This window comes from Platichthys flesus, chromosome 5, assembly GCF_949316205.1.
Source record: "Platichthys flesus chromosome 5, fPlaFle2.1, whole genome shotgun sequence".
In the NCBI taxonomy this organism is placed as follows: domain Eukaryota; kingdom Metazoa; phylum Chordata; class Actinopteri; order Pleuronectiformes; family Pleuronectidae; genus Platichthys; species Platichthys flesus.
The window spans coordinates 22,809,877-22,954,055 of NC_084949.1; the positions used below are offsets into that span (position 1 = coordinate 22,809,877).

General features: G+C 43.4%; 1 protein-coding gene across 4 annotated transcripts; it reads right to left on the reverse strand.

Annotated features, from left to right (window-relative positions):
* Positions 1-7,036: 7,036 nt before the first annotated feature.
* Positions 7,037-80,130, reverse strand: fat1a (FAT atypical cadherin 1a). Of its 4 annotated transcripts, none has more exons than XM_062388752.1 (30): positions 79,991-80,130; positions 75,122-78,411; positions 62,822-63,136; positions 51,442-51,503; positions 45,813-46,142; positions 44,575-44,791; positions 43,768-43,836; positions 43,096-43,235; positions 35,772-36,047; positions 35,367-35,577; positions 30,791-34,861; positions 29,957-30,153; positions 29,670-29,823; positions 28,162-28,395; positions 23,867-24,253; positions 22,898-23,112; positions 21,590-21,727; positions 21,239-21,382; positions 20,131-20,328; positions 18,859-19,461; positions 17,795-18,017; positions 17,577-17,708; positions 17,317-17,474; positions 15,597-16,065; positions 14,757-14,910; positions 13,844-13,954; positions 13,105-13,748; positions 12,288-12,425; positions 10,126-10,161; positions 7,037-8,823 (listed from the first exon to the last, which is right to left on the reverse strand). In XM_062388752.1, the coding sequence occupies exons 2-30, from the start codon at positions 78,405-78,407 to the stop codon at positions 8,150-8,152; spliced, it is 13,986 nt and encodes a 4,661-aa protein (XP_062244736.1). In that variant the 5' UTR covers positions 78,408-78,411; positions 79,991-80,130; the 3' UTR covers positions 7,037-8,149. The 4 variants fall into 4 exon arrangements, 3 of the variants coding, with proteins under 3 accessions (XP_062244736.1, XP_062244734.1, XP_062244735.1); XR_009920776.1 differs by lacking the exon at positions 43,768-43,836 and adding an exon at positions 11,950-12,012 and having other exon boundaries at positions 8,732-8,823; XM_062388750.1 differs by lacking the exon at positions 43,768-43,836.
* Between the last annotated feature and the right edge of the window lie 64,049 nt (positions 80,131-144,179).

Genomic DNA, 144,179 nt, shown 5'->3' on the forward strand with positions numbered 1-144,179 from the left:
CTATCTATCTATCTATCTCTCCACATTCATCTGTGCTAGATTTTAGGTTTGTCTGTTCTCTGCAATCGCACACTGATCTAAACTGGAGGGAGGACGACGAAGTAGTAGATGAAGAAGAAGAAGAAGAAGAAGAAGAAGAAGAAGAAGAAGAAGAAGAAGAAGAAGAAGAAGAAGAAGAAGAAGCAGAGAAGCGGTTTAAAATAAGTATACCAGTTGGTGAGACAGTGCAGCAGGGAAGATACTCCATATGAACGTCTTCATCGCAGCTAAAGGGCTTCTTGTTATAAACTGTCTGAAATTCAACTGAGACTTTTTTGGGGGAAATCATTTGAAACATTGGGAGTTGAAAGGACATGATGTTTTGTTTTTTTTAAGAGAAACTCATTCTGGGTGATCCCTTAATGGTGATTAGTCCCTCACAGCGTCTAACTCTACGACCCACACACAAGAACACACGCACAGCAGCGATAATAATAATTATGATGATAATTATTAGTATTATTATAATTATAATGATTAAACAAAGGCCTGTCTTCAAAACCCACTCAGCACAGCAGGGTGCAGGTGCAGAGCAGGAACACCAGAGCAAACAAACAGACAAATCACAGACAAGTCACAGACAAGTCACAGACCAAAACAAAAGCATTTCAAGACTTTTATTTTCTTTATGTTTGAGTCGGATCAGATCTACGATTTTTTTTGCTAGGGCTGAACTTTGAGCATCTATTTTAGCACTTAAAATGTCTTTGAATAACTATTTATAGACATTGATACATGTTAGGTATGGCCAGTCAACAAATATCATCATCTGAGTCGATTCTTTTAACTTTATAAGGTACTTTATTCATTTTGTTACAAATATTGATATCTTTAAAGATATTTTTTTAAATCAAACAAGACAGTTAATTACTCAAATGATCAGTATGTTGTATTGGTAACAGTTTCATAATAATCGTAAAATATTATCCACCAACAAACACGTACATTGGGCCCTATACGTGTGTAGGTGTGTGTGTGGTCCAGGTATTACTTGTGTTGTGGGGACCCTGAAGTTCTGTCCTCCTTATGGGGACTAAAAGCAGGACCCCATAACATGAATCATTCGATTTTAAGGTGAATACATGTTTTAAGGTTTAGGTTAGTGTTAGGGTTAGGAAAGTAGAAGCTGTGGTGAAGATCAGAGTAAGTTAATCAATGTAATGTCCTCTGAAGTCATTGAGACTCTACTGCATGTGGGTGTGTTTCTGTGTGTGCGTGTGTGTTTGTGTATGTGTGTGTGTGTGTGTGTGTGTGTGTGTGTGTGTCACCTTGTAAAATACTGATTCATCAGCAACAATAATTCAGCTTGAGTCAGTCCCATCTAAATATTTCCTCCTGTACATCAGCACCCGGCACTTCCTGTGCTCCTCGTCCTGCAGCTCAGGCTTCACTGTTTCACCTCCTGCTCCTTTTTAATCATCCCAAGTAGAGAGACTTTCATCTGAAGGGTAACTGAGGCGCTTTGTGAGTCAGCCATTTCCATGGCAAAGAGGCAAAAAGCAAAGAGCAGGTAAACCAAGTAAAATAACAGGCATGTGAAAGAGAGAGAGAGACATATCTGCAGGGGATAGTGCGTTGTGGAAAAGCTCACTGTCGCTACAGGGGCTCACTTTTATTAAAATGGTCCTAAAGAGGAGGCCGGATAATGCTCCAGCACAGGGTGCACCCACCAGCCCTCGCTTCCCTGTGCCACTTCAAGTCTTCAGGGGAACTTCAGTGGCAGGAGAAGATGACAGACGTACATTTTAAGGCAGTGTTAAATTTAAAGTGAAACGAAAATGACGGAGGGGCGAGAGGAGGGAGAGACAAAACGGAGAGGCATCTGTCCTCTGCTTAGAAACGTATTCAAAAGAAGCGTTGTTCACTTTCATTCTGCCAAGCGGGAAGAAAAGGGGATGAAATGAAAAGGAGACGGAGAGATTGAGAGATGGAGAGATGGAGAGATGGAAGGGGAGATGTACAGTGCAGGTGTCATCACGTCGAGCAGAGGGACAGGTTAGGAGTTTTGTGGGGGATGATAAAAGGGGGGAAGGGTGAAAGGGGTGGAAACGTGGGGGAGGAGTGGTGTGTGTGTGGGGGAGGGAAAGGGTCGGTGCACCCCTGTTTTGGGCAGGGGGGGTGCCAAGAGGACGCCCCCCCCCCCCCCCCCATCACACAGACACACACACACACACACACTCATTTGAGGGAGCTGTCAACAGAAGTAATGTAATGAGAGCAGCCTGGACACAGCCCCGGCTTGTCTCTGCCGCTTCACTGCTCCTCACTACGTCCCACAGAGAAACAAGAGTGTTTGCTTTTATCTGCTGTTGTAACCCCCCCCCCCCTCCATCACAAACCCCATCACTCCTCCTCCTCCTCTTCCTCTTCCTCCCTCCTCCACCGGGGCCGGTTGCCGTGACAACAGCGGAGCTCCACCCAGGACGGAGATGGGAGAAAGAGGATTATTGGGGTCAGTGGTCTCTGCATGCGTGTGGGTGTGTGTTGATGTGTGTGTGTGTGTCTGTCTCCCTCTCACACACATTTTCTCACAGCTTGCGATCAGGCACAAACACATTCCAATACAGTCACTGATAATATGATGTGAACAGGGCGCAGACAAATTGTTTTTTTTTTATGTTGTTGTTGTTGTTTATTTAATTAATCAACCCCCCCTGCAAGGCGTTAATTTATCGCTGGCCCCTACAGAAGGGCAGTGTTTGTGTGTGTGTGTGTGTGTGTGGGTGTGTGTGTGTGTGTGTGTTTGTTGATTTTACACATTTCAATGTCTCAGCTCTCAAATGTATTAATTTGGTCCTGTCTTCATTATTTATATGCCCTCCTCAGCTGGAATGTGTCACCTGACTGAACTCGCCACCTCAGACGCTGGTATGTGCAAACAGCTGAGATCACAGCTGGAGGCCCGACTGAAGGAAAAACTAATCTTCTAATCAAGCTCTGGATTTACACAGACTGCTCTCAACTTTCTCTTCCTCATGCATGATAAGCACACAGTTGTTGAACAGTTCTTTTTCTTGCTCTTTGTCATGAAGCGTTAAAGGGAGCCTGTTGTAACTGGAGGGCAGAGCCGTGTTGGGGGAAATCACGCAGAGTTTGTGTAATCTCTGTGTCTGATGTGTCTGATTTGTGTTACTTCATCCAGCCAGAAAGATCCACTGAGTTTAATCATTTGATGAAAGTGCTCGTCTCTCTCCCTGGGTCGTTCCTCTCGCCCTCCTGCTCGACCTCGGATTCCATCAGCTGCCGTCTGCAGCCACCTTGTGGTCGTCACGTTGTATTAGTCACATATGGATGAGAAGGGTTTGACACTGGCTTTAATCTGTGCCTCTGAGCGTTGATAAGATGGTGTGTGTTTATAGAATTATTCATTTAAAAGATTGAAAACATGTAAAATGTCAAAATAATTGAACAGATTGTTACTAGCTGATACTGTTCGTACTCTTGTACATTTATCTCTTATCAAATAAGACAGAAAACTGAATTTAATGCCCAAGTTATTTGATTTAATGAACATAGTTCCTCTACAGGAGGAACGTTATGTTCTCCTAAAAGAGCTGTGAGATTGGTCACATGGTTTCAGGCGTTTCAAAAGTTGCCAAACTTTCCAAAGAACTCCTCTAAAGTAACTGAATGCATTCACAAACTTTCTGATGTGGGCTATAAACAGATCGTGTATAAAATAGGATCGAGTTCCTCTTCAAACTAAATCATCTCCTCTTTTCTTGTTATGTAGCTTTGTATCGATGAGAGAAATCTTTATTGTCCTAAGCTTCAAATCAGAGCTCATGGTTTGATTAAACAGCTAAAATAAGAACAGAAGCACACGACAAAGATAGTTCATACACACAGGCACATTAATACATACATGAGATTCCTTTTGTATGAGAATACATGAGATAGAAACAGTACAGCCAGTAGAAGTCGACACTGAAGGCCTTGAATAGTAACAGCATATGAATTTTTTATCTCTACCCAGGAGGTTGTGTTGGTGCTCCTGTTTGTTTGTTTGTTTGTCCGCAGGATGACACAAAAACAACAGAGCGTATTTCCATGAAACTTAGCGAAAAGATGGGACAAGGGACAAGTAAGACATGCTGAGACATATTTGGACAAAATGGCAGATTTTTAAAATGATTTCCTTTAAAATTAACATTTCACCTCAACGTTGTGTGTTTTCATTTGTGAAATTGGTGAAAATGGTAAAAAATGTATTAAAAAAAAAAGCCAAATCTCACTTTGTAAAGTTGTTAAGGTTTTTTTTATTCCTGGATCCGTATACAATTTTACACGGCTCTTTCTTGGCCCATGTCCCATCCTTCCTCCAAGTTTAAGAGAAATCTGTCGGGTACTTTTTGCGTTGCCCTGCTGACGAACAGACAGCAGTGAAATCGTAAGCTCCTTGGTGGAGGTGACAAATACTCCAGGAACGCTCGTTGGTTTCCTGACATTTCTCCAAACTGAAACACGGGGTCATGTCTTCTGATGCATGTCAGATTAGCGTCTTGGTGGATTTCTACACCCTCTGGTTCCGTAGTGACCTCGAGTGTCGTTGTGTTGCTGCAGCAGCTCAGTGTCTCTGTCTGTTCTGTCTGTGGGGGAAGAGATGAGGGCAGACGGCTGAAGGTGAGTCGATGTTAATCACGACTCTGAGACTGTGGACGAGACGTTTCTGGGTCTGAGCGGCTGACGGCTCCTGACACACTTTCTCATGAGTGACTGGGCCGAGTTTCAGACCCGCAAGGTCGTTTTCCAGCTGGAGACATTCAGTCGAGTGGAGTAGACGTAGTTAAACAACATGTTAGTCTTCTTCTCTTTGCATCTCTCTCAGACACTCGTGTTTGACTTGACTCCATGTTTTTTAACTTTTTCATATTTGCACTTTGTCACAGGAAACCGAGATTTGGATTCCTCAACGTTTTTTGTGCAAACAGCAAATCACAGCTTGAGTCGTGTTTGACGAGAAAAACTAATCTCACTGACGAGCTCTGGATTAAACCGACTGTTTCAGACTCTTTGTGTCAACTGTTGTTCCACGATTTGCATACATGCCGATATATGGAACTTTGCAGGGTTTACGATCAGCACGCCAGCCAGCCAGCAGGGGGCGATTGGGTTGCTTTGGTTTCACTTCTGGCAAACTGTCATATAGTCCGTCTTTGTCGAGAGTCCAAGATTACAATTGGCAGGCAGAAGTGTGTGTGTGTGTGTGTGTGTGTGTGTGTGTGTGTGTGTGTGTGTGTGAGAAGGCCCTTTTCCAGAATAAACAATGATCGTGTCAGGGCCAGTAGACCTCATGGGGACCTAAGTCTTAATAGTCCTAATGAGGGACAACATCATTTCTAAGCTCTAGTTAAGGTTATGATGTGATCGGTGGTAAGGTTAAGGTTATGGTTAAGAAGGTTCATTCAAATTCCTAACAAGTAAAGCTGCACAAATCAGTGTGTGTTAGTGTGACCTCACTTCTCTCTCTCTTCTGTCCTCTGTTTTCATCCTCCTCTCGCTCCGCTCTCATCAGCTGCCACATGCTGCCATCTTGTGGCCGTCAGCTTGTCCTACACCCTGGAAGCTAATCACCACGGGGCCCTTGAAAAAGAACAAGCTCCTCTCCCACACAACTGCGTCCCCGATTCCATCCAATGAATAATTCATGAATAGGTAAGAGGGTCTTCATTTATTTAATGGAAAAAACACCTGGTGCCATTTCCACAGTTGATAGGATCCGTGGAGCATGAAGCAGCAGGCGAGTGGCTGCAGTCAGAGCTGCTTCCATCAGCCTCCACTGCTGCAGCCTGGAACACCTCCCTCCAGGTTGTGACTGGAACACAGAGCAGCTGTTTGAACCTGGGGCTCTGTGTCTGGAAAGGCTTCTTTCTGCTCTGAGGGAGAATCATCCATCCCACTCGGAGACTACGTTTTTTTTTTACATGAGGGTGAAAACCGTGCAGAGGTGGAGGAGGAAGGTGGAGTCTGGGGTTTGAAAACCAAGGAATCTATTCATCTGCACTTTGGGATTAGGACGTTAGGAAGAGGAAGTCTGGTATCAGCAGCAGGTCAGGTGAGAGGATGACCTTTCTATTAGCCCAGTGACGTGAACTGGGATTTTTGAATATGGGCTTTACAAATAAAATTAAGATTTAAATGTAAAATATGGAACAGAAATATTATTATAAACTGTGAAATCTACTTATCAAGGGAGTTAAGTTTCTCACTCCTTGGAGGAACAGGAAGTGATTCACTTGGTGACCCTGGTGCGTGTACAGGTTCGAATCCAGCATCCCTTCTGGCTGTGCGGAGTCCAAACCACTGCACCACCGTGCCACCCTTTAAACATCACTATAAACTAAGGAATCCTTGATCTATTAATGCTTATAAATGCAGAGTGATGTTTTATATTAAAACTAATAAAGAGCCAAAAGGATGATAAGTTATCAGCCCTGCAGTCAAAATGTTATGTTTTTCTTATGTTAAGTCTGAAGCTATTATCTTATTTATGAAACTACTGTATGTGAAGTTATAAACTTATATCCTCCTGAGGTAAAAAGCTCACTGAGTGTGTGGAATCTGGTGCAGTTTGATTGAATTTAAGGGAACTGCTGTTGAGTATGTGCTCTATTTAGTTCCCTGCCGGTTTGAACTTGTGTATTAAATGATACACACTTTACTGTTGTCATCTGTTCCTCTCACATATTGAAGCTGTAGATCTTTCTCTATGCTGCCACCTAGTGGCTACATCCACACTAACATGTTTCCAGGTTTTTAGCTCCGCAGAAATAATCAGTAATAATCTGTCAGATGATCTGTGTCAGCTTCTCTTGACTCCTCGTTGAAGAAATGTTTTAAATGCAAAATATGAAACTAAAGATGTGTATTTTACTGAAGCAGCTTTCAATCAGTCTATAATTCATTTTCTCACATGGTTTTGTCTATTAAACATAAAAACATTGTAGTAAATGCTGTATATATATTCAATGTTAATAAATACTCATCACAATTAGCATATTGTCAAAATGTTTACTTACAATTACACAAGTCGGACTCAGATCAAAGTTGATTGATTGAAACAAAAAAAAAGTAAACTTTCAAAAAGTTTGTAATAAAATCTCTCTGACTTTCATTGTTAAGATTTAATGTTTTTCTGCACAAGTAACACCAGGATATTACATTTAATACATTACTGTGTTTCTATTCATGAGCACGCTCCGGAAATAAGAAGACGGCAGAAATATTTTTTAGGAATAATTTATTGCCAGTAGGAAAGCGTGAGCTTGTGGCAGTATTCAATAAAAACCTTAACAAGACCATATAGCATTGCTCACACACGCGTGGACACCTGAAAAAGTCACGTGTCCACGGATAACTCTGCACTATAAATATATTGGGTCCCATTTTCTTGGTGGAAAAATAAAGAGGTTCCAAAGTCAAAATTTACAAACAGACATTTAAAAAAAGAAAAAACCAACAACACGAGAATATGCAGTCGTTCACTGAGGACCCTTTTTGAAATGAGCAGGAGACGATAAACGTTACGAGTACACGGTGTGCGGGAAAGCCACGCTCTTCTCTCTCTCTCTTCTTTTAACGTTTTCTTATTTTATTTTTTTCATCTCTAGTGAATGTAAGCACAGTAAGGCTGAAAATGACACACCATTTAACTCATCTTCTTTTTTTTTCTGAAAATAAAAGCATAGAATATCTACAAAACCTAGTAAACTTTGAAATCAAAACTGTACATTGAAATTTACATTGAAATTGAGGACTTGTATAAAAACAGTTTGCTTGGTTTTATTTATAGAAACACAGATGTTGTGGTAAATTATTATTATTATTTTTTTATTTCCAACATGTTTTCATCCTGTCGTGCGTTGAATCGTTGATTTTTCCGACAATCTACTTCCTGTGTGAGATGACAGTCACTTAAAGTAACAGCACCGCCAGAACTCAAAGGGGATGGTGGGGTGGGGGGGGGGGGACTCAATTCAATGTGTGCGTACATGTATGTGTGTGGTGTTATGTTGTGTTCACATACTGTGCGTGGGTTTGTGTGGGTGTTGTGTGACGGGCTGACGTAAGGTGTAGCTGTGGGTTCAGGCACTTTTGTTTGGATCCAGTGTCAGACTTCAGTGTGCTGCTGGGAGTCCAGCGCCGGGATGGCCAGCCGCTCGAAGTGGCCCTCGTCGCCACTCTCGTAGTCGCTTATCATCGCCTCGGACTCCTCGCAGCACGCCGACATGTCCGAGCAGGAGGCTGTGGACGTGTACAGAGACAAGGACATGTTGTCCATAGCGGAGGAGTCAAAGTCCAGACTACAACCTAAAGGGTAGCCCCCTCTGTAGCCACTGTTGCCCAAGGTAGAAGCAGGGGTGGTGTTGGCGGAGCTGGCCCCTTGGCCCTCAGTGTCACCCCCGTCGCTTGGGTAGGAGTGCTGCGGCAGGTACTGGTTAAGGCTGTAGAGATGAGGCATGGCCGGGCGCTGGCGGACCCCGCCCGAGCCGCCGGTGCCCCCCCCAGCCGGGTCCAGGTCTCTGCCCGGGGGCCGCAGTGTGTCGCAGCGGTCGGCGAACTCTGGCAGAGGCGGCGGCGGCAGGTCGTCATTGGCGGGGAAGTCCTCCGGCGGCGGAGGGAAATCGCTCTCAATGTCGAAGCCGCCGGGGTAGTAGTCGGTGTCGATGGCACTCGGGTCACTGTACAGAGGGGCGGGCGACTCCACAACCTCATACTGTGGAAACTCCTGGATTCCAGGAAGTTGAACACTTGGCATCCAATCAGATGTGTCCCAGTGATATCCTGTCGTTGGAAGGAAAAGAGCAAACGTTAATGTTCCGAACCTCGGCGTCACAACTGGTTACTGAGATCATGTTAATGTTAAAAAACCCACACCATGCAACATTAACACAACACAACGTCACGCCAACACAACGGGTTGTTCATTAATACACATCTAACGTCACAACACTTTGTGGAACAGCTGCACAAACTTAGAGACAGTGAAATAAAAAAAATACATTTTCGAGATATAATTCAATCTGTTGTTTTATGATTTAAAATATTACAATATTTTAACTATCTTGAACTCTGGGTTGAGTCCGATCAAATATAATATGGGGTGATATTAATATGCCTATCCTCTACGAGTGATATCTCACCTCTGTTGTGTGAGTGGATATCAGTTGAAATTTAAAAAAAATCAAAGAAATCATTATATTACGAGAATTAAGTAAAAATTTTAGGCTCCATGTCATTTTACAGGGGAAAATATCAGATGATCAACCTGTCGAGTTAAAATGTGGAATGTGGAGCTTCTTAAGTTTTAAGTTTCTTTAGTATAAGTTTAAGTGAATAATTCATATTTTGGCTCATTATAAGTAAGTATGAGGACTTTGAAAAGATTATGCAAGAGACTGAGTATCTAACGAATGATGAACCACACAGTTCATCATTCGTTAGATACGTCAGGGTGAGATTTTCAAAGCGGTTTCAAAAAAGAAATAATGAGATTGGTTTAAGATTTTGGATCCAGAAACCTTACTAGTTATTTTTTCCTCTTTAATCTCATAATATTACCACATTATTCTAGAAATCTCATAATTTAGTTTTCAACATGACCCTAATAATGTGCTAGGGTATTTCTCATAAACATATAACATCTAAATAACTGTTTAAAATGATCTAACTTTTGATTGCCTTCACCACTTCACCAAATTCATATTTATTAAAATATTAGAGAAGTGATACATTTTCAGGGTTTTAAAAATAGTTACACAAACACATGAACAAACACAAAGGATAAATATTTCCTGTTAGTTGCTGAGTGAAACACCTTTTTAATCACACAACAGTCAGATTAACACTTTCCCTCACAGCATCACCACATCCCAGTCATGCACGGGAGGTAGGTGGGGAAATAATCTCACAGAGGAAGTCGTTACACCACCGATGAGAAAGCCCGGTTGAGGAGGTTTAACCCGCTCCTCATTACTCTCCGGGGTTAATGGTTAAGAGTTAGAGAGGGTGGGATCGGGGGGGTTATACTGGTGAACAGCAGGCAAACACAGACGGAAAACAAAACCAAAAAAAACACAAAGTCACCTCTTGGGTTCTTGAGATCATGAGCCAAGAAAGACTCTTTACACGAGGCAAGAAGGAGAAGAAAGAGAACAAGTCACGTTAGGAGCTGAGAGCAACCGGCTGAGAGCACAAATGAAAGGACGACAATGAAAGACACAATGATGATGAAGAGGGCGACGGATTCATTCATAGAACAACAGGTTTGTTTTTTGTTGCCATTTTCTTAAACAGACGTCCCGAGTTGTGTAATCAAAGTGTGATACTGAGAGCGGGAGGCAACACTTCTGTGCCTGTTTAATTTGGTGTTTAATTGGATTCAGCATTGCTGCGTTTTTGTAATTAGCAGCTCAGAATGAGACTGTACTGGGGGGGGGGGGGGGGGTGTCAGTGTAAGATAATGGCAGCGCTACGACCCGACACCACGAACACAACGACTGATGGCAGCAATAAAAGAATACCTGCTCCTCCCACCGTGTCAACAACAGAGCGGACAAGGTGGATTACTGTCACTATGGAGGCTTGTGAGAGGTGAGGGAGGGGGGGGGGGGAGATTCTAGCATTAATACAAACGCTTTAAAATATATATATATATACACAAACACATATGGAGTGAATGATGACGGGACACAAGAGACACCTCCCACTAATTCTTCTGTTCTCGTTGCCAGAAACACTTATGTTTCACTGAATATCTAAAGGGGGGGGTCATAACTGGGCACAAGACAATGGTGCAAGGCAACACAGTGGTGGTGGTTGGGGGGTGGTTGTCTTTATGCAATATAACAAACAACATAATGAATGCTACGGGACGCCATTGACAGTACAGATGGAAGAATCTGTGAAATTCCCTGGAGATACAAACGCATTTACAAAAAAACTTTGTGTGTGTGTTTGTGTGTTTGTGTGTGTGTATGTGTGTGTATAAGTGTAAGAACTTAGAAAACAATAAGGCAGAATATTGGGGCCAGGCATAAAAAGAATTAGAAGAGGATTTGGTTTGGGAAATCAGGAAAAATATACTAAATCAGAGAATTACATTTTTTACTTTATTCGTGAAATCAAATCACCATCTTCCACTGATGTTTTTAATCTTCATTCTTGTCTTTGTGACGCTCAACATTTAGATTACATTTTGATATTTAAATACATTATACTGAAAAGTATCTTATTGAATTCATGCTTAAGTTTTTTACTTTATTTTCAATTATGTTTAATACAATTTTATTCTCGTTATTACGACATTATTCCGAGTTAGTTTCAACATTAAAAAAAAACTTAACAATTCAATTTTATTCTCGACAGTTTTACTTTACTATTTGCATCCCAAATTCATTTTTGACATTTAAGCTTGGCCCTAATACTCTTCCATATGTTTTCAATTTGTTTCATTTATATTTGAAAAGGTGCTGGTGCATGTTTGATGACTTATGAGCAGCACGGTCCCCATCGTGGACCTTGATGATGAAGATGACATGAAGAGGAGCTGGGGGAACAGAACGGGAGCGTGTGAACCCCGGTGACATGTACCTTGATGTTTGCTGTAAACATCCGTTTGTGGCTACGGTTTTTTTGAAGAAAAAGAACAAAGACAAAAAGGAAGAGAAAAAACATGCTTGTAAATAAAAAAAATTAAAGAATGAAAATGCAGGCGTGCGTCGAATCAATGACCTTGCGAGTGATGTTTTCCAACAGAACATAACACGACAGTCGGAGTCGAGCGCAGGTGAAATGAAACCAGGCGAATGCAGTTTTTTTTTTTTTTTTACATATGTGCTCCCAGTGGAATTACACAGAACAAGTTGTTGTGATTGCTTCCGTCTGTACCGGCAGTGCATGAGGACTTACAGGCTGGACCCCGTATTTAAAACCTTGTTCTGGATCTGTGGACTGATTTGATCCATATGGGAGCTGAAGCCCCGCAGCAGAAAGAGAGAGAAGAAGAGATGTGACCCCCAGAGAAACCACTGGGGTCCTCCATTCTGAGCATGCAAACACACACTGCTAGCATTTCACTCAGCGATGCAAAGAAATGTCAGGTTAAAGGGAAAACAACAATAATTCATCACAAGTGCAAATAAATAACATTTCTTACATGTATCACTGTTTTTATTTAAAACAATTTTATCTTGTTAGTTTTTATTCATTCACTAGAAGAAGGTTGAACATGTTGTGTGGCATCTTACCGTTGTCGTCGCAGGACTCTGACTGGAAGGAGCTGAGGGACTGGACCTCAGACATGCTCCCCCTGGTGTTGTAAGGGTGACATGCGCTGTCCTCCACAGGCTTCTTGGTCAGGCACGGATCCAGGTCCACCACTTTGGCTGGTGAAGAAAACACATTTTAATATAAAAACTACATGTAGGAGATATAAAAAGGTCCTGGAGCTTAGCTACACAGAATTTTTACAAAAACATGAAATCAGGTGTTTGCGTGTTGCTGCTTTTCTATTTGTACATTTAAAGTCATTTAAAATCCACAGAGGAACAGGTGGGAAACCACATTCACTCTCTTTACTTTGGAATTCACTTGTGCAGCACTTTATTTTTAGGGTTCATTATGTCCTAACGATTTTGTAGCAAGTTTCCTGGAAGCAAAGGTGGAACAATCTGGAGCAAATCAGAGAAAATGGAGACAAAGTTCTGTTTTTTAAAATGTATTTAAGTGAGTGGTATTGCATTTGCAAGCAGTTGTTGACTTCCTACGAAATTTACCCTCGAAGAACTTCCCCATTTAAATCTCAGTATATATATTCACTCATTATTTATTGATAGAAACCTGAAGGTCTTTACAGTGTTTGTATGATGAAGTGTTGGTTTGCCTGTAGAAACATTTAAACGTTAAACTCTTGACATTTAGCAATTTAATAGTCAAAAAAAATGTCTATGAATGCACCATTTTCTGTTTGTGGGAATTCTCTAATTAATCATCTATTCTTCCATGTAAAATAAGTATTTGCACCTACATTAAAAGCCCAACCCGACTCAAACTAAACAGACTTACAATCATAGTCATAGTCCCAGTTCGGCTTCTGGATGGAGTCGCTGTCCGACACGGAGTTGGAGGGCGGGGGTGGGGGGAGGTTGGGCGCCACGCTGCACACGGCCACGGTCTTGCGGTGGCCGTGCACCGAGTCCGGGTTGAAGGTGCTGAACTCGGGGTGCTCCGGGATGGCCGAGCCCTCGAACGAGTTCCTGTCCAGGTTGTTGCGCGAGTCGCTCGGGATGCTGGGGGTGTAGGAGATGGGCCGCACGGGGACCTGAGGCGGGATGTCGGAGTAGAAGTTCTTGTGCTTGGTGTCAAAGTACGGCCGCTGCAGGAAGGAGTGCGGCACGTTGGAGCCGCCGCCGCCGTGCTTGTCGTCGCTGCCGGACTTGGACCTCCTGCGGCAGGCCCTCTTGCGGATGATGATGAAGAGGAGGACCATGATGAAGATGCTGGCGACGAACACCACGATGCCGATCACCTCCTCCAGGCCGATGTTCCAGGAGGTGGAGACGAAGTCGTTGCGGACCTCGGCGCGCAGCTCGCACACGGGCCCGCTGAAGCCCAGAGAGCAGTTGCACTTGTAGGAGCCGTAGCTGTTCTGGCACTGGCCCCCGTTCACACACGGGCTCTTGATGCACTCGTCGACATCACTCAGGCACCTGGACCAGACACACGGGAAATGAAGTGATGAGTGTGTGTGTGTGGGGGGGGGAATTCTGTTTATCACAGAGATCGGACTTTAGAATGAACGCACCTGTCTCCCTGGAAGCCGGCCTCACACTCGCACACCGGGCCGTCCAGGCTGTCGATGCACTTCCCACTGTTCTTACAGGGGTTGTCTCTGCAGTACGGCCCCAGCTGGCACCTGGGGTCAGACAGGAAGTTTCACGTCAGCAACTTCAAGAAACTGCTGAGATACAGTGTGAAGCTTTTTATGTTTGCAGGATAAACTGCCATGAAAATTAATGAAAAGGACATAATGATAAAAATAAAAACTACTTGGCTGCAAGTGGCTCAGATTTGGCCACTGCTGCTCAGGTTTACACCACAAGTATAAGCGTTACTCTTCAACGTTACTCTAAAACTACTAGACCAGAGGTCTTCAACAGGGGGTCCGCAACCCCTTTGGAGTCCGCAGAGGTACTGCAGGGGGGTCGCAACATTTTTGGTTTGATTAGACAAATTTTAAATTTTTTTTTTCAACCAATTTTTTCACCACAAATCTAAATGTCTTTAAATACACATTAACATGTATCCAACATAATGTAGTGAATGGATAAAAGGAGGCAGAGGACATTATCGTTCAGTCAGCAATGCACACACTGCAGCTCCTATACCATGCTTCATGTTTAAAATAAAAACATGAATATATAAACCTGTGTATTATTTGAATAGCTTAGTATTGAATGCACAATAACAGGGTAGCTATGTTTACACATGGCACTAGGCCCAGTTTAATATAAAACACAATTTTATGCAATATATATAGTTGGGGGTCCAGGCTCCATCTCTCCGTCAGTTTGGGGGTCCTTGGCCTGAAAAACGTTGAGGACCTCTGATCTAGACTGATTCTTATAGAACTCCATTCATCATGTGGACCAACATCTCTCTACCAGGGTTTGTAGTTAACCTCCATTTATTCTATCAACAGGAGAACGTTGTGGTACCTCTGTCCTGAGTACTGTCCTCTGCACTGGCAGTAGAAGTCGTCCGCCCGGGGGACGCAGGTGCCTCCGTACAGGCAGGGGTTGGAGGCGCACGGGCTGATGCCGATCTGACAGTGGGTGCCCGCGAAGGAGGCCGGACACTTACAGAAGTAGCCTGTGGTGTGGGGGGGGGGGGGGGAAACAGAGAAGAGGAGACGGTAAAAATGTGTCCATGTCCGAAGTCAGTTTGGAAACAAGACAACTGATAAACAAGGTAAAGGTCACACTGTTTCATGGCCCGCTTGGTAAATTCAAATTAATTAAATTTTCTTATTTTTAAGTTCATATCTGCTCGTCCTACTTTAGTTTTGACTTTTTGTAATTAAGCTAACCTCTGTCTCCGAATTCCTATCTGTCTCTATGTGGCTCACATCTCAAGAACCAGTCATCTTCTCAGCTTCACACTCGACTTGTGTATTTTTAGGGTCACGAAAAAGTGCAGTGTCAACACGTGATAATAAAACTTTTGAATAAACATGCAGCCGGTGGCAGAAACAGCAAACACACTTTGGAATATAACACGGAACAGGAACACGTTAGAAAAAGAGCTGGTTCACAACTCCAAATGGATAAATGTGAGAATTTATGCTGCTCTTGGTTTTAAGTAATGGAAAAAGAAGCTACGACTGATTTGCAGTTTAAGGGAGCGAGACACGCATAAAGATTTCAGGACTGAAAACTCCTGATCTCCTCCAGACCGGTGGAAAGGTACGTAAGTGCTCCAGTGGTACAGAACACAAAAGGCGAACTGGAAAATGTAAATGGGAGTGAGTGCAATGAGCCGAGCAGGACATCATGTACCTCCATTAGGCAGCGAGGTGCAGCTCCCTCCGTTGGTGCAGGGGTTGCTGGAGCAAGTCCCGGCAGGTGCGTGCGCGCAGCCCGGGGCCACGTCCACGATGTCCTCCAGCACGGCGTGGGCCCGCACGGCTTTGGTGTTGAGGGGCAGCTCCAGGCCGTTCAGGGTGAGCGCCTCCATGCAGCCGCGGAAGCCGTTGGTGACGGGCAGGCTGCGTCCGTGGCGAGTGGAGATGAGCGGGCGCACGTGGCCGCCGAAGTAAATGCTGTTGTCGAGGTTGAGGGTGCGCAGGGTGCCCGGCGCGGTGCCCGAGGCGGCGTGCACGCGGTCCAGCACCAGCTTGGCGTAGTTGCCGTCCACCTCCAGCGAGACGGTGTGCCACTCGCCGTCGTTGACCTGAGCGCTGTGGACCGACACCAGGCCGGGCCCGCTGCCGCAGTCGAACTTGTACTGCAGGCGTCCGTTCACGATCTGTTTCAGAGGAATAGAATGAAGAGAGGGAACAGAGTTGATCAAAACTCTACAAGATTAAAACCTGAGTGGAGAAATTATAATCAAATCTTCAGGTAACAGTTAGAAATCAATGTGTGACACTATCGTAAATCACTCGCTAACACAGGACAGCTGATTTTATTTATTTGTATAGCAAAAGCAAACAATACCCAAGTTTACAAGAAAACAAGAACTTGCTACATCAATATGACTTCTGTTCACTCGTCTCAAACAAACAGCCAAACTGTAGATATTAAAAAACCAAACATGGCAGTGGGATGAACAATAGCCCCCCTGCCCACCAGCCAGGTTTCAGCCGTACGTCTGGTGTGCAGACGGCTGTGCCAGACAGACTCTGAATGGAATGTGTGGAAAACTGCTCTCTGCTTCCCTCCCAGTACTGAAATAGCTCTCGTGTGTGATTTTGTCAACCCACCACCACATTCCCATAGTCCCTCATGTGAGAGGAGTTTTTAAAATGGCTTTGTGAACCCTTCAGCGCAGTCGGCTGGGTGCTCTCTGGGGAAGGGCAGCTCGGCCGTGTGTTTACTGAACCGTCCTGATATGGAAATGCTGGGTGGTCACTCAGAGATGGGGCGAGTCTAGACGTAGTTCTGATTCGCAGGGTCAGTTTTAACCCCATTAAGCCTGGATGTAACATATGGTTTTATATATACCGTTAACACCGGGGGACGACATTTAAAGACTTCTACCTTCAGAGGCGGATGGGACGTGTCCATGATGTGACTGACTACAAACATCGTGATTCACTGCAATACTTGCGGGAAAGGCAAATGCATTTTGGGAAATGTTTTTTTTTTTAGCGATCTTAACCTGGAAATACTTTTTTAAGTAGCATTTCAGACAATAACTGATGATCTAAGCAACAGAAGCGATATTAAGGCAGATGTTTCATTGATGAAAACATTGGTTAAAATAACATAGAAAGAGATTCAGACCCAGACTCTTGCTCTTGATGACCGAGGGCTAAATCGATAAAAGATGTATTCTCCGAGGTGGAGGAGGAAAGAAGGTCTGGATCTAAAGTCTGACAGGTTTGTTGATTTAGAAATATTGTTCATGAAGTTTCCGGAAAATCGTTAATTAATTAAAATGAAAGAAAAAGGTTAACGGCTTCTTTAACGGAGGATGAGAAGCAATTCTATCTTAATGGGTTAAAGAGGCTGAAGGGATTAATGTATGAATCCCTACTGGTTTCCACACACTCACCTCCAGGATGCTGTAGTCCGTCCCTTTAGCGTACATGACGGTGGCGTGGCTGGAGAAGGTGCGCAGCCTCACAGACAGCTTCATCAGCTCCTTGTTCTCGTTCTCCATCAGGTGATACTTCACGTAGCTCTCGCCTCCGAACGTCAGCGAGTGGCCATCTGACATGAAGAGACAGACGGGTGTTAATACGGAGAAGCAAAGATAAAGACGTCTGGAGACACAGATAAAGAGGTGGTGGGGGTGTGTGTGGGGGGGCTTACCGGAGCATTTGCCCTTGTTGCCCTCTGGACACACACAACTGTACATGGTCGCTCTGGGATCGGCCACACACTCCATCCCCTCGGGACAGGGGTTGTTATCGCACAGGTTGTTCACCACCGGACATTTGCCACCTAGGTCACAAAGAACATTCACTCAAGACTGGAAGGTCCCAGTAGAATCGAACGTGTGTACCTGTGTTTTTCTGAGGGGTAGTCACCGTCACACTGGCAGGTGGCCGTCCTCTGGTGCCGCGGTGTGACGAAGCTGAGGCGGGCCGTGCTGTGCGTGGACATGGCGGTTCTGTCCAGGGAGACGACCTCGTCACAGAAGCGCAGCGGGCAGTCCAGCCCGGCGCACAGCTTCTGCACCACCCGCACGATGCGCACCCCCGTCATCTCCTCGATGATGGCAGCGGAGGAGTTCAGCTTACGGAAAACCACCTGAAGGGAAAACAGGGAACAAACACCAATGAACTCACAGAGGAGACGTGCTGAGATAAGTTCTAAATGAATCCATGAGCCAATCAACAAAAACATGGAACAATTGTTGGATTTATCACAAGACAGAGAGAAGATTCATCTCTTACTGGTTTTGCTTTTACAGACGTGTGTACACTGCTTCTTACTCACACATGAATATTCAGCAGCTTTAATGACACAACATATGTGTGTACTTCCCTTTAAGACCCGAAGCAACATCTGGGTACTTCTACCTCTGCAACCGGAGCAGATGTTGTCGCTCTTTGTGTTATTCTTTGACAGATTGTGCGTCTGAACTCTTGCTGCTTCGCTACTCATCAACCCACAATCACCAGCTACCTCCAGCCCCTCCACGGCCATTCCTCTCGACCGCTCACCCCTACTCGGTCGCTCCTGCAATTCATCACCGCCCTCCAGTCGCCCTCCGCAGCCGAGCCGCCTTCTTCTTCATTCCAGCTCCAGCTCCCTGCTACGCTTTCAATAGATCTTCCTCATTCATCTTACCTCAGAGCGTGGGTCTGATTTGAGACCCCACTGCAAAGCTTACCAGGCCTGAAGGTAATAACCTGCTTGAAGCTGAAACAACTTTCTATCCTATTATTAAATCTAGTCTATTAATCAATTACTTAAAATTATTCTGAAACATACGTTATACTCAGTTTTTCACCTTTTTTCAAACTTAATATCTTTAAGTTTCGACTTTGTTTTAACACGTCACCAAAGATTCGCGGAAATTTTGACATTTCACCATTTGAATAAACTAAAACATTTATATGAGGAGTTTAATTCAGGCTGTTCTTACCTCCTGGGACTGATAGGGGCTTCCTGACCTCTCCAGAGTCAGCAGCACATCCAGGTCTTGCAGCTCTGACGGCTGCAGGCTCACTAGCTGCACCTCGCTCCTCCTCACCCCGGCGATGTTCCTCAGGGCTCGCTGGAAGTTGCGCCAGTAGTCCCCGATAAACTCCTCCGGAGCAATGTTTGCGAAGCGCACGGCGATGGAGTTGTTGAGGGCCTGACCGGCCACTTGCCGAACGTGCACGTTGACATCGGCGGCCGCGGTGAAGCGTCCGTCGGTCACCGTCACGTTGAGAGAGTAGTGACCCACGTCCAGCGACTTCAGGGCGATCACTTTACCGTCTGAGGCGGACACTGAAAACGAGGCGCCGCTCTCCTCGGCGGAGGAAGAGGAGGAAGATGAAGGGGCGAGGCTGTAGGTGAGGGTGTCGTAGACGTCCTGGTCCGTGGCGTGGATCTTTCCCAGGACGCCTCCAGCGTATTCGTCCCCGGCGGTGGAGATGAAGATGTCCAGAGGGAGGATGGCCGGCGGGTAAACGCTCTCCTCGATGATGCGCACGCTGATGAAGGCGGTGGAGAAGAGCGGGGGTTTGCCGCTGTCTGACACCTGACGTGAGAAAGAGGAAGGAGATGCGTCCATGAGCAAATAATGTGAAATTTATCTGCAAGATTTATGTTTCCAACAGCAGAGGGCAATCAAGCTCCTCCACTGCAGCTGACGGCCTCACTGAACTGTGAATATATTCAAAAATAAAAAAACATCTACAGTTCATGCACTTGCACATTCACACTGTCACGCGGTCGGTCACCGGTTCTGCAAGGAGAAAAGAAACAACTCGAGTCTGAGTGTGCAGCTTGTGTGTAAGAAGACATCACACTTCCATCTCATCTCCCATCTGCCCACGGGTTTTTATCCTCTGTTTCTTTCCTCCAAGATGACACATCAACACCCAGCAACACTCAGAATCGTGCCAACTCAGAGCAAATGGGTTTCATCCAGGCTTCTCGTGTGAGATGTACACTGATGCTGCAGCTCTACTGTCCCAAGTAATTGGATTTCAAAATATATTTAGAGGGAAATTCAAGGATGGATGCTCGCAGAGAGGAACACTGAGCGGTTTGAGAGGAAGAAGAGGAAGAGACGGCGAGTTAGCGAGGAGAAAAGGTACCGAGAGGGAAAGAAAGAAGGGAAGACAAATAGATCAGGTTTCTGTGGCTCGGCAGCTAAATCAATACAACCTCTCAACTCCGGTTTCTCCCGAGCGCTGTGACTCACCTGTGCTTGAAGTAGGTAGTGCTCATTGCTTTTCCTATCCAGCGCCCCCACAGCTACTAGAGCTCCCTGCTGATTGATGTGGAACGCGGAGCCCTCGTCCCCGTCCACGATGGCAAAGGTGAAAGGTGGGCCGTTGTGGGACGCGTCCCGGTCGGTCACAGTGAGCTGAAGAACACTTGTGCCTTTTGGTCGATTCTCCTGCGGGCGACCAGAGGGGAGAGTTTAACGTTTGCAGTGAGAGGAGCTGGCTGATGACTTTATTCACATATGATGCTGAACATAGAGCTGAATACCTTACATCATTTTTTTTGCCATGGATTTTATAAAGCACTATTTGTTATTATTAAATTGTTTTGATTGTTTTCTCTTTGCACGAATGGGCTTCAGATCGTTCCCGTATGTGGACTCGTTCAAATCGCGACTCTCCAGATATTCCTGGGGGTGTGTACAGTATGTGAAGACCCTGAGAGTGTGTGTGTGTGTGTGTGTGTGTGTGTGTTGTTCTTCACCTTGATCAAGGTTCCAAAGTGAGTAAAATAAAGCCAGTCAGGACTTTCTCAGGGGCAAAGCAATGTTTCATTCTGAAGTGTTTGAGCTCTGTGCAACATGGACAGTGCCCCCTCACAGTATCTGTTAAATTACTTTTTCAGTTTTCTAAACAGACTGAAAAAAAATTGGAAATGAATCACCTTCACTCGAAAGCTTTGCAGCTTTTCTTTTCTTCTTGGATGCCCCAAACAAGGAAGCAGGGGCACCTCCGCTCACTTCTCTCATCCTCACACATTTCCCCTTCACTGCAGTCATGCATCCATTATCAGCATCACATTTTCAGATAAATCCTTTATCTGCATCCTTATACTTAAGATGCAGCCTCTGCCTTTCAATTCCCCCGCCCTCCTCCTCCCTCCCGTCTCCTCACTTCCACCCTCCCCCTTGCTTTTTGACATTCTAGTCGCGGAGTCTCCCATTATTCCTCCGTCTTAATCCCTCTCTCCGTGTCTACTGCAATCCCCTCCCCTGCACCTCCCCCCCTCTCTTGCTTTCTTTTGCATCCAGCTCATTCTCCATCCTCTCCACACATACAACCCCCCCCCCTCGACCCTCTCACCTGGATAATGAGGCTGTAGTTGGCCTGGGAGAAAAGGGGCGGGTTGTCGTTGACGTCGGAGATGTCGATGTTGATCATGGCCGTGCTGGAAAGAGGGGGCACCCCGTTGTCCGAGGCCACCACCGTGAGAGTGTACCCTGAAGTCTGGAGGGGGGGAGGAGGGAGAGAATTACTATACATGGGCAAAGCTGCTTTTCTGAGCAATAATGCAGCACCGATCGGTAAACAAGCTTTCCTATTAGGCCTGACATGACTCTGATTGGATTCTGCATAGAGTGCAATTAGTTCCTCTGTGGACTTAAGCCTACGTGTACAGTCAGCATTGTTGTCTGCTGCTGCTGCTGCTCTTACCCGCTCTCTGTCCAGCTGGCGAGAGACTTTAAGCTCTCCTCGGACCGGGTCGATGGTGAAGGGGCTGCCTTGGTTCCCCTCCACGATGGAGAAGCGCACATGATCGAACGAGGGGCCGTCCAGATCCTCCGCCACCACCTTGGAAACAATCAATAAAGAAAATAATCAATTGGACGCCACTGATGAGGGATTAAAATGACAACCCAATGCTTTGGCTCCCCCGTCTAATGTTAAATGATATATTAAAAGGCCTAAATCCTATTTTCTAAATCAGCCTCTTGCTTAGAGCGACAGGTTCCTTAATGAAAACATAATTATCTGCCACATTAAAAACAAATCTGGGTATTTCACAGTGAAGATTTACATAATCAGGACTGTTTTTAGATGAACATTAGAAAAATGTGATGAACGTGAAAGAGAAACGTTAGAAACATGTACCCTCGTCTTTAATACGCCATCAAACCACTGATAGCATGATGCTAAATTTATATAAACTCTGATATGGAAAGTTCCACCCTGCACGTTGACAGGACTGGTTTCTTAGTTTTATCACGTATGAAATACTGAATTTGTCTTTTTTGTTTTTTAAGACAATCACTTCCAGGGTGTAAATATCTGAGTGTTGACTGTTTATTACTTTTGCCAGAGAGCTATTGTATTTATTGAGGGGTTAGTGGAGGGGTGTGGCCTGACCCAACAAAGAACCCATTTAAAATTGGAGTGGATCCGAATAAAAAGGCGAATATACACTTCATAATATATCTAGTATGGTGTCAAAAACAATATATGCACATTTTAACAAGGTTAAAAACCCACCACCCGCCTCATATAGAGGAATCCTTTGGGAAATCAGTGAATATTCGTGTGTATGAGACAATACAGGCATCACATCTATATTCAGGTACATCTCACAACAGATACAAGACAAAGGAGAAGAGGTGGAAAGGGATGGATGGAGTAAAAATGTAACATGGAAAAAGGGTCTTATTTTGCATCAGGGGCTTAATGAGTGGAATGCCTCTTAATTAAACAGTCTGAGCATGTGTGGTGGATAATGCAGGAGAGCAGGGGGATGCACGGAGCATGAAGAGCATCGGTCTTCATTTAGCTGTGCCACCAGATGGTGATTTGCCACAGGTGCAGATATGCGATAGTGCATTTGGTAAACGAACGACGTGAGTGAGAAGGTGAACAAACAGACGAGTCGAGCTCGGGGGAGAAAGTTTAAAAACTGAGAGCTGCACATTTAGAGTAGTTATGTGTTATTTCCCCACAACAGGCTTGTAGGTGGAGCGTGTGGGTCCTCACCGCCATCACGGTCTTTCCCAGCTCCGTGTCCTCGCTGACGACGGCCGTGTAGGTCTCCTGGCTGAAGACGGGTCTGTTGTCGTTGACGTCCGTCAGGTTGATGTTCACGGTGGCCATGTCGCTGAGCGGGGGGGAGCCTCCGTCTGTGGCCTCGATGGTGATGTAGTATTCGTGGGAGACCTCGAAGTCCAGCGGCTCGATCACAAAGATGTCACCTGGGGACAGAGAGACAGGAAGTACAGGTGTCACCTGACAGGAATTCTTTGAGTGTGTTACAATGGTACCACAATGCCTACACAAAGACCTAAATATGTTTAGAGCATTGTCAAATAGTGGTGACCCGTTTTTTTTGCTCCTGCCATAACTTTTAGGTTTTTCCTATGAAATGAAACACAAAAGTTATGCTTGGTTCAGCTGATTTAACTTCCATTACTGTTTGCAGCTACACAACTGCTCTTTTTCTTTGTGCAGCAAGATCCCGATGCGGTCTGAAACACAACAGGGTTTTAGCTTTGTGACACTCAGGTAAAACGCAGTGAGGGCTGAACGTGTGACTTTTATGTGCCTGTTGTTGTGTTGTTTGCAGATGTCGGCACACCGGGGAGAGCACTTATCCCTGTTGGCTTTTTACCTTGATGTCACGATCTGTGCTGAGACAGGAATGCAGACGGCGTAGCCTCAACAACAAGGTAATGGTTCGATGATGTGACTCTAGATATTCCTCTACATATTTAAACCCTGTCCACAGTGAAGCACTGTAACACTAAAACTAAGATTTGTACAAAGGCCTTTCATGCCCACAGCTGCTCTACTAGGTCTAAGTAGGTGGCAATATTCGGCCTTACTGCATCACATCAGCGGCACATTGGTTCATTTTAAAATCAGGCACATTCAGGGAAGTGAAATTTGGTGCAACTTGATTGGATTTCAGGGGACAATTGGGTAAAAGTAGTTAATTCCACCACGTACCAGTATGTGGCTCCACGCTGAACATGCCGTGCTCATTGCCGCTGATGATGCTGTACGTGATCTCTCCGGTGGCCTCCGTGTCCCGGCTGGCGGCCTGCACTCTGAGCAGCTGCGTGCCCGCGGCCACGTCCTCCGACACCGTGGCTGTGTACTCCCGGTGCTCGAACACCGGCGGGTTGTCATTGATGTCCAGGACGGAGATCACCACTTGGCACACAGAGGAGAGACGTGGAGAACCCTGGTCGGTGGCGCGGGCCTTCAGCTCGTACACCGACTGCACCTCGCGGTCCAGGGGGCGCTCCAGGCTCATCACGCCGGTGTTCTCGTCGATCGAGAAATACCCATCGAGGGAATCGACCAACGAGTAAAGGATGTCGCTGTTAAGACCTGGAAAGAAAAAAGGAAATTTAAGTTTCACGGATGTTTAAATTGTATTTTGGCAAATTTTCCTTTTAGTGATAATGTGACAACTCATTTCACAACCTCTCTGAGAATCTGACCTTTCTTTTTATTAAATCTACCATTCATGTGTGAGCAACTAAACTGTTCTCATCACCAATAAGAGCGATGGGCACATTAACAGAAATACTCCTTTAAGTACAGGGCGTAAACAAGCATATAGATTATTATATTGATGTATTGATTCTAGACTCCCATCCTTCTATTCTCATTCCAAAGCATCCATCTTTCACACAGCGTCTTCTAAACAGGAGCTGTAAAAAAAAGAAAAGTCTAATCCGCTCTGTCCTCATAACTCACGTCCTCCCACTGGCAAGACACTCGAAGCAACAAGACAGAGACGGATCACAATAATAATCATAATGCCTTCCTGCAGGTGGCCCCCATTTGAAATACGCTATAATATTCCCATTTGTCAGGTAAGCCCCACCCCCTCCCCACGGTTCTCATTATGGTGGTGGAGAGTCGACGGAGGGGAGCCCTGCTTATATGGTTTCAACTTAATCTGCTTTGATCGTCCTTTAAGAGACTTGAGTTTAATCATGATTGGCTATATCCCCTTGTTCACATACATTTATAATTGTTTGCTCGTCTAGATCCCATGGAACATTCAATATTAAAGTGGAGCTGGGCTGATTATTTGATTGACAGAAGATTGAGCTTTTATGTCAAATTAAAAAAACTGAATATTTTTAGTTGCAGCTGATTGAAATCTCCAATATTGTTAAATACAAACCTGCTAAGTGCAATCTTTTTTGTATTTTTGGGAAAGTTGTAACATATCAGGGTTTCTGGAGGTTTCAACGAGCTGATTTCACACATATTGAGATGATAATGTGTGAAATTTCATATTGATGTCAAGTACAACAAGTATGAAGAAATATCTGACTCACAAGATTCTCCAAAATAAGGTTAAGTAGTCTTTTAGAGAAACATCATGAAGAGACAGTATTTATAGTCTCTTTGATAATTGTATCGTGGAGAAAGACCAGCCTAAACGTATTCAAGACGAACTATACAGTATGTGTAATATTTCAGTATATTTATGACTCTTTAAGGCTGCAAATTGAGATTATTGAATTTTAAATCATCTTCAGATGCTGCGGAAACCCTGCTTTTAAAGCTTTTTCAATAATTTATTGGAAAGATTCTCAAGATCTAGTTCGAATCTGGCAAAGCACTAACGTAGACGCGGCAGAAATTTATTGAATTCCTCTACAGTGGAGCAAGGGGAAAGATTGAACAAGGACAACAACAACAGCAAGGCGGCGCACAGGGCAAAGTGGAGACACTCGGATGCAGGAGGAGTGATAAGGGTCAAAGCACAATCAAAGGAGGAATGTGCACTCGCATAACTTTAGTTTATCACAGATCAGGGGCACCGGCCCGAGTCTGTTTTTCTGTCTGGTTCATAACTATTCCACACTGATAAGCCGCTCCGCCACTGTAGCAGCAGCCGGCTGAGCGGAGGAGCAGCGATGTGGCTAAGTATCAAACATCTTCCAGCCAAAGTGGCACACAGCCATTAGTGCCAAGAGTGAGTGCAGGCAGAGATGTGCAGAGTCAAATATCAATGGAAGATAAAGCAAACCATTTTCTCTTAGGAGGAGGGATACATTAGGCTTTGCATTTTGATGGCTGGCGGAGAGACAGTTGAGCGGAGCCTGAGTAAACTGGGTCAAAGCTACAGCGCATAGTTTCTTCTCATACACGTCTGTCGGGGACTTGCCAAACAGATTCCAGCTTGAGCCTGAATCACAAAATGTGAGACCGATGCACACAAAAGAGAAGCTTCAATGTGTGCGAGTGAACTACTAATCAAATCCCCCTCTGCTTTCACTAAGTGCAGCTCGAAATAATTATTGCTCCTGGCGAAACTGCAGGGAGCACCTTTCCCTCCCCCCCTTCCTTATCCTTGATATTCAAAATGCAAAACATTTTGTGCCAGCAGAGCCTCCGAGAAGAAATGTCTTAATACCGGCTCTTTCCTTTTTTATTTACCATTTAAACGTTTCTCTCTGAGGGGACCTAATTCTGGCATCCCTTTCACTCTGTCAAGCTGTCAGTCCGGCCAAAATGAAGGACCAGGGAAAAAAGAAGAAGTGGGAAATAGAAAGCCAGAGCGTTTAATTTTCTGACAGTGAACATGCGGAAATGGCTCCTCAAGCTAGGAAACGTCCTGCTCCACTACACTGAAGGTGTAATCTGTAGCGGCAGGTTCAATAGTTCCCAGGATAAAGTCCCGGGAAGTTAAAGCGACTGTTAAAACTGCGTGGTTTTGAGTTCTCGGGCTTATCCACGTGTAAACCGCTCGGTGGCTGGCGATGCTTGCTGAGAGGTGAAGACGCCGGGGACACATACGAGGCCCCGCGGCTCTGCACCAGGCCAACGGAAAATTGCAATCATCCCTTTTGAGGATTCAGCTCGAAGAGAGAAGAATTTCATTAGAGTGTAATGGAGCTTTTAATTTGAGGGGTTTATCATTCATGAAATTCCACATTTGTTATCCCTCCCTCGTGCCATTTAGTATAATGCATAATGGAAAGATAATAACCTGTGTATTGTTAGTCAGCACTGAACCCAGATGCATATGCAGGGAGAGCAGCGTGATGCTAAAAGCCTGTTTAAAGTATTCTTGAATTATAACGCCATATTATACACTGACTTTGAGCAATGCAGCGCCGCTAATTGCATTTTAAGCATAATGTAATGGCATTGGTGGGTTTATTGACTCATGATTAACTTTCTCTGGCCTCAGCAGGATCTACAGCTGAATGGGAGCTGCTTTACCTGAGAGCCTCCAGCGACTGTGAAGTTTGTCTAAAGCAAAGTTCAGACACTTTATTATTCAAACGGTGCACTGGGGCAGTAAAGTAACACCTACAAATCTAAAATCTAAAATAAAACAACACTCCAAACAGGAAAAATTACATAAATATTTTAGGAATCATAACATACCGGTTAGTGATTGACTTGATGTAGTTAGGAGGAAATGATTTCCATTTTTTTAAACTTGACTTTTTAGCTTATACTGCAACCTTCATCTCTGTCGGACATTTTCTTATGTACAGAAACATTAATACTCCATTTATATTAGATACAGTCTTTTCTAATGAATGACATTCGATTACATTGGATATATATCTCCTTATATACAGAATAAGGACTGTGCTGTTTTTTTTGGGGGGCCAAAGTCATGAGAGCTGATGCCGACTTTCTGCCTGAGAGACACTAACGCACATTTACTACTGTTTAAACTGGGTAACAGCTTTACAACAAGTTATAAGCAAACTGTAAAAATGAGCTGAAAACAGTGAGAGACACAGATCTAACTTCGGCTGAACGACGTGGTTACAGCTGATAACATCTGGTGGTGGCAGTTGATATTTAAATCGACAAATTAAGCTAGAAATACAGAGGCTTTCAATTACTCTCTCAAACTGCCATGAAAGAACACAGCACAGCCCCAGAGACGGGGGGGGGGGGGGGGGCTGGCAAACCACCAATAACTGTCTTCACATGTTTGCTTGAGATTTGAGCCGCTCCGCCGTCCAATCAGCTGGAATCAGCTAAGCTCTGTTCAGATCTATGGATAATACAAACTCATACACACATTCAGCTGAAAGAACAGCTTTCTTGAGTCTTTAAAGCTTTGATAATCCTGATTAATTTATTTTTTAACATCCATATTTTAAAATGTGTAAACTAAATCTATTAGGTGCTGGATTCACGGCCCCTGCTGCGCAATAAATGTCTTTAAATAATAGGATTTTTTTTTCCTGTGGAAGCACAAGGTTGTGGAAATACTGTGCATCGTGAATTAAAGATTTCCTCACCAGTGTCACCATCATTCGCCTGCAGCTTCGCCATATACGTGCCCGTCTCCGTGTTCTCGAAGACCGTGATGCTGTAGGGGTCGGAGGAGAACTGCGGCGGGTTGTCGTTCACGTCCCCCACAGTGATGTGGATGTCGGCCTCGCAGTAGCGCCCGCCTCCGTCCACTGCCCGCACTTTGAACCTGTGCACGTCCTGCTCCTCTCGGTCCAGGGGCTGTGAGGTCTTCAGTTCCCCTGGAGGTAGAGACAGTACACGTTGGAACAACACAAACACAGAGACATTTGCTCTTCTGGGAGCAGAGGGAATGTCGCTTGACATAATAAAATAAAAGCATCAAAGCTGTTTCACTCGCAGATAAAAATAAAATCTGTGTATGCAATTAATCTAAACACAGAGATCAAAAGAGCACATCATGTGTACTCTTCAGCACTGTAGCCCTCTTGTCTACTTTCTACTAAACAAGTGAAAAGCGTCTACCAGCTAACGGCTTTCGAGAGAGAGGAGAGAGGGGAATAAATAAGTAATTGACTCACGAGAGGAGAGAGAGAGAGAAAGCCAAAGACAGAAGGGCTCTGGCAGCTGAAATCACCTTGGAAGTGAAGCAGCAAACATTCTGGAAAACTCCAGAGTGTCTTGGCTATCCTGATCTGCAATAATCCCACTACACTGCACTGGGAAAATATATAAAACCCTCAACTTAACAGTAGCCCTGCTGCTAGAAACCCAGTATTGATGTTTGCCAAAATACAGCTGGACGGCCTTATTGGCCTTGTTATTTGCCTCTGTGTCAATTTTTGCCATTACTAAGGGATTTTAAACAGCCGCAGATGTGGTGTATAGCCATTTAAATCTACTGGCCTAGTTTTTTTTGCCCTTTAATGATTTTTCTTTGCATTTATTTTGGAAAACAAGTCTGTGTGATTAACTGGTATTATTCTTTCTCCTTCTTCCTCCTTTTTTTTTGGTCGTACCAGAGGCCAGCTGGAGTGTCTGATTTAGAAGGTCCCCCTCAGAAGAAATCATTTGAAGGCCAGAAGCATAGCAGCCATAAATTCAATTCAAGTGTAACTCTTTCAGTTGCCCTGCAGGGGGGAATGTTCTGGGCCTTTTTAGAAATGAATAAGTAAATAACAACTGGGCTAAAGAAAAACCCATTGCCTCCTTCATGGCTGATAATGATTTGCACACACAGAGAGACACAACTATAACAGCCTAACAGCTTGCAGCGACATCCCAAGCCATGGATCTTAAAAGTGTTAGAACGTGAGACTGCTGCTGAGCTGCAGAAAACAGCCATGTGTGTTCGATGAATGCCTTTAACGCATACAGCTTCCTAGAAATCAAAATAACCTGCAGCACAGCTGGAATGAAATCTGACACGACAAGGGGAAACAGATGGCTTCGGCAGGAGAGAAAAGCCAAGTGAATCAAATGGAATATATAACGAAAGTATTCCAAATCACGATTTTACAGTGGCCATGAAACATCACACGTTACTCCTACAAACCTGTATCGGAGTCAACGACGAACAAATCTGATCCAACTCCCTGGAGCTCGAAGAAGATTTGGGAGTTTGAGCGAATGTCCGCGTCTGTGGCCGAAACCTGCAGGATGAGCCTGCCGGCGGGGGAGTCCTCTGGGACGCTCTCACTGTATAGAGACTGGGGGACGGATGGAGCAAGAGGAGAATGCAAAAGGGGTAAGAAATTAAAGGGAATGCTAAGAAGAGGCCACGAGAACTGAAATGATCTACTTCAAATTGCACACACTCAACCCGGGGAAGGAAATTACTACCTTTTCGCATAAGGGGCTGTTGTCGTTGGCATCCAGCACCTTGACCTCCACGGTGGCTCTGGCAGTGAAGATGCCATCACTGGCGGTAATGTTGAGGAGATAATTGTCCTTCTCTTCACGGTCCAGGGGCTTCCTGACAGAGACCTTCCACTCGTTCTGAATGTGCTCGATGGCAAATTGGCCGAGTAGGTCTCCTCCTGTTTGACGTTGAAAAGAGAGCACCACTTTAGAATGATCATCAACTTAGAGGCAAGACCCAGCCTGACTCATTAAATACACACAAGGATAAGGACAAGGTAGTGTGCTCAATTTAAAACTCAATCCCACTAAATATCAATTTAATAATCATATAGGTATAGGTATTCAGCTTTACTTTAAAAAAAAAGCCCCGCAAATCCTTGCTTCTAAATGTTTGGCACACAAAGACAATAGGATGTTGAACAATGTAAACAAACAAATAACAGTGTTGGTTCCCGAGTCCTCTTTATATTTCCACACTTGGCATATTTATTCCCACTTGCTAATTAGCACCAGAGGAAGTACTTCCTCTCCCTGCCTATTTCAAAGCATTATTCAGATAATTATACATTTCTGTATTATGATGACCTAAATATTTGCCTTGGGCTCGGGCAAATCAGGCAATAACTCACACTGCTAACAGATAATAGGACTGTGTAATGTTTCAAAGATGAGATATTATCATCGTATTAAGCAGCATAAATGGATAATCCCCCCGCCAGCTCTGTTTATGTAAAAACAGCTACACAAATGAGTCGGGAGCAAACTCTGTGGGCTCGCTTATCATCTATTTTTTGCAGAATAATAAGCACCCACCTGTGATGAAGTAGTTCACTTGTTTATTGACGTCCTCAGAATCGTCATCCGTGGTGCTGAGGATGGCGATCACGCCGCCGGGGGGGTCGTCCTCACTCACGGTGCCTTTGTAGATCCCTGCGGTGAATCGAGGCGCGTTGTCGTTCACATCGGCGACTGTTACCTCCACCGTGGTGCCGGTGGTGTGTTGGACCTTATCCCCCTGGTCTGTGGCCAGGACGGCAACTGCGTATTTGTTCGTCTTTTCGCGGTCGAGCTCTTTCAGCGTGGTCAGCCATCCGGTTTCACTGTTCACAGCAAACAGCTCAGAGATGTCCTGCGAGTTCTGCTTGGGGTCGAGGCTGTAGACGACATGGCCGTTGGTTCCGGAGTCGAGGTCGGTGGCTTTGACCTGGATCACTTGAGTCCCGCTTGGAAGGTTCTCCACCACGACAGCCTCGTAAGGGTCCGACTCGAAGGCGGGCTTGTTATCATTCAGGTCTTTCACTTGGATGTTGATGATTACCGATGCAACTATCTCGTAGTTCTCGTGTTTGGTCTGAGCGAGCAAAGCCAGCTGGTACCATTTGGTCGTCTCGTGGTCCAGGCTCTTCTGAAGTTTTAGGGCTCCACTGTCTCTGTCAACAACAAACACCTCGTCTTCGTTGCTCTCGGGAGTGTTTCCCTTCACGAGGCTGTAGACGACCTGTTGCTCGCTCGCTGCCTGGATCACATCGATCTCCGAGCCGATGGGAAGGTCTTCAGCGATCGTGTAGCGGTAATGGGGTTCAGCAAATTTGGGAATTGGGGTCTCTGGTGTGACGATCTTGATGTAAACCTGCACAAGTGAATGTTTGGATGGACTCCCTGTGTCCTTTGCCCTCACAAAGAATGCGTAAAGTTCATTCTCAAGCCCGATGAGACTCTCTTTGGTTACGATGACTCCAGAGGTCAGGTGGATTTCAAAATTCTCCTCCACATTCTCGACATCTGCCTCGATTGAATACTGAATGTCAGCATTGTTTCCCTCATCCATGTCTGAGGCAGCAATTTTTATCACCGAGGTTCCCCTTGGAACATCTGATGCAATGGTGGCTTTGTACTCGGCTGCTCTGAACTGTGGGGCATTGTCATTGACATCTGTGAGAATGACATTGACGACACAAAACCCAACTTTTCCACCGCCGTCTTTAGCCACGAGAGAAATGGGAATTACTTTCTCAACTGCAGTCTCACGGTCGAGGCTCTCTAGACTGAAAATCTCTCCGTTGTCATTGATGGCAAACTTGTCTTTGGCAAAGTCGTTGACGATCTGGTACGTTATTTGCCCGTAAATGCCGTCATCGTCATCTGTTGCCTTCGCCTCTGCTACCAAGGTGCCAGCGGGGGAGTTTTCAACAAGCTCTACTACATAGTCAGCCTGCAGGAAGGTGGGGTTGTGGAAGTTGGCACCGATAACCGTGACCACGACGAGGCACGAGCTTCTGAACACGCCGTCAGACACTGATATGTTCAGGTCGTAAAGAGGCTGCATGTGAGGCCTCCGGTGGTTGGAGATGACGATGGCGCCCGTGCGCTTGTCTATTGCAAAGTTCTGCTCTTCATTCCCAGATAAGATTGAGAATTCCAAATTATTGGAGTCCGAGCTGTCGGCATCAGACGCTTGGACTTGGGTGATGAAGTGTCCACGTGGGGCCAATTCGCTGATGGTGGTTTTGTAAGTGGGTTCTGTGAAGGTGGGAGCATTGTCATTTAGGTCCATGACGTCTATGGTCACGACCACATCACTGGAGAGCGCTGGAACACCTCCGTCCACCACCCGCACTCGCAACTTGTGCTGCGGGATTTCCTCACAATCAAGCATTTGAGCTATTGTGATTGTTCCTGTGTCACGATCGATGGTGAAATAATCTGAGCTTTTCCCCCTCTCCTCCACCAACTGAAAGAACACTTCTTGGTTATGGCCAGTGTCTGAATCTTTGGCGTCAACTTGCAAAACTGAGGTCCCGATGACGGAGGCCTCCGAAACATTGCCGTAATAGGACTTTGACAGGAACACAGGGGCATTATCATTCACGTCTTCCAGTATGATATCAACAAACACCTCTGACTGTGCTCCAGTCAGAGAGTCTGTAGCTCTGACATTTAACTTATAAGCAGGATGTGTCTCAAAGTCCAGTGGCTGAATCACGTGAATAACACCTGTGTTGAAATCGATGGAGAACTGTTTGAAAGGATCTCCTTCAGCGATGGTGTACACGATACGAGGACTCTCTGAATCGTTGGCCTGTACATGGAGCACCGGTGTGTGTAGCTGAATGTTTTCAGGGATTTCGATGCTGTAGAAAGGCTTCTCAAATATAGGCATTGCTTTGTTCACCACGGTTATTGGCACATCTACTTCAGCTGAAAGCACTGTCTCTCCATTGTCTTTTGCCGTGACAACAATAACAAAGTCTTTGTTGAGTGACTCTTGGTCAAATTTGCTTTTGAGGGAAATTTCACCGGAGGAGCTAATTTGAAAGTGCTCCTGATGCTCCTTCAGGAAGTAACTGACTTCTGCATTTGAACCCATGTCCTTGTCCACAGCTGTGACCTGTCTGATGACCTGACCGACCTCTGCGTCCATCTGAACAAGGGCATGATAAGGAAGGTTCACAAACATGGGTTTGTTGTCATTGACGTCCTCCACTGTCACCGTTACGACAACATGAGCCCCATCTTCAGATTGGTCCTCTCTGGTGACCTCAACGATGATGATAAACGTGTCCTGGGCCTCGCGGTCGAATGGAATTCCAGTGGTTGAGATTACTCCAGACGTGCGGCTGATTACAAACCTGCTGTCTGGGTTCAGAATTTTAAAGAACAGGGGCTGATTCACCTGGTTCCCCACAACGGCAATGACCGCGAGAGTTTTCTTCTCACGTGAGTTTTCTGGAACAAAGGCGTTGTAGGACTCCCTGGTGAACGTCAGCTTGCTCTCCTTGTTTTCTTTCACATTTATTTTTACCGTTGCAACAGTGGCAAATCTACCATCCGACACTCTGACCTTTAATTCATACCGGCTCCTCAAATGCGTGACATTCTGAATAGAGATTATGCTTGTGACTGGGTCGATCCTAAATTTATCCCCGATATTACCCTCAGAGATGGAGAAGAGAAGTTTTGAGTAGGGCCCGGAGTCTGAGTCTGTCGCGTTGATTTTAATGACTTCCACCCCTTTGTATGTTGGCACTATGACCGTGGTCTCATACACCTCTTGGCTGAAAACTGGTGAGCAGTCGTTAACATCGATGACCTCAATGGTCACATTGGCCGCCGTCTCTGCAAACAGGCGTGGCATACCCAGATCATGGACCTGGACTGTGAAGTGGAAAATCCTCCTCTGTTCATAATCCAGAGCTGTTGTGCTCCTGATGGCTCCGGTGCTCGAGTCGATGGCAAAATAGTTGTGAGCATATGGTTCGACGATTTGATAGATGAGCATGGCGTTCTGGTCGCAGTCGGCATCAGAGGCGCGGATGACGAAAGGAGTGTTTTGGTGGGTGAGGACGACGCTGTTGACGGGAGCCGACTCGCTGATCACGCCTTTGAATTCCCTCTGGCGGAAGATTGGAGCATTGTCATTCTCGTCCTTTAGATGAATCTGAAGTGTTGTGTTGCTGCCGATTCCTGCCATGTTGGTGCCCTGAATGATGAGACTGTACTGAGAGGTGGTTTCGTAATCTAGAGCCCCCTGGGTCACAACCACTCCAGAGTTGGGGTTTATGTTGAAGACGTTGTTGATGTTGCCGGCTTTTATTTGATAGAAGATGGACGACTGGCTGATGGCTGAGACCAAGCTCACAAACCGTCCCGGATGAGCGGATTCACTGATCTCTGCAGAGAACTCCTTCTCCGTGAATCTGGGAGCTGCATTATCAGAAACTGTGACCAGAATATGTACGGTGGCTGTAGCTGACAGGGGAGGTAATCCATTATCAGACGCCTTAACAGTCAGTTCAAACTGGGTCTGGCTGCGGCGATCGAGCTCTTTGGCGACTGTGATTGTTCCAAGAACAGGGTCGATGGCCAAGGAATTTGCAACATTTCCTGTGAGATGGAGAAGACAAAAGAATAAATTGTTTAGGAAAAGAGAAAATAATGCATTAAAAACAAACAACTTTATTTTCTGATTTGTACCAGGAAGTTGTTTTTGATGAGCAAGCTACTGTTCAATTAGATTAAGTCATCTAACCCATTTTGAGTATGTATGCATTCAAAACAAAACTTTCTTGTTCTCATATAACTGCTTACTGTAGCAGAATAGCATTGTGGGAAATTCTGAGGGGGGGGGGGGGGGGGGGGGGGGGCTGATCTGCTCATCTCCCACGCATTTGAAGAACCTCTACACAAAGTCTTCAATATTCTCCACGTCTTTGTAAAATATTCCATTCATGATGGAGAAGGAGTGGGCAGCGGGACTCAACATGACTCATGCATTTTTTATGAGCTGATTTCATTTGCATCATTTTTACAATGAAAGCTTTCTGCTGTGGGAGAAAAGTTTGGAACCAGTGGCTCAGCGGAGCGGAACAGCGACTTCGTGTTTATGTACCTGATTCGATGCTGTAGACGATCTCTGCGTTGTGGCCCTTGTCTTTGTCGAGAGCCGAGACCTGAAGTACCGCCGAGCCGACGGCCGCGGACTCGAACACGCGACCGGTGTAAGGCGCGCCTATAAACCAGGGTGCATTGTCATTGGAGTCCTCCACATTGACGATCACACGCACGAGGTTCCTCTTTACTGGGATGTCCTGGTCTCGAACCTAGAGGAAGAAAAACAGAAGGAGTGTGAGAGCCCTAAACCTCAAAGCAACAAATTATTCATATTTGAGAACACGTAGAAAGAAAACAAACTTAATTTCATTGATGTTCCATTATCACATGAAGCAAACATTTGCATTAAACCACATGGAGGAACTAACCAGACTATTGTGAAACAGTTCTCATTGATTCCTACCATGACAGTAAGGATGTGATGATGCATCGTCTCGTGGTCCAGGGGCTCAGCGGTGTACAGAGTCCCCGTTCCAGGGTCGAGTCTGAACTTCCTCAGGCTGAATGGATCGGTGCTGCTCAGGAGCGTAAAGGTTAGTTTATTCTTCTCGTCTCTGTCGGTGGCGCTGATCTGCATGACCTCGCTCCCCGTGGGTGTGTCTTCAGGGACGTTCACGAAGTACGTCTCCTGTGAGAACTGAGGCCGGTGGTTGTTGGTGTCAATGACACGGATGAGCACCTACAGGAGAATAAAACCATACATTTTTTAGAATATTTTTAGGACTATTATCCGAGCCATTAAATCCTTAAAATCCTTTATCATTAAAAGCATAGAGAGGGTAATTGCACAGCAGTGATACCCAACCTGGGTTAAGTTCCTGTAAGGTTTAGGGTTAATTTGACATGAATTACATACTCTAACCCAATAATTACCAGAATCATAGTGTGGGAGTTTAGATCTACTGAGATATTTTTCCAGTAAATGAAAAGTAGAAACCAAAACACTAAAAAACATGTTACTGCACGTTTCATCTTGTTTCCGTCTCTCATTCCCTTTTGTCTTCATGCAGAAATTATAATTTTTCAAGACTCTTCTTCTACACAACTGTATTCAAGTTCAATGTATACGATGTCAGATACAATATTTTAACTGAGTGACAATGCATCTAGGTACAGGCGATTCAAAATAGAGTTTATGTGTGATCCATAAAATAAGTGTAAACTGTGGAACCAGAAATATGATAACACGTCTACAAGTAACTTTTTAGGATGGATACATGTTTCAGTGAAATAGTCCAACAACTCTTCAGACTCAACTCTACAATAGGAAGTTCTTCTTCTTGCTTGGAGCAGCACAAAGTGCCCTGCTCCTCTCCCCATGCACACAACAAAGAATTGAACATCCCCAAACTGTAAAATTCCACTGGGAGCATGTTTTATCAACACCAGCCATTCGTCTACTGGACTTCCGACAGAGGATTATGGAGAGCTGCTGGAATGCCATCTCTGCTTCCCAGACCAGCGAGGGGCTTCTACCGTTGCCAAACATGGGGAACAAAGGGATCAGCCCAGATTAGACACCTGCATACCAGACACCAGGGGGTGATGTCCCACAAGGAAACGGCCAAAGCCGAGCTATTTGGTGCAGGACGAGTGAGGGGGACTGTGGTCACAAAAGCTCTGACCAGTTAACAGCTCGATAGGACCAGGATTTGTCAGATCTCCGGTCAACACAGCAACCCGCTGTTGGTTTTTGTCATAATACTGTTCATTGAGCACCGTGAGCCTATATCAGAGACAAATATAGACTCAACCTGACAGGACTGATAACATTTACAATCTGCCGTGTGCTGTGATGCTGGCAATGCTGCTGAGGCTCACAGATGTCTTCTTGCAGGGGGAGCGCGGGGCTGCATGCTGTCTGTCAAACTGGCTGTTTGCCACACAAGTCATGTGTCACGAGCGACCCGTGTCACGCTGCTAATCAGGACGTGTAATGTAAAATAAATACGCTTTTCTAATGAGACATTAACCCTGAGTCGGGCCTCGGGTTCCCGTTGCACCCTCAGAAGTCCTGACAATCCATCTTACCCCATGCATGTCCTCTCATGTCACTCTAGACATCATATATCACCAGATCCCCGCCGTATCACAATCCCCATTTTACACACGCAGATGCACATGCATGCACCCAAACACACAGGCTCATAAAATATGCTCTACCCCACATGCATTCACACAAAGAAAGCTGTCCAGTGTGTCTCAATCTGCCCAGTGTCAGATAACGGGTCTCGTGAATAGCAGCTAAGGTGGCAGGGGCTGATAGTGCTGTCCAGAAGCAGAGAGCAATGGAACCTGGTCAGATTATCCACATTTACTCCAAACAGTAGTATTTCAGAGAGTTTTGAAAGCTCACACACAAGGCTATTCAGCCCCCATCCCCCACGTGCACAGAAACTTGCCTTTCCTTTTGCAAGGAAGCTCTAAAACACTTCAAAAGAACTTTGCCCCTGAACATCACAAAGCAGCATGATACAGCCCGACTAGCAGAAAAGCTGGTGGAGAAGAAGACTCTGTCGTCTTTGTATAAGGCTTCCTCTGGGAACGCTGAGGAGGGAATGAGATTGGGACCGAGACACAGACGTGACAGATGGAGGTACTGAAGAAAAAAAAAACTGACTAAGAAATTGAAGTGACAGTGAGACCAAAAGGAAGCAAAGGGAGACGGTCAAATTTAGCAGACAAAGGTTTTAACACACAAACTCAAATACATGTGTGGTTGAGAATAAAATGCACATAAAAATAATCCAGGAGGTCCAGGAGAAATAAAATACAACAGTGAGCTTTGATACCGACGGCAAGAAAACGTGTGAGTGAGTGAGGTGAACGTTCGACTCAGACATAAAGAGAGTCTTTGTAATGTGGGCTGAGATAACATGAGAAACAGGAGAGTGGGAACAGATTGTGAGCTGAACAGCTTGAAGTACTTCTGAACGGCCAAGGGAGGATGTCATATAGGTGGAGATTGAGGAGGAGGAGGAGGAGGAGGGGGGGGGGGGGTGGAGGGAGTCTGGGCTGCATGATGAGGCTGCCTTGTTGGCAGAGCTCCTAGCTATGAGGTGCCCGGGCTGGAATGCGGCACCCCTCGTCTGCATCAGCTGATCCTTCAGAGACGCCTTCGTAGGAGTTTCAGCGGCCAAATGGAAAGCACACAACAGAATGGCCGACTGTTTTCCACGGACCTCCCACAGAACGGGGTCTCTCAGACTGATGTCGCCACTGGAGTCACAGGAAAGCAGGACTTAAAGGACCAGCCTGCAGGATGTAGGGGGCTCTATTCTTTCAAGTTTATGTTTTCATTAGTGCAAAACTGTTGCGTTTTCTTTAGGAGTGGGTTCCTCTTTCATGGGGCCCGCCATAGTGCAGTAGCCCGGAACAGACGTTTGCTCTGTAGAGTGCTTACACATTTCTACGTTATCTGGCCACCATATGTTTAAACTCCATGCTTGGGTCAGGGCAGGCTTGTTTAGTTGGTTGCAATCTGTAAACCCACCTCTAGATGGCACTACATCATACACACAGACACCTTTAAAAATAATAAAAAAAATGTCACCTTTGAGTTTTTCATTGGAAAATAAAAGATGTTTAAGTTCAAAAGAGAACAGTAGCAGCTGGAAAGAGGCCGACCTATATATACCTTTTCTTAATTCAAGCTCTATATATTTGCCTATATTTGTGTTTTCTGTTCGTGGTTGAGTTGTACAATCTGAAACTCCACTTACATTTCTGTTTTATAAGGGTTTGATAATGATATCGTAGCAATCACTGCCACATAATCTTAAATATATACATCGGCTAATATACAAGTATCTAAAAACGTTCACTCCCTAATATCAGAATCAGTATCTGCCTCCATATCAGTGAGGCTCTACTTCTGAATAAGGAAAAAGTGTTTGTGTGGTATCGCGGACACGCCACACGGGAGCTCTCATTGTCCTCCTTGTCCTCCTGTGTCGTGCGTAGGAGAGGAAGCCTCCCTGCCAGGTGGCAGATTCTGGGCAAAGGCAGGGCACTGGCACCGGACTTTCCACCGTGTTCCCAAAACAGGATTAACACAGCCCAGTACCCACAGAGGTCCAGTGCTCTTGTTTGCGCTTTATTCTACCCAAACATAATAATGATCATCTCTGCATGCCTGGCCAATAAATGTGGAGACTTTTGAAAAGCAGAGAGGGAGAAATCAGAAAGAAAGACAAAGAAAGATAAACAAATAAAAAAGAAAGAAATCCACACTCTAAGGAGGGAGAAAATAGGCCAGCCGGCATCAAAAGAATAGACGAGTCCAACGCTGAGCTTTCACGAGGTGCGCTGTGTGCGTGTGATCAGGGAGATCTCATTTGCAGTGTAGCTCCGGAGGACTTGTCTTAAAAGGTAAACAACACACTGTCCACAAAGAACAAGAAATCCAAACTGAATAATAATCAATAACGGTCTCTGGTTTCCAATTAAATTCTCTTTTCGCTTTTTTTACAGGCACAGAAATGAGGAGAGGTGATTACTCAACACAATCTATACTTTGACATATTACTCTACAGATAATATTTCAAATTCAAAATGACTTACTCTCGTTTTATAGCTTTACCTTAAAAAAATAAATCAATACACAAGATTTTCAAAAACCTTATCGGCTACATGCCACCAGAACACATGTGCACTTCCAATTAAGTGGCGTGTTTACAGTTTGTTAACCCCCCCGCTAACAGAGCAAATGCTGACAATGCCCAACAATGTTATTGAATAAACAAATTGGTAGCCAAAACAATCAGACGGGCTTTCCTGAGACAAGTCGCAGCAAACTGAATTCTGAGCAGTCAGGACAGTTAAGGTTTTCATAAACACACGTGTAGGCCAACAAACCTGGCTCAGTGTCAGATAAACCAAAAAGGGAGGTTATACGACAAATGAAAAACCTCTGAGGCCAACACAAGTTATGGTTTTTCACCAATCTCTTTTCATGGAAGATAATTTGCGATAACAATAACTGTTCAGGGACGTATTAATGACGAGCCAACCAAATTTGGGGTAATTGCTCTAAACTCTGCTAGTGCTCTGTGCTTCTTTTCAGTCACCTATTGGACTCTCGGCATGTCCCGGCCAGCTGGCCTACATCACTAAATGTGGTTTATGGAGCATACAAATTCAGTAAATCCCTTCCCTCGACAGAAAGCAGCTGACCCACGGTGGTCAGCTGGGTATATAATATCTCACACTCGAGCACTCATCTGCGAGAGAGCCTATCAGTCACAGCACTAATAATAACTACCAAAAAACATGCACATTCAATGTCTGCGGGCGGCGAGAAAGACTTGAGTGTTGCCGGCGATAAGCTGTGGATTCTTTGACCCACTTCTCGTGTGAACTCAAGGTCCAACGGAACAGTGAGGGCCTGTAGACCGGGAGTTCATAAAGCCGATCATACAGGAGTTCTACCAGTTGTCGTTACACTTTCATTTGAGAATCCGACAGATAGAAATATGGGTCTGAAAATCCACTCCAGAGAATCAACATTAATTTAAGGTTCGGGAGGTTGCCTTATCGAAAACGAATCCCAGGTGGATGAACACCTACTTCTCCGACGCAGTCTTTAAGATTTCCGTCAAATTAAAATGTCATGTCATCAGTGTTTGGGATAACGAATTCAAAGTTTTTTGTCCATGAAGCAGAATGAAAATAACACAAGTCATGCAGAAAGAATGAAAGTAAACAAACCTAAATTAAGGTGATTCAGTATTTATTTATGTAAAAGACTGAATAAAATCATTGCCTGTAATGTGAAAGGCTTGCTGGTACAGCCGGTCCCACTGAGAACCAAGCCCCACTGAGAATTAACCTTTGAATGTGATTAATTTGACTTAGAATGTCACTGCATGCAGCATCGCTGAGGGGCTTTCAAACTGTCTGTAGCCGGGGGGCTGCAGAGGAGAGAGAGAGAGGTAGAAACACGTGTAGGTTTGCTGTTTTTAAGATTCTGCACTAAACTAAAGGTCTCGCTGCTGCTGCTGCCGCCGCGGATGAGCTGTGAAATGCCAGCGAAGGCGCCGCTTCCATGCAAGGCTCAGTGGAGCACAGCAGCCAGATGATGAAAGGCTTTATTCATACGGAGTGACAACAAATAGATTCCTTTCCAGCTACAGTTCTCTGAAGCTCCCCTTTGAGGACAAAGGACAAAACATTTTGAATGCTGTCATCTGATATGACCCAAACTACCATGTACAAGTGTTCCAAAATCGTATGGACAGGGCATGAACGTGTGAACAAAGCCCAGAAGACGATCTGTGCCCGTGAAAGCTTCTTTCTTTTTTTTTAATGGCACTACAGCTGGGGAGCGAGAAGCACATGCAAGTAGGATTCAATTTGAATATAAATATATTTAAATGAAGTTGTCAGTGTACCATACATTTCTTTAGTAGGTTTCCATTTTGTTTATAAACGATGTGGAAGACGAACATCCTGAATAACAGCCTTGTTCAGGGCATTTGGATCCATAATCTCTCTGCATTAGTTATTTTTTTTAGGTTTTTGGAAGTAATTTTTAATCTTCATCAAAATGGCTCACAGAGGATCACAGGGTTCACGGCACTCAAAGCTTCTCATTCTCTTCTGCACTAAGGTTACAGTCGTTCTGCCGTTCAGCTGATCTTGGCTCCTGCAGTGTGCCATTTGCCACCGGTGTAATGTCTTTAGTTATTCAGGGTCCATTCAGAAACGACAGAGACAATCTGTTCCTCTCAGAGAAAAGTAGGTTCACAGGTTCAGCGAGAGACACAGCGGAGGGTTGCAGAGGGGAGGGGGGGGCTCAAGAATGCACACTTTGAATAAAAGAAAAAAAAAGGGAAAGGGCCAGACGGCACCATCATCAAAGCAGGCTTCTGCATCAGGAATGAGACAATGGAAGATTCCTGGAGCTCAACATGCTGGACTGAGATGGTAGTGAAAAACGACCGGGTGGAACCAACTAATGCTAACATGGAAATTTGACATTTGTTTCTGCTTTATTTCTTCAAGGGTGTGTGCTCACTTTCTTTCTTATGATCCCACTTTCATGTCTGTATGAATCTACAGTCGGGATATGACGGGGTAAGTTCAGCATGAAGACTTTATCCTGGATGAAAAATCAGCCTAACGACCCAGAAGTCTTTGCACCAGGCTGAAAATAATCCTGCACTTAACCCGAGTAAAATCACTACATGACATTTTAGCACTTTGGTTTTTGTACAGTTTTAACAAGAAGATATAGTTTGTTTATAAGTGATCTGATGTGGATTAAACTACATCGGGACAGAGCCTTTTTATTAAATAGAATCTCACAGCGAAAGCAAATGAGCATATAGATTCATCAAATCAAATCAACTTTCTCTTTTTCTGATAATCTTATAAGCCAAAATAAAACATACAAAGTTGTGTTAAAACACAACTGTGTCCCACCCAACAGACAGCACCGGACAAACAAGTAAAGTATAACCATGTCATGTCCGTGCCCTTTCTGTCAGGGCAGCATTATGAAATTAGCAGTCAGGTCATGAAGATCTCGACCATCTTTCCAGACCAGCCGAGAGCAACGACAGCTTCGATTCACAAAACCCATAGACAAACAAACGGGACGGTTTGGAACGCCGCTTCACTCGTTACCCGTCCATTTCCCCCTGTTATTTGTCCCACAGAGGAAAAAACAGAACAATGACAACTGCCTCATCAGCTTCCAACCATTTCATTAGTGTTTCAATTACCTGGGTGCTGACAGTTCGTGTCCCATCTGTGGCTTCCACCGTCAGGTTGTAATTTGATTTCTGCTCGGCGTCCAGGGTCCGTGCTACGATCAAGGTTCCACTGGCCTTGCCCACGTCAAAGCGGCTGTCATAATTACCACCTGTGGAATCGTTTTTTTTTTTTTTTAATAACAAACAAGGAAGGATAAAAGATTATTGACAAATCATGGCTGAGCTGTGCTCACGTACAAACACGACTGGATACGAATGACTGGGATGGACACAGACATCAATTTGCTTCTGTGCTCTGCTAACGAAACAGATATTACAAAGAGCTATTTATACAACCCTGACAGTAGATGAATGAACATGCATGAATGCAAAGTGGAGAATGTGTTACGGCACAATATGAACTGAATGAAGCTTTTCTAAAATCTCAAGGATAAACCGTACGGGAGTGGATATTAACTGGAGCTCTAATTCACATGAGGTGAAGGAGCGGAGGTTTTCTCCTGGCACTCGTGAATCAGGTTGATCTGCATCGGGTCACAGGTTTTAAAGGGGAACAATGTGGCACAACAATGTGGTACAACATCAATGCGGTGACACAACACAATCCAACCACAGCCAACAGACAATGTAGGTTGATCTCATAACACAGCACAGCCTATTAGGAGATTCCCCAGCAGCTACCTTCTGCTGTACAGTTGTGGTCGCAAGCCATCTGAAGGATGTAAAACATCTCAGAGTCCTCTATGCCGTCTTGAAAAAAATCCAACCAAACAGAACATTCCAGAGAAAAGAGGAAAAAGCGGAAGCAACGCAAGGAGAGAGAGAGAGAAGAAGAAGAGAAGAGAAAAAAAAGAGACGTGTCAGTCAGACATTGATTAGAGGGACGACAGGAGGGAAGAAGAGAGGAGTCAGTTTAAGTTTTCTCATGCACATAGAAACTAAAAGAGCTAAAAGAAATACATTCAAGAGAGGAAGAATTAAGTTTTTACACTTTGTGAGAAAATATACTGTCTCGAAATGACCTCGCACCTGAGAGTTGTGATTTGTGTTACAGTTGTGTTAACAGTAAAACTGGCAAAAAATGTTTAATGTCTTCCATTTTGTTTGGGTTTAGGCGAATTAAGAACTTGCAATTAAAATTAAACCTGAGAGCATTCTATATATTTAACCATGTGATTTGAAGGTATCCAAACCAAATGGAAATCTGGTTCCAAAAGGGAGAAGCTCATTACTGCTCCTCTGCTAATGAAGTTGGGTTTCCCCCTATTCTCCATTACAATTGGATTTTACAATGCATAGAAATATATTTGTGTTCTAAATCCTTTTTTTTACTTGACATGTTGAGCAGCCATTTCACACACAAAGCTCTATGTTAGTTTTTAAGTGCACTTAAGAGTTTCTCTGTCTAATGAGAAATTTTCCTACGACAGAGCGTTTACACAGTGCACATGCGTACACACACAGTGATGCGTGGGGGGGGGGCAGTACCTGTGATCTCGAACCACACGGGAACATCAGAGGATTCCGTGGCCACGACGCCAACCATGTGCGCCACGGGGTCGCTCTCCATCACGGAGAAGGTGAAGGGGGACTCCTCAAAGACCAGGGGAGCCGCGTCGGCCGACACCACCGGTTTCGGGATCCACTCGATGTGCAGGCGACAAGTGGAGGATTTCTGAGGGCGGCCATTGTCGACAGCTTTAATCTGAGAGAGAGAGAGAGAGAGGGGCAGAGAATGAAAGTGTTACACAGCGTTACGCAACTTTCCGGTTGACAATGAGTTCCTGCACAGCTCGCTAGCCGATCCTCTGCCTGGATCTTCTCAGAAGTAAACACACTGGAAAGTTTAGTTGTGCGGGTTGATGGTTAATGCTTGCAAGTACAATGCAACAATGGACCATATTAAAGCTAAAGCCCACTGGAGGCACAAATAGAGGCACTGATTAGTGGCACAAATCCACAGAACGGGCTGTGTTTAAATCGTAAAAGCATTTCCGTTCCCTGAGCCGGCCACATGGCAAGAAAACCTTGTATTCAGGAGAACAAAACACCTTTTGTAATGCAGTTCTTTTGTGAGCCCACCTTTTGTCAGGACTTCAATTACAGTAAACTGTGGGGAAAGAGAGAGAAAGACAGAGCTGTGTCTTGGAGCAGCACTAGACACAACTTGTAGAAGTCTGGATCTGGATGGATTCACTTCAGGTATCACTGCGGTTTTCACAGCCAACTGAAATAACTAAACTCTGAGTAACATCCCAGTGGAAGTTTGACAGGACATTGATTTTCACACATATAACACGACAAGTGTTATCCAAAGATTCTCTTCAAACTAGAATCACTGCATCACGGATGTTTGCCTCCATCAACTGGTGGTGTTGCAGTTTCCATTCATGTCTATTTAGAATAGTGTAGTTAAGCTGCTTTCAGACATGCACTGGAAAGTTTCTGAAAAGTTTCCAGAGAGGCTGTTTGTTGTTGGCTTCTGCCCCAACATTTTAATTTGAAGCTAGATGCAAACAACTTCCTTCACCAATTAGCTTTTTGTCTCTCATACACAGATTTTTTTTACAACTGTATTTCAAGAATAAAAGCAAAAAAACAAAGAGAGATAGAAAGGATGGGAGGGTGGGGGAGTGTAATAAACAAGCATCTGTTGTTTAGTTTTACTGCTCAGTGAGAAACGACCAGGCCGGCGACAGGATTCAGGATGGGGCTTGGATACTCACGGTGAGGATGTCGTATTCTCCGGCAGAGGAGAACTTCTTGGAAGACACCAGGCCGGTCTTTGGCTCAATAAAGAACTTCCCGTGCTCGTCCCCTTCCTCGATGCTGTAGGAGATTTCCGCGTTCGGCCCCTCATCGCGGTCTGAGGCGATGACCCGATACACCGGGTCCCTCTTCGTGTTCCTCTCCCTCTCCGGCCTCTCCCGCTCAGGAAGCTGGATCTTGTAGATCTTCTCCAGGAACTGCGGCCGGTTGTCGTTCTCGTCAAGGACTCGGACGATGACGCGGACCGTGGTGGACCTAGCGGGAACTCCCTGGTCGGTGATGGTGACCTGGGAGGAGAGATTAGAAGTTTCAAAACAGAGATAGATATAACCCTCAGGCGCTTGGGAGTGAAACAACTTGAACAGTATATTCAAAATACATAATAATATCACCTATTGATGGATATTACTTCTATTTCTCGCCTACAGATACAATACAGTAAAAACTCCCCTGAATAGTTCTGATGTTTGAGTTATGGAATAGGAGGCCGTGAATATAGCCAGAAAGATCACTACACATTCAACATTATATAAAAACTACCCTGGGAACTTGTACAGATCAAGACGCCTCATTAGAAATTCATCGTTCCAAAGCCTAAAATGAATCAAAGAAAAGAGGCAAAAGGGGGGAAGCGTGTTTTTTTCCCCTTCATCATCATCCTTTCATTCCTCTTCTTGCTCAGCAAGTTAACTTTCAGACAAAATTAAAGGCACTTCCCTTTGAGAGTTGCTGTCTGGGGGTCTTCTCAAATACACACACTACTTAACAAAACAAACACACACCACTAACAGTCGGATATTCAGCACTGCTACCGGAGACTTGCTGTTGTCTTTATATTTTTAGGCTAATAACCTGAAGTCTGAAGTTCTCATTTAGTCAAACATTTAATCAAAAAGTGCTCAAACAGGAGAGTTCACACACTAAAACGCATTGAAGTCGTAAAGAAGGGACTTCTTTTTATCAGAACTACAAGTCTCTGAGTCTTATCAGGCAAATTCTCCAGCATTAAAAAAAAAAAAAAAGATTAATCGGATTTTAAGAACAGAATTTTCAGCCAATGAGAAAGAGGGAGCATGCAGGACTTTAATAACAGAGATTTGAGTCCCCTGGTTGTTGGATTGTTCAGTTCAAACCGCTTCCATCTGGTTGGATGTGAGCTTTCAATCTCCCATGTCACGGTTTTATTAGGCCACATGATAATAATAATTTCATAAAGCAATTTTATGCATAAAAGTGCCTTTTTCTGGAGAACAAGAATCTGGTGATTTGGAAGCGACTTGAGGCACAATAACAAAATCAGGAAGTATTTGTTTCAGTGTCAACTTAATTCACTATTATTCAACAATGAGCTTTTTATAGAGTGAGTATTGTTTGTTTCTTTTTCCAATAACGACACTAAATCGATACTTTAAAAAAATGGTACGGCCAGAAGCGACACTTTATCTTAGAAAAGAAGGAAGAACTAAAACTGCTTTGAAATTGCTAGAGCAAAAAATTGGAAGGTGAAACTTAACATTTTAACCGCAAACAGTTTAAACTATATTTAACGCAACTATACAAATATAAAAAAGTGGAAAACTCAAAGACCAGAACAAAAACCTAAACCATTTAAAACAGTTTCACTTCTTTCACGTGAAATACCAGTTAGCTTTAGCATTTTGTCGATGTGTACTGAAGTTTAAGGAAGCTACTAGATTGAGGTGTAATGTTAACAAGGCAAATGCAGCGATGTGTATGTTCCATGTTAGAACAGAAACTATTTCAGTTCAAAGTCACTGTATTAAGGAGTCGGACTCTGCGCTGCGATTTGGCTCAGACGGTCCCGTAGGTACTGGCCGTGTCTGATTCGGTACCAAACCCTACTTATCCAAGAGATGAGAGTAAATGTTAAATATTATATCTGTAACTGCAGCAAATGAAAACCCTCCGTTGCCCCAGAGGAGATACAGCCTCTAGTCGGAGCGCTCAGATTAACAAGATTTGTTTCACTTGAAAACATTCCTCATCTGAAAATTTGTTTTCCTGTGATCACGATAACAGTACGTTATATAAATATATAAATGGCTGATACATGAACCACCCACCAGAGATAATTCTTTTTAATTAGCTGCACCACTTCATCCAGTTCTCTCCTGCTGCACTGCCTCTGCCGCAGTCTGACAAACCAGCAGAAGAAGTGACTTTGCCCTGCTAATAAACATCAGGTCTTTCTGCCCTCGACCAAACACCAGTGGCTTCTTTCTTTTTCAAATCCCAGAAGGGACCCGGTATAAAAAGGGACAGTGTCGCACAACTGCATCATTCATGAAGCCTTAATTTAAGTTCTTGACATCAAAAAGTTACTGGCGGCGGGGGCTGACGCTTTGAGATCCGCGCCTCGACTCAACCCTCCGCTGTGTTTTCGGACATTTCACTGCACAGTCTGAGGAGTTTAATCAAAAGCAAAGAGCCACACGCCGACCTACACAAACACAATGCTCGCACAGTCCCCTAGAAAAGGTTGTGTGCCTTGCGCAGCGCCGCAGTCATTTAAAACCATCTGCTAAGTGCTTCACCAGGAACAGTCAGGAGTCCGGGGCCAGGCACACACCATTTGGTGCCATCGTCTCAATTACTCAAATAATGTGTTTTTGTGTGTTTCTCACAGTGTGTGCAGCTGTCTGTGCGACTCACATGAGCAGAATTAATTAAACGGGGATGACAAGGAGCCCGACTGTGAATGTGTCTCTCAGGGAGGATTTGTTGGTTCCCACCCTGAGCTTTGTAATGAGGATTTTCTGCTTCGTAATGAACATTTTCACAGTTTAGGTTTTTTAAAGCCAAATATATAGTATTTAGGTTTAAAGCCTGATATTATGCATTGAATATAAATATACACTGAAAAGGAAAAAACTATAACGTAAAAAGAAACAACCTTGTGCTAGCAGGTTACAGTCACAACTGCTGTGTGGGCGAGCGAGTGTGCACTATATCTCCCGAGCTATCCATCACTATATGCCTCTCTTGGGAACACATTTCATCAGGAGCCTTTGTTTGATAATTAGGGAAACTGCACAAAAGGCAGACATTTGCACGGGGGGGGGGGGGGGGTGTCTCTTTGCACAAGGACAGAACGGCTGTGGAGCTGCAAACTGAGACAGAACACAGCTCCTCAATCTTTTAGCTTTTAGCTTCATCTGATTCAACCAGGTGTAGGTAACATGGTTTTAATGCATTCAGGTATAATACAAATGAACTGGGAAGCAGGATAAATTGTTTATGGTTTTGTAAGTTAGAGGTGAAGCGTTTATTGTTTTGCAGTTATAAGCTGTGGTGCAACTTTTAGACTCTTTATTGAAACATGGATTCCACGTAAGTTTTCGTATTGCAGCCGTGAGGTGACTCGTGCCAATAAGTCAATCGCCCCCGGGCTCTGAAACTTGTGATGCAGATTTGTACTTGTTTTTTCCCGTTCGCTGATCAATCTGTAAAAGAGGACAGGATGGGTTCTCATAACTTCGTCAAACACAGGCCCGGGCGAGCGACCTGTCTGGGCTGTGTCCTTGCTTCTTGCCAACTGTATTTAACAACAGGCTCCAGACAACAGATGTGAACGGCACCATTCACCTCTGCGTCTCCGTGATAATGTGTTCTCCACAGTCCCTGGCTTGAATGCATGTCCTGGCATGTCCCACTTTTTGCTATTTACCCCACCCCCTCCTCCTCCTTCCTGGGACGGAGGCCTCTCATCCTGCCGCGAGAGCCCACACAGACCACCAGGAGCAGCTTTGCCTTTTTCTCAAATTCCCCCGCTGCCTTTTCTGCCTTTAGCTCTCTCTCTCTCCATTCCACACACAGGCACACGACGGACGACCAACCCCCACCCGTCCCGTCATAAAAGCCTGAAATCCCCCCCCCCCCCACGCTCCCTCCACCTCCTCCTGGCATTTGGTGCAAACAATGCTGACACAGCCCCCACCCTAATTGCTCCACATGTTCCACATGGCCCCACATGTTTCATTTCTTCTCCTACAACAAGCCAGCACAAAAACCTTCCGACGCCAGCTCGGACCTCGATTTGATTTGCTCAGCCAGCCCCTGGTCGACTCACAATAGGCATGGGCACGCACACGTTTTCTTCTGAGTCATGATTATCCTGTAATTTGCTGCAGTGAGGATACGCTGAGGTGTGGGGAGCTCTAAACTCTCAGGTTAGGGGTCTGTCCTGCTTTATGAACGTGCAGCCCAATAAAGCACTTCCTGCTGGATCCCGTTGAACAAGTGACCAACTTCTCAAGTTGCCACAGCTCCACGTGCCTCTTCAGGCTGAGCTCCCCCGGCTACTCTCCCTCTATTCCACACAAAAATGCTATTAACTCTAAATTATCCTCCAATTCATATTTTAAATTAAGCGCAAATGTGCAAGTGAAACTTTTAATTTGTTATTTTTCCTGGAAAATTGCATTTCTTTGTGAATTACAGTATCTGATTAATGGTTGTGGGCTCTAGTAGGAAACACTACAAAGGAAAGAGAGTGTATTAGGGTGAAGAGAATAGGGGGTGTTGAATGTGGCGTGACATTAAAGTGTAACAGAGTTTGAGCCGAGCGTCTAATGTGGTTATTTTAATGTCTGTCTGGAGGCTTTTTTGTCAAATGAGACAAATGAACAAACATTCATGAAGCGAGCGGAGGTGGGAGTGTTTTCCTCTCTTTCTCAGGACACCACGACTTTGCATCAGACACTAATTCCAACCCAGTAATTCAACAGCTTTCAGCCACATGTTGGAAGTAGCAATTCTGCGTCTGCAGCAAACCGCTGGATGGGGGGAGCTCTGTCGTTTGCATGGGAACCTTCTCCTGACCCTGTCATCCAACAGTCTTCACAAAGTCAACAGGCAGTAGACTCTTTCCTCGGAGATTTGTTTCTCAATTTGAATTCATCAGCTAAATATTTCCCTCCAAGAATCCACTCTTATTCGTCCCTATCATTTACTCAGTCCTGTAATTAAATCAGATCAGTCCCGGGCATGAAATCCAACACTGCTCCAGCACCATATGCACCAGCGTTTAACCCAGTGTTCACTGAATTGTGTAACTTCTAACAGTAATTAAAAGGCGTCCAATCTGCTGCCTGTCAGCACCGGAAACACGATTAAAACACCTTGTTATGAGTCTCGAGTTATGCGGTGAGAGGGAGGGAAGCATCAGAGAGAACAGAGCAATTAAACCCCACAAGTTTAGACATTGACCTGTGGGTTTCCTGTCCCGGCTTGCTCCATCCAAGAGACGGAACAGTGGGACAGAACAAAGGAACAGTCACCGGGCTCTGCCGCGCGCCTCCCACCTCTCCCACCTTCCCCCCTCCTACCCAGGCCGGAAATCAGTACAAGGAGAAATTATCCACGAAAAGGACACTTACACAAGAAGACTCGTCTTTGTCGGCAACGTGTGGAACTCAGCCAAAGCCAAGTAAAATCGAAACACTGAGAAGTTGACCTTATAGGTTTCTGATCAATAAGATACTAATTCATTTTCACAGATGTTAAGATTCACAATTATGTTTATTCTCCTGTGGACGTGAGAATCAGTGAAATAACGAAACTCACCTCAAGAATGTGCTCGTCTTGTTGTTCCCTGTCCAGTTTCCTCGACGTGGTTGAGACCAGACCTGTTGGCGACAAACCATGAGAATAATTAACGAGACAGTCGTAAAATTGAAGTGATATAAAGCAGCAGTCGAGTGATATCAGATTCATATCGCTTTGTTTTATAGGAGCGATCATAAAAGCTCAATCATAACAATAAATGATGCATCAATTCATTCAAGCCACACCAAATTACACAGACACCCAAAGATAGCGTTCACCTAAATATGACAGATTTTTATCTTTATTATTTACGATATTCACAATAAGCACAAAATATTTCCCTTGATCTGCCGCCTGATTCGGATCCACACCAACATTTTACTGGTTTGTCCCAGACCCAGACCACATCCTTCCACCAAGTTTTCCTGGTGATCCGTCCAGTAGTTTTTACATGGTTTAAAGTAATAAGCAATACAAAAACTAATACAGTTTAAACTATAACCACTTTGATGCTATAACTCAGGCCATTGTAGCTCAAATAAAACAGGCAGCAAAAACAAAGCTACTCTTCTTTTCAAGAACAAAAACCAAAGAGACATTTTCAGCAAACACTGACTTCACTTTAAAAAAGGGAGGAGAAACAACATGTCATTAATAAAAAAACCCTTTCGAGAGAAATCCCCCCACTCACTGTTGGGTGACATAAACTGAGCCCTGCTGGTTATCTCATCAGTCACCCATGAGTTAAGACTCTGCAGCTGGGGGGGGAGGTGCCGTCCCCATGGGGGCCTTCCCTGCTTTCAGTCAATCCCGTTGCCAGACAGACCCACCACACTGCCTGACATATGTGAAATATCACAAAGGTCTGCAAATAGTGCCCAAACAGCAGCACGGCCCTGACACCCTGCTTTTAGTTCTTCCACAAGCTGACTAAACAGACCAGCCGGTCAGAAACCGCCCCGCAGTCCGCAAAGCTCCTTTTACACCAGGAGGAAAGGAAAACCAAAGGAAAGATCCCGCCGCTAGCTGGAGAGTTTCAAGGGCCTTTTTTAAGCTCTATCATTCATTTAAAGAAAAAAAAAGGACTCACTGATGTTGGGTTAAATCAGTCTAACAGAGTTTACTTTGATAAGCCGGGCTGCAAACGGAAAAAAAAACGAAAAAGAAAGAAAGAACTCTAAAAACACAACAAGCTGGAGTTCCTGACTAATTTGAATCAAAGTCACAAACAAGGGGAAGAGAAGAAGATATTGCGACGGAGCTACACTATACGCAGCGTTCTGTTCTCACTCCCAGAGTAATTGCAACTTTGCAGAGACGCCGAGTGAGGACGTGCCAGCTTCCACCGCATCGGAGCCGGCGGCCTGCCACACTGCGCCTGATTAGCATAAAGCAAAGGATTTCCGAAAACCCAAACCAATCAATGGCACATATGCTTGCATCGAGAATAGCAGGCCACAACTTACATGTACTGAAATAGGCGTCCCTCAGCACTGCAATTGTGGCGCATAAGTAGAGCACTTTTGCTCTGCTGTTTTTTTTTATCGCATCCTACCGAGGCTTTATTTAATCTTTGCAGTGAGCTGCAAAGACCTACTAATATTTGAAAATCGAAAAATAAAAGAGCACAAAACATTTCCTGTGACATGTGTTTGTTGCTCTGCTTGCCTAACATGCCAGGTCTATTGATGGGCAACAAATGAAATGTTAATTCAGATTTGTCCCTCAGTGGGAGCTGTGTTATGTAGAGTTAGAGTAACACAAAGAAAAAACCTGCCTCCAGCCCATTTCCCAGCACTGTTGCACGCACCTCATCACTTAGACCTCCAACAACAAATTAAATTCATTCTAGCTGCAGGAATTCCTCTTTGCATGTTACATGACGTCCGCTGGAAAGTTAGCGGGGGAATCAGCATGGGTGACATGAGTGAGCGGGCTGTTCATTATCCCCATCAAAGGTAATAGTTCTGCTGTGTCACATCATAATAGACCACGCTGACTAATTATTCATGTGCTTAAGCAGGAGCTGATGGACGATAATGTTTTCCAGCTCCCCTGCGCGTTAGGTAACTCTCCTCACCGCGCATGTATTATACAGCAGAATGCAGACGACGACATTAACCATAGCGGGTGTCTGATTTATAATTCCTCTGCAAATCAGCTGCCTAATCAAAGCTCGGCTGGGTTTAATAACATATACACAGCTCGCAATGTAAACAGCACCGTCTCCGTGCAGCAGAGGAATCGCATTACAGATAAAAATCACAAAACAGCTGGCCTTAATCCCAATGCCACTCCGGAGAATAGAGATGTGGTCTGAGCTCTGCCTTGTATGGAAGGGCGTCTTTTGCAAACATCATTTGCACATTGATATTTGAGAGTGAGTGTGCACGAGCATGTTCAACGCATCTCGGCTCAGGTGTCGTCTTTCTCTGTTTCTAGGTTCAAGAGCTTAGTCGTCACAACGGAATTCGTCGAATGTCGTCCTCAGATCACATTGTAAAGATTAAAAAAAGGAAATATACAAGTTTAACTATAAGCAACTTTATAGCCATATGTGAATATAAACAAAAGCAGTCTTCAATAACGTGGATGCACATCTTTGTTTTATTGATTTCTCAACTTCCAGTCGTAAAAAGGGGAAGTCTAGTTTCTATTTCTTTAAAAAAAAAAAAAAAAGCCAGGTAAAGTTAAACTGAAAACTTTTGTGGTTAACTTGTTGAACTGTGAAAAAAGGCCAAACAGTTCCTAGCAACCCTCCGGTGGAGAACAGGCTCCGATTTCATGAACTGTTCCCCGCTGCAATTTCAGTGACCAGGGTGATACAATCGGGAAAGATGTGCGGTATAGACTCCTTCCAGAAACTGTTGTGCCTTTGGCGGGGTGCTGACCTTCTCACACCAGGGTGGCGCTGAGTCCTGCCGACATGTGTTCTGAATACACACATCTCTAATGCAGCAGGCAATCCTGTCATATAACGAGTAACCTGATTTTAATCCTTCAGTCTCTCTCAGGTTCCTGTTTCCAGTCCGGTGTTTCACAATAGGCGAACTGAATAGTGCCAGGATGTTAACTAATCAGTTATTTCATGGTCCATTAGTTGTCTCTACCGAGGATGTTGTGTTTTTCCCCCGACCGTTGGTTTATCAAAAACTACTGCACTGATTTCCATGAAACTTGGAGGGAGAATGGGACGTGGGCCAATGAAGAACCAATTTTTCCGCTTTCTTTAATATTGTGAGTTTGTGCACTCTGCGACAATTTCCCAGAGAATAATTCATGAATTCTTGAGGAAGAAGAATCACACAGTTAAGGGGACTGATATCCAGGAGTGTGTGCAATTTTGTGCAGAACCAAAAATAAATCCGGATCTGGCAGTTTTAGCTGTGGTTTCATAAGGGGACTGGCTCTGGCAGTGGTGTGCGCTCTACTTTAACTTCCCTCCTTATTTCCCTCGCATTTACCTCTAATAAAACTACGGTAGACACTCAAAGTGGTTGCTGATTAAACTGATCATTTCAACCACGAGGTTATTTAAATTCTGCAACAGTCAGCTAAATAGTTTGGGTCATGGCCACGCTTGTGTTTTTGTCTAAACCACAAGCTCAGTTTCAGTTCTCTCTCTGGATCTCTCTCTCTTCTCCATCTTTAACTTTTAAATATTTGAGAATTTGTTATATGGCGCATGAAACAAGCATCTGCCTCAAGATGTAAACACGTCTGAGAAGGAAACATCTGAAACACAAAAATAAGTTGCACTGACTGTCGATGAGCTTTGGGTTATTTTTGATCCACGAGACATGTTGTGGATTAAACTGCTTTTGTTTGCTTGTGTTCCATTTCTGTCCGAGGCGCTGCCGGCTCACTGCCAGATCTCTGACCACAGGACTTGCCTCCCTCTCTAATATCCTGGCACTGGAGCTACTCTTAGAGAAGTGACTTGTTTACCAAAAAAAAAAGAAAAATCCAAACTTGCAAAGAACTAAAAATCTATTTAAACTCATCCTGCTCGGCTTCTTGCTCACCAGGAACGGTCTTCACTGGCATTAGCGTTCAGGACGATAAATGGTGCATACCTCTCTATCTCTACCCTAAACGCTAACTATGTGTAAAATGATTGGTTGGTGAGCCAGAGCTTCGCCAGTGAAGTCTGCACTTCCAACCCACAGCTCTTGTCACAACACACACATACACACACACACAGAGAAGCCATGCTTAGGCGTGGGCCGTGCTGGGCCGACAGTAATTATAGCCATGCTGTTTTGAGAGGGGGAGAAAAACAACAGCAAAGCAGCAGTGGCACTCTCGAGCATGTCCTTGAGCTCTACAACCGCTGCTCCAAAATGGAGGCCTGGGGGGGAGTTAAGAAGTCTAGGACATTGTTGGGGCTTATTCATACCCAGGCTTTTTGCCGCTGTGATTAGCCGTCTAGAGAGCGGTACACAAATTTATGTGACACACATTTAGCTGTGACTCCAGACTATCGGGAATGCTCCGGGTGTCCACAGCGGTTGGACTTTGCCGTGCAGTTTCTGAAGACCTTGAGGGACGACAGCAGGCCATGAAAATTCATTATTTAGAACTTGGCATTTCTCTGGAGCGACGAGAATGTGGAACATGGGCTGCAACATTTCTTATTCCAAAAAAATCTCATGTTCAAGCCCTGACAACTACAGCAATATTCTCAGCTTCATTACGATTTCAGCGTTTGTTGCTTTGGCCTGAGACAAAACTGTGAACAGAGGCTGTTTTCACTGCTCGCGGTGCCATCGACACTGTCATATGCAAACTGTGGTCCTCCAAAATCCAAAGGACTGTGGGATTTCTTAGGGATTAGCACTTCAAAGTTGCTTTCTTTGTAACGGCCTTCAAAATACAGCTCTGCACCAGATCCTGGTCGTTCCCATTTACTAATATTCCAATGAACATCAGGTTCAGTCACCTCAAAAACCTTGAATTTGACAGATGCAACAAAGAGAGGCCGTGTAAGCCAATGCAAACACTCTCGCACAATCTGAAGTCCTTTGTAAAAAAAATGAGTAAAAAGGCACCGGGGGGGGGGGGGGGGGGGGGGGGGGGGGATTGTGTTTACACTGGGATTGAGATGTCTCACCACTGCAAGGATTATTTGTAATCTGAAAAGACAACGACGTCATGGAAGGATCGGGGCTACAGGGGAGTCGGGTTCCCGAGTGCTCGTGAAAGTAAATGTTATGTGGTGTTGTGTGAATGGAAGGGCTGTTTGGAAGCTGGTGGTAGTTCTGATTAATATGTTTATGAAGTGTATGTTATATACACATACAATCCTGGAGTTCCACAAGATTGACATGACAGATTTATCAATACAATTTTAGCGTGTGGCTGGACTGTTTGCTTATAGTACATTTTACTTGAATTTTCTCTTCTCACTCATAGAAATTCAAAATATTAAATTTGGCATCTGTCAAATTCACAGATATGTACAACTAGCTAAGTCCCATTGCTGTCTTCTCTTTTGACTTCATTTGCAGGTTAGACTCCTCCCCCTCTGATAATCAAACGTTTTTAAGAGATTAATTAAGCGCGCCTGGAAAAGGAATATAATTAATACAAAAAGTTGAAGTAGAACTCATATGCATAAGCTGAATTTTTGTGTTGTTATAAAGTCCTTTGGTTAATGTTTTTATGGCGCAGCTTCGTCTGTTCATAAAGTACCGAATGGAAACTGTTTACAGCTCTTCTTTAGTTCAATAAAACAATGTACAACCCTAAGAATACAACGCTAGCGGGGGGGGGGGGGATAAATGGTGCAGTAGAGAAAACAGAGAAGATCGGACTTGTGTTATGTCATCACTAAGTCACTAAGCTTCTAGAATCCAATATTTCAGAACGACGACCTCCTGATAAGACCAGACTTGTACATGGTATTTGTCCAGACGAATGGGGCTAGTGCCAACAACCTACTCAGGACTACATTGAAGGATTGTGCCCTTTAATTTTGCACAAGCAGCAGCTTACAGTCCGTACATACAATACAATAGACCACATCTAAAGTGGTTGCTTGTATGCTTCACTTGAGTGGAGGAGATCATCCTAAATGGCATTTTGTCATGCACCAACAGGATTGCCTTGGTCCATTTAACAGAGGGGGGGTCTTAAGAGCAGTTCCTCGCTCTTCGACTCTTGGATGAACGTTTTAAGTGATAAGACGTACAAATTAAAACACCGAACATTGTAACTGCGCTGTGTGGTGATAGCTTAACGTTTGTAAAACATTTTAAATCTGTACAGCTGTCTGGGCTGCATGTCAGCTACAGTTTTAGCCCCCCCCTCCTCCCTTGACAGTGAGACTATGCGTCTCTGTTCTGAGGGATCTGTCAATACGCGGCCTTGTCCAGAGTTTCTGTAAACACTGCCTTTCAAATACGGCCTGGAAAATGATCCAGTCAAAATGCTAATTAAAAGGTGTTCTCTGATCTGTGTTGTCATTATCATCTTTCATTTTCCACAGAATGAACAGACCTTGCTAGGTCAACACTTCTTCTTATTCTTGGTTTTTGGGGCCATGAGGTTGGTCACATAATGGTTTGGCTTTCACACATTAACCTGTCAAGTTTCACTTTGCACCAAATGAATCCGTTCTACTGTGAAGTGTTGCGTAAATATTTACTTAAGTGACCTTCAACTTATCGGGAATATCAGGAAAATCTCTGCACAAGATCCGTGATTCAATAGAAACTTGAAATAAAAGAGAATGAATGCCCTGTGTTGAAAAAGATATAATGCCCCAAAGGTCCCAGGTTGAATTTCTTCTACAGAAAACACGGGTTGAACTGAATCTCTGCCAACTAAGCCACCATGACCGCTCTTTGTAGTTCTAAAAGGGGAAAGGGGCCATTTTTCATTTCCACATTTTCTTCTCAGAATCTCTTTTGAAAGCTGCGACGATTGCTCAGACCCCAAATCACCAGAAACATCAAGTAGTTGTTGGAAGTATCCATTTCCTATCTCACTTCCCCCGATAGTCGTTGGGGTATCCGTAAACCGCTGATAACACCAGTGTGTGTTTGTGTGTGTGTGTGTGTGTGTGTGTGTGCGTGTGTAAGTGCTTTCTCTCTTTAAAAAGGAAAGGATGGTTGATATGAGCACCTTGAAAAGTGGACAATTCGCAGCTGCAAATCCCAGCGGCTGTTCTTTCCCTTACCTTTTCTATTCAAGCTCGGGATGACAAATGCACGAAGGTATCAAACCCCGCCAAAGCATTACCCATGGCATTCCTTTTCAAGTGGTGACAGTGAGGCGCTAGCTTCAGGTGGAGAAAAAGGATGGGGCTCTGTTCGCCGTCAAAGTTCAGCCGGGTGTATCTTTCTCAATTTGAGTTCAACCACTGGAATGAAAGCTGCCATTAAACACAAATCAGGCAAAGACAGCCATATCCTATTAAAGGCAGACTCTTGTCAGGTATAACTAGACGACTGTCTGGTGACGTGCACAGATAGGCGCCGTTATTACAGGGTGGAGGTTTCAACAGGCTTTAAGTGCTCCGAGCAGAAATCTCCGGTGTCAGGTCAACATACGCTGATGACAATGTTTTGTAACATGTCAACAGATAACACTGGGGCGATTATGTGAAATACTACATGTGGAAGGCAGCATAGGTTTAGCAGGAGGTAGGTTAATGCAGTGAGATAAGACAGGAACGGCTCGTGATCGTAGCTTGATCTTTGTCCCAGTTCTCTCTCTCTCTCTCTCTCTCTCTCTCGCTCTCACTCTCACTTGGCAAAGGTAGAAAAAACTTCCTCAGTTTGTGTGTGTCTGTGTGTGTGTGTGTGTGTCTGTGTGTATGTGTGTGTGTGTGTGTGTGTGTGTGTGTGTGTGTGTGTGTGTGTGAGTGTGTGTTGGTCTTTTGACGACATGTTCTGCTTGGTTTCCCAGTCCGCACAGGAGTGGTGTAAGAGCGCCGTTTCAAAGTCCACTAAGTCATAGCACAGCATTTCCGAGAGGAGCGAGAGAGCGAGTGATTCACTGGGTAATGAACACAGCTCTCTCTTTCTCTCTCTTTCTCTCTCTCTCCCATAGAAAAGGTGGGTAACTCATGTCAACAATCCCAGACGAACCAGCTCGGAGGGCTGTCAAGTCCTTTATAAAAAAAGAAAATAAAATTAGACAGCCAGTGGGCCGGCTGGCTGTCTCCGGAGAAAATCCAGCTTTTCTGAATTTACACCTCAGCCATAGACAACGTTTGATTACTCTACAATACAACCAAAGGACATTTAACAAAGCACGGCAAAGTATCCGTCTCGTATCCTGCCGTGACCTGTTAACACCAAGCGTGTGGGTCTCTATCCAGAAAATGTAATTCACTGTAGCTGCCAAATGAAGGCGCCTGAAGGAGGCTGGAACAACGGTGGCCGTGTCTGTGGGTGGGATGAGATATGCGCCGCCAGACAACGGAGCATTGGATTTTATCTTTTAGAATTTCAGACCTGAACAGCATTTCTCATCTCCACCGATCCTCTACTGATTTAGAAAACATCCCTCATGTCCAGCTGACTGGCACAGTTTCCATCGCATATCCCTCTTCCCAGTCCCTTCACAGAGCAGGGACTGGAAGCCTGCTGGACGTCTCCTATAGAGAAGAGCTGGTCTTGCACTTTTAATGACAAACCTAAGCCAGGACAGCCAAAACAGCAGGACGTGTTTACTTGGCAGAAGTACACTAGGTCTGAGCCTTTCATGCTGTGCTCTGCTAAGCCACCGCGCGTCTGTGTGGGTAAAAGGCTAACCAACGCCACCCAAGGCGTCAAAGCTAAACCTTCGAATGTGTTTCAGCCTTGACGGGACACTTGGAACTGGCAGCACAAGGCCGTAGCCCACGATGGAGGGCTAGTTAGTTAGCTTGGAACACATGCCTACAAAAGTCCCAGAACCCGCACACAAAACACAGGCCTTAACGTCTTTCCTTCTTCCCACCCCTGTGCGGAGCTTTGTAGAAATGCCAACACGGGGCCCAGGCTTCCAAATGCAGTTTTAGAACATGTAATTACGGGGCTTGCATGTTGTAAATTTAAACATTTTCAAAAACCTGTAATATGCGGGTGCATGTCATATTGAGTTGATAATGTGCAGCGATATTGGGCCCGTTCTGCTCTAGTTTGATGCCACAGATTTTGCAGAAATTAAGAATATTTCATAAAAAAATCCTAATTCTTTGGAATTAAATGGCCAGTTATGAATGCTGCTGCCTTTTTTAACTGTCTCTCGGTATAAATCACTGTTTCCTCTTGTTCTCTTTCTCCCCCCCACTACTTCTCTACCTCCAACCGTGGCCACAATCTTCAAAAACAAAGAAGAAGAAAAACAACAAAGCTTCAGAGCAGTGATTTAGTGAATCTTTCCTTGCTCAAACCCCTCTGTTGGACACCAGAGCCCCTTACACAAGGGGCTCTGGTGTCCCACTGATAAAAGTTTTAACATGCTTTGATATGCATGAATGAGTCTTATCCTCGTGCTTCAGTGTCCTCTGCACTGCCAGCCTCTTCGGACATGTTTTAAAAGGGAACCATGTAAAGATACTGTACAGAGCTCAGTGCCCACAGTGGACTTGACCATAAGCTTCATAAATACTCAGTAATCCCGGTAGAAGGAAATATTTACTCCAGATATGTTGGCTTAGAAGACTTCCTTCAACTACTGAATAAGTGATGCGGTGTAAAGTTATCATGGGTATTTATGGCGGTATAATTTATGAAGAATTCATCATCATAGGATTCCGTCCTTTTGAGGGAGAAGGGATAAACATGCAATCTTGCAGTGAAATGAAAAACCAGCACTCAACAACCATTTAGTTTGAGAGCAGCTCCTTAAGTATTAAACGTTTCTTTTCCAGCTCTGGTTCTGTATTATCACAGGTAACTCCTCCACACAAGGACAATACATATATTTATATAAACCTAGGAGACACAAATAATTGCAGAGATATTTTCTCCGCAGCTCAGGGTCTGCCTGTGAAACAGCGTTATACATGACTGCCTTGCAAGAAGATAAATATTAAATCTCCTAGCACTTTCTTTTTTTTTAATTCCAGCATCCCACACTTGTTATCAGCATATGTAAGTTGAGCCTGCCGTGCCTGCAGACAAAACAACAACCTAAGGTTCCCCTCTTTCCTCCGTCATTCGTTTTTCTTTCTCTTTCCTTCTTACTTTCTTTCTTTTCCTGCACATTGGGAAGAGCCCAAATCTACTCCGGGGCTTGTTTGGGAGGCATGCTCCATGATGAATCCTTATTTGGTCAGAAAATTTCACATTGCAACTTCCAACAAAAATAACTCCGGTTTGTTGATGTGACTACCTCGGGAAACAGGACCACACACGTCAGGGAAGACAAATTGGAGCAACTGCTTCACTACCCATTCCTCATTTCAGTTTAATGAGCACTTGCATTTAAAGCAATAAGAGACCGGTGTGTGAGTTAGGTAGGAAAGAAAAACAAATTCACGAGGTGGATGCAGAGTTTAAAGAGCTCATATAACTACTGTATTCGATTTTAGTAAAATAATTATAAGCAGCTTAAACTAACTAACCTACTAAAAAAAATGTATTTAGTATTTTCATATTAGTTCTTCAGTGAAGTAAATTTAACTGCCCAACAAGAATAAATCTGTACATTTACAGAGAAGCTCTATCTCTACACGGGGCTTCACTTTGCACCTATTAAGTTTTTTCTTCCTGCTATCCACCTAAACATAGCCTGCTCCAGCAACTTTAAAGAGCCCAATGAAATATTAATCATCACACCATCTCCAGAGTACGCATATGAGAACACACTTTAGAGTGTTAGAGTGGAAAAAAACCCTGTAGGCTCAACCCACTCCTGTCCTGGGTTAAAATATGATGTTCACACGGCTCTTCCTCTTCACAGGAAAGGAAACAGGAACCTCGGAAGAAGCCCACCACTTTGTCAGCCGCACACTATGGTATATATCTCCCAACCTCGCCCTGAGTCACAGAGGATAATTTAATTTGTAGGACAATCTTTTTCCCACATGTATGACCTTCAAAGAAGTCGGTGTCTTTAGATAAGGGTGGAACGTGTTTATCATTTAGATTCATCAATCAGTAAGACTGATCCCTACTTTAATGGATGAGATATGTGACAAGAGCGATAAAAGACTATTTTCACTTAAGGAGATAAACCGTGCGCTGGAAAAGAGGCCACCTTTCCAATCTAAGCCATGTGAGGTGATTTCTTTGTGGTACTTTCAAGTTTGTTCTCAGGCTAGCAGCCACCTTCAAGGTTAACATTTAACAAATGAAAGAGAATACAAGTCTGTGACTCGGACCAAGGCCTCTCTGCTCTATAAAAAGCAATTTACAGGGGGAAGAGAACTGAGCAGAACAAGTTACAGCAATCTCACCTGTCTTGAGGTTGATGGCAAAGAATCCCTGGGGGTTGCCACTCGTGATCCTGTAGGTGAGTTTATCACTGGCCTTGTCGTCCGGATCCACCGCGTTTATCTTGATGATTGACACGTCCTTCGGCGAGCTCTCCATGACCGACGGGTAGTAGACGGGCTCTGATGTCTGCGGTGCATTGTCGTTGACGTCCTGCACTTGGATGTACACCTCCACGAAGGCGGAGTGCGGGACCACGCCCCGGTCCATGGCGTAGACCGTGAGCCAGTAGTGAGACTTGGTTTCGTGATCGAGCAGCTCTTGTGTGCGGATAACACCTGAAAGACATAAACAAACTCTTAAGTCTGCAATCCTTTCGAGGGGGAAACATTTTTATGTGCAACACATCCCCCGAGTCTCACATTACTACTTGTACAACCACTGATCTCTGAAATCAGGAGAAAAAAAACACAAGCTCGGAAACCAGCTGCCTCCAAACAGGCAGATGTGGAGTTTGATTGAAGGCACCTCGACTGAAGCGTGTCAAAGAAGTATATTGACAACAGCCATTTCTGTTTACACTCGCTTTTTTTTAACTGCCATTTGGGGGCTGTAGCCTTCAGCTGAGAAAACAAAGCACTTGCAGACACATGGGAACCCTAAAAGTTGACAATGGCTAAATGGAAGAGTGGAGGACGGGTAGATTCTGCAACTTGGAAGGAAACTAAAAAGGGCACATATGGAATTAAAGTTTATCTTTGATGCTCATCATAAATACGTGTGTGGAAACGGACGGAGCCTTCTCTCCGTACTCCGCCTATATTTCATGTGGATTTGAAAGCGACAGCAAAAACAGACGGAACAGAGCAGTACCAGTGGAAATTATGAGGGGGGGGATAGCCAATAAGAGAGATTAGATAAGATTCAACTTTATTGTCATTGCACAGTACAAGTACATATACAACGAAATGCTGTTTAATATTTAACCAGAAGTGCAAAAAAAAGGCAGTAAAAGTGCAGAGTATTGTGCATAGTGGAATATGTAAATAAATAGGAAGTACAGTTAGAAATATAAATGGAATATGAACAGTAATAAGAGGTAAGGTATGATATAGCAATGATGAATACACTGAGCAAGATAAATATATATAAATATGAATACACTAGAGGTGGGATAGGTGGGATAATACAGTAGTAGACACTTTTTACATTTTGGAGGAACTACCGGCGTCCGTATGATTTTAACTTTGCCCAGGCATTGGGGCCTTTTTCTGAAGATGCACATCATCACATCCTGCTCCACAGTCACCATGTTTGTTGTCAGAAACTCGATTCAGCTCAAATGGATGTATTGCTCAGACACCACACCAATGTAAAGGAAACAGACTAATCTCTTGTCTGAGACGATGAGAGGAGTTGATGAAAAGACCCCCCCCCCCCCCCCCCCCCCCCCAGCACCGTGCTAGTGACACTGATAGCTCAGGTGTGAAGTTTTGTATCAATATGGCGCAGAGATGCAATGTGATTGGTTCTAACAGCGATGCAGTTGGAGTTGACATTTTAATCCCCTGATCAATGACATGCTCGACTGAAGTTCTACAGCAATTGTAACGTCTGTCAGCCACATGACTTAAGATATTTACGGGGCTGAAGCTGACGAGCGGTTTGAATGCCCTCACTGATCCTCCCGAGGAAAAGCCAACAGCCAAGTTCACAGGAGGGAATTTTGCTTTAGTGCTATTCATCTCCGTCCGACCCCACTTACGAGCACTCACCAGGTGCTCAGTAGAGGAACAGGATGTATGCGCATGCCTACGTCTTACTTAGGGTCTTAACAGCCACACAAATGACTATGGGAGAATCCGACTGAGGCTTTATCCTTACTTTTGACCAGATTACTTTATTCTGTTATGACTAAAACCCGGCTGATAGATCTAAAGGGGCCAACCTGTCTTCAATTATTGTTTCAACTCTGAAACCTTTGACTCCCTTCTCTCTGTCTTTTCCTTCTATGCAGGAAACATATGACGACATGAAAGTGATAGAGAGCCAAGCGGCTATAAACAAACCCTTGTTTTTCTCTGACAGTTGTGAGCCGACAGCGAAAAGCCTCTTCTAACACAACTAATGAATGAGAACATTCACATTAGTCTCCATCGTTTCTCATCATCAGCTTTCTCCATTTTTCCTGTCTTGCGTTGTTAAACTTCTGACGCCTCACACAAACACACATCTTTCCATACGACCAGTTTCTGCTGTTCAAACAAACACATTAAGTGTGGAAATCAATTGACTCAGAGGGATGTGAAAGATATAATATAACTGTTACCCCCCCGATTGGTTATTCTCTCCAAAAAAGTGTAATATAAACACACACATCAATATTCATTACGTTTGTTTGAAAAGGTTTTTTGAGCCCCCCCCCCCAGATAATGCAGCAACAGTTTAGTATTTGGATAACTTGCATGTGTGAGGTCCCGTTGTTTCAACAAGCACAAAGTTGAAGGCTGCATGAGGGGAAACATAAACACGCCGATATCTTCCAGACAATGGAAACACGGACAACCTTCAGGTCAGCCGTTCTCACAAGAACACATTTTGCAATAAGAAGAGCAATAGGGTAAGTAATAAAAATGAAGATTGGGACAAATATAATAGAGCCATTGTTAGATTTGATCAGAAACCTGGACTTTGACATGTCTGATGGCCTTCAAAAAAACATTAATGAGTGTCTTCCTGTGAAACCTGAATAACTTTGATAGCAGCAATAGGATTTACAGCTACATTTGATTGCAAAACTAAAGTTAATAATGGTACGAGCACACCCATGTCATTACCAGGTATGGGTGTTGTCCATTTTCTGCAATGACTCTTTGCCACATTTAGCCCAGATAAATAGGTTTGAAGACTTTACACAGACACGTCTCTTTGCTGCTGCCTTTGTTCACACACCGTAACGTGAGGAACTGTGATTGAGAGTAAGTGAGAGCAGCCGAACCTCTCGCCTGCGGTAATGAAAGATTTCTTAGGAAAAGAGATAACACGCCAAATGACTTGTCACAAAAAATCTCAAATTTAACACACTTTGGGGCTACGGCTGATTTATTCTCTCGCCCTGCTTTGCTTTAGCATCCCTGCATTTTTTTCGGCCTGGGATTCTCTCTTGTCATTAGTCATCATTACGGCGCTCTCAACGTGGCTTGAAGCACGTAATAAGAAGGGGAGTCGGGGAATAGGGAGGAGAGGTAGTTCCCCCTGTGTTTCCTAAAGCCGGGAGTCCAACGGCGAAAACAATACGAGTTTATATATCAAGAATGCAAATTAGACGAATCTGCAAACTAATGTCATAAAAACTGACAATGCATTCGAGAGAAAACACAACCAAACGTTTAGAGATGTCTCAAATGAGACTAACAGACCTAACAGGATAATTTGATCGAAATAATTTAGAAATTAAATAACACGTTGATGACTAATTTATGAACACGCTGCATCCGACAACTTGCGGCGGATAATAAAGATCGCTGCCGGAGGAAAACGTGCCGGAAATTGCAAAAACGTTAAGACCGAGATAAGGAATGCAAATGATCGTGTGAGGCATCCTGAGTAGAAACACTAAAAGATAAGGGAATTAATGTTGCGGCCACCAACAGAGAGGAAATTAGTGGGGAAGGGGGACATTAAAACGAGATCGGTTTAGATGAATGAGGAGGTGAACGTGGTGAGAGAGGTTACTTTAAGCAGTTGGAGTAAAACTGTGATACTCGTATTTTTGCATGAGCCACAAGAAGGGCCTCGCCGTCTATTGTGTGATTTCCAAGTGAACTCGTGAGAGCTCAAGTGTTTGACTGGCAAACCTCAGTGTAGCAGAGCGAGGCCACTCTCACCAGGGTCAGGCTTTTTTCAGTTTCACTGATCACATTTATCCAAGAAGGCACCCAAAAAAAAAACCACACAGATTTGACCTTAAAAGGACTTTAAATGAAGACATGTCTGCCCTGGCCTGTGGGTGAGCAGCTCCTAACAAAGCACATGAAAGATGAATCTGAAGAATTTACTTGCCACACCCATCCCATATACCTAGCCTAGCCAGTAAGGCAGAAGCAAAACCTGCCCTCGGGCCACAAGAAAGAAAGAAGAAAAAAAAACAGACGGTGCAACGGCCTCTGCCAGATTTGCTTTCTCCCTCCTGCTCTTTTCGAAAGCCATCGAGTGCACCAGGTATTTTACATATGAGTGTACTTGAGTGAACGTCCTGCACAGACACACAACGAGAGGATTCTGTGGGGGTGAAAAAACGCACAGCCACAGTCTGAAGAGGGTGAAATTTTGCATCAGAGAAGCTGCTTGAAAATTCTCCACGCATGTCACAACATGCCCAGGGAAAACGGTAGAGGGCTAAATATAGAAATTGCTGTCGATACAAAAAATTAACCCCGTCATTTTTCGGAGGTTGCATTTGACGTTCAACCGTTGACCTACAAAAGTTGCGATTCTCCCAACTCCCTCATTCTTAAGCTGCAACGTGGAAGGGGCTTTCTTTGAACTACCTTTGTTAATTCCGCTCACCCCTTCCCCACATTCCTCAGCCCTCTCAGGCCTCCAACTCACATGCTTACATAAACTTTCTCAGTGCCCCCCCCCCCCCCCCCCTTCTCTTTCCACAGCCCTGGCAAAATGCTTTGAATTCCACCACCATGCTGTAGGGCCTGGTGTAATACAAAAAGTCCTAAACTAAGCTTTTCTGTTACCCAGCAACTTAATGCCACATCTCTCTCCGTAGTTCCCAGACATCTGCATCCCAGATCCACGTTTTCAAAGACGTAAGGCCAGCTGGTATAAATATCTGAATCCTTTGAAAAACGTAAAGAGTTAAAGGTGTAGTCCGAGGCAAATAGAAACGTTATGTTGTTGTATGTCAAGAGCGTTGCCTGGAGCCATGGATTTCATCATGTCAGTGCACAACGGTGGAGTGATTCATAGGCTATAGCTGTTCTCAGGCAGGCACTGAAGTTTGGGCATTTCCCTGAAATCCTCTGGAATAAAATGTCTGTTCAATTGCAAAGCAAACTCAAATACTGTCCAGAACCATGTCTGAAAACAGCTTCTGTGTTTATCCTCTTCGCATTAGTGTAATATTACAGTTATCTTCCATTATCTAATATGCTTTTCTAATAGCGGGGGGGGGGGGCTTCATGTTTGCGTTCATTGATATGCTGCAAACACCACCGCCTTTGTGCGGACGCACTAGGGAAAACCTTGCTGGGTTGATAACCATTGTTGCGTGACAGCTCAGCCTGATTATGTTTGTTAGACTTAGTGAGGCCAGATAACAAAAAAAGATACCGTGGGTATGTTGAACGTGCTAAGGCGTACAGGCTTCTGTGGTTCCAGATATTTATTAACGCATAAAATCCTGTGCGTCTTCTGCTATGACAACGGTTATATGTTGTCCCTCTCCTCACTGAGACTCATGAGACACTGTGTCTTGTTTGGAGGACGCACAGGGGTCATAATACCTTAGTACAGGTCTTAGAGATAATCATAAAGATGATACAGCATCGCACACAGTAAAAAGCGTGTCCATGCTCGTCTTCTTCAATATCCTGGACAAACAATTACAGTCTATGGGGCCGGTGAGCCATTTCCACTTCATGCATCAGCGTGCACGCCACACACAGTCATTACTGGCAGAAGAAATGGCGGTCAACTGCCGGGTTAAGGGAGAACGGTGCTTAAGGCGAGCGCCATCATTTCACCAGCCTAACAATGGAAAACCCCAATGCTCTGTATATCAGTGGGATCCTATTGTTTTTTGTTTTGTTTGTTTGTTTGTTTAACGGTGGGATATCAAACAGTTTCCCAGCCAGCTCTGATAATATATTCAACAGTGTTTTTTTTAGTTATAATGGAAAAACTAGCATCCAAAGAAAAACGAGAAAATCATTTATTTGTGAGCGCTGAACAGAAACTCTTTTGATGCCGTTGTTACACGTCTGTGATGCATGACTGAATGGGGGGGGGGGGGGGGGGTGTTCTTTCCACTTTTTATAACAAAAAAAAAATTGCCTATTAATTCCAGTTGAGATAGCTTTCGGGACTTGACGCTGAGGATACAAAGCTTCCATTGTTACTGGGAGCAGTGTTATTTCAGAGGCCTTTGAACAGGCCTCCCAACAATTCTCCTTCATTCAATATCACAATATTATTTAGACGCAGTTAATAAACCCCCTAGTCCTGAAGTGCTCGCCGCCTGCGTCTCTGATAACAATGAGGACAACACAGGAGCCATTTTTATTACTTTCTGTATACCAACAGAATAGCTTTACATTAACAATCCATGTCCGTGTTAGTATCTATATGATAGTATTGTATCCTGTTGTGTACAATAAACTCTGGTGGCCCTAAAGATGCAGACTTTCCACTGACACCACACAATTTCATTAGGGCAACATAATGTGAGAGGGAAACAAAACACACACACACACACAATCTGTCCCAGATATCCATCCAGTAAGCATGGTGTCCTGCTGGCTTCCCACCAGTGAAGCCTATCATGGTGCATTAATTCAATCTTTGATGGGCATAACAGAACAACAACAAAACATTCACTTGAGAATGGAGGTATTGACAAAAATGTAATCTGGTTTTAATGCCAAGAGCTTGAGAAGATTGATATGTGCCTAAATATGGAAGCCTCAACCAGCAACCAGTTAACATAAGACTGGAAAGAGGGGAACCCAGTTTGTCTATCACCTTTTCCAGTAGACAGTATATGCTAAGCTAGGCTAACACAAATCTCAATAGGGACGAATATACAGCACAATACCCGAAAATGTTCACGCATTAAGACTATTCATACCAGCATCTGGATAAATTTGCAAAGTGGTTCGCCTCAGTAGCTTTAAGTAAGTATTTAACACTGGCTGCTAATTATGAGATAGTTTGGAGCATTGTATTTTAACTAAATAAATCTAATTTAAATCAATTCAAATCTAAGTAAGTAGGGCCATCCACAGACAATCAGCAAGAGTGGAACAAAGTATTAATCTAATTCATGAGAGCATGACATGAATTAACACACAATGAAGCACGTCTTCTGCACAAGGCCGCCTCAAGGTTCTCTAAAAAGATTTAATGGACTGAGAGACCAACATACTTTTAACGAGGGAAAGTGTGTTTTTCATTTAGCAACCTACAATCAACTTTGTCCCGCTGCACATTCCTGGACCCGTCTCCCCAGTAACAGCGCTCAAGCAAAGACTATTTGGAATCATGTGCCACTTTGCAGTCCCACTTTCATCTGTGACATATAGACTGAATGGAAATCAGGGACAGAAGGCGACCGGGGGGTTCCTCGGCTTTTCGCAAATCACAGATAAAAAAAAAGACCGACTAAACAAGAATTCATCTTTTTACGTTTCTTTAAAGAGTTGGTTTACTTTAATAAGAGATGAGAGGAGAAGTGAAGGAGTGACGGGCACAGTTTCTGTGGAAATCTTAAAAAAAACAAGCTAATAGGACTTTGTCATTTTGCATCAAACTGTTTAATTTGCTTTGCTAAAGAAAGCTTTTGCAGTGCTGGCAGCAAACGGCTCCAACTGAAAGGCCAATGCAAAACATTACCCAGCAGGAAAGGGCAGCGCATACATTAAACAATCAGCATCTGTGTCTCATCTCGACTGAATACACTCGGCTCTGGTCACCTTGTGTACTGGAGGACTTTATTTCAAACTGAGGAACAACTTGTCTTCAACAGTTGTGTATACAGGTGTGTGTGTGTGTGTGTGTGTGTGTGTGTGTGTGTGTGTGTGTGTGTGTCTAGCTCCATACCATCTGCATGAATCAATGCAGTGCGCGCTGTTAATACGATTTTACCCGTTTGAAATGGTCAGAAATAGAAAAATCAATACGTGGCGGTCAATTGTGAGATTGTGTTGGGCCGCCGCAAGTAAATGAATGTGTGGGAAACACAGGTTATTGTTTCCTTCCAGGTGCACAAGAACCAATTAATTCTCCTGTGACCTATATTGGTTGATATTCACTCATTGATTGATGTCTTAACCTTTCTATCACTGAAGAATGTACATGGATGTGTACCAGGAAATAGGCCAGTATAATAAAATTGCCTTTACTTTAAGTGCGTCTTCAATCAAGCAGAACCCATCATCCTTTCCCTGATCTTTGAACTACATAACAAACTTAGATTTACGTTTGGACCAATGTACAAAACTACTGAGTCCGAATTCCTTCAGTTTAAACTTGGGACCTTTTCACTAAACATCCCTGGATCCTGGAATATGGAACGAGCTGGTCCAGCTTCCTGGTTTACACAATCTGTCTTAGTCACCCCAGACAGAAGACGGTTACTCACTGGTAATGAAAACAAAGAGCTGTTGATGTTCCTTCCTGAGGTAGTTGCTGTCAGGCTTGATGTCATCCAGGCGTCGTTGTATCATGATAAGCGTTGTTTTGTCGCAGGTCTGTTGTGACTCGCAGTGGAATCTGATCTCCATTTGTTTTTCACATGAATACCACTATAAGTGGTCTTTATAATCCTCACAGCTTTCTCCTCTACTGACCTACATATTATCAGCATTGCTCTTTTGGATTTACACCACAGTCATTCTGTTGGTTCACCAACTTCTAGTTAGCCGACGGGTACCAGCATCTTTTCGCAGAGTTCTCAATGGTTTTATATCACAAGCAACAAAGCTCTTCCTTAAAGGAAATGGTTGATATAAAAAAACAAGTCACTCTGCTTGCTATTTGACACTTCTTCCCAATTAGCATAATCCCTGAAAACCTATATCAGTTGACCTCCACAACCCCAACGTGTAAAACACCAGCAGCGAGCCACTTATAGCATAGAAGTCCTCACAAGTGAAGCTGTGCTCCCTCCCAAGAACAAAATGGTGGTGCCTGCTGCAGGAAGTCTTTTAGGCAACTGTGTGATGTGAATACATTCCTAAAAAGCTAGTTAAAAAGGGCTCAACGCTAATGCCTGGATGCTTTAGAAAGTAACCTGCTTGGTTTCTGATGAAATGCAAAGTTGGCGAACATTTTGAAACTTTCTTCTCTATCCAGGCTCGGTTAAATTGCTCAGAGTTATCTTCCAGAAATCGTAGGACTGTTTACAAATTATCAGATTGCAGTGAGGAATGGTGAATTTGGTCTACAGCACGGGGGCAGGGGCCTGGCAGAGAGTCTCGATAAGAGCGAGTTTAAATTGAGATGGCAATGAGCCAGTGAGCAAAGAGCTTTTAATAAAAAAGAGAATGTCTGAGCAAACAGTTGCCATGGACCCACTGAGCCGTCTGACGAGAGAACGCAGACATATCTTAGAGAAAAAAAAGAGGACGTGGCTTGAATTTAAACATTCCATGACTTAAATTCAGGTTAATTAAAAAACGACACCAACAGCGACCGTGCAGACCATTTTAAAAATATAATCGCATAATGCCTCACAAACCCCAAAAACAAATACTTGCCTGTTGTGAGTAGGGTTTGGCAGTGAAGTGGGTAACGAGTATGGCAAGCTCTGAAATACATTTGCTAGATACACCTTCTCTATGAAAATCATTCTCTGTCTTCTTGCATCAGCAACCACAGAGTGAGACGCTCTCCACATCAACGCTCTGCTCCCCACAAAGTAGCATTGTTGTTTCGGTGTTATTGTGAACGCCACTATAAGAGGAACGGCTGAAAGGATGGGGATTTATATTGCCTTGATCGAAGAAACAAGACACTACAGCACAGATTAGGGCTGTGCGAGCGACTGGTGTATTCTTAACAAACACATGTGCGAGGGTTTTGAATTACAAGCGTCAAGTAAAACAGGAAAAGGCTCCACTCCTTCCCAGTTCCCACTGTGGAAAGCAAATTCCTCAACTGAAGGTGCGTGGCTCCTGGCATTTTTCCTGACTCCACTTTTTCATGCGTTTTCTAATTTTAAACCATATTAAAACATTCTGGTTAAGATTCACAACATGCAGCTGCAGCACCGAGTACACAGCGGGGTGTGCACCCATGCTTATATTTCCCTTTTAGGGAGCATAATATTCTAAATGCATTTGGTAGCCGAACAAACCACACCCTGCATCTAGTGAAATCATAGGAGGGGCATTACCACCTTGGCTGTATTTAGTTGTCTACTGACCTCAGATGTAATCCATAATAACAGGACCCAACCCAGGACAATCCTATCATTGCACCTCTGATAATCACTTAATGTAGGCCTCTAGGATTAAGTTTAAGATCAAACCCGAGTCCCTGACTCTGTAACCTACACAGGATTTGGAGTAAGACAGTCGCTGGCACGCTTGGAACACAGCAGAACAGCCGTCCATCATAAAACTGCACTATACATGGCAACATTTTACTTGCAGTACATTATATGGGTGCTCACAAGCAGCAGATGTTTGTGTTCCACAATATCACTAGACTCCCTTTAAACTCATGCACGTTTCAGAGTTGTTGGGTAAAGAGATATTTAATAAACTTTGTGAAACGCTGTCTACAAGGTATTCTTAGTTATTTGAGCCTTCTTTTAAACTCAGCAAACATGTTATTTGTTTTTTTGTGTGAAAAGCACGTTTCCTCTTTGCAAACAGGGTAATGTACGTGTATATTTGCAAATAGATGCTATCGAGAGTTTTCTGATTGGTTTGTATAAACTCCTCTACTCTCTGTGACTCCCTGGTGAGAGCCTGTCACAGCCCAGCAGGACAGATGCTGTGTGGTGCGACGAGCAGGACGCACATTTCTCCTTTCTCTGGTATTAATGCCTTTCTTCGTCATCTATCTGTGATGTGAAAATGTCAAATTTCACTACTCTGCTCATATGGTTCAGTTATAAAAATCCTGCACAGCATCACTCCTGCAGGTGCTGACAGGGCAGGTGAAAGACCCAGGCTGATGTAGGAGTTTAATGTGGTGCTGGATTGAAAAAAGGTAAAATTAAACAGTAATAATTGACATTTACTGATTAAGTTCTGAGTAGGATTCAGCCTTGTAGTGTTGTTGGCATATAGAGCGAGGAAGAGAAATCAGATCATAAGTGGTCACTTGGATCACCTAAGACAAAGGCACTGTGTCGGACAATATCACTTTAAACCATCAGGGATCGGCCCAAGAATCCTGATCAGAACACCGTTGATATTCAATTCAGGACATTGAGAGGAAAAAACAATGCTGAACAGTAAGTCTTGCATGAAGCCATCACAGTCCCTAGTTGAAGCCCAGCATCTCGTTTTTTTTAGATCAGACGTACAAGCTCTACGGCCTTTAAACACCTAACAGCCGACACACAGCCACAGAGGATGTACCCTTTATAAAGGCTCATCTCCTCATGCTAAATTTAACATGCAAAAGAAAGTAGGCTATTTCCCAACAGGTTCACTGAGGTGATTTCCTGTCAACTTACTAAATAATTCAGATTCTTCTTTAGGAAACACTCAACTAAAAAACTACATACACAAATTTAACTGCTGCAAAAGTAAGCGGCAGTCTAAGAAGCTGCAATTCCAACTTTTGAGATGAGACCAGATGAGAACCTTTGAGATTACCTGTGCCGAGAGAAACCCATGCATTATGCATTATAATGCAAAGCCTCATTTAGACATTAAACATGTATAATGCAGAGGGGAAATTTGATTTTAAAATGAAAGAAAAAAAATCACATTAAGCCGTCTGAGAATGTGGTTACTAAGTTAGAAACATCCAAATCAGGTGATTGTTGGGTTTTTGGGTTGAAATTCCAGACTGATTATTTTGAACTAATTTGAGTCAGCTGTTAGAATCATTCAAGGCAGCTGAGCAATTATTAACATACTTTCAGCTGCATAAATAAGACGCTCACTAGCAAGTTCTTACCCTCACTGCAATATTCTGTTATAAAAGCCATTAGAATATTATATTCTTAGGTGCAACAGGTTTACCCGTTTTATACATTTAAACTGTTTTCAGGGGGAGTGTGTGTATTTACACAGTGAGAGGTTGACTGGGGGAAAAGAGGGTGAGCTCCCTCCCACCATCTCCTTAGGACCACAACAGTAACTCAGGAATGTCCACACAGGTCTGAGACACAGCTGTTCCATCTGTTCCTGCCGTCAATTCTCCCAAAGAAGAAATATGACTGGAATCAGGAACCTTACCCGTCTCCTGGAAGACTGCTGATTGTTCCACAGCGTGACATGAATATGTAAACCCTCGCTGCATTAAACCTTCCTTATGCAAATCACTCCAATGCTGATGCAAACTTATTTCAGAAATTATTACAAGCTCAGAGAGCTCTGCTGTGACACAGAGAAATAGACACTCACCAGTTTCCTCATCGATGGTAAATATCCCCAGGCCGGATCCATCTCGTATTGAGTATCGGATCTCTCTATCTCGTCCCCCGTCTTCGTCCTCAGCTGTCACAGTCATCACCGAAGTCCCGACAAGAGCATCCTCTTTTATAAATCCCTTCTCCACAAATGACCGGAACTGAGGTCTGTTCAGATTCTCATTCACGTCCACCACATCCACCTCAATGAAGCAGGTGGATGACAAGGATATGGGCTTCCCTTTGTCTTTAGCCTTTGCCGTCAGGTTGTACACCTGTTTGGTTTCGTAATCGAGGTTTTGGACAATCCGCACAGCACCACTGAGTTTGTCGACTTCGAAATGCCCGTCCACGTTGTCAATCAGGCTGTATCGTACCTGACTGGAAGGTCCAATATCTGGGTCGTGAGCCTCCAGCCACATGACTATGGTACCGATGGGAAGGTCTTCCCTCACCTTCACGCGGTAATTAGGGGGGATAAATTTAGGCGGATTATCATTCACGTCTTCCAGAGTGATTTTAAGAGCCACAGTGGACACTAGCTGTGGCTCATTCACTGCCTGGTCATGAGCTGTAATCTTCAAGACATAAACCGGATGGAGCTCCCGATCCAGCGGCTTCATCACAGTCACCACACCAGTGGCTTTATTGATTGCAAAATCATCTGTGCCTCCAAAAATGGAATACTCGACAACTCCATTATCTCCCTGATCCTTGTCTGTCGAGTCCACCTGGATAATTTCTGTCCCAACAGGTGTGCTCTCGCTTATTTCAACAGAGTAGGAATCTTGCAAAAATTGGGGGCTATTATCGTTGGCGTCGAGAATCTTAACATCCAGGAGGCGTGAAGAGGATTTCTGTGGTATGCCGAGATCGTAAACTGTAATGTTGAGGGTGTAATGGTCTGCCGTTTCCCTGTCGAGAGGAGAATAAACCAAAAGCCAACCAGTTTCCATATCTACTATGAAACGGCTCTCAGTGTCTCCGCCTGAGATAACGTACACTAGTTTCCCATTGAAGCCGCTGTCGGAGTCCGTGGCACTCAAGTGGACGATCCGAGCCCCGACAGGGAGGTCCTCCTTCACGTCTATCAAACTGGGGAAGGATTCTGCAAACTGAGGAGTGTACCTGTTGACCGAGTGAACATCCATGAAGTTGTCCTCCGGCTCGGGTTGAGTGTGGATTTTGCTGCCCGAAAGCAGCTTTTCAGCCAACATGGTGGCGACGCCGGTTTCGACACACTTCAACTGGACGGGCTTGCGAGCCGTGATAACAGTTATGTTCATGAGCATCGGTTGAGTCTCGTGCTCTCCGTCGGTCGCAATGATTTGTAAACTATGGAAGGACACTTTAGCTGCCTCTCCCTCGCTCAGCGTGTGCTTCAGGGACAGCATGCCGGAGCTCGGGTTCAGTTCGAACAGATCGAGATCATTCCCACCTTTCATTTTGTACCGTACAAGCTGCAGCTCGTCAGCATCGATGGCAGACACTGTTGTTATCTGCTCTCCCACGCCGTGGTCTCTCGGCACAGTCACTTCACAGTCCACATTTTCAAACAGGGGCTTGTTGTCGTTCAGGTTGTTTAATGTTATTTTGACGGATGCCTCCACCTCTCTGCGGAAAGGGGATCCCCAGTCCGATGCCCTGACACGGAGATTGTAAATCCTGGGCATGAGCTCATAATTTAGGACCTCTGAGGTGCTGATGACACCGGAGAAGTAGTCAATGACAAACGGTTGAGGGCTGACGTTGGTAATGCTGTAGGTGACATAGCCATTCTCACCTCTGTCTACGTCAGTGGCTTTAACAGTTACCACACTGGTCCCTATGGGTACGTTCTCATCCACGATGGCATCGTAAGACGTCTGCTGGAACTCGGGTGCGTTGTTGTTCACATCAATCACGTCAACGATGACTCTCGCTGCGGCTTTTGTGTCACTCGTGATCACATCCAGCTCAAATCGGGGGGCTACGTCAGCATTGATCGGTCCAGCTGTGCTGATTAAGCCGGTATCTGGATTGATGGTAAATCTGCTCTTGTCAGATTTGTGTCTAAAAGCATATTTTATCTGTGGGTACTTTGGCACCGCTGTGACCATAGTGACAGGTGTGTGAAGAGGGGCGAATTCACTCAGATTCACTCTGTAAACAGCCATTTCAAACACAGGAGGACCCACTTTGAATTGTGCAGACGTGACATGCACCAGTTTGGCGGATGAGAATTGAGGGGGGCTGCCTTTGTCCTTTGCCTGTAAAGTGAGGTTGTATCCAAAAGGCTGGCTGTCCCAGTCCACGTCTTTGACCGCTTTGATTTTGTACTCTTTGCTGCCTGGGCTGCTTCTCACAGCCTTAAACTGCTGAAGAGGGTCGCCAGCAACGATACTCAGAGATGCTATCTCTCCATTTGGTCCCTGGTCGCTATCCTCCACTGTTACAATAGCAAAGGTCGGATCGTGGTCTGTGTCAGAGGGGGCTAGCGTCACTGCAGTGATCACAGGGGCGTGCTCGTTGGCCTGCTCCACCCTCACTGTGAGCTTCGCCATGCTGCTGAAGCCGCTGCTGCCGTAGAGCTTCATCCCTCTGTCCACCGCCAGGATCTCCAGATCGAACAGCTTGGTCTCAGAGTAGTCCAGCTTGCCGGTCAGTGTCACCACGCCGCTGGTAGGATGAACCGCAAACATGTCCGTCCACTCTCGGAAACTATAGTAGTACTCCCCGTTCGTACCGATGTCGGCATCAGTCGCCGTGACCTTGGCCACACTCGTGCGTATGGACGTGTTCTCCGGCAGAGAGATGCTGTAGGATGTTGGTGAGAAGAGAGGCCTCAGATCATTGGTGTCCAGTACCTGCACCAAAACTCTAGTGCGACACTCTATGTTGGTGTTCCTGTCTGAAGCTTTGACAGTCAGAACGTAGTGGTCTTTAACCTCCCGGTTCAGAATGCTAGTGCTGCCTCCTTTGGTCCTTATTCGCAAAAAACTGTAGTCTCCCAACAGGTAGTCCTCAGCCTTGAATAGGTTCTCATTGTCTCCAGAGATGATTTTGTACCGTACCTCCCAGGCTGGGTCAGTGATGTAGATCCCCATCTTGACATGACTCTCCAAATAAGTCTTAGCAGCAGAGTTCTCGTATATGGTGGCGTTGTAAACTGAGTGGGTGAATTGCATGGAGGCCTCCCTCAGCGTCCTCTGGTTCCCTGCGCAGCCACAGAGCAGCTGCAGGAGCAGCGCCAGCAGTGAAACCAAGTGCTTCCCCATTATCGTACCGTGATCTTCACTCATCCACCTGGAGAGACACAAAAATACAATTGTAAATGTCATGATCATACAAAGAGTTCTAATTAACTTCAACATTCAGCCACTTTCTGCTCCCGGTGTGAGCAGCCTGGTCGGGTTTAATGCAGCACACCTTACTCCTTTATTACATTGAGCACTACCCCACATTTTAAATGTCATGGCATGCGATGGTTGGTGCTGATAAATGGCTAAATAGGCTCCATGTGGACAGGATGAGGCAGAGGAGTCGGTCAGGTGACAAGATGCAAGTCAGGCTGCTCCCCATGTCTGCACTGTGCCATATGGCAACTATGTGCATTTCACAAGAGCAGTGCCTCATTTATCCAAATATCAGCTTAATAAGCTCAGAGGAAGAGGTGGCCTTATGAAAACACATAAATCTTTAATTTCCCTGTTGATAAAAAAAGTCGTTTTAACCTAAGAGTGCACATTTAAGGGCTGCTCTCCCTTTTCTCTGCCATGGAAATGCAATAAATTTAGATTCCTCATCGCCCACGATGGGTTCAACAATTTATTGAAATTAACTTTTTGCATTTCAACAACTTGCAACCGCACTGGACTTTTTCCTGCAGCAGTGCATTAATCAGCCGTGTGTTTAAAAATCAAAACACACTGGGGGATCTTTGCAACCTCACGGAGCAACCATCACCGGAGAGATGACTGAGAAAACGGCTTTAAAACTGCACGTCCATTCTTTTACAGCATCTTTTATAACATCTCAGGGCTCAGCGTGTGTGTGTGTGTGTGGGGGGGGGGGGGGGGGGGGCGAGGGGGGTTAGGGAGTCCATACAAAGACAAATAAAAGCAGGACGTTGCCATGTCTGGAGTTGTGTGTGTGTGTGTATATATGTATAATAAAAAAGCCACATTATTTACTTTTGGCGTGTCAGAGTTACCCCAGCCGGGTCTGGTTATCAGTGCGGTTAATGAGTGACAGAGTGGAGCTCGCTTCACCTTAAAATGCTAAAGTGTCGCCTGCAGGTACAAAAGCACCATCTGCTCGAGCACCACCATTGTAAAGAAGAAAAAAAGAGAGAAAAGAAGAATTCAAACTCTAAAGTAAAACTTGTATCTTATTTTCACACTCGAAACAACAGAGATACTTTCAACTCGCTACTTTAATGTTCTCCCTGTGACGTTGGAATTCCTTTTGATGAAACACAAAGTATCCTTTTTGTAAAGAAGTTAGCCGCTTTAAGAGCGTTCCATTCCTCACCCCCTCCCCCAACTGGAGCCGTTCACTTCACGAGCCGAAGGAGCCGTTTGCTCCAGAAAAGAAAAGAAAAGAATTCAACCTTTCAAAAATTCAAACCAGCGTCCAAACTGATCCCGGAGCGAAAAGGACGCGTTCACACTCAATACGGAACCAAACCAGATATTAAAGCTTTATACTCGCTGAGGGTAAACTTCTGCTGGAGCCGCAGAGAGAAGCAGCAGCAGCAGCAGCAGCGGCTCGTTTCTCCCACAAAACGCAGCCGAACTAACCTCCTTCAACTTTTCCCCTCACAGATGCCGAAGCTTTCTTTACGCAGAAAAAACAGCGCACAAGCAGCGCGTGATTCACGTACCTCTACTGTCGCCGGGCTCAAAGGCTTGGAGGTTTTTCATGTAGTTCATAAAGTCCAAATCTCGGCATGGTAATACACGGAGCTCCGTCTCTCCTCTCCGTTACTCCGGCAGCTACAACCACCTCCTCCGCCGGGTAGCCTCTGTTTCTCCCTCCCTCTCCCTCTCTCTCTCTCTCTCTCTCTCAATCCCTCCCTCCCTCCACCGCTTCCCTTTCTCTCCCGCACTGGAGCCGTATCTCTCCGCGCTGCGCACGCCCGGATCTACTTACCGGCCCAGGCAGCAGGAGCAACCCGGTGCACGCGCTCCGTGCCGCGTGCTTTGATTACATGATCTAAATTGGGGCTGATACGCTGATACCGACAACTATCGCGATAAATGTGACGTTAATGTCCATTTGAGTTTAATGGCAGAGTGTTGCTCCTGAGTAGAGGTTGTGATTTTAAACTTTTCCAAATCAGAGGTCGATCAATAACTTGATACTTACATAATTATATCGATAGGCTACATATCAGAATTTTGTTACAATGGTGTTAATGAAAATCATATCACGATAGTTATTGATATTGTTTTGTAGCCCAGCACTGATTTTTTTATGTCAAAAGGTTCCAGAAATAGCATTTTTGATTTATACTAACTAAATTGGACGATACATCGATACTGATAATGATTGCGATAAATGAGACGTTATTACTCCTTTTGAGTATAAAGACAGATTTTTGCTCCAGAGTGAAGCTTTTGATTTTTAACTTGTCTTTATCACCAGAGAATGACAAACACTTACGAGTTCTACTTCCATACTTATGCTATATATCAGAATTTTGTTATAATGCTATTAATTAGAATTATATCATATTAACTACTGGTATTGTTTTGTAGCCAAGCAGAGATTTATTTATGTTCCAATATTCTTAAAATGCCATTTTTGATTAAGCTAACATAATGGTCATGATTACTGGTATTGTTTTATTGCCGCTATATTTGCTCTACAAAACATTGACTGTAGACCTATGCATTCTAGCTCAATTTCATGTATCATAATAATCTTAGCTTCTCGCTATAATAACCCAAATTCAAAGAGCTTACAACAAATTCCTCCTCAGGCTCGGCCACGTGAGACATAACTGCAAAGAGCAAAACCTTGTCCTGCTCAAATGGGACTAACCTTAATCCAATATCCACCTCTCCAGCTGCAGCACAAACAACCCACATGCTATTTGTGAGGAAAAAAAGGGAGGGGGGGGTTGTTTAGTTTCCTATGACCTCTACCTGATGGTAAGCAAAGAGACACTATTAACATATTGTCAATTAGGCAATAATTAATGCTCGCTGTGCCGAGAAAAAACAAATGACCTGTGAATTCACATCCAAATGTCCTCCTTGGTGAAAAGGTGGATTAACTCTGTTTTGCAAATGAAATCCCAGTTCAGGGCACCTGCACCCCCGATGATGACAAATAGGGTAATAATACTTCCTCACTGGCTTGTTTTTGTAAATTATGTGTTTAAGTAGCAATTCTGTGGGATTATCCTCTTCTCATTATTCTAACTAATGATATTGTGTGTGGTTTTTTTTTAGGAGCCTGGGGTTTGGCTGGAAATGTAGCACCCAGTGGATCTGTGTTTGTTGGCATTGGCACAGGGTGACTGATGATGGAGGAGGTACAGTCGCCATGAAGGCGCTGATCCCATCACACACACACACACACACGGAGACACACACACACATACACACAGCCATCAAAGCTCTGCACTACCTCCCCACCACAGGCGCTGAGGAGTGTGGCTGCTATGCGATTGATGGCGCTGTCTCACTGCTCTTTCCCGGACTGACTGCAGTGATCCAGCTGGTGTGCGCCTGCAGAAAATAAGCCTGCGCTGCATGCGGCTTGAAAACTTGTCAACTTGCACCTAAACAGCTCCTGTCTTCTGCGAGCGTGTGGCTGCGCCAAGCGTGCGTAATTGCGCGTTTGGCACAAGTCACACAGACAGAAACGCGCATTTCTCTGTGCGTGAACGCCCTGTAAAAGACCCCTTGACTTGCAAGCAAAGTTTTCTAGAGTCCTTCCAACCTCATGTAGAAGACGAATCCACGAGTCCACGTTTTCAAATTTTACTCACCAGACCAGCTGGACGATCGCCGGTGGTCTCTCCAGAAACTTCCCCCCCTTCACATAGATCTTGACGTTGGTTGGTATATGCGGTTTGCGCGCATCCCCAAGATCCGCGTGGCTTCTGCTGGAGTCAATGTGGGACTTTGCTCCTGTTCAACAGTCTCACAGTCTCAGAGCGTTCTGCTCTGCGATCATCCGCCCGAGAGGCATCACGCGCGGGGTCTGCGGTTCGCCTCGCTCCTCTCCTCCACCTCCCGGTGGCTCAGGTGGAGGTGCATGCTGCCGCTGCCTTCTGGTGATATTGGGAAATATCGTAACCTGTCCTCACGGGAGCGCACACCATGAAGTTAAAAATACTGGAAGAAGCGCCTCAGTCGTGATTTGCCAGGCTACAGCTCCGCCGTTCCGGAGAGGTGCTGCTGAGGGGGCGGTGTGAGAGGAAGTCACATCCACATCTGATGGAGAAAGTGATTCAGCTTGAAGCCTTGATGCTTGGTTTATGGATTTCTGCGTTTACAATTATCTAAACCTCTCAAAATGTAAGGCATCAATTAAAACTAGAATTTTAACCACAGAGTTTCCTTAAGGCCTGGTTTAATTCATGTCAATTTGAATGAGCAACAGCCTTTAAAACATTTAATTACATGGTCATTTTTATTGTTATTACTATTATCTACATCCAAAAGCAAATGAAATCCATCCCCTCAAAAACCACAAAGCTTGAAAGTAGTAGCTTGTGTAATATGTCCTTGAAGATACACACACACACACACGCACACACACGCACACACACACACACACACACACACACACACACACACAAACACACACCGGATCTGGCACCTTCAGTCTGAGAGGGGGCTCTGACGCTATGGATTCTTCCCTCATTCCCTGCATGCTCAGCTCAGTGTGTTTCCGGCAGTGTGTCTGTGTTGGTTCTACCCTAAATACAACAAACACACAACATTTGTTCTCATATAATCTTCTCAACTTATGAGGATATGACCGATCCTCTTTCAATAGTGATCATATTTAGCTAAATATCCTTGAAAACCAAAGAAGGAAGTGTCTTCATCCAGCTCTATAACATGTGGTTAACAACTAAACTTGACACCGTGCTGTGAAGTGGCTGCCAAAAAATGCCACAGCAGAGAGGGCTGCCGGGGCCAGGAGTCCAGCGTGAGAATCTCTGCCTAATGTCCATTCAGCACCGGCTCATTAAAGTCACATTTGCCCACAGGCTGAGTAAACGAATGAGACCTATGGGCTTGATGTGTGTGCGTCTGTGTGTGTGTGTGTGTGTGTGTGTGTGTGTGCAGAACGGAAGGAGGGAGGGTGAGAAAGATTGAGCTTGTGTGTCAGAGAGCAAGTGTGTAGTGTTTCATCTCTCTGTCCTCTCCCGGTCTCTCCTCTGTCTCGCTCTCAGTTTTGTCTTAGACAGTGTTCGGTAACTGGAACAGCTTCTTTCTTCTCGTGCTCTCTCCTAGCTTCTCCTCTGATCTGCCTGTAAAGCTTTAATTGAATTCAGGTCAGGTGATGCCCAGGGCTGGTTCCACCGCTTTGATCTCACCAAGTGTTTGCAGTCCTGGCTGCTGGGGGTCAGGTCCTTGTGTGTAATAGACCTGATGGATGTGTATAGTGTTTGCATTGGCGAGCCCCTCCAGCCCCTTAATAACTAGTTAAATCTTCTCCGTAGAAGTAATTAAATACAACTTGAAACCAGGAGGCTTAAAGGTGCAGTGTTGGGCAGCAAGTCACTGCTGAAATTGGAATTATGTACATCTTTATTGCACTTAAACATTTGCTAACCATGGACTTGCACCACTATTCAGAAATGAAGGTAAAATATCCCATATCGAATGCTGCCATCTTGCATTGGGAGCTACAGCGATCAGGGGATGGAACCGCTAGCTCCCACTTGACCAATCATGAGTCAGTCTCAGGTGAGAATTATGACTATATAACTAGTTAGAACCAAAATTACAGAAAGAATAGCGAGAAGAACCAAAGTTACAGAAACCATGTCTGAGAAAAATGTGATGTGTACTTTTACTTTTCCGTTTGACCCATGTCCCATCTGCTAACATGGAGGAGACAGGATTTTTTACCTATACTTCACCCAGGTGTCTTAACTTCTAGCGATCTGTCATGTCGTTCATATTCATATTCCTCCTATTGTTGATATCAGTTTGATGTCTTTGCTTTCAGTTGACAGACACAAACGATTAACCAATGCTAAGCTAGCATCCACGAATGGGCTTCAGGTACAAGTCATTAGTTGAGTTGCATAATTACCCACTTTTTCAATGGATGAACATGTAATGATGGTGGCTAGGTGGTGCATAGGTCAGCACATAGCATGAAGTCTCTCTATTAACCTGCTGTATGGCATTTCTGTATAGAGCCCCCCCCCCCCCCCCCCTCCCAGTGCCTGTGTGGGTTATCTGCAGGTAGGCTACTACAACATCCTTCCCAAGTCCGAAGACATGCAGGGGAGGTTAATCAGAGACTCTAAATTGCCTGTAGGTGTTAATATTTATCTAAACAGCTGCTTTCAGACATGCACTGAACTCCAGAGAACCTCCAGACATCCTCAGGAGGATTCAGTGCGAGTGAGTGGGTGTGCTGATGATGTGACAGAGGCAAAACTAAAGAAAAAAAAGAATAAAACATCTAAGGATGAAAAAGCACTAGAGCACAAGTACAAAATCTGAGTTTAGAATCTCCCAGTGCTTTAAAGGCTGCGGGGAGAGTCCAGGTCCAGTTCTGTGGACGTCCTCCAGAGGACAGGATGTTACGTTGGCCCTGTGATACCCACAGTGTACCACTGATGTCAGCTTGGATTGGCTCCAGCCCCCTCAAAGGTGCTATAGCTAATGGAATGTAACATGTAATGATTAATTGATTCCATCTTTCAAGTAACTTGCCAAACTCTGCTGAGGAGGGACTTATATTTTTCACGCAGGAGACCTGTGGTTGAAGACGGAGTCTATCTCCGACTGCAGTGCGATAGGTTGATGACTGACCCGTCAGCCTCTGCATCATGTGCCACACTGGTGTGTAATAGAGCCAGAAAATTCACTGTTCAAGTCACTATGCCTCCTTTTGATAGAGTGCCACATATTTTCTCCCACGTCCCGCACTGCAGGCTCAATTTCCGCTTAAAAACCGTCCTAATCCAACTGAAGATTCTCCTCCTGTTGTGAGAGATGTTCGTAACAGGCGTGGACCGGCATGCTGAGTGAGTTACTTCCCTTTTTTCCTCCCATGACTAATGTCTTAAGCTGTATGTTCCCCCTGCAACCTGAAACTGGATAGAGATCCGGAGAAGATACAGATGATTTGTGGTGTGCCTCCAGCAGGAGAGAGCACCCAGGTATCTGTTTCTCCCATGCACCACCCAATCAGTGTAGAATCTGATATCTCAAGGCAGAGCTTAACTGTAAAGGAGATTAGAATAATTCAATATCTACCCCGCTGAAGTGTCCTCAAGTAAAGACACTGACCCTCTCTGAGCTGGTGTCATGGGATGTGCCTTTGTGCAAAGAAGAGAATACATTATCGCAGAATAACACGCGACACACAAAAACTAAGAGTTTGGGGCTTTATTCTTTGTGTCGACAATGTAACTGACACTGTTTTGGCAGGCGGGGGGGGGGGGATTTATTTTTATAGAAAATAACATAAGAAATCTACGGGAAATAATAATAAACAATTGACATTTCCCCTGCAGCGCGAGACAAACTGCTGCGCTCTGAAAATAAAGTCTTCTGCTGCCTCAAGCAAAGCAGGAGATTATTTTAGCAAAGCCCCTTGGTTGTAGAAGCTTCCGTAATTACCCCCCCCCCACCCCCACCCTGCAAAGAAATGACACAAGAAGAGACTGTGCTACCTCTGGAGCAACCTGTTTGGAGAGTTAACATTACTGCATTATTTATTTATCTGTGTTTCTCTACGCGTTACAAGCGATTATGAAAACTTGCCATATCCTCGGGGGGGGGATCACCAGCCCCCCCTTCCCCGCTCATAAACTCTATATTTGACTCTGACTGCATTTGCATTAACGAAGCCCCTTTGTTATGTACTGGTTCATACACCAAATAAGACGGCTGTCCCTGAAGAAGTCCCCCAGGTGGATCACAGAAGTGGATTCATCACGTGTTGTAAACAAGCTGTTCGCCTCGGTAGCCCCGAGAACAAAGTCCATCCGTAGTCACTGGAGAAGAAGAAAGAGCGGCGATGATGGAGATTATTAAAGGAGGTAAAACATGAAACTCCATCCAGATTATAGTCTCTGCTCTATTAGCTTCTGTATGTTTGTGGAGAAACTAAGAACGCTACTTTGGATTCCTCTCAATATTCTACAACAAATTGCCGACCACTGCAGCGCTGCATCTGAGAAGCTGAGACCTTTTGATGTTTAAAGAAAGCTGAATGAACTATTTATTTTTAGCATCTGAGAAACTACAGAATGCCGTGAACTAAAATAACACGCACCGCCACGTGGATCCTTATTTCATCCTCACTTGAGTTTCCCCCGCATTCAGACATCTCAACAGTTTGTGTTGATTAGTCAGCTTTAAAGTTGCTAATGAGCAGATTTTGTTACCCTTTGTCAGACTGCGTTGTGGGCCCAAAACCCTGCCTCCTCCATGTTAGCAGATGGGGCATGGACCAAACTAAAAACTGACACTAAAAGTCAAATTAATTGGTTTCCTTGATTTTAGGTATCTGATAAGTTTGTGTGTATCTCAAATTATGTCATTGACACAAAATCGCACCATTCTATATATCTGGATTGTGGGAGGAGGCAGAGATTCATCCTCTATCTTTTTATTCAAGATGTGTCTCAATTCAGAGGCTGCATCTTTCTGAAGAACCAGTCTACACGGCGGACGTCAGTCAAAACCAAAATGAGACAGTCAGGTATTCCTAATGTATCACCAGCTAGTTAGCGCTCTTACAGCCTCACCTAGCGGCAGAGCTGACTAAAAACACAGAAAAGACGATTTTCGCTTATGTAGCCTTCGAATTGAGACACTATATGTCTTCGAACCTCCAAAGGAAGCGACCCCCGAAGTGAGACACAGTTCACATCCATGGTTTCCGGTCTCTATACTCAGCTAAGATAAGCTACATCTTGAAGAAGAAGACACATTTCAACGTGTATAGCGACCGGCTGTACAGTAAAATCAAGCTATTCCATTAAGCCTATCTCCGAACACGCTGTCATCGGTCTCGTTCTATCACGCTGCTCAGATGCATTGAAGCTGATATCTTTTTTTCCTCCGAGAGTCGAATCACCTCGGCTCCTCTCCTTCACCGTCTGGACTCTGAAGTGTTGATTGATTGGTCGGTGGAGTAGGTGGCTTCAGGGAGATAATATCTTTGAAGTGTTCCAAACATATCACGACTGCTCACCCGCATGCAGCGCAGCCCGAGTGGTGTCAGTGCAAACACAAAGCTGCAGATCGAAGTGGAACACATTGTTGTGATATAGGATGAAGCCATTCAATCTGCTTGTACATACCCACTCACTCTGTGGTGCTGCACAATATCAGTTGTTTAATTGCTCGTGAGCAGATATCCACTCACAGTTTGGTTCAAATAGACCTCATCTGGCTTGTGAGTGGCCAGCTCTCTGATGTGATGTAATATATTAAGGCAGTGGGGGATAAGCAACAATCTGAATACAACACTGACTGATATTTTTGATGTTCTGTATTCCAGTCATTTTTTTCCCTTCCCTTGCTAAATCCTAATCCCAGAGAAATTGTGTCAGGATTATACACAAAAGGCGCATTTTGGACATGGATTTGCATGGATGGATTAGTAAAGCCTTGTAATGGAGGCTCGTGTTTGCAGAGAGACCTCCATCTTTTTGGTTGCTGCACATTAACATGATGCGGTGCTCCACTTCATGTTAACACACATTGCTCATCTCCCACCCCGGGAGCCCAGATCATTTCTCATTGCCGTATAGAAACTTGTGAGTTTGTATGTATCAGCGAGACACCAGAAGCCTCAGTAAGAAATATTTTTACATGTCAACAATCCACTCAGAACAACAGTCACCCCGTGCTGCACGTTCATTTGCAGCTCGGGGCTTTAAGACAGTGTGAGACAGAGGATTGGGAGAGCTTTGAACCCCTGAGGATGATGTCGCCTTTCACTGTCAGCCAGCCCACATCCTCCCTTGAACAAGCTCAGGCTTTGAAAAACTGAAAATTGCAAATAAAACGAAACCATTAAGAACTACGCAGCTTTATTCATCCGGGCAAGACACTGCCTCCCACCGCTTCGCACAACAACAAGCCCATCATCTTCCTCTCGGCATTCAAGCATTTATTTACAGACACATCTGCTTATCTAATAGAAGCCATATCGCGCCTCAGATTTAAACAGTGTAGGGAATGCCCCGAGGGCGTCAAGCTGCTCCCTAATCCTCAGATCTGGGGAATGTCATATCACTCCAGGGAGGGAATAAAAGAACCTAAAAGGACCAAAGTTTCCCTCGTTCTCTCTTTCTCCCCGTCTTGTGTACACGACATGGGAACATTTGTGTGACTAAGTGCTAAAGCTGTGTGTGTGTGTACATCCTTGGCACAGTCACCGCAGAGAATGGGTGCTCGGTCCTCGCCTGCAGACAATATTTTTGTGTGATCACATCCGCGGCAAACAGACGAGCGGCCGCGTTCAAAACCGGATCCTGTTTCACAAGAGGGACAAATTAGACGCTTGTAATTATTGGTGTCCTGTTCCAGAAATCTATGGCTCACCTCTTTCATGGTAAATCAACCACTTGCTCATCATCTCCCCCTGTGAACAGCACTTATCCAGTCATAGCTGAGGACCTGGAAGTTGGCGCGTCAAGCTTTTGGATTGCTTCACATTCTTCGTGAGCATGCATGATTGTGCACGAGGCTCAGAAGGAGAGATACTCAGGCTGCAAGGTCGGATGTTTTCTTCTGGGAGGGGGGGGGGGGGGGTCCTTGTGATGGGAGCCTGAGGAATCAGCTGCATCGTGACCCAAAAGGACCCAATCAGCATCTACATCATCTTTCCAAACATGGTAAATGGTTTTGTGTTTATATAGCGCTTTTCTAGTCTTGATGACCACTCAAAGCGTCTTACAGTACAGGTTTACATTCACCCATTCACACACACATTCATACAGTGCATCTATTCGCAGCACTTTGTTATTCTATGGGGGTCATTCAGGGTTCAGCATCTTGCCCAACGACACTTCGGCATGCAGATGGGTCAGACTGGGGATCGAACTGCCGACCTTCTTGGTTGGAGGACCTCAATTTGGTTCCAGATTAAAACTCTGTGCTGGAGTTTTCAAACTAAAACAAGGCGAACACTGTTTCCAAACTTCTCTGTTTTAGTGGCTCAAAAACACCGGAGTAGTATCCGTAGCAAGCGGTAATGTAGCATGGATGTAGCCTCAGCATTTAAATATGTTTTAGTTCAGAATAACATATTAAATAGTGTCTTTCTACTCTGAGGTAAGCAGCATTAGCAACTAACCCCTCTTACCTACACCTCACCCAGCATTTCCAAGGCCAAGGAGCATCTCATTAGCTCCCTAAATTATTTTGTTCCCCCTAGAATGACTAACATTCACGAGACATTAAAGATGTGTCCTCATGGTACAGAATGTGCATGAGGCTGACACTGTGAGCTCTCTCCACACAGACTCTCAGCGGGAAAATAGCAAAGTGCTTCGGTGGCAAATAATCTGCCCTCAGGACACGCTGAGAGTGGGCTGCACTGGTGGCCCTGGTAACGTTAACATTATAATCAGGCAATGAGTTCCCTCTCTCTGTGTGTGTGTGTGTCATGCTCTTGCGCTTTAAAACGTGTAAAACTTTATAGAAATGAGCTGGCTGGAAGATGTCATTTTTAATTGACGTGCATTTGCGTTTTGTAAGTCCCCTCTATGAGACTCAGGGCTTCAAATCAGAGCCAGGACACAGATGCAAATCAGCGGAGCAGCAGGTGGAGGGGCATTCATCAATGTTGGATGGGGTTCTTTCTTTCTAAGTGCCAATCTGGGGAGCTCACGACAGCATGGAGGGATGAGCGAGAGGCGAACACACACACACACACACACACGCTGAAAAAACAGCACAGAGGGTCATTAGCATGTCACATCTCATCTAAATCAATATTCCATATGTAAACATAAAAAAAGAAATAACAATAGACTGAGAAAAAAAACATTTTCAAGATTGAAAGCTGTTTCTCTTATCCGTCAGTCAGTTACACTATAATGGGCTGAAATGGGTCGGCTTGCTGTGCTCAGGGTCCTCTTTGATATTTCAGTTTCCACCCTCACATAGGCAGACACGTTTTGTACAAAAAACAGGATAATGCAAGAAAATATGATCAAAAATCCTGTACCATATTTTTCTCTGAATTCTATTAAATAGAGTATTTTTAAAACACAAAACTGGATGTTGCCTACTCTAGTCTTAATTCCTGATCTTCATCCAGGAAACATTGATTCAAGCTACCGTCAGCCTCATGTCTATGAAAATTCAGATGCTAAAGTTTTCAGTTGTTGACAAAAGAGTTGGACATATCGCACAGAAATGAAGTGACGGCTCCAGACAGAGACAGGATCATCAACTCTGTCCAAATAACACAAGAGAGTAAAAAACAACAACATCTAGGCTTTAGCAAATTATTGGGAGGAGTAGATGCAAATACTTAAATTTCGCAGAAGCATTGTGATTTTACAAAGCCTGAAATGAATTGCGGTGGTTTGTGATTGCATCTATATTTAGCACGTTTGAAAGGTAGGTGCTAGTCGCTGCAGGGTTGCACCCAGATGGCTGCAGTTATTGTGGTGAGGAGGAGACGGCAGAGAGAACGTTTTATTTTTCTCTTGTCAGGATGTTTGGATTGACAGAAGCTAAAATGATCTGTCTATTACCTGGGGACTGATGGCCATCGTCACACCAGGTACAGCACTGACCCGCTGCCTGGTGTGTGCAATATAGAGGCTTCTCTTCCACCCCCCCCCCCCCCCCCGACCTGTTTTATTTGCCAAGGTTTTATTAGGAGCTATTTTTTCATTTGTTCTTCTTCTTATTCTCTAATTTCATCGGCTGTTCTTCTTGTTTTACCCGCAGCATTCACTTTCTCGCAGATCCTCTCCCTTATCGTGTTTGTTTGAGTTATTTTAATATTTCTTTGCGGTAGCTCAACAAGCCTGCCTCTTCCAGTAACAACGTCAATTACATGGCATTAAATTTCGCTTAGCACTTGCGGTCACTCTGCTCACCATAACGCTCCATGGTGGAAACCAGTAACGCACACAGAACCCTCATCTAAACACTGCTGCCTCTAACATGTTTGCACCTCTTATCATTTGCGCAATTATTTTCAGTAGATCACACACCCACATTCCAAACATGCAATCTGTTTTAAAGCAAATGCATTTTAGCGCTCTTTATCTGGGATCTTAGTAGATCAGGCCCCAAATGTATACAAACCTTATGAGTATATGAGCGATTCCCCTCTTTTAGGTTAACAGCCCTTCATAATGTCTGTTCACATCCCCGACAGGGACAGCTGTTAACATCTGGCTTCAATGTGTCTCATGTTATACAAATTGGAAAAGTAGGGAGAGCGCATCTGCGATGTCACATGAAACTTGATGAATAAATGGTTTGAAGTCTGCAGTTTGATTTGCTCGCTGTCATCTCGGCGGTTGTTCAAGCATGAAAATTCAAATTGGGAAAAAAAAAACCGGGTACAAGCAACAACACAGTCTGAGGAACCCGTCATTGAGATGGAGCAGGCTCTCATCCGACGTCTCCTCGATGAAATGATAATTGTCACGAGCACAGTGCTGGAGTTAAAATTACACTGACACTTGCTCGGTTATTGAATATAACAGAGGCTGAGAGGTGCCCTCTGCAGACACAACAACACATCAGAGCAGAAGGCACCTCTACATGCCCATTGAACAATTTGCTAACCATCATTACCCGTTTTCCTTTATATTTTATTGTGAAGCACTTTGTGGCGTCTGATCTACAGAGGTATTTATCAAGTTTAAAATCCAGAAAAGAAAAGACCCAAAAAACGTTGGACAGGGAGAAAGGTGGATGATGGATTGTTTTTGTGTTACTACCCGACTAACGCTGAACTTCCAAACTACTGATTAAATTAACCGTGCAAGCTTGACCTGATCAATAAGAGCAGCTTATGGACTTAGAAACCATCACATTAAGGCCGCTGAAAGTACATCCATCGCTTTCTGGCAGCGTTCCCTCAGACTGCAGTTATTAGCTATTTAGCAGACATTAGACCTGCCCTTGTTAGCTAATGACCTGCCACACACAACCTACTGCTGATTCAGCACAGATGTCCGGCCACAGCCGAGCTGGTACCGCTCACGATGACACCGCAATGTGCATGAGAATGAAAATAAAACCTCCAGCGCCTGGAAAAAGAACACAGAGCTAAAACAATTAAATGCCATTGTCTGCCCACAAAACTGAAAAGTTCACTGTCTGTTTTTTTTTTTGCTTATTTAATAACAATCACCTCTCAAGTGCATGACCTTTTTCTGGGAACAGGGATCAATACGGCTTGCCATGATGCTGCAAACAAACCACTGTTTACTTTACCTTAGCGTATCCTTCACTCATTTAAAAAGGTCAACAGACTTTGTTACACTGATAGGGGCGAGAACCCTGCCCTTTCTTCTTTGGATTGATCCGCGGGCGGCTGCAAAACGGACTGTACTCGCCGCTGCTATCCATCTTTTTCCCCGTGTGTGTCATTTTCCTATGCATGCCCGTGTGAGTTTGTGTTGGTGAATGAGAAAGTCCGTGCGAGTGCATGCATGCTCGGGTTCCTGCACAGTTGTATTCGTAACACTCTTCAAAGAGACGGGGTGAAAACACCGCTTTATCATCGGGCAGGTTTTTCCTCGGCGTCCCTTTGAAGGTCTAACGAATGTCTCTCGGAGCCCGGGCCCACTTTGGATTTGTGTGCAAAACATTGCAGGGGCAGTTGTTGCGGGGGAAGTGGCAACAGCGGCGGCTATTGAAGCTCTGGGAAGAGTGAAGGCTGAGGATTAGGGTGTTCAAACACCGCTGTCCTGTGCGAGCCTTGATATGACTGCACCTGGGAACAGCCTGCTCTGCGCGGTGCCAGATTCCCAGAGTCCACGAGCAGAACTGTCACTGCAACAAGACACTCTCAAAAAGAGCGTTTCGGGAAGTGAGCACAAAACCTGAAACACACACGTATGACCCATATTTTCCACAGAATCCTGCTCGTGTGCCCATATCATGCAGTAGATACCGTGTTTATCTTAACTGTATTCTTAGCTTGCGTACTGAATGTACATTGTCTTGTCTGGTGCATGTGGTTTCTTGCCAGGAGCGGCTGGCGCTGATGGTCACTTGCCAAAGGATCAGCCGTTGTTGCGTTTGGAAGACAAGAGATTACAACACGCTACCCTGAGCAGACTGCACACTACAGTGACTCGTTATCGGGGCTAGCTGCTAACTGCACTTAAAGCAAAGGACTGATATAGCAATAGACTGTTGCTTTCCTCAGCTGGTGAGCAAAGGAATGAATTTGACGGTGAACTCATTTCTGATTATTTAACGCTAACGTTGGCTTTGTAGCGATAGAAAAAAACAACCATCAAGCAACTTTTGAAGCAACTTTTTAAAAGCCATTGGTTTTGTGACAAATTCTGTGAGAATGCAGGCAGGAATTGAGCCTCCGTCACCCTGACCTCTGCAGCTTTACTCCCCGCCGCTGTGTTTCAGTGTCAAATTGCCTTTTTCCGAGGCGCATTGTCAATGTGTAATCCTGTTGGGACTGGAAAATGCAATTCTCTCATTTTTTTCTTTCCTGCACAGGGGAGGTTAGCATTTGTTCATTTCGCGAAAGTGCTGTGGGACCAGGCGGCTGTTTGTGATGTCAATAGGTAGATTGTACAAAGACGTGACATCAGAAAGGACTCAGCAGGTTCCAATGGGATTTGTTGCACGAGATTGTAAGAACTGTTTGACCCTAGATGTGTCGTGAACAAATGTATTTGTTAAAAAATGTAAGGCTAAATACCTTGATCATATTTTTATTTTCAAAAATGTGTATTAGTTATTTGACCAATCTGTCAACTGATAAAATGTGAATGTGAAATTACAGTTCATTATTTTTTGTATTTAGATAATCCTTAAAAATGATAAAGATAAATTGTGATTGGATGTGACTGCAGCAAAAGGGGAAAAATATAGTAAGAATACTATATACAATAAAATGGAAATTCTATATACAAGCTGTTTTTGTTTTAAATGTCCAATACAAGGAAAAAAGTTCTGTAATTGTGCAATTTGTCCAATTTCCTTGGATTTTGGACCAAACGTTGCCCCCTTCTCTTCTACTGCTGGTATTTGTTGAAGTTTACAAAAGACCAACTTTTATATTGAATATGAGACGATACAAATATAATTAAATAATATACAAAGTTAAAATTACCTTCATTTTCTGACAAATGATGTCCTTGAATTCCTCTTCTACTCACTTGGGTATATACACATATTCCTTTGTATATATTCATTACACATACTAATTGCTCGCAGCTTCTTATTTAATCACATGGCTAAATATGAACTGGTTTTTCAGTCATTTATAGTTTTCACATATTTCTTTGACATAAAATCCCCAGTCACATGGGTCGGTGTGAATCAATTAACAAAATAAACTTTTTCGTCTAGAAGTTCCTGCTCAAACTTCACGTAGAAGATGAAGAACAATTTTTCACTCCCTCATACAAATCACATCTGACTTGAAGCTTGAACCTGAGAGGACAAAGAGAAAATGAGAAAAGGGAGAATAGCAATATACATTTTTTGTCTTAGAGCTTAGCACTGTAAATGAAATTTTGCCCCCAGAGACAGCGGAATGCAATATTTTCATAAGGGATCAGATATTCATACATTACAATCACAGAGAATTCCAACTGAGAGGGAAAATGACTAACATAAGTACAATTGACAGACTGCTGTGAATGATCTCGAGGAAAGCTTTCATGTGCGATTTCAAGCTGGCAGCAGGTTTCAGGTGAATAAAAGCAAGCGGGGTAAGCTGGACTGTTTTTCATGGTGTCTGTAAAAGTTCTTTTGCAGCAACGAAAAACGCACCAGTCTGTCCTTTTCTCACCCAAACCAGTTCACCTTGTCGTAATGCCCTGATTCATGATAATGCATTTAAACAATACAACACATACAGCACACAACGGTTTAGATACACAAACAGACAAGCTAACTATGGAGGGACTCATGATTTGGTCTGAGGATAATTGATGAATCGCTGTTTTGTGGATGTAGCAGTTTGGTGCTCTTTAATGCTACCTGCATCGAAATGCTGTTACAGTCAACTCCCTGCAGAGAATGGCTGCCCCCCACCCCCCCCCCCTACCTTTCCTGCTGGCTGGCAATAACAAGGCTGAATATTCCCTCACGTGTCTCATTTTCTTGATACATCCCCTGCCTCTTCACAGACAGGAAAATGTCAATAGGAGAATATTGAACCAGATAACAGACTGTGACAGTGTTTCTTTAGTGAGGTGTCAGTGACATTACAGAGGATTGCTCCTGAAAGTGGAAAATCCAATCAGGCTGTGACTCTCCCCCGGAGCCAAGGGGCCCACAGACTACAGAATGATTCATTCAAATTCTTTGATCAGACCGAGTTATCTCCCAACTCCCGTGGGACTGAAGACAAACTGAGGAGATCCGCAGCTCGGAGGAGGAGGGAGGCAATAAGTCGCCTTTATACTCCTGTAATGAAAAGAGAATGTTGTGTGGCACCGAGTCGTCGCAGTGAAATTGTCAGATTTAACAAATGGGTTTTATTTCCCCTTCATTAGTGCACAATAATGTCACGTCTTTGTTAAAGAAACACTATCATTAAAAAGGAGGTTTTGCATCGATGTCAGGTCTGAAAAATAATCAGCACGGAAAAAGTTAAAATATTGATGCCGAATAATATGACAGAAAGAAATCATGAACATTTCAGAGCCTGTGCGGAGTTAGTGAAACTGAAGTGAATATTTCATTTTGTCATCTCATCACAGAAACGACATTATGCAGGGAACCGGGGCGCGAGTGACCGGAGCGCCTTTGGACACGGCTGATACTGGAGAATCAGAAAATACTTCACAGGGCCCAAAAACATATTTCACATATCCACAGGGGTGACCTGGGATGTTATTATCATCATCATTCATTTAGTTCCAGCCTGAAAAATTGCCCTTGGCTGATGAGACGTGCTGTCCACTCTGCAACCTTTTTTTTTAAATCTCTGGCATGTTTATACTCGTAGTATTTTTTTCATCGTGCAAAATGGACTCGGGACTCGGGCTTCAAGGCGTGTGACCGCACGACCCGGGCTCACGGGTTCATGGTGAGACTCACACAAAAAGAAATTGCATATGGATTTATACATGTATTCATTTCCCAGATATTGGTGTTGTTACCTACAAGTCAAGGGGAGGGCAGCACTTCTGCAGGGACATCTGGGCATTATGCTCGGCCATATGTTATTATGTTCCTTTATTGTAAATCCTTCAAAAAAATAAAACATTTAGACGCCACGCAAATGTTGCAGCCGGGAATATCGTGATGGGTATTTAATGAAAGGTATTTTTCCATGATTGCTGCTCTTAATGGAAAAAGCCATTTAATACAGGTTCTATAACTGCTATGGCTTTTTTCATCCATCCATTAGCTGTACCGCTCTCTCTCTATTTAAGCATCGCAGGGGAGGCAAGAGACAAAACCGCCAACATTAACAATTCATTACGTGCATGAATCATCTTCCTTATGTTGACGCGTGTAGGTAATTTGAATCCGGCATGGCCTCGCCTCTAACAATAAGAGCTACTGACAGAATCTGTCCTGCAGTTTCCAAATGTTTCCATAAGGCCTTCTGTCCTTTCCCTGTGTGTTGTTCTGTCCACATATCATCTGTGTTCATGTGAGTGTATGTGGCCGGTTGGACGTGGCTGCAGGATTCATGCTTCCTCACCAATCTACCTGTGCTCCTCACCCAAATCACCAAATTTGGTAAAAATGGTCCGTGTTTATACAGAGCTCTTCTAGTCTTGATGATTTTATGAATTTATGACTGCATGAATTTGAATTGGGGAAATTCAAATTCATACAGTGCATCTATTTGTTTGTGGCAATTTGGAGTTCAGTATCTTATTCAAGGACACTTCAGCTCAGGGCATGGGGGAGACTGGGATGGAGCTGTCAACTCCCACTTTACCTTGTGAACCACAGCCACAACTAAAGCCTGATGCAGCAAACAGGACCAGGTCAACCTACAATAGAGCGGGGATTCTGACCTGGTTCCGGGTTCGGACAAAGTAATTGAAATGATATTCGGTTTCAGGTCTGTAATCTTTGGGAGGGGTTTGGACATAAATAACAGAATTCTTTTATGGTTCGGGTTGGGCTCGGTACTTAATCTATCTTGGGCTTGAGTCCCAGTCCGCAGTCTAACTCCACCAGATCATCGTACTATCTCATTGGTACACTGAAACACTGAAGCAGTTTTTTTTCTGGCGTTGTTGTTTTTTACATCTTCGTCTCTGTGCTCTTTCACAGAGATCTGCCATCGCCTCCAATCGTAACAGAAATATATGAAATTAAATTTAAAAAAAAAATGTTGGAGTCAATCTTTGTCTTCAACAACCTCTGGGAAAGCTTCTGTGCAGTTTAATTTATGAGGAACAATTATAACGTGTTTTTTTTTTACACAAGCTGTTTATCTGTAAAACGGGATTTCCTTGTCAAGATTGATCAAGATGGGCTAAACGGTTTCTGAGCTTTATCTACGCTGTAAAAAAAACTCCAATTCAACTGTATCGGTGATAACGATCTGAAATTACAACATTCAATTTCCACAAGACATTTCCACGACACAAGAACAATTGGTGTAGAACAAAATTGCCCCAATGCAATTACATTGTCACCCACGACTTATATATTTCCCGTGTATTGACTGCATCTGTGAACAAAAGGGACTCGCTTCTCTTTCCTCCTCCTCCGACTCATTTATTCTAAAGATGGCGCTTCCACCCTAAATCTTTGTCAGGCTTTTATTTTTTTTATTGATCCGCTAAGGCGCTAAGTAGAATTTTGGTCCTGGGACCAATTTAGAAGTGGATGGAGACAAATTAACGGAATTGATTTCATGATTTATTATTAGGCGTTCATCTTTGGAGGCCATTGTGTAATATCAGCAGATTTCAGTGTCTTCTATGTTTTAACCTTGGTGGTCTTACCTAAGTTTTCTGCAATAACTCAGTAAAGAAAAGCGTTTTTCATTTGTATATTCTAGCTAGGATCAAAGTTTTAAGCTGCTCAAATAACAGCTGCTTGGTTCGGCAGATAGTGGTAAATTTTGGTATTTGATGAGACGACTGTGAACAAAGAAACCAAAACAATAAATTTGAATAGAAAGAAAAAGCTCCATAAAGTGAATGGTTCATGTCATTTGACTTGGTGTTTATCAGATATGTTATAAAATATAAATTCCTGTGTTTAATTTGTTGATCTGGTATCCCAGGTGGCCGTTGTTCTCTCAATCTGCTTGCCAATGTCTCAGCAGCTATTTTTAATGATGAAAGAAATGAAGGAATTGCTCTTCCTGCCGCTGCATTTAGTTCATTACGCTCCCACTCCAGCTAAATGGATGTGCCCTTCAGTCGAGGCAGCAGACCACCCAATCTGGCCCCTGGTGAATTTATGACGGCTTCCTCCCCCCCCCCCCCCCCCCCCCAACTTCCGAGCAGTTGTACCCTGAGGTGACAGGCGTGTCACCATTATTTACCCTCATGCCACCACCCGCAGAATCAGCAACTGGCTCAAAGGTCAGCAGACCATGTCTGTCTGCGCCGCAGCCACCAGACGCTCACTCTTTTCTCAGTCCGCCTGCGCCTCACCGACACGCCGGGGAAATCTGATACTCCCACAGCTGCAGCTCCCAGAATCAACAGGTCCAGGGTCTGTGCAGCCCCACAGCCAGTTTGTGGCAATGACAAATAAACTAATTATCAATTCACTCTAATGGGATCTCTGCTCCATGGATCCATAGATCAGCTGCTTCCATCTGTCCTTTGGAGAATATATTGGTATCAACACACTTATTAGTTAACATCAACAACTGAACCACAAGCAAACATTCCTACAGTGTATAACAAGCACTACTTCTAAACAGTGTATACTAGACTATGTCTGCCTTATTTTAATAGAGGTATTATGGATTAAAGCATAATTTATATTAATTTAGAGTTAAAAAAACAACATAAAATGTATCTTGTTTCCTTGATACAGATTTAATGATTTAAACTTCTCACCTTAATAAACATTGTGCGATCCTAACCAAATAAGCAATATAAACAATGTTCAATCACAATGTCTGAATCCAAAAGCTGCTAATTGTAGCATGTTTAGCTAATTAGCTTAGCCTACCCTGGGGCACTGATGTGATTCCAAACATCATCATTACGTGGGGTTAAAGTTTATACTTGGAAAAGCTCCCCTCGGGACAGTGACCTTGAATGTTCAGGTATTGGTTCTTGCCCTGAGCTACCTCACAAAACCAGAACACTGCTGCTCCCTTTCTGCCCAAAGTCTTCTTCATACATCCATCGTCAACTCATGAGGATTTGGAGAATATCCTTGTATGTAGCCATCATGTGGATATTTAAGACCCTTACGTGGTTCTAGCTTTAGAAAAAGTTAGAGGAGAACAACTTTACCAACAGATGCAAGGAGGTAACATTAATTAACTCTCGAGATAGAACAAAATGTCTAAAGAGGGTCATTATTGTTGGTAAAAAAGAGATTGGAATAACTTGTGCCAGTTCAGGGGCTGTATCCTAACCCTCATCCCTTGGAAGGAAAGATGAAATGTCTGTTCTATAGAGAACACAGCCCCTCAAGTTTGGCCTGTATCATTGATTACGAGGCCAATGCTAAGGAGCACAACTGAGGTTATGTCCCAGACATCTACTGGTAATTGGAAACTTAAATTATGAAGAAGACCTTCAAACGCACAACTGGATATTCACCATATTGTCCTGTTTTCTAAAATGTGCTATGTAAGAATGGAATGCTTGAATGCTAGAGATACAAAAAATAAATATAGATAAATATTGATATGTTTAATTTGTATCTGTAAAGTCATTTGACATTTGATTTAGTTAAAGTCATGCTAACATCAGGAGAATCTCCTCAAACAGAATAAACATGCAAAATCCACCGTCACTCATTTTACATTACGACCTGTGATCTCTCGTGTCGACCTCTTTGTGTGCGAGTTATAAAATGTCTCATTAACACATTTCCCACTGAACAGGGTTTGGGATGAGGTTTAATTCGATCCTCCTTGGTTATGGAAATGAGACCTCATGTGTAATTGAGGTTGAGAGATGAGAGGACGGGGGAGCCGCTCAAAACAGACAAACTCAGGATAGTGTTGAGCTTCTCACACGAAATTAGTCACATCACACATACTGTGTAACCTCACTTCTGAGTGACGCTGACAACTAATTTACAAATATTCAAAGATTTGAGTTTTAAAAATAGAAAAATCTCAGTTCAATGTTATTCGCTTTCTAAATAAGGTCGAATTCTGCTCGCATCCATCATCACAGAGTCCTGAGGGAAGCTGTAAAGCAGATGTTCGGTGTTTATGTGTGATGTCTGTATTTGTGTGTGTGGACCAGTCAAGGGCCGGTCATGTGTCTGTGCTGCTCAAAGCCGTAGGAAAGAAAACGAGGCATCGGCCGTTGGTAACTCCCACATTAAACGTGTATTACACCGTGGTTCTGAGAGGGCGGGGGTGTTACAGCCCATTGCACTTGATTACAGCTGTTACTGCCCTACTCATTGCAACTTACATCTGCATGTGATCACTATTTTACTGCCGACACCCGGACGATAACCTTCTTGTCTAAATCCGGACCTGGACTCTGCATTGGGGACGTCGTTCTACAAAATCGCTATCGGCAATGTCTTTATGAGCGTTTTGAAGTATCGCATTAGAAAAAGGGTGATGAGATGGGTAGAATTAGAATTGATCAGTATGCATGAAGAGGCCGTGTCTGACTAATGGATTGGGAATTCATACTCGCAACCAAATGGGCCAGATTTGCTTGTTTTTCATTGTTTATAATATGCAAACACAGACAGACGTGGGACACATTGCGTCCCTCTGCCAAGGCTGCACAATCCTCTGAATTCATTACTTGAATAAACAAAAGAAAAAGTATCTGGTTGCATTTTTCATGAAATGTTGACAAGCTGTCTGTATGTTGATTGGTTAAGCAGGATTACATACACTTAAATGATTTCAACCGAACTTGGTGGAGGGGTTGGTCCTCGGTTAGAAATCCTAACAGTTTGGGGCAGATGCAGCTTAAAGGACAGATCCAGGGTCTTTATCTATGTTTTATGACAAATAAATAATTCAGGTCATCTGATTTCTTTTCTTCTCAATTTCCATCAAAGGAAAAAGACAATCATGTGTGGGATCAGCCTCGGTGGAGTATGTGTTGGACTGAGTGCCACTCAAGTTGAAAATACTATCAACATTTTTTGACACCGTGTCTATGACCATCAGCCCAAAGCCCATTAGCTGCCAGTGGGCTTTAGGCCAATGTGTGGTCTTTACATCAAATGTGCTGCCAGTGAGAAATTACGAAAACATTGCCAACTGGGTCAAAGACATGGGGACAAATCTTGGCAATAAAATCTGAATATTTGCTCTGAGATTTTACTTATTTTTACAGGAAACTGCAACTACACCACGGTCCCATTCCACTGCAGCTTCCTGCCAAAATCTTCACAATCCTAGAGGAGGGGGGGGTTCGGTGTTTGGTTTAATGTGGAACCCTCTTTTTCCCTTTGCGCCTGGGACCCCCCCAGGGCCTTTCAAACGCCCCTGGACATATAACATATTTTTAGAAGCAAATTTATAAAACAAATACTTTAGCCAAAGGCAAAGTTATTGTTGTTGACGTTGTTTAAAACGTTGCTCAGCACACACACACACACACACACACACACAGACACACACACACACACACAGTTAAAATCAGTCTTTAAGAAATATACTCTGTAATAATCTGTAAATTGAATAATGTTGAGCTAAAATCTGTTTTAGCTCAATTTGTTTTTCAAGTAAAACACAGACACAGCACAAAAACACAATGGTGGCAGATAGCAGCTGGCGTGGCTCGTTAGCATGCGTGTGCAGTGATGACGTGAGGAAAAACAATTGGAGGTCATTGCTGGTGACCTCGCTGCATCTGCACCTCCACTGGACCGTTGAACACACAACATCCACGCTGCACCAGTTAGCGTGACGCGTCGGACAAAACACACACAGACGCACAACTTGCATTCACCAAAAGTACATCAAAGCCTTTGCTCCGAAATGAAAAAGTTGAACCACTGTCGTATGAATCCTGGAAATATTTGCATAAGATTCAGTCAAGCATTTTTTAAATATGTGTAACGTTTGCTTGAGAAGGTATCGGTATAGGCGCGTTGGCACAAAATGTGTCGGCGTATCCTTTTCAAAATAACGCGATCAGAGAAATGTGTGCGTCCTCCATGAGCTGGCTGGATGTTTCACTGCACAGAAAAAGGCTTCTCTTATTTGCGTGGCGTGTTTGTGCTGAAGCCACAAAGCTCTGCTCTCTGTGGTGAGACATCCTCAGAGACTCTTCTTCATCCTGCCTGGAAGCTTAGTTAGCTGCATAATCACTTGTTTGCCTCTGAGGAAGAGACAGGAGGAGGTTTGTTAAGATACAATGGCTCTCAGGGGAACGACCGCCTCACACACACACATACAAGTGGCAGTGCTGCAGCCTCATTGTTTCCAACATGACTCCGTTTCATTAAGTCTGTGTAATTGATGCCCATCTCTCACCGAGACAAAGATGATTACAGCGGCAATTCATCCGTCCATCTGCACCTCTGTCTCACCGTTAATCATTCGTCCAATTATGCATCCAGCCTTTCGTGCACCTGCCTGTGCATCCATCCATCCTTCCATCCATCCATTCACCAATAAATCCCTCCATCCGTCCAGCCTTTCGGCCCTAATCCATCAGCCCATTCACCGATACATCCATCCACCCAGACATCCCCTGCTTATTCCTTCAATGAATCCATCCATCAATTCACCCCTACACCTTGACAGATACAACCATCCACTCATCCATTCACCAATCCATCCATCTTTTTATCCATCGATCTATCAGTCAATTCAGCCCTCACTAATTCATTCACCCTAGGTCCATCCATCCATCCATCCATCCATCCATCCATCCAGGTAGACATCCTTTTAGTTCCTACAGTTTGACGTCACGAAGCTGAAAAAGTCACATTTCTCTCCTTCCATCACCACCACTGATACCCCACTGTCGAATAGACATCTGTAAATGTCACATCTGTATTCCAGCCTGTATCACAGAGCCGTCTACATCTCACTGCTCTTTGGTTCATGATTCACTTCAGGTTGTTTTGGTCTGCAAAGGGGCCATTACCTACGAGACCTGTGGGCTTCTGTCACAACCTTCATTCTCTGATTGACATGTGGCGCCAAACACCACATGCAAATACATTTACATCGGTTTAACACAGCCAGAGGGCAGTTGCATTTGTTTTGTTTTCTTTGGTACTATTTAAATGACCAATGTGACATGTGGTGTTCCCCCAAGCTCATTCCTTGGGCCTTTTATATTCTACATAGACATGCTTTCCTAGTACTATATTATTCAAAACTTTATCAGCATGGAGTTTTGTCACTGTGGATACTTTTCTGCGAAGGGAAATAAACAAAACTAAAGTTTGCATGAACCAAAATCTGCTGGTAAAGACAAAACTGTGGCTGGTTCCAATGCAAACCAAATGTTCATCTTTATTCTGTGTTTAGAAACAAATACACAACTACAACAGGTTTCCTTTCTAACATGTAGTGAAGGAAGAAGCAGATGTTTCGTATCCAGGTTTAACCTATTTGGACAAAGCTTTTTTTTTTATCTGCAGTAATCTTTTTTTCAGCTCTTCCTGAGGAAACCCACACATCTTTATCACATTCAGAAAGCTGCTACTAGGAAAGACAAAGGAAATGAAAAATATCACACAAACTAAAGTCTCTATCACACACTCAGTGGTTTTGACCAAATCACATCACTGAATGATTCGTACATCTCAGGTCTGCAAGGCTAGCTTTTATGTTCTTCACTGCCTTCGGCCTGAACCTTGACGACTCATTGTTTATCCACCTCCTGAAGGACCTTAAATATATTTTTTAAAGTCTTTTAAATTGGTCCGTATAAGCTGAATACCATGTTTAATGGTTTGAATTTCCCCTTTGCAGGAGATGTGCTGTGAGAATAAACCTGCCTCACCTTGCCTTGTCATGCCTAGATGCATGTGAGTGATTGTATTTATGCTGAGATTGGGATAACATTATTCAGTTGTTTATGTTCTTCACCTGCTCATTCCTGCGCGGGGTCTCAGCTGGAAGAAATTCACACCAATATATTGTATATGCATATACAGTGTAGGTGATGAACACCAAGTTTCTGGTTCTTTATTTCTTTCTTTTTGGTTTCCTGATTCCCCCCCCCACCACATGTTATGTATTATAACATCTTCAAATGCTTTTAAGTGAATTTGGAAGCAGTTTCATCTTTTACATAATATTTTTTATAACAGAGAATTCACAGTAAACAACATCTTTCCGTGATAATTCAATCTGTTTAACACTTGAAACCCGGGTTCTCAAACATGTTCTCATGTCTCTTTAAATGTGATTGCAAGTGTCTTCTGTGTACAATGACTAGATCATATATTTATATTTGTGTTTGGCTGTGCAATAGAAATTTGTATGCTTGTAATAAAGTACGGGCTGTGTGGTTGCAAGCGTGCAGCCACAAGTGCTGTGAATCCCAGAGAGCAGGATGGGGGGGGGGGGGGGGGGGGGGATCCATTTCCTTGCCGTTTCTTGCTTGTAGGGACAGATTTGTGGTTAAGAACATCTGAGCAGAATCCCAGAGCAGCATGCTGTTCTACCTGCCAAGGGACCGTCAGCCATACCCACTGCAGAGTTGCAGATAGACAAGAGCAATGGGGAAAGAGCTCCCTCACACACACACACAGACACACACACACACACACACACATTCAATCGGTGTGTGTGGCTTCTCTTTAAAATAAAAAATACAAGCGAGCAGAGGATATTTCAAAAAGTGCCCAACACATATTCCGTTCCACCAGAAAAGGGAAAAAAACAATACTATGAAATAATGATTCACGTCCCGTCTGATCACAACTGTACGATACAATAGACTGTCACAAAGGGCAGATCACACATAGCGCACACTGGGTTCTCGGTCTGCTGGAAATAGACTGCCAGCAATCCAATGGTTGTGCTGGTGCTCGAAACAAAGGCTTGTTTCTCCTGCAATAATGAAGTCTCCATCTGCAGGGAAGGTGTGTGTGTGTATGTGTGTGCGTGTATCATGTAGCCCAGCTGCTGACTTACGTAAGGGGGGGTTTAGTGTAAACACACTTCCATGGTCAGAAAGGTGTCAGTCTCTCTCTTTTCTTGCCTCACCTTCACAGCTCATTTACTCCTTCCTCAGGAATCGAATAACAGCCCAAATCACCCGAGAAGAGCCGCGTCAGAGCTTCCTCTCTCTCCTCTGATAAGAATCGGGGCCTCACCTTCTGGGCAGGAACGTTTGGAGAAGGTGGGACGATAACTCACTGAGCCTTTTATCAGCCTCACAATGGATAGATGATTAAGTTACACGCAGAGCATCCATGCTGCCAAATCAATTCCCTCATCTCCGTGGAACATTCCGGTTTGCGTGTCAAATTATATCCACTCAAGGTCTAATCGCCGGGCCATAAAAGTTACTCAGCAACTCAACAGGAAGTGTGAACGATATGCTGTACTGCTACCATGTGCTTTGCCTGATTAATGATTGGGAGTGAACTACGTGTTTGGTTTGCCGAGCAGCCATCACAGCTGTTTCTTCACCGAGGGAAGGGCTGAAGCCCTCAGGTAGTACTCCCCTAAATGCATTTTGTAGATTCTTGAGCTCTAACATTTATTTTAGCCATAAAACATTCAGGAAGTACTACAAATCCAGTTATTTTACATCCATGTGTACTTTTACCGCCACCTCTAGGTCAGTAAAAAGATTGGGACGCCATCGATAGAAATGATTGCGTCATCTGCGAATGTGAATCCCATTCAAATAAATATAGTTCCATAGCAACAAGCGACAAAAAAACTTTACAGGGGAACTTTGAACATGTTGTAAAAGCCAGTGCAAATAAAACTAGCCACACCCATGTACGACTTGTCTTCTGCTACAGCTGCACATCTTACATATGTTCCACACTGGCAGAATTTATACTTTATCAGAATTGTAGACGCTGTTTCTAGGACAAACATCTGAAATAGTAAAACTAAATGAATAACCTTTTTTTTTACAACAGCATATCTTTTATGTTTGATACAGAATCCAGTGGGAGGATAAAGTAGAAATATGTCTACAAACTGCAACACTACTTCTGTTAGGGATGTGGTTACTGGAAATAGCAAGTGAGTGCTTCACACAGCTGGACTGCATGATTGTCATGATGTGCTTTACAGATATCATGTTTTTTTAAGAACCAGTGTTCAGTGAATAAGTCCAACAGAAGTGTTTCAAATTGCACAGTCCAGTCACAACATTAGCGTCGGCTAGGTCAGTGTAATATTAAAAACATTTAGAGCCTTTCAGTTAATAAAAGCCTCTATTTGGCACAACAACCCTTGAGCACTTCAATTGATCTCTTAACCGCGCAATGTGCAGTGTTATCCTTGTAACAGCGTCACTAAGACAAGTTTGTGTTTCTAATCGAACACAAACACACATTACTCATCATTATGATATCATTGCTATGCGTGTTGAAGAGGCAGGGCACTTAGAGATGATTGTTATTCATGCACTCGAGTAATAAAACAACCCAATACCCAACGGTTGGGGTAGCAAGTCATCCGGTGGCACACGTCTGAGGCCGACTCCTGCCTGGACACTACAGAGATCCATCCCCCCCCGTCGGTCACACCGCGCCCACAGATTTATCACTGACAAATAAATTGGGAACTGTAATGATGGACTCGGACTTAGTCGTGACTTGTGGCCCGCCCCTCCCCACTCATCGGCCACCAATTGGCCTCACTGTCAGTCAAGCGGGCCCATGATTTTCATGTGCCTCAGATTATGTATCGTTTATCATCTCGGCTCGTCCAACCCCTGCAGCTGTCCATCATTCCACATAATCATCTCTCTCGCTCCCCCAGGAACTTCCCCCGTCTCTTCTCCAACCTCCTCTTGGACTATCTCCCCCCCCCCCCCCCCCTGTCATAAGCAAACTACAAAGTCTCCGTTTCGCTTTCACTCCCCCCCCCGTCTCCCTTCCCTCACTGGCACCCTGTCCTGGATTTAAACCTAATGAGTCCTTTAGATTTCCCCTCTGCCTCCAATAACATTCAGGACTGTTCCAGCTCGTAAATGGCATATCAAATAGGCAATTTAAGAACTGCCTCTGCAGGAAGCTATTGGCCCGACAATAGAGCTCCATATGTCCTAACAGAGGACAAATTCAAAACGGTGGAAAAAGTGCCAAGCCATGCAGATTCAAAACCGGGGTTAACCAGATGTCACTTGCACAAACTTCAGCCTTAATTGCTACAGACTATAGTAAAAAAATTGGTGAACATAACAAATCAATATGAACTCCGTTGTTCTCCCAGCTGTGTTTACACTCCCAGACTATTCTCCAGAGTGACAGTTTCTTTCTCAGCCGAGTCCTTGACCTGTGTCAGACATGATCAACCATTAATGGAATAGCGTTGATGCGTGTCCGCCCCCCCCCTGTGTGGATGATCCACCTTGAGATCACGGTCCCAGCAGAGTGTGTAATGCAGGTCACCCGATGAAAATAGGGGTCGTTGTGAAATCGGTGATTAAATGGCTGATATACGCCGTCCCGTGTACTTGCTAATGAATGAGGTGAGCCTCTCAGGAGACTGACCAGAAATACTTATGAGTGAAAACACTTCTTATCGTTAGTTATGACTCTTATCTCAGGTGTTCACCATTTATCATAGTTGACCTGTGAGCTTGTTCACATCAAGGCTGGAAGTGGGGTAGGACCTATGGGAGTCACTCCGAATCATCTTAGAAAAAAATGGAGCTTTAATCTCCTCTGTGACCCGCGTGCACTGTGTTTGTGATGTGGTTCGGCTCGCTGTGTGCACGAGACATTAATCAAAATGTGTGATGCGGCGTGTGCTACTAAAGTTTACCCCGCAGCCTTGTTAAAGCCGACTCCTCACACTTGGGTTTCATTACTGAGCCAGAAATGTGGGCTGCAGGAGATTTAGTTCAGAAAACCAACATAAATTCACGATTCCAAGAATATGGGTATTAGTCATTTTTCTAAAACATCCAACTAAGGATGTAATAAATCATAAAGAGGAAAAAGCAGGAACACTTTGCAGCACTCACCATATAGTGTATTCCACAAATAATTTGATTTCAGCATCATTGTTTAATTAAAAGTGTTAAACTAGAATTTATTGTCATCACTGCTGCGGAAAACTCCCTCGAAATGATGGTGTAATAAAAAGTGGACTAATTTTCATGGTCCATTGTGTCAGATCAGATTTCCACCAAGAGCTGACGTCTGCTCCCTCGAACAGCAGAGGTTGGATTGTAAAAAAGTAACTGGCACATTATTTGCAGGATTAACAGTTGCTAACACAGGAATTGGAAATTGGAGAGCTGTAATAACTCAAAATAAAAAAAGTGGGCTACTTAAAAATAATGAGCTGTGTGTGTGGCCTCCGTTTTAGCCTTGAAAAGCTATCGTCATACCCAAGAAGCTATAATAGAATGAATAAAGCGACTCTAATTTGTATTTTTATATTAACAATTGATCAGCAACACGGACAAGCAGCAACTTAACTGCCCTGACTGAGACGCACTGCCCTCATCAGCAGGGAAACCCCACAAAACTAACAGAATGCTAACGGTTAGCGGCTGGAAAAGAACATTAGCATTTATTCATTTGGAATCAAACATTCATTTGATTGCATGAAACATGACTTTAAATGAATTAGTATTTCTGCTTGATGGGTAACTTTATATTTATTCGCTGGTTGTTTTGCTTTCTAATAACTCGTAAAACAAATCACACTAAACTAACCTGAACTAGTGACTTTGCCTTGAAGATCCGTCTCTATTTAAGTATAATTTACAGGAAACATGTACGTCGGTGCAATTATTATGATTCGTTAGATACAGAAATGGATAGAGACTGTTATCTGTACTCTGCGTTCATTTTGTCCTTATTTGTGGACGTCTTCTGAAAGCTTACGGATGTGGACGAAACAGAGGGACATCGAGCAGTACCATCGGAAAACATGGGGGGGCAGTGTAGACGTCTCAAGTGTCTCAAGTGAGACGAAAACGAAGAGATGTCATCAAGGTTGGAAACTTTTAGGAGAGATTTTGCGAATTGGAAATAAACTCTGGGTTATTTCCCCCAGACAAAATGACAAAAAGGCCTTCACCTTCTTCACCTCTTCCATTGTCGACACGTTTGCTGTTGTCAGAAACTCTGGAGTCAGTGCTGCCCTCTAGTTAATGCATCGCTTAACATGGAAGAATGTGACCAGTGACGGTTTGAAACAGACGCTCCTCTCAGGCAGCACAAGAGCTTATGTTTTAAATTTTATCCTCAGAAGAAACGTTATCTTCTGTGTTCCTGGTGTCGCTCCTCCTCTCCTCTCCTCCCTGGCCTGTCAGGAGGAATGAATGTGTGACCTAATGGGCGGCCGTGGTAGAAACTTGAGAACTGAACCACCGCCGAGCGTCTCTGAGAAAATGTCCTCGCTGCCAGCCGCTGACTACTTGAATCAACGGGCGACAGAGCAGGCTGCTATTAGGGATGAGGGGGCGACCGAGCCTCTTGTATGTGCTCTCTATATCTCATCACTGATGGAAAGAAAGTGGAGTGTGTGGGTGCGAGCACATGCAAATGGATTTCGGAGGGGGGGGGGGGGGCTGAGAGGCGGATGAACAGGATTGAATTGTGAAACACTCCTGAAGACGACGAGGAGAAAGTGGCAGCTGGGAATGAAAATCAAATTGGAACAAAAATCTAAATTTAGAAAAAAAGTCTCACACGCAGTCGGCTCTTTGTTACGGTGTCAACATACAAAGCACACGCATGTTTGACAGAGTGGTTGTCACCTCAAAGAATATTCAGCGACAGCCTCGGCTCCTCCGGAGGAACATCGGTGACGTGACGCTCCCTGATCTCAGAACAGTTTACAAAGAAACTCAAACTTGCCTCGTCTTAAGTTTGTGTTTCTCTCCCTCAGATTTCTGTAATAATGCAGAAGAACAGCTGGGGAGAAGACGGGGCCACTCATTCATTCGAACTGAAGGAGCTGTGAGTACTTTGGAAGATAAATAATGACTCTTCAGTAAAGTGGGATGGTCATTACTCCCGACTCATTTAACACTCATTACAGTTGGATAGATCGTGCTCAGAACATTGTGACTGTGATCCTCTCGTTCGTTCTCGCTTCCCCCGACACTCACTTGACTTTTGGACTCGGAGTCCGTGAAATCTTCTTCGTTCGGCAACTCGTCCCGTTTCATCAGAAGTTATTACAGCAGCAAAGTCAATAATTAATTATAAAGGGACTGTTGGGATCAGCAGGTTTGATGCCGACAGTGAATTAAATCCACACGCTGACGATAATGTGCGAGATGATATTAATTTGTTCCCTCGGAAAACAGTGACTCTGTCGGCAGTGTCGCGCGTCTGCAGGAAAAACCCACCGGGCAAAATCTACACCTCACGATTTATGTTTGCTGCCATTGTTGTGGTTCCGCCACTGCAGGAAGGACTTTGTGTGTGTGTCTATGTGTGTGTCTGCCGTGGACAACTTGCATGCAGGGGTTGCATCAAATCCCAGATCTGCATTTACCACTTTACTTTGTGTTTCCCTGACTTGATACAGCTGCTGCCATCTTGTCCTTCTGACATGACATGATTATGAGTAAACATGAGTAGCTGCAGTACCGATATATTTATCCAGATATATATCGGATAAATAATCAATCATGACATCTTACCCCATTTTTACAACAACTAATTAAAATCAAACTTACCACTTGAACATAGATCAGTGTGATAAGAACGACCTAAAATATCAGAAACGTAAAAGGTATACTTTTTAGCTTGGCCCATGTCCCATCTGCTTGCATCTAGGCTTATAAGCTATACTGCTGCCAGCCACCAGGAGGCGATCAAGAGGATTTGGCTTCACATTGGCGAGCAGTCATGTCGTCCATCTTTATGGTTTAACTATTTAATTGTTCCCGTTCCTGAACCACAATCTATTTCACCACAACTATACCATCGTTGCCATGTGCAGATTTTTAAATGATTCGCCATTTGTCAGCAGGATAATTAATATCATGGTTCTTATCAACAATATTCTAAATTTACATATGAAGTATATATAAACGTATGAAGTTTGTCTACAGGTACAGTTTTAAGTATCATCTCTCACTTGGATGGACATCTTAATTATGTCCTGACAGTTTCTAATCTATCTATAGAAGAACTCGTTACACGGATGAAATGTTAATGTCAGGATCTGTAATAATTAGAGCTGTCGTGCTCGTCAGACGATCTAATGCTCAGTTCAAATCTGAATCTGCAGCTCAGTGGATAGTAACTGCGGTGGAGTGAAACTCAGTTGCTTATGGACCTCGGATCAATAAAATCAATTCCAATTTCATCGCCCAGCAAAAACTGCAAGGTCAGTTTTACGAATGTGTATGTAAATAAAAGAAAAAAAAGTTCATGGGTCGAAGGGGAATAATAAAGTTTCATGGGTGAGAGTTAAAACTTCCAAACCGGGGATATTTGCAGTGTCAGACTCTGTGGGGCAAGGATCCTTGACTGCTGTAAGATGAGGCGTCATCTGGCTCTTCTCTTCACTGTAGCTCCCCCCTGTTCATCCGTTTCATTCAGTCCGGTGAAACGCTGGTATTTTCTACTCCTCCCTTCCGACTCTGCTGCTCACTCTGGCGTCCAGCTGTTAAAAAACTGGCTGTACCCCGTCAGAAATCAGGAAGTGTCCTGACTCCTCCACTGGTGCTGCTCGTTTGTTACCCTGAATTTCACATTGAGTTTTCCTGTTGGCTACATGTCAACTTCATGACACACACACACAACCCCCAAAATCATATTTAATTGAAAACAATTAAGGAAATTTGTATTTATATAGACATGCAATGCTACGAATGCTACAGGCTCTAAATTAATTTTTAAATGTTAAGTCCTCATTACATTTACTTAAAAAGGTAGGTTGCTCCTCGTGACATTGTTCTTTCCTGTTTCAGTTTATTATGCCACTGACTAATATTTAAACACAGGACTGTTTTCCCCTAATTGTATGAAGAAAGAAGGAAGGGAACACATTTGCTGGTTTATCAAATTTGAACATAATAGTCCTGGAAAGTCAATATAATAATAAATACAAAACTCAAAGTAACTACCAGCAATTTGTAAAGTTGCCCTATGGGTATTTTTTGGTAAAAGGTACGACACATTGTGTGCATCATGAAGTTCTAACAAACATGTTGAATCCATCTCATTTATAAGACTTTCCATTTTTAATATTTAAAATTATGCATTGTTTAAATCAGTATTTTCTTCCTTTAGCCCTGAGTGAGAATGATAATGACTGAAAAACACTTTGTATTTAATTACTTTAACCTCTCAATGAAAGCACACACTGCCTGACGGTAACAGAAATACGATAACACAAGCGTAATTAAATCCACATTTGTGACTTGAATGAATGCGATGATTGATAGATACACGTTACTGCGTACACAAACGTGAGTGACAGACGGACTCCAGGATCCTCCATTTTAAAAGAGTTCGGTAATTTCATTGAGATCAATGCATAAATTAAACTTGACTAACAAACAGAAATCCGAGTGTTTCGAAAGTCTCTTTATATCTTTGTAGGAATGGAAAATATTGTACATTCCATTGTGATTCAAATACATTTAAATTGAAATACAAAAGGGGAGAGATAATATTATTCCAGCACTATCTGTTATCGCTGGAGAACAGCCCACATCTTTGAATATGGATACAATAAGCACTGAATCACAGGCTTATTTTCTTTAGAACAACCGATTGGTTCTGGTGGATTTGTCATTGTGCGTAGACTCGAGATGTTTTCAAAAAAAAAGAAAAAAAGAAAAGAGGACTTTAATTAAGCCTTTTACAGTATTTTGCACCTGTGTAACTGTAACATCGGTCATAGCTATAAAACCAATAAAGTAATTTTCTAATTTGGTGTTTAGAAAATGAGACTGCGGACAAACTTAGGTGTATACACTGTCGCTGAGGGTTTTGTCCGCCTACTGACTTTGGGAAGCAGCTGCCAAAATATTACTCTGTGAGCAGGGTCACTGTTCCTGGTCAGTGGTCATTGGCATCTACTGTTTTCACAGATTTGTTTTCCCCTCTGTCTGTGGTGAGTGCCGGCAGTCCGGAGCCTGAGAGGCGGTTTTTGGCCGTGTGGTGCCGTGTGGTGTCGTGTGGTGCGAGGACAAAGAGTCGACAAGTCAAGGGATGCCAACTCGCCTCTTTTGGGACTGAGGAATAAAATTATCATCTACATGGGATCAGTTTTTAAGGACAAATTACCTTTGTGCTAATCCGAATTTGGGGGGGAAAAGGATCTTGAATGTCTAGAAACAACTACAACATGCTAACCTCTAATTTATAGATCTATTCATTGCACTTACCCAACGTTAAACAATGTAGTACAGTAATACATGACAGCCATGAAAGACAGATAAAACATGCTAGCGTAAATTGTATTAGAGCTAATGTTAGCAAGCTAGGCTAAATAGCTCCTAAAAGGTCCAAATGTTGGGGCCTCATCCTTCAGAGGACTTGTTCTACGGAGGCCATTCCTCTGTAAAAGATGGCAATTAAGACCACACCAAAATTTGACGTTGTACAGAGGACTTCTTATTTCCAACACCAGCTTGTCCTGCTAAAAGTAGCTTAAGTGCATTAAGCTACTTTTAGCAGCTGCACTTAATGCAGTGTACCCAACAGCATGGCTAGCGTTTTAGCTTCATCACTAACTTTAAATCCTGTGATAGGTTGGCTGGAAAAAGAGTGAGGAGAAATCACATTTCTGCTCAACTTTTAAAGCTAAAAGAACAGGAAGCGATTGCACGCTTTCTAAAGCAGGTGGACGTTTCCTCCTCTTCTCTTCAGCTGTAACCAGAAACACTCTTTCTGAGGTGTGTAGTCTCCGGTCAGGACTGGCGGCTTTCTTCTACTCTGTGTACTCTGAGTCCTTATCAGCCCCCCTGCTCAGTGCTGACCTTCAGACAGTATCTCTCTCCACTCTCTCTCTCTCTCTCCCTCTTTCTCATCAAAGCAGAGGAGATAAGAACTGACTTGTGTAGTGATAGAAACCTTCCACTGCTAATCATCCTCTTCATGTGCTCCTCCCATCGCAGCCCTGCAGACTGGTCGGCTCGGTAATGGGGACTCCCCCACCGAGAGATTTACTGCATCGGCGGTCATCGTGGCAGTATGGGGGTGGACGGGGGAGGGAGGAGGGGGGGGGGGTTGTTCGTGGCACCACATCAAAAATGAGACGTGACCTTGAGGTCAAACCCACAAGGAGACAGACAGGGTTCAGTGGTTTGTAGTATTAGGTGATACTGAGTTAAATGTAATAAAACAAGTTAAATGTTTTAAATGGTTATTTTTTTGGAGAAGTAATGAAATGAGTGCGGATCGGATACAACACTGACTGCGGCTGTGATTGCTTTTGTCTGCGGTCTTATCTGAGCCGTCCTCTTGGCGCGAGAGAAAAAAAATGTTTTAATCTCGAACCAAAGAGAGCGATAAATAATTATGACCAAGGGCGTTCCTGAGATTTGGTGCGAGGCCACGGCTGTGAGGTGGCGTCCACACGCCCATCTGGTTGCAGCACCTGGCGTTGGTATGTTCTGTTGGAGTGGGATGCAATTAACGTAACCTACAAAGGCAGGATCTGTCTGTGCTCATTGGTTGGCCCACCTGCAGCGGCTTTTGGCAGAAGATGATATTCTGAGAGTGGCAGTCAGGAGAGATGGCTCCTTCTCCATGTGTTAATTAACAAGGAGGTGACTGTACAAAGAGGCTGTTTTTGGCTTCGCTCTGCTGCTTTGGTAGGGGGGGGGGACCAGAATCCCATTGCTACAGAATAAGATTCACTCAAACAGACAAGACACCAAATGGAAAATACTGAGAATGAAAACTTGATGTGAACTTCTCGAACAAGCATTCACTAAAAGCAAAATATCAAAAAATGCATATGAAGTGTATCGTATCTTTCCCGCAGTAGTGTCTTGTTGAAGTCGGTGTTCGAAGAGAGGAGACGCGGACCCCGTACTTACAAGTATAATGTCTATTACACAAGAGTATTACAGGTCAGGACGAGTTTCTAGAAAACTCAAAGATAACACACAAGCCGAATAGTGAAAATCCGCCTTGACTCTGCAAGGTAAGGTTTTTTATAGGGGAGTTGTTTACCACAAACCTAGAGATATAATGACGTCACACAACCGGGCCCTCTGCCTAAATTTGGGAATGTGTCGTACCTTAAGATTTAAGGACCTGCTGAAAACCATCTCTCCTCTCATTATTCCATAGGCAGTTCAAGGATAGTTCAGACAAGGAGAAACACACTGAACACATCTGGAGATAATACTTAAAGGTTTGAACTTAAGATTCAAGGCGCCTTAAGATATTAACATGTCATTATGATCTATACCTATGCTAGAGAAAATCATTAGCTGAATATTAACATACCATTTATGGTTTGTAACTCTGCTATGGATATCTATTAGCTAAGGGAATATACTACAAGTGTTTGTTTATTAACTCCGACCAAGCAGGTTGTCATCTGAGTTTGTTTGTGCATTCGTTAAGGATTACGTAAAAACTACCTTAGCAATTTGCATGAAATCTAAGGAAGAAAACAATACATTTTCTTCACTTTCTTTAACATGGCGATAGCACTTATCTATTTGTTTATTTTTTTCAGAAGGATTTCCCCTAACCGAGGTAAGTCGCTCACTGCTCTGTGTGTCCTGCACCAGATGGGTCAAAAGCAGAGATTAAATTTCCCTACCTGCATGAGTGTGCCTTTGCATGTCTGTGCATGTGTTTGGGACTAATAAATGCATCTTAATCTGCATCTTAATCTTAATCTTATTTCCAGCAATCTTGGTGGAGGAATGGAGCCTGGGGAGAACCATTTCGATTTTGGTTTGGAGGGGAATCAAGGATGTCTTTTCCACTTTCTTTCTTGATGTTTCATGACAAAAGAATCATTGAGTTTATCCGATAACTTTGTTTTTGTCTTTTTGTCCTCTAGGTTTCTACTAAAAGAAGCAGACAATGATGTGTAGCATTGTTCCTCCTTGGCAGAGGTTTGCGCTCTATTGCCAGTCTAGTCTAACAAGTCGAGTGGAGTTGACAAGAAAGCCTCGTATTAACTGAACAAAGTTCTGTGTGCCAATTAAAAACTTATTTTAGATTTACATGTTAACCATCGATGCCAACCTAATCATCTAAATTCATCAACAGCTTGGCATCTTTAAAAAAAAAGCTCATTAATTCCTTTGTGTATTGGAAGAGATAATGAACACAGAGATAACTGGAGCTGCGGAGCCCAAATTGGGAATCAAATTTCACCCTGCACATCTAAAGTTTTAAAAGCCAGTGGAGGAAATTTACAGATTTTAAACAATTTGTTTTGTTTCTTATTCTTTCATTCTTGACCTTGAAAATAGTAGTTTTTACACAAGAATTTTAGGTCAAGGTCAACCCACAAGGTCACCAGGGTTATGTTTCATATACACAGATCACATCGTTGCTTGTTTCTTCTGCAGGAGGAGCAGGAGAAGTTGGTTCTATAGCAGCGTAGATGACAATTAAAAGTAATTACTTCCATATAATCTCCTCAAAATACGTTTAATTTGTCGTTTTATACTTTTCAAATACAGCAAAAGATGCCATGAGTGAGAGATGCTTTTCACTTTCTACTCATGTGACAGGCTTCATACTCCACAATCCTCTTCCACACACACACAACCAATATCTCCCCTTTTCTCCCGTTGCCCGTCAATGCCTGTGCTTCCCTCCATGTTGTTTTAACTCCCAGCATCCACCTGCTCCAGCATCAATATGTACTCAACACCTCCTCAGGGGAGGGAGGACGTCCGAGCCAAACTCCAACAATGTGTTCTGCTGCTGGGATAAACATGTCGATGGTTAGTTGTCTAACTGAACTACACTCATCTCATTTTCAGCAGAAATCTTATCCTGTAACTATATTACTGTTCCAAGAATAGTTGTTTTTGTTTCGATGCACCGCAAATCGACAAAATAAGAACGCTGGATCTCGTGAGCTGTAATAAACACCACAGAGTAAATAGTAGAGTTCAAAATGTTTGAGTCCTCCAAATGCTCATTTGCGTGTAAATCTATTCCCATATCCAGAATGTTTAAAATGTCCACACGTACTGGAAATTACAAGCTTCAACGATGAGCAGGTAGCGAGCCGGCACAGAGCGACCGTCCCACTGATTGAAACCCTGGTGGGTCGGGTACTGCACTTAACGCAGATGACTCACATCCATTCCAGTGTGTTTTAATGCCGGACACCAAGGGAGCCCTTTGTGGCTGCGCTGAAACAAAAGCACAGACGTGTCAGGTTTATTACAGTATCAACAAATGTAATGTGGCCTCCGGGTGGAGAGGTGACACAGTGAAAGTTCAGCTTGAAGTTTGAAACTTCTCCGGATTTGAAATGTGCCTCAGATCGTTCAGTCCAACCAAAGGAAGTGGTCTCGGCCCGGCTCAAACAGAACTATCATAAAAACCATTACACGCCCGTCTAAGAACCAATCAAGAACCAATCAAAGTCAAGTACAAGGAGACGCAGCCCACATAGGTGATGACAGGATTTACGTATGTAAAACTAAATTCCTATGTCTACTCTCTAAATCAAAATTTGAAAATTCAGATTAAATTCTGATCCAATCAGACACAAACCTTGGTTCGGACCATTGCCTGGACCCTAAACTAAAGCTAATTTCGTTGTTGGTTGTTTCCTTTTGTTGAGTTGTACAACTTTTCTTCATCGAGCTTCAACTCTCATTGGCTGAGTCAATAATTTGCTGAGGTTGATGGAATGGATTTTCACTCGGGGGGGGGAAGTCACCACTGTTTGACTGTTTAACATTTCACCTAACAATAAAAAGGAAAAAAAATGATTCATTAGTACTTATCCACGGCAGCATACAGTTCTGCAGCATCAGCCAGTGAAATACAAATGAACCTTGGCTTTGAGTAGGAGACGCTGGATTCTACATCAACGCCCAGCAAATAGAGACAGTGTAAGCACTGTGTGAAGTGAGATAATTATTAATGCATTAGTGATGGGATTCTCCACGCTCTGAATACCTTAATTGGCATTGGAAGTCACAGGTTTACGGAGACGTATTAGTTGTTGTGCTGGAACAATTACCCCCTGAAAAAAATAAAGGGTCTCACCAACCAAACCATGCAATATTCATCACCTTCCTCTCGCTGGCGGCCCTTTGAGATTGTTTGTTTTTGTGTCCGTGCACGGGGATACTACAAATTATGAAGCAAGGACATCATTATTGGAAACAGTGGCAAGTCAGGACTTATTTAGGCCCTGGAAGAATCCATAAAGTGGCAGTGCCCTCAGTGATTTTTAGCGTGCAATAACTCATTTGCACTCGCTCCTCTGAAAGCAAGGATGAATAGCACAGGAAGACCCGGTGTGTTTGTGTGAGTGTGTGATAAACGGAGGTTACCGAAAAAGCAACTTAGCCTGATGTTGACAAATCCAATGCTTTTCACAGCAGGTTCACCACCGAGCTCCCTTGGCTTTCAAGTGGATGAGTTACACAATTGGGCCTGTTCACGTACATTTTTGCTTTTCTGAATCGCACACTGGAGCATGCTTGAGTGTAAGGGGAGATATAGATCTGGTAATCACCACCCAAGGGGGAACACAAAACTCTAGATTCCTCCGTCTCCCGCTTCTCGTGCTCATTATCTGTATGTTTACTGTTGTGTGTCATCAAATAACCACTAGAGGTCTTTTGTGTCGGGTGAAGGGCGGCGGAGGTATTCATAAAAACTACTCATTTAGAATAAGTGAAAGTACCCATGTGGCTCTGGGAGGGGTTCAAGTACACACTAAGTGGTAAACCCTCATAGATATCAATCTGTGAAGAAAGACTTTATTTTCCATCAAATATCAAACTTATCAGAAAATGTCTTATCTCGCAATGTAAGAAAAAGGGATCACGGGTCTTTTTCTTGGCCCGTCCGTCCACCAAGTACCAAGGAAATCTGTTTTGTTGTATTTAGGTTATCTTGCTAATAATGAAACAAAAAGGGCGTAGAACCATCGCACACATGATTGTCCATTTATTACTACACACTAGAAATTTTTGAGAAAAAAGTGTTGATATATTCAACCATTAGAAATTGGCTTAGCAGCTTTTGAGTAATCATGATAACCACTAGCTCACATACAGTACCTCTGCCATGTTCAGGAAAGGCTTTTAAAGAATTCCTGGATTCGCATTCACATTTATTTGGATCTGCTCCAAAATATAAAGCGCTCTTCATTGGATCCATCCCTACCTCTCTGCAAAATTTCATTCAAATCGATTCAGAAGTTTTTATGTAAATCTACCAGCTAACAAACGTTGATGGAAAGTAAACCTCCTTTTCAAACATTCTATTTGACTCAGAACAACTGAGTTTGGAGGCGCTTCAGAGGTCACAGAAACTGAGACATATTCCCATCTTTTGAAGTCGAAATGGCAAAGACATTAGCAAACAGTTGCCGATTTCCACAAATGTCAGCTTTTGTGTACGACCGTGTTCCATCTATATCATTTGATTTATTTTGATCCTGGAAATGTCTGTAATTGTGTCCGATACAGTCCTAAAAGGTCAGTGTGTTTCCAGAAGTAACACGGTGTCGGAGGAAATTAAATCAGTAAGTGAATACCACAGAGTGAAGTGTTTTCTGTTTGGTGATGGATGCGTTTAATGAAGAGAAATTCAGAATTCAGAAAGGAAGTTCGTCTTTTGCATCGATACCAAACGGCTCCAAGCGTTCTAAGTCAATATCTCCATTTTCTGGGTCGACCATATTTTAGTGGTAGCCATGATTCTCAGCAGACGGTGACTGCGTAATAAATTAAAATATGATTTCATCCGCAGAACAGACGAATGCATGGGCGTCAGACCATTATGGATTGCAGGAGACCAGTTTGGCGGTGATGAATGACGATAGCGAGAACATCTCCCCAGCATCTCTCATGTCAGCTGAATGTAGATAGTTCTGCAGAACCACTTGACAGATAATCAGGAAGACGTGTTCAGGTCACAGAGCACCCACAAGGTCCTGCACCCCCCCCCCCCCATCCGACCTGCAGGCCATTAGATCCCTATCATGGATCACTGCTTAAAGAACTGTCAGTCCTATGCAGGACCCACCAGAGCCCTTCGAGGGCCCTGTGCAGGATATAGCTTTTTCTTCTCTTTTGGTGGCTGTAGTGCGGAGAATAGAAATTGACAATAGCCATGTTTTTAGGTCTATATCTTTTTATAATTATATGTTTCGTTTGCAGAATAAAAGTGCACAGACAGAGAATTGTACTCTCGCATTCTTGGCTAAAAGAAAGCCGGTCTGATGAGATCCACTCAGAAGTTTGCCCTGCAGTCATGGAACTGTGCATCTGAAGATTTTATTTTTTTATTTAAGTTTTCTCATCCATCTTTATCAAAGGCAGAGGCTTTAAAGATATTCTTCACATTGGAAAACAGTTAGAGCCAGGAAAGACAAGGAAAGCCGATTAAAAGGTCCGAAGTATGAGCAAGTGTCAAAACTCAAAGGTTAAGGATCATCAAAGTCCAACAACAAGCAGAGGTCATAGAGACGGATTAGAAAACACAAACAAGGGAGTCATGGGAGAACAAAGACAAAGTGGAAAACAGGAAGTGAGACACAAGTATTTCTGATTGGATGATTGGAAACAGGTGATCAGAAAAAAACTGGTGTGAACCTGAACATTAACAGGAAGTAGAAGTAATTGTAATGCTTGAAGGGAAGACTTAACACAATAAAACAGGAAATGAAGTCAAGTATGGTCCATAGCGTCATGTGAGATGTGATTAATCTGGCCTTCAATTCTCCGGTAAGTTTGGTTTTAAATATTTTTTTAAACCTACAATCTTTAATTATATAATTTAAACTACAGAAACTTATAACTGATGATTATGATACTTGACAGCTCCCCTGCCATTTATCACACAGGAGCAATTTATAACATTGTTTTGTTATATCAAAGTACAGCAATTATCCTATCATAATACAGTTATGTACTTGCCTCTGTTTATGTAAAGGCCTCTGTGTTCGAAAGCTTCTTTTCAAATTAATGTTTTCTCTGTAATGTTGGCGTTGCAGTATTTTTGATTTCCTCTTCTTATTCACGCCTCAGCTCAGACGTCTGAATAACTGTCGTCTTGGCTGCATAAGAATAAAAAGAAGCTCATTCATGTTTGTCAAATTACTGAACAGGAGTAAGGTTGCAGAAATCCATCCAGAATGTTTAATTTATAAAAAAAAAGTAGATAGAGAAAAGCAAACACGCTTTCTTCCCCCAGAAAAACCTCTTTCTTGTATTTTTCCTGATTCGAGCTCTCAACCAGAGTGTGAAGAGAAAGGCACAGCATCCAGCCCTGGAAGGGAACCAGCGCTTCACACTGGGGGAGGCAAGAGTGAACAACAATGCTTCCTTTCTCTCTCCGAAGCACCAGAGACAGTTTGGCTCTAGGTCCATTTGGCTCCTGCTCTGGCCATCCATCCATTCCTGAGTACAGAGCCCTCATCTGAGAAGTGCATTATGGTCGACATAATGGATAAAATATACTGCCACTTAAGCATGATTAAGCATCCTGGTTCTTCCCAGGGGGGCGTCGACCGACCAGGTGTGATGTGGCTGTGACAAAGATTACATTTTGGGAAATACACGAAAAGCACACAGACTCGCACTAGGTGTTGGACGGAAGATATGAAAACCAGAAAACAATAAACATACTGGTGCATAAAGTTTTTTTAAAAAGTTTGTATGAGCCGCGTGACATTTCTCATCTCCTGAGTCAAAAATGTAATATCTGCATTAAAATATAGGGAGTTAATCCAATTCCATTAAACGAAGAATTACAAATGTCTGAACATGATTTTTACACTTAAACTAAAGACCGTTAAAAAACTCCTGATGTTGATATGTAGCAGGATAATATTTTCAGATGGTAGTTAATCAGCCTGGAGTCATTTCTCCATTTGCACCCAATAAATCCACCAGAAAACAACTGTCGACCCCAAAACAGTTAAGCCGTGATGGAACTGGGCCATAATGTATTAATGACAGGATAAATACATTAACTCTGAAGTTTTAAACGAGGATAAAACAAGACTGCCCTCCTGTAAATAAATGAGTTCATAAGTTGCTCGTGCCAGAAGCTCAGCGCGGCCCATTGTGGTGTTTTATTGTTTTATGCAACCACTCTACAATGCTGTCACGGAGCAAATTAGGAAGTAACGTGACGTAGTTCTGTGAGTGAGCGAGGCCAAGTCATGGGGCAGTGGAGGAGAATGGACAAATCAACAAAAAGCAGGGAAGTGATGTTTGTCTGCCACTGGGAACCAATAGACGTCACTGTGGATTTTACTGTTTCACAACCTGAACTACCCGTTGATTATCTCATGTAATTATTTTGCCTACACCTAAACAAGGTGTGACCGTTCCATTAGCTTCACTGTGTTTTTGCTATTTTTAACATGAAGTCAAAGGCCTGGAACGAGGAAGAGGAACACAAAGACCTGTATGGTTGTTCAAGGTAAAAAAGCATTTTATTTTCTCAAAAGGTTTCAAGCATGACATTCCTACATAAAGTTTTTTACAATTTCACATCACTAGATTCATTACTGAGGGGAACTTGAAGTTGAATTGCTCGACAATGAATGGAAGACGCAGCAGACAGGTCTGAGATCAGTTCAACCATCGTTCTCCTTCTCATCCGTTAAAAATAACGTTATTCAACATGAAAGCACGAGTTTTCAACTTGTTTTTTTTTTATCCGGGGGTCGGATACTGATCCACTCAGCACCGCGGTGTAATGAATACAGCTCGAGTGAACTCGTCTAAAGGGTGAAAATGGAAACGGGAGCCAACAAACACTTCAGCCTTCAGTCACACTTCAACTGTTAGGATGAAGTTCAGCTAATAGCGAGCTAATCAGAGGACACAGCAACACCTATCTGTGCCGTCAGGAAGGGGGTTCGGTGATGTGGTGAACAAATCGCTAACAAGCTGGGAACAAGCTGCTGCAATTCAAAGCTTATAAGTGTGATATTTTTTAACTAGCTAGCAAGAAACACCTGTCTGTGAACCAAGCCTCCAGGTGGAGAAGGTTCCACCAGATAAAAGAAGACTGTGATGCAAGATAATTGTAATTTGCCAAATGTAAAGGGACAAATCTTCATATTTAAATAATGTCTTTGTGATTAAAAATATAATCCGTGTTTCCTCCATAAAGTAGACGATGTTGCACTGTATCTGTATAGAAATGTAATTTGCAGGAGGCAGGTTGTCATCAGAGACATAGTTTGTCAAAGTTAATCATAAATTCCTTCATAAGTTTGTACAGATTTACTTCAGCCTCTGCAGGTGAATCCAAGGATTTCACCATGAAATGTCCATTTTATGTGCAGATGTGAAATTCCTAAAAGACGCAGGCTACTGTAACATCCTTACGCTTGTATTAAATCACATCATCGCCAAAAGATCACAAACATTCTGTTGTTTAAACATTTTAAATCATTTCAGTGAAATGTGATACGGCGACTTCTTTCAAGAAGCTTTTATGATTTCATGATTTGTGCATTTATCTCCTGAATGTCACCACTTTTATTAAAGCCGGTAAGGGGGGGGGGGGGGGGGGGGGAGGCGGTTCTTAAGTTTGTGATATCCACTTGACTGAATTTGGAGCTATTTCATGTTCTCCGATAAAGACCTTATCATCCTTTGGGGAGACATGTTGGAAGTCGAGGTTGTTTATGGTGCAATAAAACCTGTGAGTGTCATCATCACCTTGCATTATGGCGGCCGTAAAGCCCCGAAGGGATCCGAGGAGAAGGCTCCGTGACGTCAAGGTCAGGGAGACACACAGGTGGCTTTCTGCTGGAGGGACGGACAGTCGGACAGAAAAACACTGTCCTCGCTGCAGATTTAAAGAAAAGACAACACAAAAGACAACGTTATCAAACATGTCTCGAAAAGTACCGTCCAGTATTTGTCTGAGGAGCCATCGCAGAATGAAGTAAGGAGAAGTAAACCATACATGAGCGAGATCTAATCCCATTCTCACTATGCTTCCGTGGCAGTTGAGATTTTATTACCTCCACAAATTGACTGCGGGACAAAGCACATGTAGGAACTGTGCCTGCAGCGATGAAAACAACTCTGAGCTGCAACTCATCAGATGTCCCCGACAACCCGACAACCCGGGCCCTCATGGGTGGTAGTTACATTGTGAGGGGAAGAGAAAGAAATGTCACCGAAGAGCTCGCTGCACATCCCCAGGTGTATTAGCACTGACTCATTTCTGTCTTCCTCCTCCTTTTGTCTGACCTGGTTCATGTTCTGTCTGCAGGCGCATACCAGAGCCCATCAGCAGCCGGAGATCTGAGAAGGTAACAGGAACAAAAAACGGCTTTTGTGCATAAATGTGTGAGGTAACCACGCATAGATCTCATTATAGTGAATATAAAAGAAATCCATCTATTTAGAATTTAAAATGGGAGAAAATCTGATCGTGGAAAACATTATTTGAAGCTCCCACATTTGTGTGTTGGCTCTTTTTTTTCAAATATAACTTTGGTTCACAATTTGCATTTAATTCCAGCCAATTTTCTCTCTCTATGTTTCATTACTAGAATAATTTTCCGAGCGGTGCTGCTTCAGAAGGACAGATTGTTTCTTAAAACCCTCATTGGTGCAGGAGACAAAAGAGATTTTACTGCATAGAACCAGATGGACACTTAAACAGGACTAAGACTAAGGAACAGTGGCTTTTTCTTTTTAACTATACTCGTCTCCAAATCAACAAACAGAAGATCAGCTTTATTACAACCATATTGCAGCATACATTTTAAGAGCTTAAAAACAAACTTGTATTTTGTTTATCATGTTTCGCCATTAATGCTCCATTTTTTGCCTGAAAACATGGACAATTAGCACTAAAGGCAAAAGTAAAGATTGATTTGCAGGTTATTGGTTTTAAAAAGAAACTCATTGATGGCACGGATGAAAAGAGAGGGGATCAAAGTCATTATGTTTCAGCCTCTGGGGAACATGAATGTCTGAACCAAAGAAAATGACAATGGCTGCTAAAGTATTTAACTCTGGGATTTCAGCCTTATGGTTATGATTATCATCAAAACATAAATATACTGCCACTGTGAGCTCGACCTTTGGCCACCAAAATCTATCCAAGTTCAAGTAAATGTTCAATCCCTGACTCCAAGTGAATGTTTGTGCCAAAAGTGAAAGGAGTCCTTCACCTCCACAAGCCAAGAACTGTGCTTTGAGAGGTCACCCTGACCTTTGACCTTTGACTACCACAATCTAATCAGCTCCTCCTTGAGTCCAAGTGAATATTTTTACCGAATTCCCTTAAGACATTCTTGAGATATCACGCTCACAGGAATGAAAAAGATGGGCGGACCAACAATACACCACAATACACAACTACATACATCTGGTGTTGGAGTTGGAGCACTGCATCTTATTCGTTTGTATGACTGCAGGCTGTGGAAACACATTTTCTTTCATGAAAGGAATGGAGAGTTTATTCTTTCCTTTTCCTCGCTGTGAAATCAACAAATTTGATTTTATTACAACCATATTGTGGCATAAATCTAAATAACATATCCATTACTCGCAGTATAAATCTTTAAGACGGCCTCAAACATGCACAGCTTTGTCACTTAAGTGCCTGCCGGTGGAAGTAAATATTTTCAAAGTCAAACACATCCATAATTAATTATTTCTCCTCAGAAATATACAGATTGCTTTTTATGTCCAACTATCGGGTTCAGGGAAAACGCTGGCAGCGATTCTCCAGAGAGCCACAAACAAGACTTCAGAGGAAGGATGGCTCGTAACTTCAGGGAATCCCTGTCCTTCAGTGAGTTGACATCTGAAGGATTTATTCAGCGCAGATGAATATGCTGCTCGACCACATCCATCTCTAAAGGTAAGTGTAACTCTCCAGGGGAAGGGGGGGGGGGGGTGGCAGTGGCACTGACGACTGAATGGTCTTATTAAAGGTCAGCGTTTGGCTCAAGCTCTGGAGATGAGAGAGGAGTTCACTGCACAGCGGGCCGTAACGACACGCTTCATTTAACATGCAGTGAACATACGTGTTCAGATTTAGCACCAAGTGTCCGAGAACACCTCCCTCTCTCTCTCAGGCCTGTTGTCGAGTCAGTGTTTTTTTTAATTATTTACCACCAGGATCTTAACAAAGTCAGAGTTCTCCACCTCGTCCATATCTGTGAGAGCCAGAAGGAAACATCAATGTGTCTCCATTCCAATACTTCCATTAATACTCTTCCTGATTGTATACACATTGTACTTATGGGTGTACTGCGTGTACTTTGACAGGGCATCAAACGCGGCCATTTTCTTGTTACATGGTGCAAACAAGGCTTGTCATGTTGCTCCAATACTAGAATCCACAGAAGGGTCATCCCTGTGTAATCGCACTCGTTACACGTAACACGTGAATCTAATTGTGTCTTCGCATTGACTTTGTATGCAATCTCGACATGTGAAAAGGTTTGGGTTGTGTTTTTTGAAAGTGATTGGAATGTTTACAGTATTCAGCATTTTCACTGAAATGGTAATTTTAGTAAATGTTCAATGTGTCACAATAAATAAGGTCCTTTTAAAAACTGAACCTAGAAACTAGACATCAAGATTAGATTTCAGTGAGTTGAGCTCTTGACTTTTGTGTTACACACTCACACCCACACACACACACACACACACACAAACACACACACACACACACCAGAAATGCATGGCTCATTTGGCATATGCCTCTTTCCTGTGTGGGGGAAATTGAAGTTGAAGGGGAGTTTGTCTGAGAGCCGGCTAACTGTGCAGAGGAGGAGGAGGAGGACTAACAACCATACACCACACCACAGCCTGCAGCACGACAAGCCCAGAGAGAGGAGGCAGCCATCTACATACTCCATCTGCGGAGGAGACAAATGAAGTGCAGTTTTATGGCTTTTCCTGCTGAGCCAGAACATGAGAATGTGCTGGAGGTTTTCACAGAACCAATTGGTAGGAAAAAATGGCGAGCAAAGTGCTGACTGGTGGGGAACTGGGAAACAAACCAAACAAATTTTGCTGAACAAAGTGCAGATGACGTTTAAAGCAGCTATGATCCTTCAATGAGAAAGGGCTCAATAGGTTCTTTATATACACATCTACACATTGTTACTAAGGAATCACTACTGATTGGTCCCTTACGACAATTCCCGATGAGAGGCCAGTCGGAGCAGAATAAACAAAACATTCTTAATGTTACAGATTGTGTTCTCAAAACGTAAATATCACATGATCTGCAACTTTGGAATACTGAGTGTAAACCCACAATAGCCAATGAGAGCCAATTGATCAGGAAGCCTCTCCAACTGGATGTGTAGCCAGCAGACGGCATTTGATCCTCCTCCGTGTTTGTTTTTCTTCACCTCTGTGAAAGATTCTCTTACAAACGGCGAGTGTGTGGTATTTACGTTCTGGCCAAATCGTCTAGTTGGTGCATTCTGATGATCAACTGCTGCCTGATGTTTCCTTTCACAGAATCTGTGAGTGATGAATGAAGCTCTCTGAAGCGGTGGACGACCTACTGGACATCATTCATGTGTCTTTATTCAGAGATGAACCACTTTCCTTTTCACCAAATGCACCAGCTTGCACTTTAAACACCACAAAGATGAGACACAGGCGCCTCTCTAATTGGTTACCTGTCCAGCATTGAGTTGAACATGATATCACTCGATCACTTTAAAACATCGCCTGGCCTGGAGATTCTTTTCTTTTTTCGGGGGGGATTCTCATCAGCATGCAGGCCTGGGTGTTGAAAAGGCTTTGAAATAGGTTGCTCAGGTATTTTAGGGTCACAGGATTAGCATCGTGTATTAAAACACTCAGAACCTATTTCAATCCGGCCTAACTTTGATATGCTGTCTCCTATGTCGTCCTTTGGATTGTGATATGCTCAATTTATGTTTGTAGTAACCTTAAAGATGGCGATTACATCATGAAACAGCATCAGAGTTTTTTATTTAGAAGCTGCACAGTCCAGATTAGAGTCTACTGATTATTTTCGTTGCACTGGGTGGATAGAACAAGTCACCTTTAATAGTTTTGCTGCTGTAATGCATTCTCAGCTTTTTAAAATGTCTATTGTGAGGCCTTTGATGATCCCTGAGCTCTGACTCTGACTCATCAAGGAAAAATGAAAAACCAGAGTAGCCGAACAAAGCAGACATGCATAGCATACGTTCAAACTCCAACCTCTAAACCTGAGCCGGAAAACCAGTTCAAACAACCAGTGACTCGACCACTGCACCACCACCTCAAAAAGCCTTTTACTTCTGTCTTTCCCTTCACTTGCTGGGACGTTCACACCATCATCCCAGCTCTCGCATCCTGTTGACTGCAGCAACACGATGTGAATCAGTAAACTACACAGCACAGGGTATATAGATAATTAGTTGAGTATGTAGCATGAAGGTGAAACAGCTCTGCTGACTTCATGTAATTTCCATCACAGACCTGAGCAGAGGTCTAATGAGCCTGAATGGAAGCACCTGCGCGGGGGCGAGCGGGTCATTTAAAAACCAGGCGCTTCGCCCGAACCCGAGCGTCTCGCTGCGAAAACACTGATTCCCTGATGTGCGGTGGGAAAGCGGGCGGCTCGCGTGTTCACAGGCGACTGGGGCTCGTCAGTTTGCATATTGATCGCAACAGTGAGGAGTGTTTCATGCAGATTGATCAGAACTGCCGTCAAAGCTTCTCCGACCACCTCCAGGGAAAAACCACTATTCATACTCAGGACTCCTGTCACATGGAGCTTTCACATCGACGGAGTATTTACATTGAATTAACCGATCACCCGACTGATACCAGAGGAATCTCAGTCCAATATTTACTTGTGTGCAGCTCAAGTAGACAAATAAGAAGAATAAACCTTTTAAATTAAATGAATGTAGGAGACCTTCAGATGTTTCGCAAAATCTAACTGGAAATCCTCCAAAGCAAATAGTTGCTGAACAATTTACAACAAAACTCTATTACCTGAAATAACTTCCTTCATAGAATCACTCAGCAAACGCCTCTGATCAATAGAGTTATAAATAGGAAAATGGTCTGAATGCACATATAGATAATTAACCACGTGTTAATTATCAGTTTGGTTGATTTTGATCATGCACACGCTTCCCTGACATGCAAACACGTTCTGTAATAATTTCTTCTGCTGTGCTGTTGATTAAAAAAACTGTTATTTTTCTGACTGTGTTCAGATTCATTTTCACAACACGTCGGAAATCGCAATTTCTGGGAGCGTCTGACATGCGTCACGTGTCATAAACTTAATTCTATGACGGAGCTTAATCGTGTCGAGCTCTGAAGCATCTGTGAAATGTGTGTGCGAGTGCCTCTGGTTTCTACCGGCACGATAACAGCGGGTGAGAGCTGAGAGTAAATATTTGCGGAGGTGCTTACGGCACACCTGCAGAGCATAGATTAGACCTGAATTATCTGAGGAGCCTCTGCCGCTGCCTCTCCTCTCTTAATCTCATCTTCCATCTCAGGCTTGTTATTGCTGTTCTGCTCCGTCTGAGGGAACCACTCCAGGACTCGGTGTCTCTCGGATCACCTTGGTCGGGGATTGGCCTGTCGCTGCCATACAAATATTTGTCGCTGCGACACCAGCAGCCGCAGTCCAGGAACACGAGTGTGAGAATGCAGTTCTGACACAGGCTCTTTCCAGGCTAAAAGGAAGTGCACAGAGGTTATGAGTTCTAGGTCATAGGGTGGATTCATGGACGTGAAGAGAAAAAGCCAATACCACCTGTATTAACCTTGATGGATCCCAGTAACCGAGGTAAACCCATATTTAAAACCTGAGAATAGGGGAAAAGGTTTTAATGTATGTTGACCCTACGATATACTGGTGACCTGTCCAGGTGAAGCATGAAGACTTGACAGTAAATTATTGGGAACTAATCATAATAACTTCAGCCTGTGTGGCACCATTTGAAACACTTGTCCATTTGCATTCTGCTGCACACGAGAGGTACTTTCACTTGCTTGAAATCAGTATTACTCCGGTGTGTGGATGGTAATAAGGTTGATATAAATCATGCAAGGTGCGGGTGATATGATCTACTGGTTCTGATTTACTGGATACCATGCTAACTGACTAATAAGCCTATGAGGAGGCTGAAGATAGAAAATAGATAACACAATGTTTTGGAACTGGGACACTTTCGGAGATGAACTGACAGCCGGTAATTGGACTCAAAGGAAGACTGGAGGCTTCACGGCTGAAGGCAGGTGTCGTTAAAAGCAGATCCACGAAGTTCGGGCTTCCGGTTGGTAGCGGGCAGGCGGGTGGAGCTCGGGCGGATACAGGAAGAATCAGCAGGAAATATCTGAGACACAGGAAGCAGAAGTTGCTGTGAAGCTGTTTCTCAATTCAGGAGCCGCATCCTTCAGAAGCTGCTTTGAAGGATGCGCCCCCCCCCCCCCCCCCCCACACTGCTCACCCACCACTGGATGTTCCATTTGGAATGCTAATGATGGAACCGTACGGGCGGAACGAGCTGGTGACACAAATAGGAAATCCTCCAAACACCAGACTCATTTCACTTCAGCGTCCATGCTCTACTTGTCCTACAAGGACCACACCTTCTTGGACTGAGGGTCCTTGAGTTTGGACACAGGTTGTGTGAAATGCATACACACAGCTGGACAGGCGGAGGTCAGGTGGTGAGCAGGAGCATGATGCTCTGCGGAGACAACTAGTGGACAGGTGAGGAATAGCAGACAGGCCTTTTCATTACAGCAGACATCGAACACTTAGTTCTGAAAGTCCGACACGAGTCAACATGGACTCAAACCAAAACAGATAACCAGAATTCAGCCAACACCATTTTAATACTCATACCTGTGCATATGGATTTAGTTTAACACAGAATAAAACAAACTCACTTGGCATTAATATTCTGAAGGAAGTTTTAGTTGCAGCCACCTTTAAAACATAGATTAAATCTCCTATATAAGTAAAAAAAAAGAAAACCTCGTCCCCGTTTCCAGGGAAGTTGTGATAACAGTTGTCAGGCCCGGTTTCCTGTTATCTGTAATCCAGAGGGCGTGGAACCAGGATATAAAGCTCATGCATGTGGCAGGAGACGTGGCATGATAATGTGGCACAGGGTCTTGTATAGATTTACTGCTTCACATTGCACAATAGATAGTGCGTTTTATGTCTCGCCATCTGTTTAAAGACACAGCTGAGCACGTCTCCCTCCAGCCGGGGTGACTTTCAGGGAGAACGTATCTGCTGTGAGCGAGCGGGTTTATAATTCTGCAGTAAGTCATTGGTCAAAAGGTCCCGGGTTCCGACAGCACAATAACGTTGTAAGAGCTCGGCCTCATATTGTTTTGATATCCTCATGTGGCGTTTTTTCCTTTATTTTATATTCCGACCACAAATCCATTGAAACATGTAGAGGCTGGTAAAGATGAGACCGTCCTGCTGAAACCCCCACCACCACCACACCCCCACCCCCACCCCCAACACGCTCGATGCAGCATTTCAAGACACAGCAGGGAGCCGCTGGCCATAATCTGGGGATTTCAGATGGCAGTCAAGTGTGAAGTGTCTGACAGACAGGGAGGTCAGCTGAAACTGCAGGGAACCAATATCCACAGAGAGAGAGCCCAGCTGCAACAAACCCTGTGGACAGACAGAGAGAAAGAGGAAGTCACAGTTTGTCAAGGTGCAAGATAACAAATGCAGCTTTCTTTTTTTTTTACCATCAAGGACATAACGCACAGAGAAGCACGCGAGGCATCAAAAGATTTTTATAATCTCCGAGACGACCTACAACTAAGTTAGAAAGTAAGTTCCAGATGGTATGTTGTGTGTTATCATGAAATGCAGTTGGAATGAGGACATTCATCAAAAGGTTTTCACCTGAGACCAAACAAGAAAGTGAATACACCTCATGATTTACTGCACCCACCCATCCATCCATCTTTTATCTATACTGCTCGACCATCAAGGTCACAGGGTCGGCTCGAGCCAATCCCAGCTGACAGCGAGAGGTGGGGTACGTCCTGCACAGGTCATATAGAAGGGACAACTTAAGCTGCCTTCAAATGTGCAATGAGGTCCTGAAATTTGACCTGTAGGGGCTGCATGTGAGAATGAAAATGGTTTTCCGAATAGTAAAATGTTCAATCACATTCGCATTCACACCTACAGGCAATAGACTTTCCAGTTATGTGTTTGGACATTGAGAGGAAACTCGTAGAAAACCAACGCATACACATCCAGAGAGTGCAGACTCCACACAGGGTCCCTGACCGTGCTGGGGTTCGAACCAGTAGCGACTCTGGTAACCACTCTACACAGTGGTGTTCTGCAGGTGATAGGATTTTGAATCCTGGTTTATAACTTTGAAAGGATAGTTCACCAAAAAATTTGAATTCCCTCATTATCTACTCACCAGTATGCTGATGGTGGAGAGGTGGATGCAAGACGTGTTCCCCATTCTCCTCCATTGTACTGGATTTGGTTGCAACGCTGTTTACCCCTGAAACTGCAGAAGTGTTCTATGGACCCCCCCCCCCCCCCCCATTGGCACAGTGGTGAGTAGACAATGAGTGAATTCTCATGTTTCAGTGAACTATCCCTTTAAGGTTCAGAAGATAAATCCCAGCGTATCGTCTGAAACAGAAACCAGTTCATTTGAAAATGACGCTTGTGTATATATATATTTGCTTTGATCGGTCTGAAGATGAGTGGATACTCTTCCACGTCTGCGAGCGGCCTGTTCATGCAGCAGGGAGAGGATTGTGATAGTGAGAGTCCTTTATGAGCCCTGATGGCTGCGCAGACAATGACTCTGTGATTTCACGACCCCACAGAGACAAACAGCTCTCACAGCAGGAAACACATCCAACGAGGACGAGTTCTGCTCAGCCTCTGTTCTCCGCTCCCTCTCTTCTGTTCCTCCCTCACACTGCAGCCCTGTACTCGCCTCCTAATTAGAGGCCAGAGAAGATCAGATGGATGGTGATAAATGAACCTCCAAACGACTGCGGCTGGAGCCGGAGCCCTCCTCAGTGGCACCCCCCCATCGCATCAGGCTTCAATAGAATATATATATTTTATTTTTAAATCATGCGCTGACAGACTCGATAATTGAAGAATTGTTTTTGGTCCGATTGGATATTTTTGTACATGAGTTTTGGGGATTGTAATTGAAATAGCAAATTTATTTTTCCAATAAATTAAATTTATTTGTACAGCCCATATTCGCAAATCACAATTGTTCTCATAGCAATTAAAAAGGTAAGGGAATCTGCCTTTACTCCTCAGGAAGAGTGAAGAAGAACTACCTAGAAACTGTAGAAGAGCCACAGGTGAGAGCACATCAACATCAAATGATGATAAAAGATGATAAAAGTTTCTAACATGAATTGGAGAGGTGAATCGAGGTTTAAAGTATTTACAGAGATGAAGGGAGCGGTAATTACAAGTGTAATGAGAGGTATTGTCTATGATGGTATAAGTGGGCAGGTAAACAATATAGTTGTAATTATAATCAATGGTTCTCCATCACAGCCTGAAACTACGACTCATTCCAAGCACAAAACAGCACCATGGAAAAAAGGAGGATGGACCGAATAAAAAAAAAAAAACACTCTAACTTGATGTAGTACACACATCACTTTTATGATTGTGTAATTCTTTTTTAGTTATGAAAATGAAAACTGACGCCACAGTATATATAACTTTCTTTAGTTCATAAAACTAAATAATAAAGCCGTCAATTTTGTATACATTTTCAAAAGGTATATCATATATAGGTTAATTAACAGTGGGACAGGAAAACATTTGCAGAGGTTTGGATTCATGACATCACACACAGGCAGAGACTGTGAACAGGTCTGTTGCTGAGGAGTCTGTCGTCTTTGTTTAAATTGTGAATCACGTCACAATTTCTCGTCACTCACCTCGGACATTGTGATTAATTACTGCTTGAGTCTGACCCTGAACTTTACAATAGCACAAACTATTACCACAGTCCCCAGTAGATGACTAAAGTAATGCAGGCTGCAAAGAAGCACAACAAGAGTTGCACAACCTAGATCTGCTGAGTCCGAGGTCAGTGCCATCAAACTGTTTAACAGTGTTGTCCACAGAGGACACAGTTAATCTGACAAAGGCAAACTCTATTTTGGCCAAACAGAGGTGACCTGACATCCTGAAGACTACCGCACACGAGGGAAGTCTCTCCGTGGCCGAGAGGACCTTCCTGGTGATTAGCTAATGTCTTTAGCGTACCTGTGAATAGATTAACCCGCGCCACAGCCTAATAAATCCCCCCTGGATCCCCCATTTGGTGGATTTGCTGGTGAAGAACAGAAGAAGCCAGGCTCGGAGGCTTCAGCCGACAGGGCTTACGGGAGGTAATCGGGGCTGAGCCCGGCACTGAGCTCTCAATCCATTTGTTTAGCAAGATTTGCACCTGTCGCTCTCTGGCTTCTGACAAACTGAGTGTAAACAACGATCAAACACGAGCATCAGCTGTCAAAAGGAAAAGGAACAGAGCCACTTTCTCTAAATAAATGAATTACCCTGACAGAAAAAAGAACTGTTATCTATATTAACACATTTTATCTGATTCATAATAAAAAAACAAACAGTAAAAGTGGTCTTTTGCCAAGTTACAAAGTGTTTTATAAGTTTTAAAATTAATAAAACAAATAAAACATTGAGTGACCTTCCAGTATTATGGAGTGTTTATTTTCATTTTCGGAGGTGTCAATTCCATTTTGAATATCCTCATTCTTCAGAGTGCGCCCCCCTTCCAAAGGCCAAACGGTCTGTTTAATAAAACTAAATTCAAATTCACCCGATCTGCATTTTTATTCGGATCTACACCAAGATTCACACTTATAAAAATCAGTCAAGAAAGTAAAAGTAAAAAGCCACTTCCAGAACCAGATTCACACCAAATTGTAATGGGTTCTTCCCTGACCTCCACCACATCCCTCCTCCAAGGTTCATGGTAATGTGTCCAGTAATTAATGCGTAATCTTGATAAGAAAACATCAAATAAACCAACAAACAGTAAAAACTCTACATTAAAACATTTGTTTAATTGATAAATAATTAGATTTCACTCTTTAGATCATGAATTTTGATCAGGAGGGAAAACGAACAGCCTGAATCAGTACACAAGAGTTCAAAAATGAGAATAAATTCCTACAAATATAAAACATGAATCTCAGTGAAAGACGAGACAGGAGAATACACAAACACACACACACACACACACTCTGACATTTACTTTAAGTAACACACAGCAGTTAGAGGGTTGAACAATGTAATTCTTGCCACCCTTAAAAGCATAATTGAAGTCTCATCTTTCTGGCCTCGTTGGAGAGTCGCTCCATCACGATGCTGTTTGTCTGTTGACGGCGTTGACTCCCCCCCCCCCCAGCGGGGCCACTTAAATCACCACGTCCACCTTGAGTCCCGTCCGCGGCGGAAACATTTTGTCAAGACGCCATTAACATCCCACTGGGCCAGAATAAAGGACTTATGTCAGAAGAAGAAGAAGCTCAGGGTTAATCGTCGTCCCTGTGTGAAGAACACTCTCTGCTGAGACAGACGTCCCCAGGAAGAACTGACAGCATGGGTCGTTTCGGTGAGTTGACGTATGTTTGTGTTGAAGTGACAAAGCCCGTTGTCTTCCAGGAGCCAAGGAAACAGTGTGAGTTTGTTATGGAGGAAAGAAATCTGCAGAGGAACGAAGCTGCCGTGTGACTTTCTACACCGGAGACAACTGCTCACTTCTGGTTTGTTTTCAACTCAATAGCAATGATTCAGGACAAATGTGTGTGTCAGATCATAAACTGTGTGTGTCATTAATTTAAGATTAGTTATAAATGATTAATCCTGCATTATTGACTATTCAACCGATTCCTACGAAATTTGGTGGAAGAATTCCACACATGCCACGGCAGAACCCATGACATTTTGGTGCAGATCACTTTGTTTAACCCTGTGATTTTCACAGATTTCTCATGAAATAATTCATTAATTCTTTGTGTGTGATTCAGCTTCACTGAACCTTGGGCCTTGGCGGAGGCTCCACTGAGGACATTTTGTGAAGTAGCAGGTCAGGACGAGAGGAAGAACCCATTACATTTCGTAATCGATCTGGACAAGCAGGCAGATACTTCCTTTGACGTGACATCACAGGCGTTAGCTGTGGTGGAGGTTTTCCTTTCACGCTTCTCGTTGATTGTTACATGATTTATCCATGAAATATTACTTTCCATATCAGTCACCATGCCTGTAACATCCACAGATATCTTCATAACAAGATTATGTTCTAAGACGTGTAACATACCTCAGTGAATAACAGTTTGTGCTTCAATCGACTTTAGATGAATGTGAGAACATCAGTCTTGTGCACGTTTACATTGTTCTGCACAGAGAAGGTTAAATATCTAACAGCGTTTTAATCAGAAAAACATGCAGCAGTATAATAAACATGATTTTACATGTAGTCAATTCAGCCTATTAAACCAATTATTGTAATTCCATCAAGTGAGTACAAATGATTTTAATAGCTGGTTCGTGTTGTATCACGCTGAGCGAGCTTGAACTGACGAATCAACTTAAGTGTCCAAAACAATTAGAGAATGGCTTAAGATCCATCAGCTCTGTTTTGACAGTTATACCTCAATTAATAATATGAAAAAAGGGCCTTTTACACGTCAATTGAAATAATTGTTTCCAATTAGTTATTAAACTGGGAGCTTTTGTTATTGAGGTCTTCATAAAAACAAGATATATGAGTTGTAAACGAGAGGAAAAGAAAGTTGTTGAACAAATTACCTGTTTAAAGTACATGGTGACAGGAGATGTACTGGGTATTAAAAGTCAATTGCAGTATTGTTCCTGTGAAGAAGAAACCATTGACAGACACAAAGCTCTTTCTGAAGTCTAGACGTCTTTAAACGATGATTAATTCCTGACTCCTGGTGATTCTGAACATGAGAAAATAAAAGAATAAATGTCTGATGTGAGAACGATGAAGAAAGAAATTAAAAGTTTTCTGCGGACTGATCTCTCCGCTGATAACTGAAGTACTTGCTGCAGGGGGAAAGACAAATGAAGTGCTGGGTGAAGCCCTGCTGGTTCAACAGTGTCTCCCCCCCCCCCACCCTCTGATTGGACAAGCTCCAGACGAGGCCTCTGATCACTACTAATAGGTCGTCTAAAGCCTGATTCATGTATCGACAATCTCGCCGAGTAATTGATTGCATTTGATAGGATGGAAGTCATCAGCGATCTGCGAGAACATGGCCGCTGTGATTCATTAACACTTGACAGTAAAACACACAGTGATCATCAGAATACAGATGAGTGAAGGAAGAGGAAGTGATTATCTGTGTGACTGCTCCCTGACACACGAGCTGCATCTTAATTCACTTCATAGACACAGATCTCAACAAAGATCTTAAACCTCATGAACACAGCCGACCACAAAACATGAAATGAAGATGATGTAAAGGGCGACGTATACACATCAGTGGGGGGGCGATGCCGACTTTGAGAAATAATGTATAATACCATTGTATCAACCAATATATGTAGAAAATATTATATTTTTATTTTTATCAAACATTCACACAATTTATAATTTAATCACACATTTAATTATAAATAACTATAAATTTAAAGAAAAGAACTTGGTTAAAGGAAATCAAATTTGAACGAATGATATTAATGATGTTTTTATATTATAAATAGTTTTAAATGTAAAATTTAAGCAAATGCACATTAAGACAAATGTAAAGATCATTTGAGAAATGTCTGATCTTATCGACCAAACACCGAATCAGTCAGGCTCTTATAACATGTCAACAACATTCAGACATCAAACTATCTGGTCTTTTATGTTGTCCTCATTTTTTGCAAAGGCCAAATTTATTATGTGTACTTTCTGAATTCACTGCTCAATGTATTAGTTCTGAACCTGTTTGTAGCAGAGCTCATCATTACCTCATAAATGCATAAAGGATTCACAGGAAGCTCCCTCACGTCACACTGAACATTCCTCTATAGTGCTCTGCATTAAAAACACTCCACCTGCAAATCACCTGGTGGCTTTTATTGTGAAAAGGTAATTTTTTTTTTAAAGCTGACCTCCACCGGGATCCTCTTCGCCCAAATAATAAACACACGGAAGGAAAAGCCGTGACGACACAGTGACTTGAAGATCTGGACTCGCTGCAGCCATATGTCCCTGGATCAGGAGAACACTGGACGGAGACGGGAATAACCGACTCTAGCCTCTAAACCACTTGGCCCCCAGCTGAGGCCAAGATTAGTCCCATAATCTCCGGCTAACAATGTCACAATCTGCACGATTAGTATTAAATCATGTTAATCTGAGCACCGGCGATGCTTCTGTGCCTGTTTCGGGGCTTCAGGTGATTAGGTTCCATTAGCGTGAGGACGTCGGGTGAAGTGTCATATTTACTCAAACTTAAAAACTCAAATGACTTCGGAAGCAGTTTTAATGGAATCTGTGGTGTCACTTGAATCTAATTTGTAAAACGACTTCACGTTAAGCAGACAGACAGAAAACTGAGATAAAAAAACAAGATAAACATCAGCAATCTGAAACCAATTATCAAGAAACGTTAAAAACTGACATCCCAATATGTCAGGGAGGCAAAAACAACTATGTGAAATAATTATAATCTGAAATGATCTAAATGTTTTGATTTAATATTCACTAAACAGGAGGAAATAAACACATTTCTTTAAGTTTCTCAGTAATAGAAGTTGTTGCACGATTAATAACCACAATATACATGTTGATTTTAATGAGAGATGACATTACATTACATTAAGTCAGTGGCTGCAGTGCAAATGTTAATCAATGTTTTCCTTGTGACATTTGTTTGACGAGGACAATAAGTGTTGCTGAAGCTGTGGGTGGACTTTGAAAACTACCTGGAAGTGTTGAATAAAGTTGTGTTTTTTGCACCACAGAACTCCGACTCAATGGTGGAACACAGTGGCAAACAATAAGTTCAACACAATGTCCAGAGTTCGACGTGTTCAGGTCGGTGTTTTCATAGTGTAGCTGGGGAGCGGAGTTTCAGGGAAGCGAGCAGTTTAACCCGAGCAGATGGAAAACAAAGGTTATTTTTCAGGTGGGCACAAAATATGTCTTTTAAAAACAAACTTGTGTCCTGCAGTGGTGTTGGACTCGTCTGCCATTTAAACTCTCACATCATTGTCACACATTTTGGCCGGTGCTCTTGAGTTATTAAACTCCTCGTGATCGCAGAAATAGAGACTTGTGAAGTGTTGTTTGAAAAATGTAAGTATTATTATCTGACCTCCTCTGTCTGCTTCAGTCATGTGACCTTGAACAGGTGTCTTTGCTCTCAGACACAAATCTGTTCCTCTTGAAATCATTTTATATATTTTTTTCTGCCTTCAGTTTATTTTGGTCTTGGCCGCTGGTCTGAAGCGCTGAGGCTGATGTGTGTTCTAAGAAATGCAACAACAGCACGAACATAAAAGTGTTGAAGAGGTGAGAGACAGTGTGTGTTTTGTGTGTGTGTGTGTGTATGAAGACAGGATTATGTTGTGTGAGAGAAAATAGGTTGGAGGAAAAGGTGACACTTAACTCCCCCTGGCAAGTTTTTTCTCCAAAGTAATTTCTACTCCTACAAGCTGATGCTGACATTTTTGTAAATTATAAAAGTTAATTTTCCTTAATTAATAATAGAAAAAATAACCTGTCAATCACCTGGCATTCGAGATGTGGAGGATTCTGTCTGTGCGTTCTCTAACTCTTGCTCTTACTTCTCTATTTAAATACACTTTCACAATTCCAATAAGAAAAGATAATTCAGAGCCTCAGGTGCGTCTGCAGCTCCAAAGCCCCGATGAGGGAATCACAAGATGATCCCGTGAATGATAAAAAGGGCAGAGACCTCTTCATGTGGCTGAGAGACAGTACAGTGGTGTGCACTGCTCTCTGTGCACATGGGAGACGTTTGCCTTCAAGGTTCTTTCTGCTACAGAAGTTTACTGTGAGTCAGTCAGTTTGCAGAGGGTCAGGTGACTTCGTCTGCATAGAGAGGAGGTCGTGGTGGATCAGCCGCACGACCTTCAACCTGCAGACTGAAGGTCAAATCCTTCCTTTTTGAACATATTATTTGTATGCACAGTTTCCAGTGGCTGCTCAGTTTGGCAAAGTCCTGAACATATTTCGTTGCCTATTACCCAAAACCAAATAGTTTTGTGGCGTAAACTTGACCAAACTGCAGCTGAAAACTGACGCCAGAAAGACAAACGTCTCCACCAACAGACTCTGGGTCTGTCCCAACATTTGTGGAAACAACAGCGTTTGCCAATTTGCCCCAAAAACATGAAAAACAGCACAACAACATGAAGTGTAAACTAGACTGCAGGACATGCAGCTCATACCTCACGTGCACATTTTGTAAATGACTTGGTGCAGGACACAAAACTTTCTTCTCTGTATTATGGATTCTGAGTTATTAGATCATCTAGATTAAAGACCACAAAAAAATGGATATTTATAAAATAATGGCTTCATCCTCTGTCCTCCCAGTCCAGTTCCATTTTAGAAAGAATTCACAAATCTGGGGCAGTGGGACGAGGACACCTGAGAGAAATACAGTTATTATTAATGCAATGAGTGAGACCTGTGATTAACAGGTCAACGTCTCCTCTGTGAGAAGAGCCCATAGTGTCTAATTAAGACCAGAGGCCTCAAACCTGGAGATTAAGCAAGAGATGGGTTGAGGGTTTATTATTTCAACTATAAAAAAAGAAGAGACTCACGGAAATCGTTCAATTGTTAACCACATTGATTATTCAATAACCAAACCTGAACCACACAGAGGTTATGTCCTCTTGTCTCCCAAAACACACTTTCTAATACAGAATAAAATCAAACACATTGAATCTGTTCTACTGATGTGATTCCGTGAAGAAAAGAGGATCTCAGGATGAAAAAGACGGAGGATCAGCTTCATCTTCATGAAGGTGAGATCAGGGCTGACGGAGGAATCACTGAATCGGTGTAAATGCTAATAAACAAATAAACATTAACATATTCATACAGAGAAGAGGTTGACTCATTTTGACTTGTGTCTCGTGATCTGGAGGATTTGTGCGAGGTGATGCAGATGGCGACAGAATAAAAACAGGAAGGAGGCGAATCAAGAGACTCTGAAAAGGCCTCATTTAAACCTGAAAGACAGTCGAAGGAAACACACAGAGACGAGTGCTACACTTATACATGTGAAGGTTCACTAGGGGTCCGCATGCCGTCAGCACCTAGCAGCCGTATTGAGGGACCTGAGCTGGAGAAATATTCCTTACATTATATTATGGTATGTGAGTACTGCTTTGGACAATGAGTTGTGCTCCCAGTTGAATTCAGAGGATGTATCAACAACCTCCTACAGGAAAAATGACTAATTCTAACGCGTGCACCAAAATGATTGGATTGAATTGTCTTGAAAGCCTGAATCTTCCAATCAGGATCAAGCTTGGTCTGCTATTAGTTGGCCAGTGAATTTACTGGAGTGAATGTTCAGCTCTCTAACCTCCATGACTGTCACGTCTTAAAGAAGGTCCAGCCCCTGCTCAAGGAGTCTTTGCTTCAGGCCTACCTTTACTTGCACGATGGTCTTTGTCTCATCTCGGCCTCCTTGTGTAACGATGTTGTATCACCTTGTTCTGTATTGTTTGTCCCTGTCATCAATTTGCTATCACCTGGCTGCCCCCCCGTTTCTCAACTCTGTAAAAGCATCCGTATGAGCCAAAGTGCTCCTGGGTTAAATTGTCAAAGTAAAACTTCAGATTTATGAAATCTGTTAACCTCTAAAATATGTTGCACCCAAATGAAACAATAATGCATTCCTCAAGAGTGACATATTTCAATGGTGATACATTAACTAATTAATTAAAAGGCGGCAGTAATATTAAAGTCATCCATTTTTAATTGCTGGAGAAAAATCACTAGGGTCACACAAGTGAATTTGACTTATTAACACCTACACACAAGGCATAAAATATACGATTTCCAATGATATAGAGCGAACACTTGATTGAAACAGGCAATTATCATTAGTCAGTGACAAATTGACTTTTTGCAAATTCAGCACATATGTGAGAGAGTGCTCAGGACCATTAAGAAAGATGAATGCTTTAATTTCAAGGGGCCACACTTATGATTAATTAAACACTGGAGGTTTTGAGTTACATGCACCATATGGCTCGTGTCAAAGAATCTGTGACTTCACTGTGGATTATTACAGTCAGCAGCATCAGGCCCCTTTTTCTATGAAAACACTTAATCACGACATTTCAGGATTCATAATTAACAAGGCGCCGGCTATTTGTGTTTTCTGGATGCCTCATTAATTACATTTATAAATAAAGGGGATCATAAACCCTTTTTGAAATGAAAAATAAAGCAAACAAAGTGTTGACAGTACGTGTTAAATTAGTGTCAACCACCTACTACACCATAGTTTGATGCAGGGTTCGAATTATCTTTTTGTCTCTAAGGGGGTCTCTATGTCATAAAAAAGCTGGCACACCACGCACATAGCCTACCAAGGCTAAACAATGAAATAGCCTAGGCGCGAGCAGCGCTTTTGCGCACGGTAGGCTTAGGCTGTATATAACTTGACACACGCACACAACAGACAGACAAATTTTTGTACAGAAATTGATTTATTTTAATTAATTTCAATATATTATTGATTGTAATAGTCCATATATATGTAGCCCTATAGTCAATTCCCTGTTAAGAATCGGCTTTTACCTGAGTTCACTTTAAACCACCTGAATAATGTCTACTAATGGAAATGAGAGGAGTCCATAACACATTGTCAACTATTTACAAATAATTTATTTAACCAAAGCAGGCATGTAGTTGAAATAATAATGATTCGCTACCGAAAATAAGATGTAGTTATGTTTAGGCTATTTAAACTATATTTAGTCCCTGTAGAACAAACTCAATGGATATGGGCAGTAGGCCAATAATGACAACAGCAATCTCCCTTATCAATTAACTGCATAAAACAGCACTTCACATTTAAAACTGAGTTATCAATATGGGAGCTAATAATATGCCAGACAGAATAGTAACTGTCACAAAACTATCCCTAGTATAACATAAACTTTGTGTTCACATGAAATTACAGTCATCTGTTACAAACAGGAACATCATACAGGTATAAAAGAAAATACAAAAGCCGGCACTGAAAAGGCACAAATAAAACGATCAGT

What these genes read in the sequence shown, in the direction of transcription:
- fat1a (XM_062388752.1), bottom strand. Translation starts at nt 78,407, where the DNA reads ATGAGTGAAGATCACGGTACGATAATGGGGAAGCACTTGGTTTCACTG. An exon ending in GGCCACCTGCCAGTGTGACG is followed by an intron (nt 17,709 to 17,794) that starts GTGACTACCCCT and finishes TTTGTGACCTAG; the next exon opens with GTGGCAAATGTCCGGTGGTG. An exon ending in AGAGTCCTGCGACGACAACG is followed by an intron (nt 10,162 to 12,287) that starts GTAAGATGCCAC and finishes CCTCGTGTAAAG; the next exon opens with AGTCTTTCTTGGCTCATGAT.